Genomic DNA, 121,960 nt, shown 5'->3' with positions numbered 1-121,960 from the left:
TGTAAGATGCTGGATCCAAACTGGAGATGGCGTAATCTTTAGGTACCAGAAAAGCAAATGGAGAATAATTAGCATATAGCTGCTGTTCACAACATTTCAAGCAAAAGATAATCATGTGCATCTGATCTGATATAACTGTAATACAAGGTTATGAGATGCATTATGTGAACCTCATAACGAAAGGAACATACATTTCACAAACTAATACTAACAATAACACATGGATAAATAATTTATAGTTGATTCAGAATATACTGAATCAAACATCATTGTGAAACATCTAACCAGTTCTATTAAATGCTAATGATGCAAGAAAAAAAAGGGTGATTTTACCCGACCTCCCAAAGATAAAAAACGCTCAATGATATAGACCTAAAGCACTCCACAGTAGAACTAGCAAAACATTTCCTTATACTGCAGTTGAGATAACGTATGATTTTGGCCCTCTCTCAAAGAAAAGCAGGTGAAATACATGAAACCCGTCACAGCAGCGCACATGCATCAGCCAGGACTCAAGTGTTGCTCTTTTTGGGTTCTGGTGAAGATTATTGGCGACAATCATAGATATAGTGTTGTCTGTGCAAGCCGGGACTAAAAGCATGATGATTTGATTCTGCAAGCACAATAATGGGTTCAGTATTGGATCTTTGGTGATTGTTGTCATCGCTCTTGTCTGGTCTAATAAAACACACTCACAGCAGTGAGTCGATACCCGCTTCTCTTCACAGAACTGACATGTTTAGCTCAGTTGCCTCTGAAGTCTTTTTGTAAACAACAAGAAGGATTCATCTCTAACAGACAGATTTAAAGAAAAAAATAATAGATTAGGCATGGTCCATGTATTGTTCTTTCATTTCAGGAGGAACGAGAGAGCTGGAGAACATTCTCTGAATTCCCCTCTAAGGCTCTGAGAGGCAAAGAGCCAGACAGACTCTTTATCTCACTGTCCAGAAACAACTGGATTTGAAAACAAGGCTCACAAGCTCAAAAACGTGCATGTCGTCCAACGACCAGTTGACCTGCATCATTGATTTTACTCTTGGTTGAAAAGCATGGACGTTCATTAAACACATGCATGATTCGACAGAAATTGCATGTACTAAATGTGGGCTCACAGCCAGTGGCGGATTAAGACTCTTTGACGTCGACCCAGCTTTCATTTCCAACCAAAATCCAACGCCGGATGTTGACGTCAGTCTGACGTTGGGTTCTGACATCAACCCAACTTTCGGCACTGACACCTAGAGTGGTTTGATATGCATCATCTTCCTGACAATTGAGCCACATTCATATTTGGATATCATTTTCAGATATTTTGCATTTGTTTTATTCTAGCTTTTAATCTTCTTCAGTCACATTCACTACAGCCAGACTTATTATTCAAACAGAATAACCATTAGTAAGAGGACAATCAAGTTTCAATAAAAAAAGGAGAGCTTAAAAAAATTGGCTAAACACTTTCTATTTTACAGATGTCACTTTCTATTTCTATTTTAGTGATGTTTGAAATAAACCATCCCAAAATACTCTCTCCTCCACAGTTTCTCTTCATTTATAAAGATTTCTTGAACTTTTGTTCTGCCAAGAACTGATAAAGTCTGGCGGAAACATATAAAATCCTCCATGTTTTCATATTCCAGACAGACATCAATATTAGCGTCACCTAACCAAGAATAGAAGCACCTGTCAAACACCCTTTTGTGTTGATAACAAGTCATTATAATATATACACTTGTCTCGGATTGGCTGGAGTGATACATTACCACGGTGAGCCGTAACAGAATCCCTTACAATGTGCACTTCATAATGTTTACGCAGCGATAACTAGTGTCCTCAACGTTTACATCATTTTAGCTAAGATTGTTTATGATGACGCAACAAATGTCTGATAGCTCCCAGCCGACCCAGGCCCACTGATGTCCTTTACAGCCAAACTTTAGAAGGAACTTCAATAGGCACATTCTGGCAAATAAAAGCCTTGCATCCTGTATCCTGCATCTTGTTTTGAATTTATATTCTCTGCCATTGAATATTGCTTGTTTGATGTGGCGCCAAGCCGTTTCGCTGAGAGCTTAATGAAAAATTTGGTTCCACTAAATGTCGCTTTTATTTCTTTCTGTAATAACATGGAATTTGGGCAAGTCACTTGGCCCATGAAAGATGTGTTCCATATGTCACATGCACCCTTAGTGGTAACGTTTTTAATTATCTGTTGGTCTGACCTTTGCAGAGGAAACCAGAGCAGCTTGATCTGTGACCTTGAGGATATTATGGGCCACAACGATCACATCCTGTGACATCAAAATTATTTGATGGCACAATCTTGAGCCCAAATCTGATGTAAACCTCTGAAACCTGTCAAAACAAATACTGATCATGACCAATTGACACAGTTTAACTGCAAGTAAAAAAAGAAGGCCAGTAATTGCCCAGGAGAATTAATATATCCCTCTCACCAGTTTATGATGGAATGGCTCAAAAGATAAAGTAAACCAATCAACAGCTTTATTGAAATAGAGTTGTGGTTCTCAACTTTTGGCTTGAAGGCCCCCACTGTCCAAAACATATTCAAAGTCCCCTTAAAAACGCTGTTTCTTTTTTTTTGCGTCAATACATTACATTAATATATATATAGTTGAGAACCACTGATATAGAGGATGATGAAACATTTAAATAACTCAAATTTAAGTAAAGCAAATACAATTATTTAAGAGCATGAGAAAAGTTTATCGAATGCATGTCTCTCTCTCACACACACACACTTTACTAATGACCTATTTACACAAATTCCATCAAAAGAATAGTGGTATCATCTACTACAGATTCAAATACACTTCCACATACTGTAGCATATCCAACATATCACTTGCCTAATCGGTCACTTACCTGCAGTTTTTGACTACAGCAAAAGTAAAGCAAATTTCCTATAGTAGACAGTTACCATGCCATGAAGTACTGAGTTCAAGTCAAGCAAAAGACAAGTTCTTAATGCTGTCGCTCTAAGCCAGGATCCACTACTGACAGCATAAGAAAACATGAAAGACATTCTGATTTAAGGTTAGTTTTTCCAGAGATTACTAAACAGAAATATATATATATAAAATTAATAAAAAGTAATGTGCAAGAAACTCTTTCAGTTATCTTTTGGTCCGGAACATTTCATCTTATACAAAACAAACACGCCACAGTCCAGATGTGAAGAACAAACGTGTTTATTTTAGTGAACCTTAAAGATCAGAATAAATAAAGGGTGAGTGTTTGTCTGTGTTATTCTTCTCTCTCATGCAGAGAATCATAGTGTCATTCCACAGTACCTCCTGGAGGGTTGCTACTTCAAACTTTAAATAATAAAATTGCCCTATTCCTCCACTATCGTTTGGTGCCCAGCATGGGGTTGTAGTGCATTCTTTTGTAAACCTGTCTAAACAGACTTCCTCTCAGGACCAAGTGCTGCAGAACATGGCCGCTCCTTAGCTAACCATTGACAAAACACAAATACTTTATGTCCAAAAAGAGGCTTTGGTCAAATGATCCCTTAAATATTCACAACTGCCAACACTGAAATTTCAACAAAAAATTATAATATATATTAATAATTCCATAAATTACTAATAAGATCATCACAGTTGCTGTGCTAATTCAAAGATTTATCATTTCAGCCAAGTAAACAAAATCATGTACAAAGTTAACAAAAATAATATGAACATCTGCAAAAGCAAATACATTTGGTATACACAACAGATGACCCCCCTCACACCCCAAATAATCTGTTCAAATCCAGGGGTTTAAACACAAAAACAGTCTTATAATCAAGCCGGTTGAGATGTGTAAAAAGCAAACAATAGGCGTTGTGTGAGTGCCAGGCGAACAGCATCGTCTCTCATTTGAACTTCAGGCCCCGTGTTGGCCTCCTAAATGTAGTGCCGAGAGAGTGAGGAGTCCTATGAGCGTTCCTGAAGTCAGCGGGCTGTGCAGCCAGAGGTTGGCAGGTGAAAGGTGAGAGATAATGGTTAATTAAGGGAGGGTGACCTTTCTGTGGTCCACAGGAGCTCGATGTAGGGCCATTTGGTCTGTAGACAGCGCTTGACTGGAGTGTCGTCTGTACGTACCATGGGGTCCTCAAAACCCATGACCAAAGCAGTGCCCTCGACATAACTCACCTGGTGGAGAGAAACACAAGGGGTGAACATGCAACACATCCAGTCAACTTCCTGACCTTCTAAATAAAACCTGGGCCCTATTTCTGGAAATGCCAGTGTTTCTCTCTCTGTATGCGTCTCATTAGAGACCTGGCCTCCTGCTATGACATCATCAGACATAAGACAGTCGATGACTTCCATATGGAGGGCGTCATATTGCCAGGAAGGAATCTGCCCTTGACAAAGTGTCACGATAAACATGCGCCCGTTGCGGATATACATTGTGTTACCCAAGTGAAAAATTTGTGTTTCACAAGGTCTAATAGTGGAGTATGAGTGTGATGGGAGATCCACTGACTCCTGATGACCTTTAAATCCAGGAATTAAGCTTGGCTGTCCACAATCATCAAGACTCAGAGACATCCCTTCACACAGAGACAAACATCACTCACCAATCAACTTTTTGTTTTTCCAAGTTCATTAGCATTGCCTAATTCAACCCAGTCTTGAGTGAAAGCCATAAAGCTCTACGGCACTCCCTCTGGTGGCAGCCACAAACTTCTCTACACCAACATTACCAGTCCATTATGCAGTGAGGCTCAGACATGCTGACAGCACAAATCTCTCTGTTCAAGTCATTGGGAAGCAGATCACACACTTGCAAGACTCCACTTGTCATTTTTCTTCTAAGTGGCCAACTAACCTCTGTTCAACCCTGTGTTTCAGCAAAAAAGTTGCTTTTGTCATCAACCATGAGCGTTGCATTCATTGGTTTTCCCAGAGTTAAAGGGATAGTTCACTTTAAAATGAAAATTCTGTCATCATATACTCACACCCTCAAGTTGTTTCAAACCTGTATAAATTTATTTCTTCTGCTGAACACAAAGGAAGATATTTTGAAGAATGTCAGTCACCAAACAGTTAAATGGTCCCATTGACTTCCATAGTAGGAAAAAAAGAAATACTATGGAAGTCAATGGGACCAGTTAACTGTTTGGTTACTGACATTCTTCAAAATATCGTCTTTTGTGTTCAGCAGAAGAAAGAAATTCCTACAGGTTTGAAACAACTTGAGGGTGAGTATATGATGACAGAATTTTCATTATAAAGTGCACTATCCCTTTAAGAGAACTATCCATCAAAACAAACACATTGCTGTCTGTGACTACGGAGAGACAGATTGATTAAAGAGTGCAAAGCAGCAAATAGGCAGGTGTAGAAAAGGATGTTGAGGGATGATCTTTTAAGCTTACAGATCTGAACTTTGAAGATCTGAGAGTGCAGCTTAATATACTTCTACTATTACTTCCTAACTTTAAGCAGCCCATTTTACCGAACCCCACCATTCTTCATTTTGCAGCTGTACTCTAGCTTTTGGCAGTAGAATGCAGCACAAGGAAGGGTGACATCTTCTAACTGACTAGACTGCAAACTATAACCAGCCATTTCCAGGCCCAATAAAGCGCTACAGTACATCTTGTTTAAAGGCACACATTCATCATGGCTGCCAGTGAACTGTGATCGTGTGGAACAGTGAGGTTATCCATGTTAGTTAGAACATGCCTTTCATAAAACTTGTCAACACTCTTTGTATGTTTACTTAACATAATCCAAATATTTCCACTAGCCTGACAGATTTCACGTTTTGAGTTTTTTTGGCATATTCACCTGAAGATAATGGTCTACTGTTGGTCAGCTTGGCTTTGTGTTCAGTCATGTCTATATTTTTAAATAAATATTTCTTTATTTTCAGACTAAAACAAAAGCACGTGTGCATAATCAGTCTTACTGTATACACAAGGATTAAATAAAAGAAGTGACTGAATCAGTACCACGTCAAGAAATGATTAGTTCCAACACTTTTTACCAATGAATTTTCAAGGACCAGGTAACAATGATTTTCTGGAGATTTCACTCACATTTTTTGCTGTGCATTTCTAGTTCACAGTGTCTAGTTGAGTAGAACTAGAAAACTGATCTTACATATCTAATACACCAGGAATATTCTGGAAAGCATTTCAATCCTGTGGAAATCGGCAGTTTTCTCTATGGGCAAAGATTCAGTCCTTGCAAACATCTTCTGAATGTAGACTACAGTTCAAAAGTTTTTTTTATGCTCACCAAGATTTGCGATGGCAAAGCAGTCTTCAGTGTCACAGTATCCTTCAGAAATCATTCTAATATGCTCATTTGGTACTCAATATTTTTGTGGAAACGGTGAAAGATTTTTCAGGATTCTTTGATGAAATGTCAAAAGAACAGTATTTACAGTATTTGAAATAGAAATCTTTTGTAACACTATAAATGTCTTTACTGTCACTTTTGATCAATTTAATGCATTCTTGCTAAATAAAAGAATGAATTGTGACATGAAGCAGGAGTGCTGGAGGAAGACAGAATGGGATCAGATCCCTTTGGATGATTCTATGACTTGAGCAGAAGGGAAATCTGGGCTTTGGCTTCAAATGCAGTATGGTCCGTGTTATGGCCAGGAGCTCCTTACATTTGCAAGGTGTTTGGTTCCCGAGAAAGGGCCCCTGTGAATATACGAGTGGCACAGAGGAAACCTCAACAACAAAGGCTGCACACTTTACTGCTGCTGGCTAATGCGTTTGCCAGAGTATTGAAGAGTAACCTGTGTGTCCTCAGGGACCTGATGTGGCAATTCCTACCCATTACCCCTTAACTTTTGTCAATCTCTTTCTCACACACGTGCACTTCCGCTAAGAAACATAGATCACACACACTCCTTGATAAATTAATGTATGAGGTCGGCAGGGTTTAGTGCTTAAGGATGGCATGTGTATTTATCATTAGCACTCTTTATGGGACATAAGACTGGCATGATACATGAAAATGATTCACAATGGTAAGAAAAGCACAGAAAAGACATGAGAATAAGTACTTGAAACAACATCAGAAAGCATAATTAAAGAGTCGGTGTTTAAAAAGAAAATTGATTTAAATGCTTTTTTGTAAAAGAAAAAAAAGATTAAATAAAACAAAAAGTTATAGTACAAAAGAAGTTATAGAATAGTTACCACTTTAATCTTAACAACGTGAACAGCAACAAAAATAATCAAGTTCAATAGTCAACTTGTTCAATTTTAAAGCATATTTAAAAGTTCAGGTTTTTCAATTTAATATTGGAGACACTTGAGAACCAATGGAGAACATTATTCAAAATATTTCCTTTTGTGTTATATCAGAAAATATATGTGCTTGGTACGATGGGTGAGTAAATGATAACAACTTAATTTAAATTTATTTTATAGTTTTTAGCAATTATAGCTACAGGAATAATTAAGTAGAAATGAGACCATGAAATAAAACTGAACTGTGACTAACAAAACCACTGAAGGAACAAAAATGAAATTTAAAATCAATTAGAAAATGATTTTACACTAAAATGCATTTGACCACGTGTCTTTTAAATTATACAAATCATCTTGCCCGGTTTAACTCTGTATGAACACAAATCAAGAGAAGAGAGAGCATGGCACATTCGTCGATTAAAACAGTTTCGGCTCTTCGAGGTTTCAATACTCCGCCCAGTCTCGAAAGCTGTCGACACTCGCAGGAAACACTTGGAACGTTAGTTTGGGTTTCAGGAGGTTGAGAGGTCTTAGTGGTGTGGGCCGTATGACGGGGTGGCTCACAAACTCCACATCACAGGAATCAGGATAAGACAGACCCACCAGCGCTTTCATCAGGGTTCTTGCAGGTTTCAGTAAGTCAAATTTAAGACCTTTTTAAGACATTTTAAGACCATAAAGATTGAAATTTAAGACCTACACGACGCATTAACCAGGAAATAACAAATAAAATCAGCACCAATATGCACTTTTTGTTTACATAAACATTAAAATAATAACATAAAAAAATGATGGCTAGATTGTAAAAGAGTGTCTTGCAACATGTTATCTACTAACATGTTCAAGTTCAAATAAAGTTTTGACAAAAAAGGTTTATAAAAAGATAAACCTCACATATTTCAGTCGTTAAATCATTTTTTTATAAAAAGAATGAGTCAAAAAAAGATAAGCTAATGTGCATTGTAAAAAATGACAGTAATTTATCTTTTATTATTAATAGTAAAATTCGGTCCGATTGTCCCGTGGCGTCTGTCGTTGCTATGCAACCGTGCACTGCGGCCAGCGTTTCTGGAAATGAACGAGGGTAAAACCTTTTTCAGACCCGACTAAATGAAATGTAAGACCTCGGATGAAAATCTGACCGTTTTTAAGACGTTTTAAGGCCTTAAATTTAAAGTTCAGAATTGTATACTTTTTAAGACCCCACGGGAACCCTGTTTCATGCCAGCAGGGGTAAAATGTTATTAAAGTGTACTTGCATGAGTGGCCATTAGAAAGCAAGCGCAGTGTAGTGTGTCTTACCTTCTCATTGTGGTTAGACTGCTTCAGGCCATTATAGTGATACACAGGAAATGAGTCTGGGATCACGGAATCCTGGAAAAGAGACGACACGTGTCAGTGCGGACATGTACATCATCAGCTCTGTGGAACATCAGCAAACAGCTCTGTGTCCTTAAACACTGACATATACTGCCTAGATCTGACTCCATCTATAGGACGCAAGAAAAACATTTCAGTGACTTAAAACAACTTAACCAAAACATCCAATTCCAGCTCAAACACATCACAACACACTACATAAACTCAAACCAGAGAGCCTAAAACAACGGTCCAGTGGATGGTTTTAGATGTAATGACATGCTCAATGCTGACAGCACACTGAAATACACTGCTTTAAGTCCAAAACAATCACACCCCCCACCCGTGGAGCTGCTGAATAGACTCGATTACAAACCGGAGCCAGAACTCTGCAGACCAACTCAAACTAGCAGCAAAACCCAAGCACACAGTCCTGACAGGAGCCAAATACCTCTGTCTAGCCCCCATACCACATGCCTGCCTCGATGCCAAAACTACAACAGCGAGTCGAGTGCGTGCATGTGTTTGAGTGGGCCTGAAATAGGGTTAGAGTATTTGATTTGATGGTAAATTGAGGCCTTTTTTGTATGTATCCCTAAAGCCCTAATCTATTTAACATAGAGCAGTGGAGCTGCAAGTCCATGCCAACTATAACCGTCAGCTTCTCCCTCTCTCTCTCTCTGAGGGGCTACATGTACATAGATTTAATCTGGGGCTGATTGTAGGTTTATTTGAACGTAATGAAAAAACAGAAAGAAAAAGCAAACAATGTTGAGCAAGAATCAAGGGGAAGAAAAAAAGACAGCAGGATAGCCAGGATAGGAGAGTTAGCCCTGTTCCAAAATCTAGTGAGCTGCCTTCATGTCTACTGCCTGCATAGGCAGCGTCCTAACCAATAAACTTTATAAGGGACTGATTTTAAACTCCCTACATTGGCTGCAACTCTGAGCACCACACAAATACTCAACTCATGGTTGATTTCAATAGATTTTGATGTTAAGATGTTACTAAGATAATGGCATATTAATCTAATAAGCTCTAATAAATAAATAAAAATGGTTAGATATAGATATAATAGGGCTGTGAATCAAAAATGAAAGAACAATGCAAAAAAATAAAATAATAAAAATAAATAATACAAATATAAATATAATTTAAATTTCAAATTAAGACAAGTAAACAGTGTAATAAAATCAGAACTAATAATCAAACCACAAGCAATAGCACAAATAAACAATAGAAGTAGGGATGTGTGCAACAACTAATTTCATAAATGTTTAAACAGAAATTTTGCAACCGACTAGTTGACTAGTCTAATCCTCCCCCCACCCCCTGGAGAGTCTGTGTACGCGATCAATTTGAAATAGACTACTTAATCTATGAAGAGTCAAATCACGTACTGAATGCCGTTAAAAATAGGTCAGATAAGCGTTAGCCATTATAGACATTTATTCAAATCAACTGAATCAATAGACACTAGGCAGCACAGGACCAATACATTTCAACCCTAATAGCCTATTATAAACAGATTTCTTCAAATAAAAGTTAGTCCACATAAGTCAGCACATTAAGGTATCGTTGTTTGATACCACTTACGTGCCCGGGTTTGAACACGCTTCTTGTGTATGAAAAGTATCTGTATACATGACGGGCGTTAAAATCAGAAGAAAAGCTTGATGCGTACTGACAACTATACATTATTTGAGCTTATTCTCTTTGTTAGGATGTTAATATAGCAACTGTTCAAGTGTAAAGCAAGTTTCATTCATAAAGTTTCTCCTTTAATCTGATATAAAATTTCATACCGTATTTATTTTCCCTCATAACTGGGTTTGATTTCCATCTAAAGCCTTTATATATAGATATGGTAGCCAACCCACTCAGAGTCATAACATAAGTTTGATTACGTAAACCAAGAACATTAGCTACAATTTAACGTTCTGAGTACCTAAACAAGCATGTAACAGCAAAACATTTTATTCAAGGATTGACATTAAGGTTAAGTCTAAATTGACTATAATTAATCAATTCTGTAACATAATAATTTAAAGGTAATGACGACAAGTAGGCAGTTTAACAAAGACACAACTTTAACTTTTCTCTGATACATAGTTCAATCGACAACATCTCTCTTTCAGTGTTATCTTGTGGATATTTCAGCTAACAGTTTGCTTCACACATTCAGTTTAACGACAATAAGTTAAAGAGGTTAAACTTTATCATTCAACTGAACTATGCATGTACCTTACTCCACCCATGCACTAAATGCACGTCCTTGAAAGATCGCAGTTTTCTAGCGGATTTACTTTGACTTTCGGTATGACCCATTTTAAATGCGTGAAAATTACCACAACAGTGGTTACATATATTACAGTGGTAAAAATATTTTAATTGTTGTTTAATGCTAGGGATAATTCAGTAGTCTAGCATGTCAATTCTCTTTACGTGGCATGTGTAAGCCTCTCTTTGGAGGCTTTGAAAATGTCTAAAGACTCCATTGCTCAAGTTGACTTAGGCAGATCATTCCACCAGCAGGGAACAGTCAATGTAAAGGTCTGTGAAAGTTATTTTATGCCACTCAGGGATGGCACCACAAGGCGTTGTAAACATTGTTGTACACATATTTGAACATTCAGCATGAAAGAGAGACAGTACATGTAATACCTGATCAGGAAAGAACTCCAGCAGAAACTGCCCCAACAGAATAATACCCAATCCCTCTGGATCCAGCTTACTCTTCATCAGATTCACACTGAGAGAGAGCGAGACAGAGAGAGAGAAAAAAGGGGGATCGTGAGAGGTATAAGTTATTGTGTGCGCGTGAATGTTGCATGTTTTCTGCATGTATTGCTCATTGGCATCCTTGGCCAGCTCATTGGCATCCTTGTTGTCTGAGGCTGTAGTCAAAATTAGCTATAATCATGAATTATGTTCAGAATCTCAGATTCTAAACATATAACAGTGAGTAATGCTTGGAGTTGGAATCTGACTAAAACAACCTCAGTGATGTTAAAACAGGGTAGACTTTTCCTTTTAAAGTCATACAGCGAGCCTGATAACATTACTAATGCTTTCCCACACAAACTCCGTAATAAGAGGATGATAAATGCTTTCTCATGTGATCACAGGTCACTTTAACTTGCACATAAAAATTGAAACAATAATAATCATTTGCCAAAATGCTGATTATGTTGTATGTGGATTCAGAAGAGGCCAAAGCAGGGTTCTGACTTCATTAACACTTGACTAAACTGCTTTAGACAGAACAGGGTGCTGAGTAAAAACAAACACATGACCTAAAATTAATTCTGTCAATTTAACGTTCATGTAACAAACCCTTTGAAAGGCTGAAGTTGTCTTTAAAGCTGTCAAAGGTTGATGTGATTTAAAAAAAAGCAGGTGGTTTGAAATTCAATCAGATTTCACTGGGAAGCTGTTTAAGAGGTGAAGGTTTCAAAGAGCTCTGCTGAGTACATTTAAATGGGTCTTCTTCATCTAAAGCCCCATTTAAATTAACATTACTCTCTAATTCTCTTCTCTGCTCTACACGGGTCTGTTTGAGTGGCATGTAAACACAAGTTGTGTAAAGAGAGGGGCATGGGTGTTTTAACATGAACAAATCTGTTCACATAACATTATGACACAAATGTCACATATGTGAATTAAGCAATAAAATACAAGATGCTGTGCTATATTTGTAAACTACAGCGGTTTATTGCTTTAAAAATGCTTACTGTTACTGACCAATCAGCACCCAGGACTGTAATGATCTGCTTTATAACCAAAAACTTCGTATTCACTCACTCAAACACACATATAAACTTACTAGTCTGGATCGGAGACGAGATCCAAGGCTTTCATAACATCTTCAAGCAGCGTGTCTGGAATGAACCCATTATCTGAAGATGAGGAGAAAGAGGAAAGAGGCAGATGGTAAGAGCTTCTGAGAGTCTTGATCACCACCCACACAGTCTGCCTGTGTCTTATGCCCAACATTAAACAGGAGTTTCTAATCGAAGCCATTCTGCCGACCACGCACACATATGTGCACAAACATGCTGATAAATAGATGGATGTGTGCTGCATGTTGTTTTTCCTCCTCTCTGGTCTCCAAGTGTCAGACAGGATGTTTGCAGAGCAGCTGGTATGCTAAACTCTTTTCCGTTCACTATAAAATGATCTCTCTCCTTCAACTTTCCTGCAGTGACTAGATTAAGAACAATAAATATCTGTCCCACGACATGAAATTAGATACAGTCAGGCATTTGGCTAAAATAATGTCTATATTATTGACAAAGGTATTCACAAAACCTTACTTACAATGTGATGTATTTCTGAGAGAAATAGAATATTCAGTGGGAAATAATGTAGTAAAGTGGATTCATTTTGATGCACAAGTTTCGGAAATTATTCTCCAGAAACGGAAATGCACTGAATAATAATGTATAATAAGACAAGGGACATTTATTAGGAAAGTAAACAAGGTTATTTTTTATTTCATGTTGTTTTAGCATTTTAACAAGCATAACACTATGCTGCAGAATGTCACTACACTGCTACACTGTCAGATGGTTGAGAAATTATGCAAGTGTTTTTTCTCCTTTAGACAAATTAAATGTGTGTAAAAGATCTCATTTCTGTGTTTGGAGCTGGTATAAACACATCTAAAGTGTAGTAACTGAAACTGAGCTGAAATACACGGGCTCTTTCTCATCACACGCACACACAAATAGTATTGCTCTTATTAACGCGAGGAACAGGAATGTTGTTTACGACGCCAAAAGGCAAAAAGATGCCAAGCAAGAACATCTAATCTTGTTCTCGATGACACTTTGAGTGTGTGTAGTAAATTAGATCCTTTAAATCAAAACTTTGGAAGACGACTTGCGTTCTCATTCTGACACATTCAGTGATATATAAACACACACAAAACTCTTCTACCTGACATGAGACAGTGCTGTGGGCGATCTCAGCTCCAGGTTCTCCTTTATTCCATAAAACGCCCTCTCTAGCTATTCTCTATATTATCATCAGGAGTCTTAGGTTTAATACAAGAGCAATAAATATCAGACACAAAAAAAACTTCAGGCAACAGAATCTAAAAAAAAAAAAAAAAAAAAAACACTAACAGGATATACAGGCAAAGATATACTGCACTACATATGACTAAGGGAGCATCAGGGGTTTGTTCATAAAGCTAGACTGCTGACTTTGTCATCTGAGCACAACGACTATCTTAAATGATAAATCATCATGTGAGACCTTCCTCCCCACAAATGCTCAGCAGAACTGCTAACAAATAAATCACTGCTGGTCATTTATCATATATAGGACATATTTGCAGACATTTAGACTGGAATCATTACTAGAGAGAAAGTAATCAGTGGGTTTATGATGTTAATATTTGTTAATAAAGATAAAAAAATAAATAAGATTTTATTTTAAATTAATTTTTCATTCAGCTAGGTCACGGCTTCCATAAAAATATTAAGCAGCACAACTGTTTCAACATTGATAAAGATAGGAAATGTTTCTTAAACAGCAAATCAGCATATTACAAACATTTCGGAATGATCGTGCGACACTGAAGACTGAAGTAATGACTACTGAAAATCCAGCTTTGCCATGTCAGGAAACAAAATTACACTTTAATTAAGTATATTAACATAGAAAACATTTTAAAATATACATTTTCACAATATTTTTTATCAAATAAATGTAGCCTTGGTGAGCACAGGAGACTTCTTTCAGAAACATTTAAAAATCTTACTGACCCCAAACTTTTTAAGGGCAGTATATACTTTTAAAAAAAAGTTTATGCTTGGTGAGAACCTCAGAGGTTAAATAATTTTTGTTTGTTTGTTTAGGAGTTATAATATCACTGTATCAGGAAATGCATATTTGTAATTCAGTTAATATGCCAGGATCTCTGGCAAAGATCAATTGTGTGAAATGTCTGGTTTTGTTTGTACTTTCTATGTTAAGGTTTGGCTTGTCAACTGAAGCATGTTTAAATAGTGGCAGTGAAACCATATGTTGGTGGATGTGAGGGAGTCTGCGAATGTGCATTCTTGTCATTATGACTGATATCTGGCCTTGTGTAAAGAGATACTGTGGGAGAGTCATCAAAAGAATGGAGGGCTTAACCTTATAACCCTAAAAATTTAGCCACTGACTTGCATATCTGATCCCCATATATGCTCTCACTCCCTTACACTTGTAAAATTGTATGTCACTGCTCTTTTACTCCACTGAAATAACGCCTTAGCATCAGATCAAATTTACCCTTTTCTTTTCCATTTCCTATTCTCTCCTCCCCCAGCCTCAGTAACAGTAAAACATAAACAAGCACGGTAAGTATTGGATCTTTGCACTGTCTGATAAGCTGCAGAGATAATAAACTTGCTCTGTTTTGTGAAGCTACAGCTCATCTTCCTCTCAGAGAATGACAAGTTGACTCAGCTGCTGGGGTTGAGTTGACATTTTGAGTTTCTGTAGTCTCTTAGGCCGTGTGTTCACAAAGCGTTTTTCCCCTCGAAGCTAGCATATTTTTCCAATAGTCTTCAATGGGAGTGCCGCTGTTGGGAGGTGTGTGTGTGTGTGTGTGTGTGTGTGTGGGGGGGGGGGGGGGGGGCATGTTTATCAGTTCGCTAGATTGTCATCAACGTTGAAAACAATTATATAATTAAAAACTAAACATTCTCATTTTTTAAGGAACCACTGTATGTGTCTGGGACAAGACCCATCCATTTTTTAAGACCAATGATATTGACCCACTCACTTCACAGCTAGGCATTTCAGTGGACACACGGCCATATTCGCGCTCACAAACGCAGACAAACTAAATGCTTAGTTTTAAATAATATTACCTTCCGGATCAAAGGTCTGGAATACTCGTCTGGCCTGCTCCGATGGGGACTCGGGGGCAACCAAAGCCATCTCCTAGAGAAAAAAAAAGAAAAAAAGAAATAGAAATGAGTGTTGTGGAATGGGAGGCATTTTCGCTATGTTTAAAATACTCTTATTCCAAGTTTAATGTGTAGAGACAAAGATACGCTGTTCATAAGTTGATTTCCTGTTCATGAGTGGATGAGGGAGCGCTGAGTTCATTTGGCCTGAGTGTGACCATTCTCTTTGAGGAACCGGGAGGCATGAACCGATGATGCAATGTGCATTAAGGGCCCTCGCTGAAATATGACAGTAAAAATCTGAAAATGTTTACATGAACTGTACTTGCATTATTTTGTTTGTGTGCATTTGCGAAGTGACTGAGTGTGTGATTATGTTTTGGGAGTGTGTAAATGATCAGGAGATAAACTCATAAATGGCAAAATTGTACTTCAAGCAATCTTAGATCTTTAATGAAAACAATCTTCAATCTATCTCCCACATGCACACAACTCACAAAAAGACCATGGATTTTGCTGATTAATAGAAAACAAACCAAGATCCATGTGTGTTTGTTCTTGGGACAACAAAACGCATCTGTGAGTGTGTGTGTAAAAAAACGACTCAAGCTGGAATATGCAGAGTCAGCATGCACAGCTGAATCACGTACAGCTAAAACAGTTCACAGAGTTTTCCATCTGTACATTCCAATAACGTATACACACTCACAATGTCATTTAGCCTCATATAGGAGTCAAGATTCGGAACTACTGTAGACAGGATTTTTGGGCAGCATTTGAACATTCATTACAATGTACAAGATGAAAGAAATATGCAATATCATGCACTACAAAGTATCGATAAAATATATCCACCTACTTAAAAATGTACTATTTAATCTTTGTTTCTTTAACCACTAATTGACCAGAAAGTTTAAAATCAGTTTAATTTCAGGTAGGATGGTGACTAATAAGTTGCCTATCTAGGCGGTTAAAAATGTGGAACAGAGCTTGAGTGATGCAAACTTAATCTGACCCCTGTTTTGAACCCATTCACTCTCGTCACCGGTCTTTCACTCACACACTTTCTGATTCCCATTATTAGAAGGGGAGGCAGGGGATTATGGGGTTAACTAGTTCTCATGCTGACTGATGGTCAGAACCAGGTCAAGTTATCAAAACACTGCATGGGTATTCATCAATACTCTTTGAATGTGGAGAACAAATTCCAATGGCAATATGAAGTAGTGTCTGTAATTAATAAACCGCAAAAGACTGCCGTTTAACCCTTGTGTGGTGTTTAAAACCCTAACACACCTGTGATGTTCCCAGTCAAAAATGACCAGCCAACATAAAATATCTTATAAATCACTCATTATGCTATATTATCACCAAATATTGGATTCAATCTTTTTGTCAACTTGTTTTCTTTCAATTAGGACTGGTTTTAAATGTATTTTTCAAACGGTTTAATTGTAGGAGTCATTTATCCGAGCTTATGCACCTCAGTTTTTGAGTGAAAAAAGCATTATTTGTTAATAATTTTGGCAATATTGAGTAAAATATGAAAAAAATTGCACTGTTGATCACACTAGTCTACTTTAATGTTTAACCTGGAAATTTCTTTTGAAGTGCTTTTATTTTGTACAAAATGGCAGAGTCACACTTGTGGTGTTCCCGGTCAAAAATGGCCAGCCTATATAAAATAGCTTACAAATAACTTGTTATGCTATATCATCACACAATATTGGATTCAAGGTGACATAATCCCCCATAAAAAAGTGACTTTGTTCACAAAGTCACTAAGTTTGAGTCCAATGCGATAACATTAACTAGTATTTTCTGGAAAAAGAAAATCTTCTCCGGGTCAAAATGACCCAAACACCACATGAGGGTTAATGGTGCATATACAAGTCTGCATCTTCTGAGTGAATGAGAGGCACAGTTTTGTCTACAAATACAAATTTAATGGTTTTTAATAAACAAATTGTTGTATTTTCATTTGATTACATTATAGTTTTGATTAGACTGTTAAAGTTTAATCAATTCATTTGTTTAATAGTGTTGATGACAAATTTGTATTAAATCACAAAACGCAGAATCCAGAAAAATCCAAACAGAACTTAGAAAATAGACCTAATATGGAGTTTGGGAAAGAACCCGATTATTGCTTAACTAATACGTTTTAAAAATTAAATGAATTAGACAAGTTTTTAATTATACATTTTTTACTACTAAATCAAGAAAAAAATTAAGAAAAAAATTTGCACACTGGACCCAGAATACCTTGGCAATCAATCACCCACAACACATAGGCATAAAGGTTTGCACAGGCAAGACCCACTCACATTTTATTAAGAAAATCTAACAGTCTAGTAAAATATGAAGTGTTTTACTGCAATCAAAGAGAACAAACATTAGCAATGAACATACAAACACGGTCATGGAAGAGTGAATGTAAACACAGGCTGTGTACTTTCACAGTATGCTTTCAGTGCAAAACTCACAAATATCTCCTCTGATTTCACAGAGAAAATATACAGCTCGCAGTCACACTAAGACAGAGGGACAGAGCGTCCGAAGAGATAAAACGCTTAAGAAAAAGAACGTACAAAGGACTGAAAAAGTAGGTGACTGAGAAGTTGCAGCTGGATACGGTGTGCTTTATTACTACAATTTGAGCTAGTACTCCTCACAGACAAACTAGACACCTTTCCACAGTCAAATGTCAGATAGTCAGAATAAAATTAAACTTTCAGAGCCCTTGCCTGAGGCCATGTGGAGTTATAAACCCTCATTCCTCAAGTAATGATTTGTTAGTTTTAACTTATATCAGTAGCACGTAGCTCAGCAGTGGTGAAAGACTGAGAAACATGAATGAGTGCTTAATAAAAGTGAGAAGTTTCAATAGCTAGTGGATGCAGAGACATCTGCAATAAACTCTTAAAGGGATAGTTCACCCCAAAATAAAAATGATACTATAATTTACTCACCCTCAAACCATCCTATATGACTTTCTTCTTTCAGCCAAACACAATCTAAAAGAGTTATATCAATAAATATCCTGGCTCTTCCAATCTTTATAATGAAAGTGAATAGTAAGCGAAGTGATACATTTTTGGAAGGACGTTTAAATGTCCCCATTTATCACTTTATAAAATATAAATCACTTCCGGTAACGGCCATCCACGAGTCTAGTTCCAGTGGAAGAGTGACCTCTGACCTGACTTAGGCCATATGATGTAAGAGTAGTGTAAGCTTAGGTGAGAGAAGACGCCTCTAGCGGTTGAAACAACTATGGTTGGGCAGCCAACTTAAGTTCCTCCGTCATTTTGCTTTAAAAATTCTCGTTGTAGACTTCTAATTCGTGACCAGTGTTTTTTTGTTTTGCTCAATCATCTGCGTTCTCTCTCTCTCTCTATACATCTATATATACACATCTCATATTTTAATGTATATTCACACACACACACACACGCACGCACGCACACACGCACACAAACACACAGTATAGAATAGTAAAATGTAGTGTTTAATGGTGTCATGTAGGGTAGTAAAGAAAGAACATTGGGAATTGGGAATGCCTACCAAAGTCTTTGTCTTTGAGTCCAAGTCAAGTCGCAACTTAAGTGTGACTCAAGTCCAAATCGCAGACTGGAGTTTCCATCTTAAGTATTATGTATTTTTATATCATTGAAAGTAATGATAACTTGATGCCGATTCAGTAACTGCATAAAGACATAAGTCAGTAATTGTGGAGAATGTCAATGAAGCAAAATGTTTTGTTGGTTAGAAATCTCAACATGCTTGCAAATACCGTACTTATTGTGTGTGTGTGTGTGTGTGTGTGTGTGTGTGTGTGTGTGTGTGTGTGTGTGTGTGTGTGTGTGTGTGTGTGTGTGTATGTATGTGCAGTGTGTGCACTGACATCAAGTATATCTGTCATGACCCATTTTTTGCACATAAACCCTTCACCTCACCTTTCTCGCACACAAACACGCTCTGAGGCTCCATGCTAATAGCAAATGCGTGCATGTCTTGTCATAAAGTCTGACCCCTGGTGACAAAAACAACATGCTGTTCCACTGATGTTTACACTGTGGCTTCACAACAACGCAACCAGGCCTGTAATCAACCCTGCTGAGTCAGTGTTCCTCCATCTCTTGCATACACACACACTAATAGAGGGGAATTACAGAGCAGCAAGTTGAGCAAAAACTTCAGCTCGAGGAAGGATGGTTCTGCACGATGAGTGATCTGACCCAGACAGATATATGGAGCCACACAGAAGTGGGATGCTCGACACGGACCTGCTATTCTGGATGGTTTTGGGTTTCACGGACACAAATAAAATAAAGCCTCATGTATTGACTAAAAAAGTAACAAAAAAAGACTGAAATGCAGAATGCTAAAACAAAGTTAACATGGTCTAAAATTACACATAGTAAAGGAGCACTGTCAAGTCACATAGGTGTTTTCAGGCCAAATGTCTTGAGCGTTTCTGTCAGGGCATCAGTAAATATTCCTAATCGCGCTCTGTGCACTTAGATACGGTTATATTATATACGCCTGTTTATAAAAAAAGGCTCAGCGAGCATAATTATTCAACATATCTGTAAGGCAGAGTCTCGTATAAAGAATCCTGAGTCTGGCTTTCATTATTTTCCTGAGACCCAAATACATGCGCACACACACTCTGGAGACGGCAACAGTCAGAGGCCATAGATGGAGATCAGAAATTCTCTCACACAAGAGAGAGAAAAGCCAATAGATGTAGATGACTGAGCTTCAGAAATATCCATGAGACTGTATGTGTGTGCGTTCATGAGAGATTCATGTAATCACTTTAACAGCGTGTAATGTGCCGTGTTTACTTTTGCAAATGTGAAGAATAAAGTACTTCGCTTATACAAGCTGAAGACAAATAAAGTAAAAAAAAGACCTTACCCTCCTCAACTATAATAAAGTAATTTGATTAAATAAAAGTATCAAATCTCTGATAAAGTCATATGTGGATGAGTGATAAAAGAAAATGTCGTCAAAAGTGTGCTCAACTCTGTTTTTAGAAAGTTTGGAATAAAAACTGTCTGTTTAACCTTAAAAGGTGATGTGAGATTGTTCATTAGACTGAACATGAGTTTTTTTTTACACTCCTGTCATTCACACAAACCCCAGGCCAGTCTGATACATTCCAGCTCCAGCAAGATAAAAATCCCAAGGTTAAATTCAGATCAGATTCAAGCTGATTCCATCTGGCCCTCAAATCCATTTCTCAATTTAACTGTAGTAGGAATTAAAGGGACACATGTTGACACAATAAAGCAACTACCGATGGGATTTTTAAAAAGTGTTGCTCACCTCACACAGTGTCCTAATGGGACAAGACAATTGGTAGTTGTTGGTATAATGATTCTACTAAAATCAAAGAATCAAAAACATATAGCATATAACACTGCATACATTAAATATAGATGGATCTTTATAAAGTTACAAATGTTATTCAGTCAAGAGCAATGAGTTTCTTTGCATGATTATAATTAACATTAAAACACAGCAGCAGGTTTATTAGGCTGCTGTCCCTTTAAGACCGAATGCACGGATCCCCATTCGAATATACTGTCTACGTTCACTTGAGATATAACCAACTGTTTACTAGGATACTCGCCAAGAAGGGCGTTTTTACATGATTTTGTGTGAATTCGTCCATTCATGCGCAAGACGTGAAAGAGAATTAAATTCAGTATTTGTGCGCTGTCTGAGAAAGCAAACACTGAGATGTGATTTTCACAAACATCTCATGAAACTTCTTGACCGGCAAACGTCCTTTAATAATGTAGGGAACCACTCGTTATACATAAATCACAAAACCGTTCATGTTTAACTTACATATACGATTTAGTTTTAATCCAAATGACACGTGTGCTAAGTGAACGATCAGCAATGAAGACCATGCAACAGAAGTTAAAATAAGTAAAAATAAGTAAAAACAACCAAGTTCTTAACACCATCCCCCCCTCCCCCCTCCTTTTTAGCAAGGATGCATTACATTTATCAAAAGCGACAGTAAAGACTTTTACATTGTTACAAAAAATATTAGAATAATTTCTAAAGAATCATGTGACAGCAACCAACAGTTGACTAGCAACCAACAGTAGAGCAACTTAGTGACCTGATGCAATTTAAATCGGTGTGAATGCCCCTTTAGACAACACAATCCTAACTCTGAACTGACCATGTTTTGTAAAAGACCCCAAGTTGTCACTGAAACTTTCAAACCAAATAAGATTAGCCTTGAAGGAAAGATTGGCATCTCAGAGAGTCTGGGTCAGATGCAAAGGTTCATGCGTTTTAAGGTGAAAATCCATTCATGGAGGTCTTCTCAGCAGTCAAACTACGAACAACAAGCACTGTGTTTAACCAACATCAAAGCAGCGCCAACAATTACACTGTTACATTAGCCACATTACCACTTACTGCTACCAGACCATTGTAACTCAAACTACAGGTAGATATGCTCCTCTGAAGTTCTCCACTACATAGAAATGTCACCAGCATCAGACAGCAGCGGTTTAGACACCCGATATGTCAGAGCTGGCTGGGTCAGAGACTAGACTATCACATCCACTCTTTTACTCCCTCTGGCGTCTCCCTCTTTAAGCCAAGGTCTGTACGTTTCTACATTTAACACTATCTGCCCATCTCCTTGTCGTTCTCTCATTGTTTACATGTCTTTTGTTGGTGAAGTATTCCCTATACAGGCATCAGTGTTAGTGAGAGGCCACTAAAGAGGTCATTGTTGTGGGTTAAGAGGGATGTGAGGCCCTGCATGTATTACGAGCCCCTTGGGTACGAAATAGTGTGTGTGTAACTGTGTATGTTTTGCTATACAGCCATGTAGAGCATTGATAGAGATTAAAACCAAGGCAAGACCGATGATGGCATATGCATGATTGTAAAGACCTGTTCACAGCAAAGACGATAACCATAATGATAACTATAAAGTTTAAATAATCATTTAATCCTATGAGAACAGCACAGTCAATACCACAATTACAACAGAAATGACATTGTTGGAATAACTTCCAGAATGACAAATGATAAAAAAAAAATTGACAGCCAATAAGAATCCACACGACTTTAAAATGCTGCGCACCCTCAAAATACACAGAAAAATACCATCCGCTGGTGTAGATGCTCATTTAGTTATTGTAATATGTATTCTTGTCCTGAACAAGCCTTAAGAGGTTGTGTTTACTAATTCCCACAGAATTGCGTGTGCGTAAGTGCGGTACTACAAAGCTGAAGTATGTGTAATAGATCAGATCCCACTAAAGGAATGATTAATGATATGTCAGGCAGCACAATGCCTAAGAGAGACAACTGTCTGATGAAACTGGAAACACACGTAGTGTCTGATGAGACCGGATTCTATTAAGCTATATTATTTTCCTTCCTTCCTATTCTGTTCTTTTACATATGTTAGTGTATATCCCACAGTGCCATCCTTTCATGGAAGACATGTAAGAATGTGATGATTGAAGCCTTTCAGGCAGGTAGAAATCAGAGCCTGTGTTGGTTTCGGCTCACATTCACTGTTGTGCTGATGCTGTGAGAACACGGTGGTCCTGCGTGGCGGTACAAAAGATCGAGAGCTTGTTGCGGTAGCAGAGCAGGGCTTTACAGAAGCATGACCGCCACAGTGAGGTGAGCTCCTGTGGGACTCACAAAAATAAGGCGAGTGTTTGTGTTTGGGGGCATGGAGTCAGTAAATTAGCAGAGGATGACAGAGCACTGGGGTGCACCAGACGACTTTACCAGCATTGCAGATTTTTCATGACTGTGTCCTTATGGTTGCAAATAATTTTTTTTGTGCTGAATTTTGTTAAGTGTATTTTTTTTGTAAAGTTACAATTTTGCAACCCTAAATGTAACAATTTTGCAATGTTTTTCTAATTTATGCAATGCACATTGAGACAAAAAAAACTATAACTAATGGTTTACTAAAGGCATGTAAATGGTGAAAAAAAAAATTATGAATATGCATAATGTTTTAATAATCATAAATTATATTTATATCAAAAGTGCTGGTCAACGATTAATCGCATCCAACATAAAAGTTTGTGTTTACATAATATGCGTGTACGGTGTACAATTTTTTTTGTATATATATATATATATATATATATATATATATATATATATATATATATATATATACACACATACACACACATACATACATAATTTATAATACATTTAAATATCAATGTTTTATATTTAAATAACATATTTCTTAAATATATACATGCATGTGTGTGTATTTATATATACAAAACCATAATACACACACATCTATTATGTAAACACAAACTTTTATGTTGGATGTGATTAATCGTTGCCCAGCACTAATTAAAAATAAATAACTTTTGAATAAAAATTTAAAGAATTACAAATATTGTAAATCAACATTTTTCTGACTTTGCCCACCAGCTCTATTTTTTACCGAGCACACCTGAGTCTGCATTATGAGATTGCCTTCTCTGTGAAGAATAAATGAAATCTTCGTGTCAATCTTCGTAAGCATACACACGATGCTTCAAAATACTTTCTCCATAAGCAGCTCATATTTTGGAAAAGAGCCATGAACTTCCCCAGTTTTGTAGTGCCATTATTTACAAAGTCTTTTGCTCCAAGCAGGGGCCCAAATTGAAAACTGGACGAAAACAGCTTTGTGAGCTAAGGGCCAGTTGTGGTGGTTTGTGGGTATAAGAAGGGATCAGGCCCCTGAAGGGTGGACAGGAAGGAGAGGAGGACCAAGGGATCAGTAAAGAGATGAGGATGTTAACCTCATCAGAGCTGAGACAGAATGTGGTCTGATGAGTAGAATAAGGAAGGAAGGGACAAGAAGGTTAACATCCCATATTTAAGATACAAAGGGCCTCCAGAGAGACCAGAGCAGGATGGAAGGAAATAAGGGATGTGAATCTCATCACTTCAAATCAAAGAAGAGAGCTTGAAAGCAGCTTTAAGGGGAGAGTTAAAAGTGAAAGCGTTCAAAGAGGGACACCAACATCTTGGTGTCCAAAAAAGGCCACAGCATCAATACACCCATTAATCACTTTGTGAGCAAGAGAAGCATCAGATTTGGTATAAATAGGGGTACTATGGTTCAGCAGTCACAGATCGTGTTTCTCTGCATTACACGGTCATAGATACCAGTGTGCTGCGTTAAAAGCTGCTATTCCATTACTCTCTGTCTTCAGGGTGTGTGTGGCTGTCGGTCTACTGGGAATAGAGATCATTCCTTTAGTGTCGACTGCTGTGTCTGTGTGCGTCCGTGGCCCTCTCAGGACCTCTGTAAAAGGTCATTTGTGTAGTGTCTGCTGCTTTGTGTGCACGTAAATCAGATAAGAGTGGAACACAAACCCTATTAGAAGCTAAAAGCAGAGACATAGTGACAAACAAAGACGGTAACGGGAGTATGGATCCGATGGGAGACAGGCTTAAAACTTGTCATTAGAGACACCTAACTCATGTGCACACTGCACAGAGAGAGGGATTAAGCCACCTTCAATGACACATTAGGTCTAACAAATCTTAAAAAAATAAAATAAAAAAAACACTGACAAACTGCCACCAAATATTAGACCAGCACAACCAAAAAAACATCTCAAATTATTCACATGTAATGACCAGTCATCACTAGTTTCAGATAAAATACATGGATACATGATATATTGGTACTATATAATTTACGGCCTTTATTAAACCAAATTAGATATTTAATTGTATCCACTTTATTTTAATTATTTTAATTTATAGAGAGTTTAAATTCCCTCTTAAACTATTACAGTTTTATAATATTGGCCAATTTATAGTTATTTAGAATACTGATCATACTTATTTCAATTCATAGATAATCTGCCATTGGAGGAAATATTTTTATATAAACATAATATAAAGGAAATATAAAACCATATTTATATAAAAATTAGCAATTCAGACAGATGCTGAACAAATTATACAAATGTAATTCAAAATAAATTAAATATGATAATATTGGACAGCACAGATATGGTTATCCATTTAACAACCAAAAAAAGGGTGTTGCAGGACAATAAAGAAGTCAAAATAAACTGAAGTGTATCCGAGATCAAGCTAGCTAACTAGGCAATGCAAGCTAAACACAATTAGTCCAAAGGCTTCCTGTTAACAGCTGCTCTTTGGGTTGTCGTTTGAGAGCTTTTCCCCTCTCTGAGGGCCTGGCAGAGTGGATGACTCTTCTGGTGACTCCAGCGGGAAAACTAAACCAGATGGACACACAGAGAGCCTGAGCTCTAGGGGGAAAGAGATCGGCTTTCCTAGCGGAAATCGTGGCATTACTCACCTGAGGCTATGCTCCTGCTAACCATCCCCAGAGATAAGGTGGAATGAGAAAAGTGGGTGCCCTGTGAGAGCATAAGGGTTAAACTGATTGTGTATGTGTGCGTATCTGAACAGGGCTGCTGTTTGTACAAGAGAGCAGAGAGGAACAGGCCCTTAAATCAGTAAGATCTTCTAAAGCTCATGGGAAAGGAGCAGCTATGAGTGTGAGAATGTGTGAAATCTGCTGGAGGTTGAATGAAGAGAGGACTGGAACAATCCATGTAGCTCTTCACCAAGCTGCTTTATTCACACAATTATTTAATAAAGGGCCATCACAATAAGCTAGAGAGATTAAAAAAATAATAATAATATCCAATCAGTGATGAAGAAACTGATTTTTGAACTTTGATAGCAGAGTAGCTTTGAATCAGTTTCAAAGACACAATAAAATTCTATTAAAATCAGTTTTCTTTTCTGTTGAAGTATTTCCTAAATAAACAAATAGACATGAAATATTGATTTGAGCTGGAATGACTGTATTATGTGTGAAGAAAGAGACCACAGAGAGATATCAAACTGATGTTTACCAGGGACAAAGGGTCAATTATACAGTTTAGCATGTATCAAACAAAACTGATTAAGTATTCCAAAGAGCTCTTCAATATAATGATAAGCAGCAGTATTGCATTGAATCTTTTTTTTTTGCTAGCAAATGGAAGACAAAATACAGCACAGAGAATTCTGGCAACATTAATGGGCAACCTACATGAACCACATTTTTGAACCAACCAATCTGCTATTTGCTAAATCAGATAGAAGATGCTATGCAATAGAACAATATAGTTTATATGATGTATGCAACTACTAAACTAAAGAATATGCTACTAATTTTTTTTTTGTTATGTTAGTAACCCTGGTGTTTTAGTTACTTACCAAAATAGCATTTGACTCCAATGGGGCTAACAGATAGTCCAGTTTAGATTTGGTCTAAGAAACTCAAAGCAAGCAAGGAGTCTAGAGGAGCAGGAGCCAAGGATGGGAAAACTATCAGTGTGTAACTCAAGAGAGATGAGATGGAGACTTAACATAAATTTTACTTTTAAAGCTTTAAATGTAGAAAATCTCTACACAGCTACAGTATATAGTTACTATACTACCGGCCTACACAGGAAAAATGAAGGGTGAATCATGGGCAGAAGTATGAGATGGGCCTTTGTTAGTTCTGAGGATTTTGATCCTGCAGCTCTAATCAGAATGAGAGACATCAATCCTGAAAGACTCAAGTCAAATACATTACGCCATTGCATTGCTGGTCCAGGCCCATTATGCTTTTTCAGTAAATCAACTGGCCCTGTTCTGAGACGTGCATCTTTTCTCTACAGTAAATCGACAGGGTGACATTGGTACTGTGACATTGGTAATCTTGTAACTGTACAACTTTGATCAAAGTATTTTTTATGCAGAGCACTTCAAGGAATAAAAAAATAATAATAAAAAAAAAATCTATGAACTGATTGTGCTGGATCTATATATAAAAACGAAAGTTTAAAGTTAAAACATGTAATTTAAAAATAATGATAAGAGTACTCCATCACTGCCAGAAAAATCCCTGAACAGGAAGGAAACAAATCATGGACAAAAAGAGTCTCCAGTGCGCACCCTCTCTCGGCACACACACAAACGCCGGATGAGGATAATGTACTGACAGTAAATGGCCTTAAGTGTAAGACCATGATTAATGCTCGCTGCCAATCTCATTTGCCTCCAGGTGGAAACCCTTATAAAAAACAAGCATTTCCTCAGTTGAGTAAAGGGATAAAACATAGTAAACACTGTAATGCAGGGGGCTTTAAAAAGTCTTGCTCTCCTGTAATAGAGTAAAGCTGTAAGCCATATGAAAAGTACCAATTTACAATTTTTGAGGAGATTAGGCATGAAGAATTAAAAAGGTGATAATGCATTACGATAAAAAACACCAAGTAGCACTATTTCTATTGCTTAAACTTGCAGTCTGAGGGAAAATAAAAGATGATGCTGTGACAACTATATTGGATCTGACAGCAATGTCGCAACACAACACACAAGTGTGTTGTGTTGCACGGTTTTTATCATGCATCACTATTGCTTTGTCTGGTACATATCGTTTGATTTGTTTATAGTGTAGCGGCGCAGTCAAACTGTGAATAGTTGTGATACTTGCAATTTGCTGTTTTTCCTTTGCTTCGCCATTGATGGGGTTAATGCGGGGGATTTTCGGATAAGTAAGAAAGCAAGTAGAGAACGCTGCTTTTTATTGTTTTGATTCAAGCTGCTGGGTGGTATACCAGTTCATACCGAATACAAATGTTTATTTTTGTTATGATATGAATTTTTTATATACTACTGCAATACGCATGTCGCTTAAACAATGATGGGAATACGGCGTGGCGCGACACTGTTTGAGAGGGTCCCTTTTCACTGTTGCACTGTGGTGAGGGCACAGCTGTTAAGTGTTACTAAGCGTAACGGTGAAGTTGGATAGGTTAAACTATAATTGATAGCTGTCAAATTATATTAGTGTTTCCCATACATTGGTTAACAATATCAACACTGCATGCCACAAATATATTCCAAAAGGTTTTGACATCGTTGAATAAACATGAGAACTGCACGTTTCAAAGTCAAAACGTGGCGCGGGTATTGTTATACAAAAGTATCTTTGAAGCGAACTGACTCTTTATAAAAGTTTATGTTATTTTCATTTCATCTTTCCTGATAAAGCAGTGTTTATAAACGCTGCTTTGTTTACAACAGTTACCGGGGAAACCGCTATTTCTGCCTCCCTTAAAGCGCCTCCTGCTAGAACCTCTTTGTAAACAGCATCATTTTGTGGGGTATCTGCAAACCTGTATTAAAGGGGTCATATATTTGATATCATACTGTACATTATTGTTGCTCCTCTATGCACTGCCTTTCTGAAAAGCGTACATTTTTACAAAGCTCATCGTTATGAAAAGCGTGGCGTGCTCTGATTGGCCAGTGATCCAGTGCATTGTGATTGGCCCAAATACCTTAAGCGTGTGACGGAAATGTCACGCCCCTTACCATATTTGGAACATCAGCTCCCATGACAGGTGATAATTTCAATTCGAGCCCGAAGCTGATTGATCTACTTTGCTAGCGCGACTGGACCAGATCGGTATAGGTTTTAACAAAAATCACGGTTCACTTTGGTTAACTTCAAATTCAAGGACCTTTCAAGGACTTTCCAGGTCCAATACCCTCAAATTCAAGGACTTAAAGTGGGGACACATTTGTTGTGTCCAACAGCAAATGTTGAGGTACCATCGTAGTAGTTTCGTGCGCACATGAATGTCATGGCAACGTGCAACACAACGTACCTCCCACGGGAAACACTTATTGTAATGCGTAAATGCACGTAATTAACGTAAATCAAGCAAGCTAGTATGCATAGGCCACAAAGTGTTGGCGAAATAACACATTAGCGGACCAGAGGGAATAATATGGAATTTTTTCCAGAAAACTTCTTGAACAAAATAAATTCAAGCACATTTGATTTGTTTTTTTTTTCAGATTCACAAACTTTCAAGGACTCGTGGGAACCCTGAATAATACAGCGAAAATAAAAGTTATGCCTTCTTTCTTTGCGTATCCATTTAGGTGGCCTATCCATTTGCGTATCCATTAGAAAACCTAACTGCTTTCTCTGGGTCAGCATCAAAGCAAACGCAGATTTGAATGTACAGGTGAGATTTTTGTAAAAGGTTTAATGGACAGTCGTATCATTGTCATTTTGGAATGAGATCATCTAGGTGTTTGAATCAAGAATCAAGATAGCAATCTTTTAATGACTGTGTAGCTCTACGTCAAAGGCAGCGGAGCCTAAGGGCACATCCATGAAATTGCCACAGACCAGTGGTAATTTCAATGCATTTACCAGCTGGAGAAAAAAAAAAAAAAAAGTGCGGAAAGTTCATTTTGGCAAGCTGTTTCCAAAACCCGAAACGAACACTAAACAAACTTCGTTTTGCCTGATTTTGTTCGAAACAATGTCACACCATTTAGTTGAGGTATATCAGGGCCTTTACTTTACTTTACTAACGGCTAAAAAATACACAGAAAGAGGGACCCAGGCCATATCTAGGGGCAAACAATATTAGAGACTACCCATAACAGCCTAGCAACCACATAGCAGCAACACTCTGGAGGGCTGTGGGATCAGCAATTATACAGTTGCCACATCCATTATAAGGACAAGGTTTAACACGGAGTACTAAAATTACATGAACTGACATTCCCACTCAGACCCGACATACCTCACATTAGAAACCCCTTTCCTGACCATGTCACGTGGGCTGAGGCCAGGAGACAGACACACCCTTCTCTGCCTCTCATCATCCATCCCATACTCTCCTTATTTTCTCTTCCAGAAGACGTCTAGAGCACTAAATCTATTAGCAAGCACATTCTTGTGTTTTTGAGTCTTCACTCAATAACGAAATAAAAGAAAGCAAACTGCCAGACATTTTCAGATAAGATAAAGAAAAAGTAGAAGAGTGCTGGAAGGAAGAAAGGAGATTTTCTTAACTCACCTTAGTGAAAAATACTGAGAGATGAGTCTCGCTGCCAAGGATCCAAATAGGGAATTTTGGAGATTTGAGGAAAGAGCCAACCTTTAAAAGAAGAAAAAAGAAAAAGCGGTTAAGCGCCAGTCTCCATACCGATGCCATGACGGCCTGGCCAGCCACATTCCAGAACCATCACAAACAGGTTGATTCACTGCGATAAGATGATTGGTAACACTTAACATATTTATTAACAAATAAATAATTTGGCTTATTTTGGATTGGATAAAAATGTTTTGAAACCATTTTACACTATGCTATAATGTTCATTATAATTGTATCAATGTTGAGTGTAGTGTATTATATGAACACTGAAACATTAATGATCTACATCAGGGGTAGGGAACATCCGGCCTCTTGTATCTGGCCCCCCGAGACCATTTGAACAGGCTTGCACGGCCATAATATGAAAACAGTTTATATATTTTAAAAGATTAGAAACTGTTCTAGAACAACAACAAAACATATTAGTAACATAAAATAATATATATACTTAAAAAAAAAATAAACTCATATAATATTGTTACCTTTCAAAATTATTGAATGTTTTTTTTCTCTCTGATGTTTCATCACAAGCATGCACAGAATCAATTAATTTCATTCCACAATGTAAAGGTCAATGCAGTTTGCAAGTTATGCTTTATCAATGTTATGACGTATGCAATGAATTGCAAGGCTGCATTTATTTGAAAATAATACAGTAAATACGGCAACCTATTTTAATAAAATTTAAAATGTAATTTATTTCAGTGATGGCAAAGCTGAATTTTCAGCCTTTACTCCTGTGTCACATGATCCTTCAGAAATTATTCTAATATGCTGATTTAGGTCTCAAGAAACACTTCTTATAATTAACAATGTTGAAAAAAGTTATATAATATTTCTGTAAAAACCAAAGTGTAGTTTTTCAGGATTAGAAAAGAACAGAAGTTCAAAAGAAACCTTTTTGTAACATTATGGATTACTCTTTACTGCCATTTTTGATCAATTTAATGCATCTACCCTTGCTGAAAAAGTATTCATTCTTTAAAAAAAAAACATTATTGAACTAAGGGTTAGGGTACATGAAAGGCTCTTAATTTGAAAACACGATATACATACAAAAAACACATCCACCAACGAAAACCAAATCAGCAGTTAAAAAGAAAAACCTTCAGTTCAGAGTGTAACTCCCTACTCTGCATATAGCTCCATCTCCAGCTGTACATTCAAACACTGAAAGCCCTCACACTCATCTCCCATCACTCAACAGGTGAGTATCAGCAGCAGATTTGGTTGGGGGAGGCGATCCAGGGTTGTGCGGATTCAAAAGATCATGAATATTGTAAAGGGGGCTCAGATGGTTCTAAATATGAGGCGATACATTCCTGCGTTCTTCTAATCCAAACACAACTCACTGCACATATCCTGAAGCTCTGCTTAGCACAGTGCCATTCAAAATAAAGCAGCTTCTTAATTACTTTATCCACAGGTTATAACAATAGGGCCATTCCTACAGGATGTGTGTGTGCCAGGTGTTGTTGGCTGAAATTTCAGATGTTTAGAGGGCACCACATTAGCATTTAAAAAGATGTTAAGGCAACTTCATTTGTATACTCAAATGAGTATACATCAGTATACTTCATTTTCCACGTTTCACTCAGTCTCAAGCACAGTCGTGTCTACACAGTTTTGAAAGTATACTCAACCGTGGATGGACGATTGTTTACAATTGTTTTTTTTAATACTCTACCTACCAGACGGCAACACTGAGTCGTGTCAGTCATTCAAGAAGACATTCGCTCGGAAAGATAGAGGAAAAGTAGCATATCCACCATAGCATGCAAAGTTTCGAACCAAAACAAAAGATGGAGAATGATATGCTGATTTGTGTACGATTCTTTGAACGGCGTGTTGTATTGCAACGATCTGTACGCACTCTTCTTCAACTATTGCACAAGTCGGACGTCCGAAGTATACTTTGGCTTTAGGGAGACGGGAACCATTTAACTTCTGAAAAAAGAACTAGTACAACTGAATATTAGGCTATCTAAATAATGTAAGGTCTCAGTCCAAGGGGGCTGGAGGATGATGTAAAATTATTGAATTAAGTTATTTACAAAAATGATTTATAATTGTAAAAAAAAAAAAAAAAAAAAGATTTCCTTTTCCTGCTCAATAACTATTGTTTATATTGAAGAACACACAGAATTAAATACTTGAATGTTCTAGTTAATTAATTTAATATCTCAATATTCCATGTTTCTGTTAATAAAAAAACTGACAAGTTTGAGAACCGCTGTCAGCTAGATGGCGTTAGTTGTATAGCAATGCAGGCTAGGTATGGCAATGATACTGTCTTAAAATACTTAAAAAAAAAAAAAAAAAAAACTTCTAAATATAAAATAATATATATATATATTATATCTTGTTAATAACAACCTAAAAACTAGAAAAGACAACAGGTTTTCACTTTTCCAATGCAGAACTCCAGTTATTGTTTTGTGTGCGAGAACAAACCCACAGAAATAGTTTCTTCCCCAACATAAAAATTCTTCATGCACCAAAACGGTGTAAAATATAGAGCGAAGAATGTCACAGTCAGTATTTCAGTAGGCTATTATGTTGCAATTACGCTTCACAAAATACCTGTGAGATATAAAGCTGGAAAATAGCAAACCCACAAACAAACTGTGAGTTTTGGCATGTGGACAAACACCATCTATAGCACATGAATTATACTGTAAGCGCCTGTAAGGGTGTGCATGAGTAGATACCCACCTTGCAATAGCGCAGTGACTCCATTAGTGTGAGGAAGCCAACAGAGGCCTGCTGATGGATGCCATGAAGCTCTAGAGAACACATAAAAATAAAAGATTAATCAAATTCCTCTGTCAACTGTACAAAAATAAACAGTCTAACATAAAACACTAAAACCTAACGACCTTAGCAATTCTGTAACTGTTATTCTATCAGCAGGCATATGTTAAATGTGCTAAACCTTGAGCAAAACATTTGATAATGCTGCCACCAAGTGGGCTGCAACAGCAGAACAACTGATTGCCTACTGTGAATGGAGTTATTTAAAACAAACAGCATGTCAACAGATTATTATTCAGCAAAAATATGAAGCATACTCATTCCAGAACATTCTCTATCACCGTCCCACACGTTAGACACGGCATGACCTGTGACCAGCAGGTTGATTAGACTTTGGCTAAAAGTATAGAAAGAAAGACCATGAAACAGTCAGCATTCACTAGAATAAATATACAATAACTATACTTAAATACATTAAGATTAAGACTTTTAGAGTTAAAATGTGCTTATATATAGGGCTACAGACCAGCATTATCCTATGGCAACAATTAGGCAAGTATATGACTTTAATTGCAAGGTTACAATGCAATAAAAACAGCAGCCTAACAGCCTAAGCAATGACAATATAAAAAACTTGATCTCTCAGCATGCATTTTACCTGCCGTGGCCATACACAGGGTCAATCAGAGGTTCAGAGGTGTCTTCTATCTCATTCTTTATGTTCTCAATCCCCTTCAAAAAAGTTAGAAGTTACAGCATAAGTACAAATACACAGACACATAATGGTTGAACATAGCTAGCTAGCGAATAACATACAGTTAGCTGGGCAAAATTTCTCATGTACTCTACAAAAGTTTGGAGTCAGCAAGATTTATTTTATTCAGAAAGGATGCATTAAATTGATCTAACGAGACAGTAAAGACATTAGTAATGTTACAAAACGTTCTATTCATCAAAATGTTTCACAAAAATATAAAACAGCACAACGGTTTTCAACATTGATATGATAAATGTTTCTTGAGCAACAAATAAGCATATTAGAATGATTTCTGAAGAATCATGTGACTGAAGACTGGAGTAATGATGCTGAAAATCAGCTGTCACAAATAATAATTTACATTTTGAAATATATTAAGATAAAAACAGCTATTTTAAATTGTAAAAATATTTCACAATATTTCGATTAAACAAATGCAGCCTTGATGAGCATATGAGACTTCTTTCAAAAATATTTAAAAAATACAGGCCCCAATGTTAGTGTAGATGAGAAAGATTTACCATGCAAACTCATTCTCCTGTGTTTCAATGGAACAAACAAATTCAGACCTTTTAGGGCTGGGGAAATGTAAAGTTATACCTTTGTAAGTATGACAGAGTACAGGAAAAGCAGAACTCCAAATTTGTTCTTCCAGGAGTCATACAGTGACAACACAGCCTCTCTCAGCTCCGCAACAGTCCTGAGAGTCCTCTTCCTGAGGAAGGAGTAACCACAATGTGACTATCAATTAGGGGAAGATCCTTACTGTAGGTACAATGTCATGAGTTACTGACCAATTTAGACTGAAGCTTTATTTTAAGCTGAGCCCGATTTCTTTTAATCAGTAATCTGCCAGTGATTTGTATATGTGTAGTACAAGGAAAAGAAAGACATGAGAAAAGAAAAACAAAAGTGACGCTGCATGAAAAGAGTTTGTGCACTTACTGGATGACGCTGTGAAACCTCTCAAAGCAAAGCTCCTCAGCAGCCAAAGCAGCTAAACACACACCATGCAAAAACACAAATGCATTTAACAAGACAACAATCCAAAGAAATTATTTGTAAGATCACTGTACACTGTTAATGAGAATAGACAACTCATCAAGTTTAGACCAGCATGCTGTGTATAATAAACCAAACATTAGGGATCAGTGTTAGGTATTATTCAAACACTGGCATATAGTCTTGTTCAGTATCTGTACAACATCCAGAAACACGGTTACAAATTCTCTTACTTGGTGTGTCAGTAGTTTGGCTGGACTCGGGCCTGTCACTGATGTCACTGCTGTCTGTGGTTTTATCACGAGGCCAGGTGGCCAGGTGAAATGCCTGTGTCTTATTGAGGGAGGCTGACTCCAGAATCTCACTGAGGGTGGAGCACAGGACCGTCCGCTGCTCTTCCTCTGTAGGGGTACATCAAGCCATGCATCTGATTTCTAAGCTGCAATAAAGATAATGCACTGACTAACACCAGACACGAGCAGCGCAACACAATGTTACAAAAGCACATAGAACCTATTATCATCAGTGATGCTGTCTACACAGGATCCAGCACAACGCAACATAAATTCCAGAAGGTAAACTGATGCCCGCTCTATTTCCATCATACTTGGCTGTGTCCCAAATGGCACCCTAAACACTTGCGGTCTTCCGACCAGTCTGCACTTTTGTGACATAACACCGCTTTGACAGTCGTGAAGAAGTCTGCTGCGGAGCTTGCTTTAGTGCAGGCTCTGCTAAAGTACGCAATTCTGACTGCAAGATGCGTAATAGCGCCCCCCTACCGCATAACATATCAAACTGGCAAGGCTTAAAAAATTGTGTAAATGATTCAGTGACGATGCAGCACTGGCCCGATCGGGCAAGTGACAGTTCCGTCAACTGTCCCACTCCCAAGTGTTGTTTACGCTGGCCCCTGGCCATTGGGCCCTCCTTATTTTCGAGCCCTGCTTGTCAATATAAACTGTGTCAGCCAAATATATTGGACAAACATGAAAATGAAAGTGTAATTCACTAGGATAAGACTGTTCTTTTCTTCATTTATGACGAAGCAAGCAGCATTCCAAGCAGGATACCAAATGTACACAACATACTAATGCGAGCAACAGCTGAGAATGTGAAATATGAACAACACAAAAGGAGTGAGGAGACGACGACAGGAGGAGAGAAAAAAAAATTACTTTAGCTATAAAACAAAAAGGACAAAGTTACGGTTCTTCCTTTAAAAGTGATCTATAAAATAGGACAAAATAAAACTAATATTCCAGATAATTGGTAATACAAGGTTTTTAGAACACTAATTTTAGAGAGTGTTGCAGGTATGACGTCAGAACCTGGAAGACTAATTTAAGATTTTCTATGGGTTTTTTCAAATTATCTGTAATATAAAGCATGTGGCAAACATAACGTGACTATGCTTTGATGTTTTGTTTTACAATATAAAGTACACACACCCAAAGCGAAAACTAAAATTTTGAAGCGTTTATGTTCATTTTTTGATAAGTTACAAGATAAAACACATAGTGTGTGTGTGGTGTACGTTGTAGAATAAAACGTCAAAGTTTCATCATGTTATGTTTACCCCCGGCTTTATTTTATTCACAAATTGAAAAAACCCCATAATAAAACCCCATAGGTTACTACAATACAGATATGTTTCTGTAATAAGATTCAGGATGATGTCTTGCACTTTAATGCAATCATATTTTATAAATGCACTTATAACAATTTATTTATTGGCACACAGTCTAAATATCAAATTATAGTTGTTTTTTGTGTAGTCTGCATAATAACTTATATCAAGCAGAAGCCAATAAAAATAAGTAACTATTGACAACAAAACTCACATATTTATTGTTCATCTTTATTAGGCCACTTATTACCTGGTCTTTTTCAATAACAGAAAAGAATACACTACAATGACTTTTGTTCAGAACCTGAAACAGGATTTAGAGTAGGTTGAGATTATCACTCCATCTTAAAAACGGTTTGAGATGCTCTTAGGTGCCTGGTTTGAGTGTTATTGGGTACCCAAAAGTGGAAACAAGGTGGAATTCTCTTTTTAAAAAATGCACAGCAAACCTGAAATATCTTTCCAGTTTGAGCCTTCAGTGTTAAACAGAACGTTCTTCATCAGGAAAGCCTGAGGAATAGCAAACAAAACACACAAATTAGGGCTCCACTTAACCAAACAAAAGGAACAATCTGACAACAAAATAGCATGTCAACACCATAGTGTTATAAACAGAGTTAGAGAATAGGGTAGGACATCATACGCAAATCAAGCAGCATTTGTGATAAAAATGGACTGTCAGTGCAAGACTGAAGTCTGGAATATACAGCAATGATTTACCCTAAAAACTGAACAAATTTGAAAACACTAAGCATTATACACTTGTCGACTTTGTAATGGTCAGAGAAAAACTGGACATCATACACTAAACAACTGAGGATCACACACTAGTACCAGACTTGGTAGTTGTTTCGACCACAACAAAATCACACAGAAACATGAATCTCATTAGAAGGAGACGTATGAAAAATAATTTGTAATTGTAAAACAAAAACACTATGCATTTCAAAAACTGGCTCAAAATATCAAACATGTTTTGGGCAAATCGGAACAAAAATATGTAGTGTATTCCAGCTTTACCCCACTGTGAAATAAATAAAAGACAGCTGACACATGAAAGGAAAAACCTAAATTAAGTGTCTTAAAGGGATAGTTCACCCAAAAATATGTTTACTCACCCTCACATGTTGTTCCAAACCTGTGTGAGCAGAGTTTCTTTCTTCTGTTGAACACAAAAAAATATTTTTAAGAATGTTGGAAAGTTGACAGTAGCCATTGACTTCTATAGTATTTATTTTTTCCTACTATGGAAGTCAATGGGTGCTGTCAACTGTCTGGTTACCAACATTCTTCAAAATATCTTCTTTTGTGTTCAAAAGAAGAAATAAACTCATAAAGGTTGGAAACAACTTGAGGGTGAGTAAGTAATGGCATAATTTAAATTTTTGGGTGAACTATCCCTTTAATAAGGTCAAATGTGCTGGCAGAAATCATGATGGAAACCCATTCTTCTGTAAGCTGTAAGATGTCAGTTTAAAATCTCCAATAGGCATTTTCGTCTAATAAAGTATTTTTGGAAGGATGTTCCATCATCTGAAAAATTGACATGTTAAACCACAGTACATGGTTCAGCATGGTTACAGCTGTTGACCAAGATGTTTTTGTAATTTGTCACCAACCTGTTTACTGCATCACTACAATGCAGCTTTTATGTTTGGACTATACAAAAGCCATGGGTGTTGACGTTTCATTATTGAACATCATCATCACGAATAAAAATAAGGTTGGAGAGAAAGGTGAATACCTGTACAGGAGCAATGACAGCACACGGTCCGCCTTCAAACTGCTCCAGTGCAGAGCGCTCGGCCTCAGTGAACACAAAGCCTGTAGAAAGAAATGCAGTGAACACAAAACTTAGTCAATGTCACAAGTCTCAGTTAAGCAATTCATCACAATTCAACTGGGCAAGCAGTCAAGGTGAAGTAATATGGACTTGGCATAGGTCTTATTTGCTGACGACTACAGAATTTTTACAAGACACGTAATGGATGTATATCCTTGAAAATGAGATTCAACCTCCATAATTTGAGTCAGCATTCAGGCTGGATTACACAACATGACTTTTGCTCGGAATTCTTTTTGTTTTTTTTGCCTTCAGACTATGATTCCATCCGGAAAAACTAGAAAGGCCTGGATAAGTGTGATCCTCAGTAATTTACTGTATGATAGTTTTAGCTACTCTAAGTTATAAGTTAACCTTTTACAAAGTCTGGATGTGTATGATGCCTTTTGTTTTAAAATCTGTTCCGATCGCATTAACGTTACCTTGAGACCACCTGCGGAAGAGGGATGCAGGCACTCCTCCGCCACTGGGTCTGCCCCACACCAGATCCACCACTTCTTTACTCGTATCTGACATTTCGTCTCTTGATCTTCGTTGATAATAACTCAAAACCAAGCATCAAGACCAATGGAGATCCTTGTGACAGCCACTGTAGTGCACGCGACGTGGCTAGCGCACTCGTCCTGGCCTGCTTTTGTATTCCGCCGAATCTGAAAGATTTTGCTTTGGTGGCCACAGATGCGCTACTTGTGCGTAAACTGTCCCGCGAGCGACGAATGATCGAACGCTCGCGCCAAAAATCGTGAAAGAACGTTATATTTTGAATACGCAGCCTCTAGCGACAACACACCACAACCGCTCTGTTAACCTCATAAAGGTTTCATTTATATATGAAATTAATGTTATCTTACGTCTTATCCATTTGCTTCCTTAATTCAAGGTTTCTGTTCTGTCTGTTTAACTAAACAGGCCTGGTATGTCCTCCTCACTGAAGTAACGTTAACGTTTACTCACTCACCAAATGTGTGTGCCTTGCTACATAACCTAGACGTACAAAAAATAGTTCGTTCCTCCGACAGCAAGCCTGTTTTAAGAGTAGCCAACGACTGTCAACTCCACTCGAGAACAGAACACCGCGAGAAAATACTGAGGATTCCAATGTAAACTGCTCGCTGTGGTAACTGCAGACTGAGTGCTCTATGATCCATTCAGTTTATTTACTACGTTCCTCCACCTCAAGTTCGACTTTGTGAGAGATTGGTTCAAATCGAGAAGGTTCTGGTGACGTTGAGCGAGAAAAATATTTGATTGGCTGTTCCGTCCATCAATCACACGGCAATGATGTGACGTCTTGTGTTGCCCGCCTACAACACGGAGGCTGAGCTTGAATATACAGTAATCTTGGCTAAGCAAAGTGTTACATAAGAAAGAGATTAGGTAGCCATAAATTCTTAAAATACCAACAGTGAAGTAGGCGCACCCACAGAGGCTATAGTGATTTCTTGACGACAGTGTTACCTTCTAAGCCTATAAAGTGTGCAGTGAATAATCATAGACAGTATGTGAATAATAGATTGTCCCAAAAATGTTTCCTCCTCGAGATAATATAACACCTATACATTGTAAATATTCATGAACACTGCATATTTACATATAGCCCTCTGGCAAAATGTTGATTTGGGGTAACTACTATGGGATTAATTGATGTGTATAAATCAACAATAAAATAGTTAATAAGTAAAAAAAAAAAATGTCATCCATTCAAAAACTGTTAGCGTGTAAACTTATACCATATACAAATTATCAATACTTAGTTTAAAATGATTTAACAACATTTCTCTCTGCTGATATTTACACGCAATATTAAATCTGGGTAACATACCTTGCTTAACCCCTTATCAAGCGCCCCTATTTTTGAGAATTTTCTGAAAACGGCATACCCAAATACAAATGTCTGTAGCTCTTAAACCCTATGGTCCACATTCATAATTCTTGTCTTTTTTTAAACTAGACAATTGAAACTTTGTTACCCAAGAGTCAATTTTAACTCAAAGTTGAATAGGAAAAGAGTAAAACAAGGTAAATTGACATGAAAGTGACTTACGATTTCTTTGAATGAACTTAACTTAGGGAAAAATTGATCAGACTTTTATGTCAAAGGCATGAAAACACCATAAAGATAAAATTGAATGTCTGGACATGTTTTGAGTCAAATTTGAGATTGATACTCCCAAAAATGTAGTTTCTGTAAGCTTTTATTGATGAAAAGTATAGGCGTCCTTTCCAAAAACCTATTTGGAGACTCCAATAGACACCTGATAACCAAATGACATAAGAGTAAACAGTACATACTACATGCATGTATATCAATTCAAGACTGTTTTGCCCATCAAACCACACAATAAAAAACTATTTCAGCAAAACATTTTAACATTTTAACAAAATACCCTTTATTTTGATCAATTCTAATAGCAAAAACAGTGAAATAAAACGTCTATCATTAAATGTATAGCCTAGACATTCCAGAAGTGACCGTTTTCCAACTAATGTATAATATATATATATATATAAAATAGTTTTAGAACATTTGTAATTAGAACCGTGTTTTTTACTCAAATAAATTACAGTAAACGGATTATTATAATGGATATCCTATTACTTTCTGCTGCTCTTCGTCGCTTCTCCTCTCCACCTTCTTCAAAACACCACCAAAGTATTCTGTAGTCGACGATCAATGGTAGAGATGTTCAGATATAAGCTTTGGATTAAATCCGTGTGTTTATATACTGTCTATGGTTTATTCGAACTCCGTGGGCAAAACAATGCTATGTGTGTGTATGTGTCGGCGCACTATGTGTGTGCGCTCTTGCGTGTGGAATGGCGAAAGCGCACGTGTGAATGAAAAGTTTGCGCTTTGTTCTTGTATTACACGTTTCATGCAAGCAGATTCGTCAATCACTGCATCGATGTTGGTTGGTCAATACTCCCATCAATCAAAACTTTGCTGACTAGACATTGGCTGGCTTTATCCAGGCTTTTATCCAGTTGAAAACCGAGGAGCGCGATTGACAGTTCACGCATCCGGTAAAATGCTCCCTTTTTGTTTTAGTCAATAACAAAGCCTGTGATTGAAGGATAGACACGAGGGAGGGCTCAATTTACCCGGAAGATTCCAAACTACGGGGGAGATATGGCTTTTGAACGTTGGAATCGATATTTCATTGAAAATGAACATGATGGATTACTCTAACTCAAAACGCTCATGTAAACAAAGGAGGATATTTCGTTTTTTTCCCTATTTTGTTGTTGTTTTGGATTAAACAGTGGGATGCATTTTGAAGAGTAGACCCTTACATTGAAATGTATGCTGGTGTTTCTTGGATTCGTCCGAACTGATCTGAACCAGACGCGATCAAAGATAAGTATTGCCGTTCATTGTGTTCATGTTTACAAGGTCAGTCAGTCAGCATTTAATTTAACCCTTTCCTCTCTGGTGTATTGATTGCAAAAACAAGCTCAGAACATGATTCTTGAGTGTTTTAGCTTTCAAATGATGCATAGTTTATGATAGTTGATTGAATATTTGTTATAAAACAAAGCCGATAAAAAGTAATAAAAGTTTAGCCACGCCCCTTCGGCCCGCCCGCGGGCCGGTGCTTGATAAGGAGTTAAACATACCTCGCCTATTATTTTCTAAACTTGTTCTTTCTTTTTTTTAGTTATGTGGCCCATTTTGTTCTGAAATGTGCATTGAGAAGAAAATCAGTTTCGTGGGAAACAAACTGCGCTTCAGCGACAGACGCTTCAGCAATCATTGGAGACTTTTATTTTGTTAAAGATGTAACGTAACAGGAAGTCAATCAATCTCTTTCACGTTGTAGCCCATGCGTATTTTCACGCAGGCAAGTGAACGCTCCTCCAAGTGGAGAAGTCTTTTCCTCTAAATACAAAGTCACATAAATACACAGTTTTTAATCTAACAACAATGGGCGGACAAGCAAAAACTAAAAAGAAAAGCAAAGCTAAAAGAAAAGACACCAATCCAAATGGAGGTATGTCAGTTTTAGCCATCATCAGTAATGTTAAACTATTTGGCATTGATGTTAAACGAAAATTATGACTTTAATACATATTATTTAAAATACCACATCAATTAAACCCATTTCTTGCTATATAGACTGGACATGAAAGTCACCTCTGCGTGTTTGGACAGTAACGGTTTAATGTAAACATGACACTCACTGCAATGTGTTTCATGTGCCATGTGGCGTTTATTGTGATTTTTTTGGGGGGGGGGGGGGGGGGGGGGGGGGGAGAAGAAAAATAAGTGTTGACAAACTTGCCATAACTGTATTTAATCTAGAATTATTTACATTAAACTAATTTGTAGTCATATCATGTCCTCAAAAGGTTTGATTTGGTTGTTACAAACTGATTTATTTTTATTTTTATGCTCAGGTGCTTTGATGTCACCACAGGAAAGAATGAAAGCAAAGATGCAGGAAAGGGCCAAAAAGAAAACAGCTGAAAAATACACCGTCGATCAATTACTGGAAAAGGTAACATGTTGCCATGTAATGGATTTTAATGGAAATTAAATATTAGATCTTGTTTTCAGATTTCACTAGTGTACTTTCTCCGTCCCTCTCAGACTGAAGAGTGTATAGACAACTTTGACTTTGACATGGCCAGTCTGTACTGTCAGCGAGCGCTGGATATTGAACCAACTAACCTGACCATCCTGGACATGCTGGGGAACATCTGCTCCGAGCTGGGAGATGTAGAGAAAGCTAAACAGATATCCTTTACACATACTGTGCTACCACAATTCAATGGTCTTTGATTAGGAAATGACTTGAATACTGTTGTATATGTAACCTGGCCACATGAAGCTTTAAGTCTTGTTTTTCCATTTGTTAAAGAGGGTTTGAGCGTATTTGTGTGTTATGGTCCTTGACAGCGGTGTACGTGTATCTAAAGGCGGTGGAGCTCAGTCCAGATGAGGGCCACAGTAAGTACATGTACCTGGGGCAGATACATGCTGGCATGGAGGCTGTACAGTACTTCAGTAAAGGAACTGAGGTCATGCTCAACACCATGGACAAACACACCAATGAGGCAAGACAATGCTGATACACAGTTCATGCATTTTAAATGAATTTTTGATTCACTTGATTGTTCCATTTACACATTTATATACACCATCTTTCAAAAGTTTGAGATTACCGGTAGTAATTTGGAAGAAGTTAATAATTTTATTCTGCAAGGAGGCATTAAGTTGATAAAAAGTGACAGTAAAGACATTGTTACAAAAAATATATATATGTAAAAAAAAAAAAATTCTGTTCATCAAAGAATCCTTAATTTTTTTAAATCACATTTTTAAGAGACTTCTTTCAAAAACATTACCAACTCCTACCAACCCCAAACTTTTGAACAGTAGTGTACATGCTATTAGCTAATGCTTTCTTTCCAAAGGAAATTGCAGGTAAATCCAAGTAAAGTGTAAATGCGACTAGGGATCATTTTCGCATAGGGAAGTTGTCTCCAGGGCTATAGGCTACTGTATGTTTGTAAATGACTATTCTGAGTATTTCAACTCAGTGTATCCAATTATACAAGTTCTTGTTTTCGATAGCAGTTTTGTACGTTCATTTAAAACAAATAGTTCAAAGACCTCTTAAATTGGAATACTTTATGGAATGCGTCTATACAGAAATTGGCGCTGAAAAATTAACCTACCCTGAAAAACATTTACTGAAAAAGCAAACAGTGTGTCAACTAGCCCCGGTCTACCCTATATTGTGAAATGTGTGATGACCCACAGTAAAGCAGGTGCCTAATACTACACGTGAAATACTAAAGCTAAACCTAAAGTGCTGGAAGTTGCACACACAGTTCTAGTTTAGTAAATATAATGGATAAGTACTAAGATGAGTCATAGCAAGAATAAACCACATATATTTTTAAGAAAACACAGTATGCGTACAGCACGTTAACAGAAGATGTGATTGTATGTGTTTTAACGTTCCACAGAACCCTGAAATGGAGAATGACTAGCTGAGACCAGAATTTTACTCTCTAAGATACAAAGGAATTGTCATGTTGTGTTGAGCTCCCAGAGCTTTAGTTAATGTATAATGGATGCATTTTCCCAGTGCACAGCACTTTCTTTGCATTGATTAAGTCAGTTGCTGAATCAGAGTAGTGCTTTCTGGGAGGCACAGAATTAGCACTGATATAGTAGCAGGAAGCATTTAGTCATGCTGAGCCAGTCTCATCGTAGGTTTGTGTGACGTTTGTGTCTGTCTATGCAGGGCAGGTAAATGGAATATACAGAAGAACAGATGTGTGTTGTTCCTGTAGGTGGAAAGCTATTGAAAACCACTTGGTCACAGACATTGTTTTACATCAAAGCAAACCGCAATCAATTGAAATGACCACACATGCTGTTCTTGTTGTGCATACATTACTGTGTATTGGATTTAAATGCTGTGAACAATGCTCTGAGCTTTGTGGCCCCATGGGTGAGACATGCATCCTCAGTGGTCTAAATAATTTAAAGCAGCTATTGGATTTATTTAGTGTTACATGTGCAGTTCAATCTTTCAGCACTAGAGGGCAGTCAAACATAAGCAGAAAAACTGTGATTTCACGTTTATTTTCATTCAATTCACGTTTATTTGTATAGCACGTTTCACAATACACACCATTTCAAAGCAGCTTTACAGAAAGTGCATGAGTCCATATTACAATTTAGAGTGATCTGTTATCACTCTGTTATCAGAGGTAACTGTCTAAGTTATGTAGTTCAGAAATGTACAAAATCACAGTTTAGCTAAAAATGTATTCATTTAAAGAATGTAATAATTTAATGCAGAAACAATGAGCTCATTGAAGTAATGGCTACTTGTTTGTTAACAAATGATTATGAAATTTAGAAAATGTAGCATTGGTGCATGTTGACAGTGAAGACCTGTAGAGCACTGGTTCTTAATCTGTTTGACTTTCATTGTTTAACACAATTTTCAAAAGTTCCCCATACTAAGATATGACATTTTCTTCCAGTATTTCTTCTGTAATTATGCCAAAGCTCCTTATTTTTAAAGAAACTGAGTGTGTTAATTATGATTCCAAGAAGTTGCAGCATGTTATGGAAGCTATAATATATTAATTTAAATTATTTTAAATTAATTTAAGTCATCCTGTGGCCCCTATTGGGCCTGGGTGTCTTGGTTGAGAATCACTGCTGTCGGGTGATATTCTGTATTTTTATTTCTTCTTATCAGACAATTTTCATATAATAACTGACTGTGAATATCTCTTGATTGTGTGTTAAAGGGATAGGTAATAAAAAAGAAAGAAAGAAATACACACACACATTTTAATAAAAACTAAAATGATTAATCATTTAAAAATTATTAATCATTTAATATATTAATAAAATGAAATTATTATTATAATTTGCCATGAAAATATTATAACACTGTTATTCTCTAGTTCCAGGTCTTCTGAAGCCATGTGATGGCTTTGTGTGATGAACATGTGCCATAGTTATTTTGAGATCCTCAGCAGAGACTTAAATTTGGTCTGTTCGTCACACAAAGTTTTTATATAGGAATCTAGCACATGATTCTTATGTTTTTTTTCTTTTTTTTCTTTTAGGAACTGTTTGAACAAAGCTTGTTATTGTATTCCATGTATATAAAATAAAAAACAATAACAGTGTACAGGTTTGGAATAAAGTGATGAATTCATGAGTGAAATATTATTTTAACTCATGGTCATGTGTGGATCTGTGTCCTGATAGGCTAGTGCATTTGGAGCGGCCGCATTCCCCTCTGAGGTTGCTGTCACAAGGAAGGAGGTCTCTGTGGCTTTCTGTTCCATCGCTGAGATCTTCTTCACAGATCTCTGGTAAATTTATTTTCCTTTTTACACAGATGTATCCTGGCATTTATTCAACTTCTGCCAATCTTTGTTTGCTCTGGCCTTTCTAAGTCTTTTCATTTCTCAACCTTTTTGGCTTTCCCTACCTGATGACATGATACGACACACACACACACACACACACACACACACACACACACACACACACACACACACACACACACACACACACACACACACACACACACACCTGGGACACCGCAACAGACAGGAGCCCATCTGCTCTGAGGCCTGCAGAAAAGATCTAATCACAGACTGGTTTATAGAGGGATAGAGAGAGGAAGAGGGTTGGGAATTCAGGATGGTTGAATGGTAGGAGAGAGATAAAATGTAGATCTGGATTGGGGATGCGCTTAGTGTTGATTGCCGAGGATCTTGGCATAGCGTGACTTCATTCAAACCTTGAGATTGAAATTCAAAGCATCAGGGAAAGGTCAGGTTTATTGACTATAGAAAGAACCACACCATTTCACACATCGATGTACATTATGAAGGTAGAGCAGCAGCCTCTAGCGAAGTACAGTTTGTCTGTGCCTTTTCTTATTGATGTACTGTATGGTTGAATGTGTGTATCTGGGTGTGTTGTTTTGGTAGATGTTTGCTGCAGGCGATAACTGGAAAATCAAGAGCAAAAAAAGTGTGTGCTAACAAATAATATTTTCTTCAGTAGTGTGGAATGGATGCCCTTGGGTGCTGTGGAAACTCTGGTTTAGTTCAATTATTGGTCAAACTTGTAATTTTGTGCAGACATTGTACACGAATTGAGCTACAAGACACAATGTTTGTTGGTTTAAAAAATAACTGGAGTTCTTATATCATTTCTGCGTGAATGTGTTCACACAGGTTTTTATGCAATTTTTCCCCCATATCCCCCTTACTTCTCTTTTTCTGTACTGCTCTTTTATCTTATCCTATGTCCTCTTATTCTTATCTTGTACTACTTCCTCTCAATGTACTCTACATTCTCTCACCTTGTATTATTAAATGTTATCCTATTCTATCCTTATCCTTTTGTCACTTCTTCTTGTCCTATCCTGCTACCTCTCATTGTTTTGGTTTGGAAAAAATTACATTTAAAGTGTTAAATCAAAGTTATTGATTAATCATAATTTCTTTGAAAACATTTGCACACAGGTTTTTACACACACAAAAATACTTTAATAACACTGAATGATTTGTATGTGCTTTAAATAACTTTTCTTGTTGGACAGCATGGAGGAGGGCGCTGCTGACCGCTGTAAAGAGGCCATCGATAAAGCTCTACAGTACGACGAACACAACCCTGAGGCTCTGCAGCTGATGGCCAGCTATCTGTTTAGCATTGAGAAAACTGAGGTACAACAGGACATCTGCGGAGTGAATTACCCAGAGTTCCCCTCACCGTCTCACTGGATCACTGCACTTTTAGAAAGAAAAGCGTTCTGAGCTGCGGGTCATTATGCAGTCATAATTACTGTAGGTGGAGAGCAGCTGAAAGAGCTGAGTCATGTGTTTCTGAGGAGGAGACAGATTCAAATTGTGTGCAAGAGAATGAGCGAGTAAGAGAGACAGGTTTTTGGGAATGTATGCTTGTTTTTGAATGAGAAATCGACAAAGATGGCAGAAGAGAGTTAGGTCACAGGTAATGAATTATAAACCATTAATAGAACAAGCTTGTAGAAAAGGACCGACTGTGGGATTTACTACTAGTGCAAACACTTTCGCTTCGATGCAGTTCCTCATTGAACCATTAGGGGGCAAACAGACATAAGACCAGCACATCTACTAATCCTGATCTACCCTCTGAGTTGAGCTTCAGTGTGCAGCTTAAAATGCTTGCAACATTTGAGAGTATTTTCACTTCAGAGGACAGTTCCATTTCCCTTCAGAGAGCTGACAGTAGAACTTGACTTAACAATCATAAACTTGAGTCTCTTTGTGTGCTCTAACCTCAACCTTTTTCATGCTTGTACTTTTTCATCTCATCCTATGTCGCACCCTCTCATCCTGTATTGCTCCCTCTAGTTCTTTACCACATTCTATAATCCTGTACAACTTGCTCTTATTCGTGCTATTTCCTACCCCCTCTCAATGTCTGCGACATCCTCTTGTCTTATCTTACTTTCTCTCTCATCTTATTGCTCCTTATTGTCCATTCTATTTCATACTTCTCAGTTCTCATCATATATGGTGCCACTTCCTCTCATCCCCCCATTCTCATTTTCCTCTCAACGTATTCTACTTCCTCTTATCCTTTACTACTTCCTCTCATCCTTTACTACTTCATTTTTATCTCATACCACCACCAGTTATCCTACTTTCTGTCACTTCTTTTCATCATATACCACTTCCCCTCATCGTATAGTGTCATGGTGTACTATCCTAATTCTTGTCATCCTATTCTGCTTCCTACCCCCTTATATCCTATCCTATTTACTATGTTCTCTCTTCTTGTCCTATATTGTTCCAGCTTGTCCCTCTCTTATCCCGTTCCACTTCATGCTATTTCCTTCGTCCTCCCATGCTTTACTACTTTCTCATCATATACCATTTATTATTTCCCTTATATTTCCTACTTATTTGGATCATATACAGTGCCACTTCCTCTCATCCTTCATCACTTCTTCTCATGCTGTAAGACTTCCCCTCATCTTATCTTACTTTCTCTCACTCTGACCTACTTCCTTTTATCCTATCCTGCTTCCTCTTAATGTATTATACTTCCTCTCATCCTTTACTTCTTACTACTCCCTCATCCTATCCTGCTTCCTTTCATCTTGTACTACTACCTGTTAACCAACCTTCTCTCACTTCCTCTCATGCTTTACTACTTCCACTCATTCTATACTACTTCATCTTTTCTTATCTCACTTCCTCTCATTCTATACCACTTTTTTATTGCCCATTCTTAGTACTTTCTTTGCATCATATGCATTACTACTACTTCTCATCCTGTATCATTTCCTCTCATGCTGTAAAATGTCCTCTCATTTCTTTCTCACTTTCTCTCAACCTGACCTACAATTTCATTTTATCCTACCCTACTTCCTCTGTGTTTTCTGCTTCCTCTTATGCTTTTATCCCATCCTATTTCCTTTCATCTCATACCACAACCTGTTGTTGTACTTTGTCACTTCCTCTCATTCTATACCACTTCTTCTCATCTTATAGAGCTTCCCGTTGTCCTGTTCTACTTCCTAGTTGGCATTATATTTCCTGGTTCTGAGTCCTTTCATCCCATCCCACTACCTCTCATGTCATCTTTCTTCCTCTCATGCTTTATTGCCTAAGCTATTTCCTACTTATTTGCGTCATATACACTTCCTGTCATCCTGTCTTACTTTCTCTCTCCCTTACCAACTCCCTTTCATCCTATCCTGCAACCTCTCAACATATTCTACTATCTGTAATCTCATACCACTACCTGTTATCCTACATTCTATCACTTCCTCTGACCCTATACCACTTCCTCATATCTTTTAGAGCTCCCTCTTGGCCTATCCTACTTCTTGTCTTTCTATTCTATCTCTTAGTTCCTTGTATCCTATCCCATTTCTCTCATCACATCCCATCACCTCCCAGTCCATCTTACTTACTCTCATCCTATACCTCTTCCTGAGGCATGTACCATGTACCTGTATTTTTAGTTTTACAATCAGAATACTTGGAGAGGCTCTTTCAAATTTATTTGATCACACTTTATGCAGGAGGGGCGTGACTACCTGAAGAAGAGCGTGTCGTCATGGTTACCTAGCCTACAGAAAAAGGAAGAGTCATTGGCGAGCGCAGCGCACGACATGGAGGAGGAAGAAAATCCGACTAAGGTGTGTATACAGGTGTTTGTGTTCCAAAGGCAACAGAGAGATAAAGATAGGATGCATCATGACCTCTCCTTTGACCTCTCTCTGATTGCAAGGCATGAAATAGCACTCCACTTAAAGAAGGTTTTAGTCTGGGATAGATAAGGGAAGAAAGGAAACAAACTAGCTTATTTATGTTTTTATTTTTCTCTCTAAGCCAGGTCAAGGCTGTGTCAGTCTGCTGCATGGCTAGCCCTGCGGCCACACGTGCACACACGCACAGCTCCTCCATCAAGTGACCACGCTTTTCCACTGACACTGTTTTTTGCTTAAGGCTACACATTTCATGCTTTTTCAAAAACATATTTTCGTTTCTGTGTCTAAATGAATTTTCGCAGTTCGTCTGTTAAGTAGGGCTTTACGCTGCTGAAGAAAAACAAGCCTCACCTGAAATGACTCGTTGAGGGAATTTATAAAAGTTTGTTTACTTTCCTACTGGTTAAAATTTCAGGGAACTTGCTTTGTACTAGACAAAAATTTGAGATGCGTAGATGCAGCTTTGCAACGTTTGGAAGATCCTGGCAGGTAGGAGAGTATGTGCATCTTTGAAGCATGTTGTAATCAGGTTCGGCGCTCTTATCAACTCTTTTTACATAGCTGATTTACAAAACATTAATACAGTATAGAGACAAAAGAGATTGTGTTAATATGTACAATACAATAATGAGCCTGATAACATCACAGACAAGCTACAATGAACACAAGAGATGAAGCGGCCTTGATGGTATAATGATTTGTTGAAATAGAAAATTGTGTTTATGAAAAGGATTATTGAAATGTCTATTGAGACCTGGAGAAAATCAGTCACATGCAAAACTTAATGGACCATTAAGCCCAAAGTATACTTTGGCCACCCACCACCCACGTGCGTAACTTTTGTCATAAGGAGGGTTCGCGGACTTCCACACACCCCATCCACATGCAAGCCCAATTTTTGTACAATGTTATTTTAGGATCACATCAGCATATTAGAATGATCATGTGATACTGGAGTAATGACTGGTGAAAATGCAACTTTTCCAATACCGGAATTACAGTTGAAAATATATTCAAATATAAAAGATTTATTTTTAAATTATACTAGTAATATATCACAATATTTAAATATTGTTAATAAAAAAAATGCAGCCTTGGTGATCATTATAGACTTTATTTAATACACATTTTAATCTTATCCATTTTTGGTAGTGTACTTATTTTCTTATTCATCTTTTGTATATTAATCGTTATTTAATCTTTTAAATACATTTTCATATAATTTTCTCATCAATTCACATCATCAAGTCTTTCATTACCCTTAATTTACCTCTCAGTTAATATTTATTTACTTTTGTGTTTTAGAGCAACATCCCGCCATATGAATCCAGAATAACAACAGCCAAACTGCTGATCGAGGCCGAGGAGTATGAGGTAGGACAATGGTCTAGCTCAACACTTTTTCAAATGAAAGACCATTTCAAATGTTTCAGTCAGTTTACTTCCAGCATAGAATTCACATTTCAGAATGTTCAACTTGAACGCTTCTCTGCCAGGCCGAACTGAAGTGTCCACTGAATGTTGAAGTGAAGCGTATAGTACCTGTCAGTAATTCTTTGAGGTCTTAGCGGTGGTGGTGATGTCGGATACACGGATTCAACTGATGAGCTTATTTTAAGCTATTGGGTTAGAAACTTGTTTCATTATAGGGCATTGGATCCATTCTATAGCCAGTCATTTTTTTATTATCTTGTGTTAGCACACTTTAATCCAAAACAATCCGTTCTTGCTGTGCAAACAAGTTTAAAGGCCTATAGAATACAGCTTGTACAAGTACACTAATATTAGCTATATGTCTAACAAACAGGCTTAAAGCTGTCAGTGTTGTGAGTAATGAGAAGGTTTAATGTGTGCTCTATTGCAGCTGTAGAGTAAACCATCACCCAGTGTGTTGTAATAGTAAATAATTGTCCCGTTGACAATTATACAGTGTCTAATGTGTATTTGTGTGGTTGATGAGTTGGAAAAAATCAACTATACCTCGTAAGATTCCACTCACCTGCTCTGCAAAGCGAAAGAGGTGTAAGTGCAAAAATAAGTCAATTCAAATAAAAAACAATACAAATACTAAATACAAAAACTTGATTTAACTACCGGTAGTTATTTTCTTACTTATTGGGAAAATTATTCTGCAAAATGAGTTAACTGACAGCTCTTATTCAAATAGAGTGCTGATATTGACAGAGACAGAAACATTACTATAGACAACAATATACTGTATATATATATATATAAGGTACAGCTAAATGTGACAATTATCATATGGGTTTATGTCAAGAATGTGTAGCAGTATAAATATGGGTAATACTGGCCTTCATTTAGTAAAACTATATTATTGATATCTAAAAATAAACAGTCTTTAAGTTGTTTCTGTTCTCTGGTATAGCATTTGGCTGTTTATCGCTTATCAGTCATAACATGTAAATATTTATCATCTCATTGTTTTATTCCAAAATTACCTACAGGAGCTACCTACAGTACATAGACAGATTTTTTGTCTGTCCTCAGATGAAATCAAGCATTGAAAGCCATTCAAAAGTTGAGGTGAACTGTATAGTCCTCCAGTGTTGGTTAGTAGTTATGTCTATCGTGTTTGTGTAAAGGAGTCCCACAGCTGTTTTGGATTTCTGCCCGAGACCGTGTCCACAGTTATTAATGCTAAGACTATAGATTTGTTTCCCTTTAAACTCTTTTCTCATTTTCTATCAGCGCTAAGGCAACCACTGAATAATGCAGGAATGGTATTTTATTTGCACTTTACCGTGACCTTTCCAGTTGAGTGTGAGTGTGCAGTAAGATTTTTTTTTGTGCAGTGTGTGAACGTCCTGACACCTGTCCAGCACTCGGAGAGAGGTATCGGAAAAAGTGAGAGAACAGAGAATTTAAATAATAGCGAAGAGGAAAGAGAAAGAAGGACAGGGTCGAGAGACAGAATGAAATAAGGCAGGACCAGGATGAGATGCTGTAAAAGTGAAAGTCAGTTTGAGAGAGAGAGAGAGAATGATAAATTGACAGCTGTGTGGAGCTCACTTTTCTTTAGTTCTTTTTTCACACTTGCTTATATTTGTTCGGTTCATCCTGAGGAGACAGTGAAGGACTGAGTGCTGCAGCCTGACTTTAAAAGCGTCTGCTCTCTCTTAGCCGAACACAAATAGAATCTCCTCTCAGCACGGGGGACGTATTAATATTAAAACCAGTCACCTGGCTGTCTGTCAAAATGATGCCAAAGGTTGCAGGGTCGTCTCTGCGACAGCGGGTGTTTAGACAGAAGCCGGGCCCCCCCAGCAGCAAGGCCCTTTGATTGGACAGCTGGGAAAGGTGAGCACTTCTAAACGGGGAGAGAGAGAAACAGAAGGATGGACTATTTTAGATATCTAGAGGCAGTCCAAGCTCTAAAGATGCTAGTGTAATAACTCCGTTTGAAACATTCAGCTAAACGAAGACCAAATTGCTAAACAAATGTGTTGTTGTTGCTGTAGTAAACGTCCCTAGTCATGTTTTACATGATGCCTTAGTACACGTAATAATAATAAATAATCAACTAAATAAATGAAAAGTGTATAATGTATAAAATATGAACTAAAACATAATAATTAACTAATAATGTAAGCTATTTTTCACTCTTTTTTAACCTAGTAGATGAGCTGGGACTTGCTGCTACGATATTATCATATCTATTGATATCTGGCTCATGATACACTTGATTCACAAAAATATCCTGCTAAATATTTGGTAAAAAAAAAAAAAAGAAATAATTGTGGTTGCAATGTTTCAACTGTGGTAACAATGTTTTAAGTATTACATGATTGCATATTGGTGCCTGTATACTCTATAAGTGTTTCTCGCCCTAAATTATATGGTAATTCATAGTTTTCACTTTTAAAAAATCCACAATTTTGTCAGTATTTTACACAAAAAAAGATTTTACAGTATATGGGTAACTTAAAGTTTACCAAATAATTTTTTTAGATTAGCATTTTTACAGCTTTTTTATTCCCTGTAAAAATGGCACGCTTTTTTTGACATTGTAGTGTACAATAATATTGTGATTGTTTAGCATATATATATATATATATATATATATATATATATTTTTTTTTTTTTTTTTTACATATTTTCTAAAAACATGAACAATTTAACAAAATATCTAACAGTATTTTAAGCTAAAATCTTGCAATACTTTGAAATAGTGAGTTTTATTTCATGTTATCCTTTGAAGGAAGGCAGGCTCTATTATCTGTTTCCCTTCCTTTATAGATTAATGTGTATGTGCCCTCTTGCCGTAATGTGCTGCATGAGGACATTCAATATTAGTTTTGTTGGTATGTATGTAACTGTCAGACTGTGGCAATTCAAAATGAGTTTTGAGGACTCTGGAGAGTGTGTGTAGTGGCAGCGCATGCTGCATGAGCTAACTCAATATTAGCAAGGCCTTTTCCTGCTCCACTCCAGCTGGGTCAAAGCCTGACACACTGTGTGACAGCACAAGATTGATGTCTTTCTTTGCCAGTGGTATGAACAGAGGGAGGAGAGGAAGAGAGTCACGGCGGGCAGTAGAATGAGGGGGAGGGAAGGATGGAGAGAGCCGAAGAGACATAGTTGTATAAAATGCCTCGGTTGGGAGGAGAAGGAAGTCTTGCCATTTGAACAAAGTGACAAAGGTACTGTTTAATGTCAGTAGCGGTGGACTTAATTATCTCTAAAAGAGGGAGATATTTAAAAGAAACTCATACCCTAGGGACCCACACACCCAGGGGTTATACACACACCCAGACCCCTGTGCTAATTAGCCTTTTGGAGCTAATGACCACACCAGTACACTTCTTCAAATAAAACTAGACTTTTTTCTTTTTTTTAACTTTTTTGTCTGTGAACACAGTGGCCAGCAACTCAGCCAAGTGTACAGTAACCTTTAAAAAGTATCTGGACCCTTAAGTCACTCTTAATGTTATGAATGTTATTGCATTAGGCCTACATAACAAAATATAAAACCTGATTTCTTTTGAGTTGATTCTTAGTTTAACCTAAATTGATTAAAACTAATTCACTTAAATGGCTATGAAAGGTTCTCACATAATTTGTTTGGAGATTTCAATTGTTTTTTATTCTGTAATGGAAATGGAATTAATTCAGATTGATACAAATTGTGGCTTTTGTGACCAAATCTTTTTAGGGCATATTTGTGTCAGTGTGTTTAAAAGGATAGTTCATATAAAAATGTAAATTTAGTCATCATTTACTCAACCTAATGTTGTTCCAGTACATTAACACATTTTTCAAATGTAAATCAGTTGATCCAGTTAACAAAACTCTTCTAAATGATTTGCACCGCTCACTGAAGGGTAATACCGGTAATAATATTAGTAAATAACTATTTAGATTTTGATCTGTTCCTCACACAAAAGCTGTCAAATGACTTCTGAAGGCTTAGAATAAAGGTCATATGGACTATTAGTTATTTAAAAAAAAAACTTTTATTCAACAAGGATGCATTAAATTGATCAAAAGTGACAAATATATTTATAATTTTCAACTGTGATGATAATAATAAATGGTTCTTAAGCAGCAAATCAGCATATTAGAATGATTTCTTAAGGATCATGTGACTGAAGACTGGAGTAATGTGGCTGAAAATACAGCTTTGACATGACAAGAAATTAATTTAAAGGATAATTCCGGTATTTAACACCTTGAGTCTATATTGTAGTTTGTTTTGGATGAACAAGAGTGGTGGACAACATTTTTTTGACAATGGTTCCTCTCTTGAGTTTTTGACTATAAAATAATTGGCCATCGACCCATTTAACATTGGAGTCAATGGGCATGTCCGAAAATGTCATTAAAACAACCTTTAACATTAGTTTTCAAAACTGTGCAACTCACCGAGTGATTAGTGATGTTAGTTGATGTTCCAGAAACAAAAAGTGTTGCAAAATACAGATTCTGTCGTGTTTTATTCGTCATTTTGTAAAATCCCATTGAATTCTGTTGAAGGACTGAGTGCTCGTTAATATAAATGCGCTAACGGAAACGGAAAGGGGGCTGTTTACATTTGGTCGATGTAGTCTTTTTGCTCGCTTCCGTTTCTCATAAGGCTAGCGAGCAGAGCTCTTTACCGCAGTTTTTGACCGCACAAATTCTAACCATATTGAAAGACGTGACCACTGACCAGTGCAATATGAAGTTGAACTCGACTGTGACCGTGAGTGTCCCGCGAGACATAAACATCGGTTATCGCCATCAAGTGGTCGGGAGTGTGCTAACGCTTCAGATTCAAATATTGAGCGGAAGTTACACGGTTGTGAAGTGTCTGAAAAAATAGTTCCACTATAGCTAAATAAACGGATTGGAATCATATATTGCGACGATATATTGTTTATAATCATCAACGAACACCACTAATCACTCGGCGAGTTTAACAGTTTTGTAAACGAACATTATTGGCTGTTTTAATGACATTTTCGGACATGGCCATTGACTCCAATGTTAAATGGGTCCATGGCCAATTCTAATATAGTCAAAAACTCAAGAGAGGAACCATTGTCAAAAAAATGTTGTCCACCACTCTTGTTCATCCAAAACAAACTACAATATAGACTCAAGGTGTTAAATACCGGAATTATCCTTTAAATAGAAATAGAAATAGTTATTTTAATGGGTTTACTATATAATTTATCAAATAAATGCAGCCTTGTTGTACATACAAACTTTCTCTTAAAAGTATAAAAAAATATATTACTGACCCCCAACTTTTGAAATGTAGTGTATTTGTTTATTATTATTATTTATTTTATTTATTATTATTAGAAATACTAATTTTGTGTCCTTATTGAATCTTGAAAGCTCCAATCGTCATTTATTGTAATTCCCTGGAAAAGAGTCCAGTACATTTATCCCAAATTTCTCCTTTTATTGTCCACGAAAGAAAGTCATTCATACTGGTTTGGAACGACATGAGGGTGAGTAAATGAATTTTCATTGCTGGATCAATCCCTTTGAACTGACACAATGACATGTAACTGTGTATAAGTCTAAGCTGTAGTTTGTCAGTTAGTTGGCTCTTTGGAAGTGATTTAAAGTACTTAATACAGGACTCAATGGATCGTCTCGTGGGGTCTGAGCCTACAACCTTTTGGTTTGGTTTGCTACTTTATGATTTCTACTTGTCAGAATTTCTTGCTTTCAGGGTTTTGTTGATGTCAGGACACCTTTAAACAGGATTAACATTGTGGCAGATATAGATGTGGCTTCTATAGTGATTTTCCTCTTGAGTAAAGGAGCACATGATGGAATCTTATAGACTAAGCTAAGGCTTTTTAACACATTCCACATCTTTCCATCTCTTTCTCATTCCGCTCTTTTGTTCCGTGTGTGTCGGAGCACAGAGAGAGTCATCAGTAATCCACAACAGCTCTGATAAGAATGATAATTTGGGAAGGAACTCTTTTCTCTCAGGTCAGTCTCAGGAGGTTGAAAACGAGGACTGATGAGTGTTAGAAGCAAGGAAGCCGTGTGTGTGTTAAGGCAAAGGTAATCTTTGGTGTTCTGTTATTTCTTAGATTGTTAAAATGTCTTGTCAAATCTTCATGCATTGAGAATATGTTGTAGTTTTGTAGGTTTAAGTTAGCTTGTTTAATTCCTATCCCTCCAGTGTGTGTGTTTGTAGCTCCTTGTATTCCTCTGATGTGATCGCTGTCGTGATCTAATAAGGTTGCATAATAAGTGTTTCTATGTTTGATTACAGAAGATTCTTTTGATTTAGATCTCTGAGTAAATATCAAAACATTCTCTGCTTGTTTGGCCATGCCCGATACAGCAACTTTGGCTCAACCATGGTGTGGTTTTAGGATGGGAATGTTGTATTGGCTGACCAATGGCAGATCATGGGAGTGTTTGAGAAACCTGTTTGAAAATGTCAACATTTTTGCAATTTTTTTTAGTACTGCTAGAGGTGCATAAATTATACAAATTTAAATCAGATTTTTACATTTACATTACCTTAATGACCATCAACATCTAACCCTCACTTAAAGTTAATCTTTAAAAGCAATTATAATTTAATAACACTGTTCTCAAAATGAATATATTTTTTTTTTACTGTACGTGGGTCGCGGAGTTTGCAGCCAAAGAAACAACAACAACAATTTAATTTAAAATCAGTTTTCCTGATGTGAGACTTTCATTTTGAAAGATGTGCGTAAAAGCACTCTTCTGCAAAGACTTTGCTGTTCTGTCAGACAGAAAGTGTTTTTCCATTCCATTGCGCTACTTTTTCGATTGTTTTTCTAAACACACACTAGATGGACGTGTTTGAGCGTTGCGATCACGTCTCTCGTCTTTTGCAGCATCTGGCTTGACACACTGCATTCTAAAAACTTCAAGAAAACGTGACTCTAGACTTTTAGTTTTTTTATGTGGCATTATCCTAATGTTATTTTCGCAATTTCTAAGGGCCTGTGTTCACACACATTTTTGCAGTTAAAATTAAGAGCATGCAACGTCGTAGGAACGTTGTCAATTAGCAAGTCATTATTTTTTTTAAACTACCAATAAATTACATAATTGGTACATTGTGTGTTAGCTGGGAAGGATTTACATCATGATGTTTTTTTTTCTAATTATCAGGATAAGTGTCCATATGTTTTATTAACAGTTCATGTTAGTATTGTTTATTTGGAGCTATGCGGTTATCCGGACCACACGTGTGTCTTTTAGTCCCGTATAGTCCGTATCATCCCTGATTGGTCTTAACCCCAGTGACGGGTAGGTTTAGGGGTGGGGTTAGGGGTAGGCCATCGTGTGGTCCGGATAACCGTATAGTACCGTTTATTTACCATGGTATTTACCTTAACCCAAAATACCAATTTTGATGACTGATGGCTTATTCCAACTAGTTTGGGACTTCAGCCTAAACTTAGTACTGTTTATTCATCAGTGTTAGTGATATTGTTACAGTTTATTTGCATGTTAAGGTCTGTGTGCGTGTGTACAGGTTTATAATACACTGTGGGGACCAAGGATAGTAAAACCTGAGATCTCCTTCATTGTGGGGACCAGCCAGTGGTCTCCACGAAGGAAATGTATTTATAATGTTTTTTTTTTAAATGCAGAACGTTTTCTGTGGTGGGTAAGTTTAGGGGTAAGGTTAAGTTTAGGGCATAGAAAATACAGTTTGATCAGTAATAAAAATAAAAATATTACACCTATGGAGAATCCCCACAAAGAGATAAAGTGTGTGTGTGAAAAATAATTTTGCTTGGTTCAAATTTCTAAAAATGTGAGTCGAGGCTTAATGACTATGGGAAAATGTGGGTCCCATGGCCAAATGATGTTGTGATGCCTAAATTCACTTAAAGCATTTAAAACAATAGATCTTAATTGTAGTGTTGTTGTTGTTTTTTAATACAAAATAATGTAGAATTTATTATTAGCTGTTTGAAGAAAATAATAAAATATTTAGATAATAATGATAAAACCAGAAAATATTTTTGGAGGCTAAAATAAATTATTTAAACTATTTATTTCTAAAATAAATTTGGATATGGAAAAAAAACTACAATTTCATTGTTTTCAACCTTTTTGATTTCAGCCTTATACTCTTTTCCTGAGGAACAAATTCTTTGTAAATATTTATTGTGAATACTAAATGAAACCAAGTATAAAACTTTTTCACCCCTGCCTACAGTGTGAACTATAAAGAGAGATATTTCTGAAGTGTATTTGCTGTGACCCTGGAGTCGTGCGCCAGTGTGTTTCAATCCCTTCGTGCAAGACTCATAAGCTCACTCCCAGTCTAATGCCACTCTGAGCTTTCCTCTAATTGAGATAATGCTTTTCTGCAGCTCTAAGCCGGAGTGATTGGCTGACACTTTTAATGGCGGTAAGAGGAACTTTTAGCTAATGAAAAGAATGAAATGTTCATCAGGCCCTGACTCTGAGTTATTGAGCACAAATCAAACTGTTATTTGATATGACTTTAAAGCTTTGGAGAGAGCGGAGAGGCTTGTGTGATGCTTGATGTGAAAACACACACACACACACACACACACACACACACACACACCGTTTTCAAGCACATTGACCTAAGATGCCAGAGGCCGTTTGTTCATCATATCTCGTATCTTTAATCAGAACTTTCTTCATAGAGCCCTTAACTTTGAATTTCAGTTTAAGGAGCTCATTAAATGCTTGAAGAGAGCAAGGCCTGTGCAGTCTTTGAGTTATGCCAGTGATTTATAATCTATACTTAATCAAATCATTAGTCGGTGTTCAGTATTCAATAATATATAATCTGAGCCGGTTCTTGTTGGATTATAGACATGCACATTAGATATAACACAACAACATTCATAGTCCTTAATATGTATGATTTACATTTCTTGCATTTCGATTTAATGCTGAATTATACTTAATTTGATCTCGCAGACTAAATAATGAAAGAATCCTATTTTTTATAGACGCAAACCTCTCTTTTTATTGTCTTTCTCACTCATTCTCTATATGATTCTAAACTCAAATAATAAATGGTGAACTGAGCAGCAAAAATGTTAATTTCATAGCATTTATTGGGTATGTCGGAGCTGCTCTTTTTTTGAACAGGGAAAGTGAACAGGGACAGATGCTGCTGAGCTCCAAAAAGGATAAAAAGCACTATTAAAGCAACATGATGTGTTTGCTATTTTCAATAAACGTCTGAACAAACATTCTGAAGTAATCCAACATTATTATGGGGAACAGAGTGCAATTTAGTGTATGAGCATGATGATTTTGGAGAGCAGAATGAACTTTAATTAACGTGCATACGCGTTTGGAATGACATTAGGGTGAGTAAATTAGTTTAATTTTTGGATTATACTTTTTTTTTAAAGGTGTTACAGTTTGTGTAAGTTTTTTTCATGCTCTTTCAGTATTGTATGACTACACTCAAAAATCTCAAAAACGTTAACATCCCATATCGTGTATATATGGAAGGTAATTTAATTAATTTGATATAAATATGAAAGCTTCAACTTCAACTGTCTTGATGATTTGAATAGGTAAACCACAGCCATATACACAGACAAACACACTCTCAGCGATTGTGGTAAACAGCCAATAAATAATGCAATGATCAGGCTTAATTAGAAGCTGCTGATGAGTCATAAATTCTCATTTGAATATTCGGTCCCAGTGAAGTCTCGTTACTAAAACGACCCGGGCCTAATCATTAATTATTCGTGGTCTGCCTCTGCCCTGTCTCTAGTGATTGCTTGGGAAGAAAGCTTGTTTGCTTTTTAACACCGCACCAGAGCCCAGGCAGGGAGAAAGCGATCAAAAGAGATGAAACGGACATAATGTGTGTGTGTGTGTGTGTGTGTGTGTGTGTGTGTCAGATTGCAAATGCACAGGCCTGCTGCATTGTGGGACATTTTAGTGTTATTAGCCTGCACATTTGCAGGCCTGTGCATTGTGGGACATTTTAGGCTAATAACACTGTTCGTGATTAATGTGTTCTTCTGTGTTCATGCATGGATGTGCAAATGTGTAAATGTGCTCCTGAGCACTGTGTGTAACACCCTCATAAGTCATTTTCAGTGATCAGAAGAATGTGTCCTGTCATAGGGTCATATGAATGAGGTTAACGGTGTGTGTGGTAACCTTTTCACACACTCTCAGCAGACTTGAGATGGGCCATTAGCTCTTTTCCCGGACAGTTTCTCACACACAAAACGTTCTGGCTGGGCTGGGAACGCAAGCCTGCTTTAAATCTTTTCCCGGAGCCGCTTTGTGCGCTGTCAGTCCAGCCTTATTACAGCATTTGCACTGCATTGGTTCAGGTATGTGTAGACAGGCCAGGGCCTCTATTTCCACTTGACCAAAGTGAGAATGAGACCCACAGTAGACTGCGGTGTCAGGCGTACAGGTCCAAGATTGGTCAGCATGGTTCAGTTGGATGGCTTAACTACACTGGAAATCTGGCTGAAAAAAAGGCACCTTTTCCCATTAACAGCTCTTTTAAAACTAGCTATGTATTCTGGCAGAATACATTTTTGCTAGCAGCATATAAATGGCAAATATTTTATTATAATATTGTAGAAGGTTAACCAGTATCTTTTTATTTTTTATGTTTGTAACTATGTGAAACAGACTTTTTCCTTTTCCATTTGCTGTCTTGCTTCTCGGCTCATGAATCACCAGAAAGGGTGCTAGTGAAGGGCTTGGGACTCACACATTCTTGTGTAGAGATTCTTCAGCCGTTCACTTTTGCCAGAACATCATTTTCATTTCATTCACAAAAATTCTAATTTATCAGAATACGTGGCTATTATTGCTGTTGATGGAAAAAAATGGTTTATTTCCCATATAACGAAAAGAACACCCTGAAAAGTATTTTATGCAATTTTGGCAAATGTATATTGTTTTATGTATATTTAGTTTTTTTTTTCTTAAACAAGACAAGGATATTACTTTTTTTTAGCTACAGTATGTATTGTGCCCAAATGGCAATTACAGTCCGCATCATATTTTCCTAATGTCTAAAACACGGTGGTATCTCATGGATGAGAATACGCAAATGGAGATGATACATGCAGATGAGGTTATGCGTAATGCAACTACTGTATGCATTATAAGCTTCATATATGGTTATTTTGGAGATGAGACAAGGATTTCAAAAACGCACACTTTTATGATAAAATCTACACACAGTTTTATACATCTGCCCCCTGGCCAAAACAGTGTACAAGATGAAAAAGGAGTGCTTAGTTTAAAAATAATTCTACATTTAAAACATTTAGAAATTTCCTTCAAACTCTGGCTAAACCCAACTTAACATAAAAACGGTTTGGTTAGTCACTATACATGACACTCAGACGTTCCTCAGCTGGCGAAAGGCCAAAATAAGTTGTAATGTGGACCAGACTTTATGCTGATAGTCAAAAGTCTAGTTATGCGAGACTTGGTCTCAGGTGTTGTTCTGTTATTGCTGAATGGGCTTTTCCATTGTTTTACTGGGATGTCTGTCTGGAAGTGCTTTGAGCTGAGTGTGTTTGTGTGTGTGTGTGTGTGTGTGTGTGTGTGTATACAAAATTTGTCTGAGAGGAGGGCAAAAGACAGGCTCTGTCTGTCTTGGTTTGTGTACTAATAAACAGCGCTGGCTCTAATGAATCATTAATGTTCTGTTTACCCAGCTTAATGAACCACTGTTGATGAGGGTCTGTGTTGTGTGTGTGTGTGCGCATGTGTGTCTGTTAGAGTGAATGTGTGTGGTTGCTCATTGTATGCCGATAAAGGCTCTGGAACAAGGGGGGGATAGTGAAAGAATGCAATTGTTATTATTTTTTGTCTCATATTATAATGTGAATGAGTGTTAAAAAAGAAGCAAGCGATAAGTATTATTTTTCAGAGTTTGTGTTTGGATGTGTTTGGTCTAATCAGTTAGGATAATGACCTGTCTGTCTGTGCTATTGGGTCTGTGTGTGTTTGTGTGAAACTCCCCATCGATTGTTGTTTGCTTTGTGTGTATTCCTTTGGCTCTAGTTTGCTCTAATCTTTCTGTCAATGGTGCCCTTGTCATCCAATAACTGACTGGTTGTCATGGAAATCCATTTGTTCTCACATAGACCTGTCAGTCATTCAAAGAGTTTTAATGAGTTGTTTTGCCTTTGATGGGAATGCTGAGAAGATCACCTCCAGAAATACAGCGCAGTGTTGGGTTTCCTCCAACTTACAGCATCGAAGGAACTTTGTTTCCCTATTGACTCTTCATTCGGCTTGCAGAACTTAACAACAATCACTTTTAGCTGAACTTGAGATCATTTAGCACCACATTATTCCTGTTTGTTTACATATCGAAAGTTGTGTGGCATGTAGGCTAATATTGGCCATTACCGCTTTTGCTTTGCAGGATGATTAGTATGCAAAGCATTTTTGATAAGCTATTAAGATGCAATTTTCGGATGTTGTATATATCCCAACAACACTAATGCTGCTTTCATGTCCTCCTGGGAAGTTCCTGCTTATGAGCTTGAAAGATGAAATATAAAGTGATTTTGGTTGGAATAACATAGGCATGTTTGGGCCATTTCATGTTTTTCCCTTAAGACAGCAGGAAGCATTTAGTACTAATTTAACAAAATGGAGATGAAGAATGTGTGTAATTGATGTATCGTATCTGTATTTTGTCATACTCGTGCAGGAAATGTAGTTTTGCGCATAAGCCTGACATTTCATAAACATGCTTAATGAGTCATTTATTCCTAAAGCTTATAACTATTTTTCATCATGGTGCACAAAATGCAAAATTAATACATTTTGCTGTCAAAATTCACATTAAAAGGCAAACTTTTTGCTTGTTAAAATGGGTTCACACACAAAAACAGCAGTATTTCTGAAAAATGCTTAAAATCATATACAATCATATGGAAAAAAGCTTTGGTTCTCAACTAGTGGCCTCAGCAATCTTTCAAGGTGACTTAAAATGATTTAAAAAATAAGCCAAAACAACTTACCGTAGTCTAAATATTTCTTATTGTAATTCATCCCCTCAACAACTATTTTTCTTTCTTTGATGAGCCAGCATTCCCACAGTCTTGAAAAACAAAAGCCTAATTTTTAAAGTGTGATTTCTAGACCTGGAAAGGTCATGTGAATTAATAATATTTTATAATTCCACAGATGTTATGATGAATAGCATTTTTCTATTTATGCTAAGCTCTAAAAAATGATTGTGTGGTGTAATTGTAAGTAAAAAATATTTTAACGTAGGCTATCGGAATTATCGGAAGTGCGAGTTTCCCAGTCAGAAATTTGACATAAATGCCCTCTCAAGTCATATTTACTACTGGGAAGCTGTGTTTCTGTGTTGGGCTGGGCATGCCATAAAATTTAAACATGGCAGAGGGGAGGACGATTCTGCTGTGACTGGCATTCTTTATTAGTTTTTTCCACAACAGCTAGATCGCCTTGTCTTGTCGCTCAAGTAGTGCATATTTACATATAGGATTAACTATGTGAAGCATATTGTAGGTTTTATACACATTAAAAATTGCACACAAAAAAAATACAGAAATTTCAGTCGTCAGCAAGCTGACTATCTGCAGTGAATGTTTATATGCTCAACGAATGGGACACTACATTTTGGCCTTTAAGTTTCCCCCCCGGTGTCCTAATACTTATTTCGACAAGAAAGCACTTAAATGCGACAAGCTTGTAATCACAACTTCATAAGTGGGAAGTAGGACATTTCCAATAGCATGTGAAGGAAGCATAAATCACGAAAAACTGGAAAAGTTATGAGTTCTTCAAATATGGTTGTGGATAGTGGGGGGCCCTGGAGTCAAAATAATAAGCCTAATAAAAGTTGTCTTATTTTTGCTGCGGGCAATTTTAAGGTCACTTGACCAACCGAATACTAATACCTTTATCTCTTTATTGGATGCCTTGTTATCCTTGGAATCGTGAATCATGTCTGACTGTGGATAGTGTGTTTCTAATTGCACCAGAAAACTTTTATTTTTTTTTGCATGATGCTGCATCCACACCATTAGAACATATCCGGGACTGACCAGCACAATATAAACAAACATTTACTGCACCTTTAATTTTTTTTATTGAACATTGGGGCAAAAAGAAAACCCATAGTGTTCTAATGGTAACTGACATTGTTGTACCGTTTCATGTGAAATTATGTGTAAAATATAATCGTTCAGACATGATTTAAAGACTTCATACTTGAATGTACTTTACTTTGCTGTCATTCTGTCTTTGGGCAGGAGTTGGCACTTTGTTGTTTGTTAACACTTCTGAAGTCTGTGTGCCACGTTGAATCTGTCAAATGAAATTTGCCGTTAATTTGTGTAATCCGGTGTAAAAGGTGTCTTCCCAATGGGCTAATGCTCTTATCTCTGTGATGCAGAGTTTGTTTGTCTGTATATGAGAGAGAGAGGATGAATATTCTCACATCTCTTTGACAGCCTCTCATTGATATCTCATGGATGAGATTAAAATCTTTTAGGACTGGCAGTGCTTCTAAATTGGCACGAGTGCTTCATCTTCAGCTTTTCTTTTCCACGTGTAAGCTGCCGGCATGTCACGCAAGCAAACTGACACTTCCCTTTGTTTGAAATCCTGTCAGCAAGCGTCTGCTCTCTCCTGACTGTCAGTCAGAGCTCAGCTCTACTCTGAAATCAAACTCTCGCAGTCGTCTGAGAGAGTGCAAAGGGAATGTGTTGTTGTTTGTCTGTGAGTGTTTGTAACCGGTAGAACTGGCTGGGCGAAGGCATGCTGAAGCACTCTGTTCACATATGCATGACACGTTGAGCCCTAGTGCCCACATGGATGACATGGTTTGAATTTAGGCAGCAATGTTCCAATCATATTCTTTCTTGGAGTCTCAAGAGAAGCCAGGTTATCCTGGTATATGTATCTGCTAATATAAAACCAGGTACATTTAGCTATATAGCGGGTGAATTGTGTATATGATTTATATCACGATTTATATCACTTTCTCCACTGACGTTCTAAGTTGTTCAAAGCGTTTCTAAGGATGCTGATTGTTAGAAGGCAGCTGTCTGACTCTGAGATGCGAACGGGATCATGGTCTGTGTAACATTAGCAACACATTATTTGCTGCAACTGGCATTTAAAGGAAATGGGAGATGAGACTCTGATTGGTTTATTACACGTAAAGCCCAAAACACACCCATTACTTATTAAGAGAATAGAGACAACCCTTTTAGACCATGCGCCGACCATTTTCCCGTCGTTAAACTAGCAAAAGTGGATTCGGACACGCCATAACAGCACTTTAGACCATGCGCTTAGATCGTTAAAAGGGCCCATCAACTTGTAGCGAACATGTATGACTGAGTGGAGGCGGGGCTCATTTGCATATTCATGGTTCCGCATATACTGAATGAAGCAAGGGTGTAGTAGAGTTACATGCTAGCTATGTAAAGGGATGAATAGGGTTTTTTTTCAAGGGAAAAATATTTAAATATGTCATTTTGATGATCAAAGATGAGTTTTAAGGGATACAATTATTGACTACAGGGGGACATTAATTACTCAACTACACATTCAGATTATTGTTTTGAAACGATGCTGTTTAAAGGCCAACAGTATTCATTGAAGATGTTGTGTAAATGTGTGCTTGTAGGAAACAGGAAGTACATTGGTAGTTGAGATCTCTTGAGTTGATCAAATGCAGCATGAGCTGAACTCAAACCACAAACTGCAATTGGCTCACCTTGTTATTAAAGCTGCAAGGCTGAAGAGAGACTTTTATTTTTATCGCAGCGTGGGGCTAAAAGCTAACTTTCAAAATGTTCTCTCCTACATTTAGGAAGTGCTGCAATGGTTTCGAACTATAAGCCCCTTTTGACATTATGTGTCATGGCAGACTAATGAACTGTATGAGAGAGGAGCAGCTGACCTGCCACATCAGCATATTTCTATTTAGGTCAAATATATACCAAATAATAGCATGTACAGTGCTTCTGCGATCCCTTTACACAAAAGTAATGTGGTGATACCATGGTAAAGTTACTGTATCAGATGGAAAAATAGTTTTTTAAAATTTTGCATCCAATTTTCAAAGTAGCACATTTGTAAATGTACTTGTCTATTATATTTGGTCAGTGTTCTGCCCTTTAAATAATTCTGCAGTGTAATTATTTTTTTCCACTCGTGCATGAGACACTGAATGGTGGCCTACTTGTAACTTTACTTGTTGTTTATTAGGTACTGTCAATTTGGCATGTTCATTTTTTTGTTTGTTTGTTAATTATTTCTCTCTCTCTCTCTCTCTCTCTCTCCTCTCTCTCTCTCTCTCACTCTCTCTCTCACTCTCTCTATCTCTCTCTCTCTATCTCTCTCTCTCTCACACACACACACACACACACACACACACACACACACACACAAACACACACACACACACACACACACACACACACACACACACACAAACACACACACACACACACTTTTGCACATGCATTTTTGTGGGGTTTAGTGTATTTTAGGCGCTGTGTTGACAGAGCATCAATAAAAATCCTAATAAGGTCTGTGTGTGTTAGTATGAGTGTATGTTTAGATGCAGGTTGAGGGAAATCTATTTGTCTTGCCGGCAGAGGTCAGGGAGAGCATGTAGAAGCGTCAGAGCTCAGCAGGAGTAGTAGAATAAAGAAACGTAGCCTGAATTAGAGGAGAGAACAGAGACCGGTACTGTTTCACACACACAAACACACACAGACAGACATGCTGATATACACGTGTGTAACCTGTTACAGCATCAGCACAGAACTGCAGTGAAACACACAGCACATCTGGAAGAACAACAGGACAGCATTCTCTTTCTCTCTCAATCAATACTTCTATCAGCAGAGGCCATGAAAGATCAGACATGCTCAATCCTTAAAAGCAGATAAAGAGAGGGGTTGCTTTGTGGTATCTGTCCTGTGTGTTTGTCACTCTCGGTCTGTTGCTGTCTTTTAATCATTACCTCCATCAGTGGAGGGCAATAGAGATCAAGTTAACAGGCTGGATTGCTTTATATTAGGGTTTTGGTGCGTGCACCTCTCTCTCTCTGGCTCTCTTTCACATACGTGCACACAGCACACTTGTGCATCCTCCATTTTCATGAGTTATTAACAAGATCAATGACTTTTGTCTCTTTTCTTCTTTATAAGTAAGGATGCATCTGTCTGTCTGTCTATCTATCTATCTATCTATCTATCTATCTATCTATCTATCTATCTATCTATCTATCTATCTATCTATCTATCTATCTATCTATCTATCTATCTATCTATCTATCTATCTATCTATCTATCTGTCTGTATGTTTGTCTATCTATCTATCTATCTATCTATCTATCTATCTATCTATCTATCTATCTATCTATCTATCTATCTATCTATCTATCTATCTATCTATCTATCTATCTATCTATCTATCTGTCTGTCTGTCTGTCTGTCTGTCTGTCTGTCTGTCTGTCTGTCTGTCTATCTATCTGTCTATCTGTCTGTCTGTCTGTCTGTCTGTCATCTGTCTGTCTGTCATTTTGCTCTTTTTTTTCATACTTTACATTATACTATTGTGATTTATATTGTAATTCACTTTTGTGATGTTCAAATTAGAGGTCGACCGATTCATCGGTTTTGCCGATTAATCGGCACCGATAGTTGACTGGTGGAACTATCGTTATCGGCAAAAATATTTACCGATAGTTTTTCCTGGTTGCGTCCATTGCTGGAGCGGCTGAGAAGCGCACGCTGTCATTCATTACACAGTGTAAGAGCTGAGAAGGGTCTGCTGGCATCATGCAGCACAAGAGCGGCCTCTAGAGGTGTAATAAAAACTATCGCTGGTGCCTCGTGTTGTTTATTTCGACACGTGATTCTGCGTGCTGTAATACATGCTGCACTGAGAGCGCTGACATCAGATGCGCGTTTAAAGCACCGACAGCTCAAATGTATGTATACAGTACATTTTGTCATATCATTATAAAGTGATTCATTTGTTGACTAAATGCTGCATTAGTAGAGAAAGAACAGCACAACAGTATGTTTGTTTGCCTTCGAGGCTGAGAGGACGCTATCATTAGTAGTACCTCAAGCGGTTAAATCACTGACAAACATAAACGTAAGTCCGACCCGAATGTTTAATGTCACAATTGTTACCTCTATTTGCATTAGTTCATATCCAGCTGGTCACTTTTATGCATTAAATATGCAGAGAAGATGCATATTTAAAGCTAGAGACGTAAGCAAACTGATATGTTCATACAGCCGACAGAAACATAAACGAATCAGAAAAGCATTCGATTTCGGTTATTTTTTTCATCTTCACTTTAATACAAATTTTGTTACTTTTTTATTAATTAAGTTGGCTTGAAAAGAACAGTTAGGCTAAATAGTTACATTTTCAATGTAACTGGTTTTATTTGTTATTTAGAGTAGCCTATTACTTTTTGTTTCAGTTTGAATTAATGTCTTTTATTGACTTAAATATTTATTCACATTTATATATTTATTTCATTTAGCATGTTTTCATGGTTCAATACAGTTTTTTTTTTTTTTTTTTTTATAATAAAGTTCAGCACTGTTTTACTTGGAGTGTTATGTTTGTTTTTATCCAGTATCAATTTTAAAAACTATCGGTTCATTAATCGGTTATCGGCAAGTATGGCCCAACCTAGCTATCGTTATCGGTAAAATCCACTATCGGTCGACCTCTAGTTCAAATTCACGTATAGCATTTAAAACTATTGCGTTTTTTGGTGTTTCGAATGTTGTCAACATTATTTCACTACACTTACTGTACATTTGCATGTCTTTCTTTCTTTACTTAGTCATGAGTGAATAGAATTTATCTGCAATTTGTTTTGCTTTTTTGTCATTTGTTGTGAAAGGGCCTTTAAATAGTGCAAAGCAACATGCATACATTTAATGTATAGTGTGATTGACAAGTACAAATAAAGTATAAAATAAAGTGAAGTAAAAGGTAAATGGAAATAATACAAAAAAGAGCCGTAGTAGAATGTGTCTCTCTCTCATACTGTGCTTATAGCGCTGCAGTTCTTGCTAGCTGGTTGTAGTTTTTCATTATTCATTAAAATTACCAGTGTATGGTGTGCATATTTAATTTTCATTTGCTGGGAAAACTTTTCCTGGTTATCTGTGTATTTTGTGCATTCTGTCAGAAAGTGCTCAACATCAGTCGTCTGGCTGTGCGCAGTCATTCGTTGTGTTTTGTTATGGTTTCCACTCTGAAACTCCTCTTGAACTCTGCCCAATCAGCAGTGAAGGATTGGGCACAGACTCACGACGGCAATCACAGCAGCCGATATCCACTCCTCCCAGCATGTGCTCTCTCCTGCAGTATGGCACACTCTCTCTCTCTCTATAAGGATTTCATCAGCCCTTCCCCTAGTACGCCTCCCATCAGCAGTCTCTAATTAATTATTCCCTCTAATGAAAATACTCAGTTTTGCTTTTCAGTCTCATTTCCTTTCTTTGTCCCACAATTCCCACAAGGATGGGAAACCTGAAAATATTGAGTAATTTTAGAATTGTTAAATCCAGGCCTGGAAAAGTCATAGAAATGAATGCACTCTTAAAAGTTCTAGAGATTAGTGGTTCTCTACCTGAATTTGCTGGATAAGGATTATGAATAAGGGTCTTTAAAAAAATGTTTTGGTCTAACTAGAAAATGTTATGGTTTTATTTTTTTATATCTATATTTTTTGTGTATATTTTATTGTTAATTAATTTAAAAGACTTTTCCAGGTCTAGAAATCACATTTTAAAAATGCATCCTCATAAATCTAGGTTTTTTAAGACTGGGGATCCTGGTACTTTGAGAAAAAAAGAAGGTTAATTGAAATAAGGAATATTTATTTCAATCATTTTAAGTTGTCTTGAGGCCTCTTATTCTGCCTTATTTTATGACCTTTGTTTTTTTTCTGTTATTGTCAACATTTATACACTTATAGTTAATTACATTTATTGATTTTAAAGATTTGTTTCTGGAAATCCACTGTTTTTTTCGTGTTTCACACTATCTGCAGTTTGCTGTCACACTTTCATGCACTCCAGAATGAATCATAAATGCCGGATAAAACCCTGTGGAGCTGTAAACTCCTCATTCTGGGCATGTTGTTTTCCAGAGCATTTCATTACTTTTTTCTCACTCCTCCTCTCCATCCTTCTCACCCTCTCTCTCATCCCAGTCTAATTATGTTTGACCTGACATTTGGCTTCCTCTTCTTAATTTCTCTAATTTGGCTGCTGTTCTTGTCTTCACACCCATCCGCCTCTCCCTCTGCCTGTCCTTACTTGCCTTATTATAATGTCCCTCAAGGCTTCGACCTTGAACCTTTCAGCTAAAAGCTATTTTATTTCTCCATTATTAGTAGTTTGTTTTTAATTACAAAAACACACACTGAACCCATCACAGACAAACATTAACAAACATTTGAATATTCTTCATCTTCAAGAGGGTTGAAGAGCCATGAACTGCCATTCTTTCAAATCTCTCTATCGATGCGTCTTTATTCTGCTGGTGTGTTTTTTTTGCTCATGAAAACGTGACTTGATTTTCAGGAAAGCTCCTTTGTCTACCTTTGATACTACAAATAGGCTGCTTATCATACATTCAGTTGTCTGTGTGGAACCGTCCTGTGACGGTTTGTTAGGAAAGTAAATAGAGAGGACATTGAATCGTGTTACTTTGATCGTCACAAGAGGCATCGCCGCTTTCAAATTCTGAGTGAGAGCGTGTTCAACAACAAGCTTTGTGTTGTCTGTTCTTTTGTGTTGGCCGTGAATGGCAGGCTTTTTGCGCAAATTTCATCTCTCTGCTTTTCAATATTCCAGCACCTGCTATCCAGTGATCCAGTGTTCACTTCTCAAGGCTTTTTGGCTTTTCATGTGTTTACATTTCGTCAAAATGTAGTCTTTTGTAACTCTAAAACATTTGTGAATCTCATGTAATTCTGGATAAGAGTTAGATCTTCATTTTATACTTTTATACTGGTTTTAATGCCGAATTCTCTAAAATATTTATAACTGGATTTTTTTTATTTTTTTTTCAGGTTAAGCAGCAAATAAACTATACTTGCAGTTTTTTTTGTCTGTACAGTGGTAATTCAAAACTGTTTGGTTACTTACATTCTTCAAAATATATTATTTTTTGTTCTGAATAAAGAAGGTCATACATTTCTGAGATGATATGAGGGTAAATAATGGCAGAATTTTATTTTTTGAGTCAACCAAAATTTAGTAGTACAAAATTTCAAAAGTGCTGTTTGCACTTGAAGATCCATCATAGTACTGTACATATACTGCAATAAATTGACCCTACAGTACTTGACAAATCACAGCTTAAGATGAATAATTTGCTGTTTTGAGTGAGAGATATGATGTGTTAGAGATACACTGTGTGTTATGAGTGTGCGAAAGACATGGCCAATCTTTTTCATCCACAGATGCAGCTTTTATTTGTGTAGCCCTATATTTCTCTTTTTTAAATAGTCTATAGAGCTACCGTCTAAACAATTCAAAAATTTGTTTAAAGCTTTTTGGATTCAACCCACTTTCCTAATTTGTTAGGAATATTGTATAGGCTAATTATTTCATGTGACAGTGACACCACATTTATTGGCGGTAAAGCCATTTTTCTCGACAAAAAGTATTTCCAAACCAGTTTTTCGTGACATTTGAAGTATCAACATAGAATTTATACTCTAAAGTTAAACAGAAAAACATTGTGTCGACATTTGCAAAACAATCTCGCTATTTGGCATTTCCATCAGCTATATATCGGTAAACATTTTGATGCGCTAAACCTTTTATCGCAAAAAAATTCTTGGATGGAAACCTGGCTAGTGATGTACAATCTTAATTCTGTATAGATTATGTCTGGATAGTGAACATACACTAAAAGTTTCAATAAAAGTTTGTGGTTGGTAAGATTATAATGTTCTTGAAAGAAGTCTCTTATGCTCACCAAGACTGCATTTATTTTATTTTAAAAAATAAAAAAGTTTTGTGGGATATTTTAACAAATAACTGTTTTCAATTTGAATATATTTTAAAAGCTGAATTTTCAGCAGCCATTAGGCTACTCCAGTTTTCAGTGTCACACGATGGTGCTCAAGAAACATTTCTTATTGTTTAAAACAGTTGTGATGCTTAATTTTTTAGTGGAAACCCTGCCGGCATTTTCAGGATTATTTGAGGAATAGAAAGTAAAAAAAAAAAAAAAAAGCATTTATTTGAAAAAGTGAAAAATAAAAACATTTGTGAAATTTTGTTAATTATAAATTGGTTATTTTCAATGCTAAAAAAATGATCTACTTTGCTGACAGACACTCGTTATGAGTTGAGTGAGTGTGGTGTTTGCCTCTGTCTGTGGTGTTGGAGATAATGGACTGGGTAGTTTAATCATGTAGGACTGCCATTGTTACTGCATGTTCATAAACCTTATTGTAATTGGCATGCATTCTAATCAGAGATTGGTTAAAATGGAGCTGTCACTCAAAATCTATTGTCTTTAAGCTTACATTGGACCCATTGTTTTCTTTTCTGCCTATTTTCATGCTCTATACCCACATGGTTTGTTCAGTGAGATTCATTGTTAATTTATACTTAATGCACAACAGCATTTTGTAGATGCCAGACTTTGCTGTTGTGTTTACATGTACATGATGCATTTGATAGTGTATTTGCGAGTGTTTTTTTAAGTATACAGGAAAGTGCGAGAGAGAAGGAAAGGAAGATAGGAAACAAGTGCTCCTAATTAACCTACTTGGTTGAATTTGGTTTGTTGCATGGCTCCACACTTCTTTCTAATTAAATTTCCCTCTATCTATCTAACCCTGCCGGCTGGATTTAAGAGTGTTTGGCCATCTCGTGCTATAAGTGGGTTAATTTGATGTTAGCATCATGTTTCATCCTCCTTTGGCCTTATTAGCTTCTTGACTCTTCTCAACCTTTATTATCCTCTCTCTTCCACTCTCTTTCTCACTCAGGAATAGACAACGAACAACACACACTTTGAGGCAACTTCTCTGTGAGTTTCGTTTACCTTTGAACTTTTTATGTCTACAAGATGACGCATCACAATTTCAGTCCACATGCCAATAAAAGAGTGGAGCCAGACACTGAGGCGATTGACAAAAAGATGTTATTAATAGTTTTGCTCTTAAAGTCTGTTACTCACCCTCATGTTGTTCAGAACCTATACGACTTTCTTACTTTTGTTGAACACAAAATAATTCTTTTTCTTTGCATATTTTCGTAGAATCAGTAAACAGATCAATGTAGTAGTAATCCAGTATATTTACACTCAAAACTCGAGTGTGCTGAGGTGCTGATGACTTGCAGGAGGAAGTGCTGTATTTTGGTGCAGGAATTTTCATTAGTGTGAGTGACTTTTGCTGTGTTTGGACAACCTTGTTTGCGTCCCAGAGCTCTAATTCATATCAGTGCTTCTGAGATGCTGAATTCATACAGCTGAATTCTCTCTCTTCCTGTCTCGCTGGCTTTCAGATGCCTGCGCACACACATACACAGTCGGCTTTGGAGGATTTGTGCTTAGCCCTGCTGCAGACTCACATTTGTGGTGAAGTGGAGGAAATGAAATGAAAGACGGATCTTGCTCTTAGACAAAAGAGTGGAGGGATCTAAGAGCAATTATAAGAACACACTGAAACACACACACACAAACTTAGAGAGATCCAGCTCAAGTCTCTCTCTGACATCCTCGCATTCATATTTCATAAACATCTCCAAATGCACTCAAACCAGAAATATCACATACTTATTGTGCCTCTCATCTCTTTCCCTCTTTCAATTTCAATTGTGTTCAATTGCGTAAAATGAAAAATTGTTCAATTAAGTAATATTAACAGATGATATACAAAATTAGTAGTGCAGAATACAATAAAGTGGAGAGTAAGAATGCAGCAATTGCTACATTAATGAATGAATACGTATGTTTTATGTAAATAAAAATTAAGTAATATAATTTGAATTAGAGCTGTGGAATATAATCGTTTTTACGATGTATCGCAATGCTGATGTGAACGATTCTTCATCGATGTATAAATACAAAAAAATAAAATTATTTATTTTAATATATAGGCCTATAATACATATTAATGTGCTGTTTTATTATAAAGAAAGAAAGCTACTCTTATTATATATTAATAGAATAGTTGCGCACCCGAAGCGCTGATAATGTGTTAAACATTTTTTAAGTTATTATATAAAGGTTGATCATTTCTTTTAAGTGCACAATCAGTGCTTGACATGCACAAGGGGAGACAACCAGGAGTGTAGTCCCGGGCCCTATGACGAGGGGGCCCTGCGGTGTCGGTCCTCTCTGATGTAGTTTACTCATTGGCCTAGATGTGACAGCCTTGACTGCACCCCCATGGCCAACTAAGCAGTCAAGGCTATGGTATACTATATATTGTGAAAAAGTAGCTTTAGCTAAATAAACAAATATGCCAGAAATAATTTGAGCCCAGTTTTAATTTCCTCTTTTGATATTCCAAACTTCATATACAATTTATCAAGTTTGTGCATATCCAGGCTTTCTCACATCAAACTCTTTGAAGAAGCAAGCTCTGCCACTGCTTTCATTGCTCTCTCTTTCTCACACATACACACATTTGCTCCCCGCTGCAGTCTAAATTCAGGCATCTGTTACTCCATGTGGTGAGCATCAGTGATAAACGAGGCTTGGTTGGTCCAACCCCCAGGGGCCAATCCCTGCAGAGAGCTCACCTGTCGCCAGGTAACCATCACCGTGGCGAACCTGTCACCACGACAACCTATTGCTTAGGCAAAAATCTGTCACCATGGTAAAACTGTCACTGACGGGGACTCATCTGTGACTAATCCACTATATCCTTCACCTTTCTGCTTCTCTTGCCATGTTTGAGTCTGAAATCATCTGTATGCATGTGTATCTGAAAGCATCGATCTCACCGAGTCTTCCTGCAGTGGTTACATATTTGAGCAGATGTTTGTCCTATTATTGATTCATTTACTCTGTATTCTGACTTTTAAATGTTTTGTGTCTCTGCAGTCTGTTTAAATCCAGGTTTGCAAGTGACTTCTTAATTGGGTTGGGTAAAATAACTAATAAATATCTTACATTTTCAGTCATATTTTGATATTTTATATCACCAAAGAAACGAGAAATCAAATTTGCCTTGATCTTTTGACATATAAGAGGTCTTTAAACATCCTACAAATGTCATAGCTTAGAATGTCCTCTTCATTATAAACAAAGGATTTATTAAATCAAGCACCAAAAACGGCTTGCTTTGGTATTACGGGATATGGCGTCACATGGGCAAAAACATTTATATATGAATGCCTCCAGAGCAAGACATCAAAGAATAGTTTTACATCATCGCACCATAGAGGCGGCCCACTGGCATTCAGTCACTTGAAGGGATTGCTCACCCAAGAATGAAAATTATGTCATTAACTACTCACCCGCATCTCGTTCCAAACCTGTAAGACCCTCGTTCATCTTCTAAACACAACTCCGAGGGCTTTCTGACCGGCTCATGCACTGTGTTTACAACGACTGACACGGAAGAGAAGAAATAGTTGAATAAAGTTATTTTAGTTTTGTTTTATGCACAAAAAGTATTCTCGTCGCTTCATAACATTAAGGTTGAACCACTGTAGTCACATGGAGTATTTTAACAATGTCTTTACTACCTTTCTGGGCCTTGAAAGGGGCTATTACATTGCTGTCTAAGGGGGGTCAGAAAGCTCTCAGATTTGTGTTCAGAAGATGAACGAAGGTCTTACGAGTTTGGAACGACATGAGGGTGAGTAATTAACCCTTTAACGGCTGACATTTGCCTACACTTGTTTGGATGTAAGCATCGCATCAAAAGCAAACAGAACCTACTATAATCAATGATGCTGTCTACACTGGATATAATATACAGATACGTGTTTGTCTGTCAACAACATGACAAATGGAAGAGTGAAAGAACGTTCGCTTTGCTGCGTCCAGTTTTAACAGCTCGTTTGCGTCTCTGTACAGACTTCAGCGTTAGAAACAAGTGGATGGTTTATTTCAATGGTGTTCCGGATGGCGTCGGAGGATTATATGTTTGTTCTGAGAATTTGACCGCAGATTGTTTTTGTAAATGAGGCACAGTGTAACGGAGAGTTTGCAAAGAAACTCTTTTTGAAAGATGAAGCAGCCAACTGTATTGGATCTGACAGCAGCTGCAACGCAAACCGCAAGTAAATTATTTGATAATGCTTTGTCTGTATATTATGGTTTTATATGGATCATCTTTTCAAAACACTTACTCGCATGCAATAGCTAGTGGCCTTTGATACTGTTTCAAATGCGGTGGCGTTAGCCATTCAGTGGCCATTTACTGACAAGCCTTAAAGGAGCCGCCCCTTAAAAACTGATTATTTCAGACATAGGGTCAGAATGAAGATTGAAAATAAACGCTTTCCTGCATATATATTTCTTTTTTGTGCAAAAAGATTTATTAACATTATAAGTGAACCTCAAGGGACATATAAAAATAAAAATAAAAAATCAATGTTATGACCCCTTTTATATTTAAAACATATTTTTTAATCAGAGACAGAGGAAACATTTCAACCAATCAGCTGTTGTTGTCAATTATGGTGAAAATATATCCATGCATGATTTTGAAATGTAAAATAAATGAATAAAAAAACAGTTCGAAAATGTATTTGGAATAAATTAAAATTAATTTTAATACAATTATTTAAAATAATCAAATAATACATTTTCATATATTAAAAATGTTTAAGACCTTTTTGAGTAATGACTCAAGTGAATCATTTCGAATCAATTTTAAAGTTTTGAACTGATCCAAAACATTGAAATGAACTCACCAACTCCAAAGCCATCTTTTACTGAAGTTTAAATCGGATAATGTATTAAAACATCTGTCTTAACACTCTCTAGTATTAGCGCTCTTGAGCTGTTAGACAAAGAAGGAGTGTTAAACTAGTCTAATGACAGTCTTAATAAAACCAAAAAAGCACATTAAAATCATTGCGATATTCACATCGTTTCTCAGTTTAATATTGCAAGCAAAATCATGGTGAATATATTGTGAATGCATCACCCAACCCTGCTTCTTGATATCAGCCTGATGTCACATTGTGTGCATCATCTCATCTGGCACTTCCTAAATCTCCCACACTAATATACGTGTGGCTTTATTTCTCTTCTTTCTGTGTACTAACCTAATCCATCCTCATTTTCAACGGTCTCTCACCCCGAAAGAGAAATGGGAAGGGTATCTCAGGACGGAAGCAAGCAAAAAATGAAATAGACCTCAAGCCTAGAGGATCAATTTTTAATTTGGCCGATGCGTGCGTGCGTGTGAGTGTTTGTGTGTTCGGCCGCTCTGCTTTTGTCATAGGAGATTTAGTGGAGGCTCAATTGACTGACTCCTGCTCAGGGTCTCACCCCTCCATAAAGCAGGATGCCTCGCATCCATTTCAGATTACTTTTTAGAGCATTCCATTGAAAACAAAGATAGCGGATGTTCAACAGCATTACCAGAAAGCACATCACACGCCGCCTATCATACGCAGAGGAACACGAGCAAATGAGAGAGCGAGATGAAAGCAAACGAGAGGAAAAGGGTCACGGCTCTTGCTTGCTGTTTGAGCCGAGCTGATGATAACATGATGGTTATTCTAATGTGTTCTGTGCTCTCATAATTGCCTCTTTTCTCTCAGTGCAGATTGAAAGCACTTCACCTCTAGAGCGGAGAGCAATAAACGTCATTTGAGTGGCCTCTCAGAAATCCTTGGAGAAGTACGCACACTCATGTGAATGTGCACGCACACCTTCATTCGCACAACAAATAGCTGTGCTGAAGGTGCGAAGCAACTTTTATTTCAACTGTGTGTACGTGTGCCTGCGAGTCTTCTCTCGCACACCTGGTGTGCCGCCATGCTGAGTGACACATGTTCTCCTGCCCAGCAGGCGATAGACAAAGAAGGAAGGCACGGGGAGAGGCGGAAAAGAGAGTGATGGTAATGTTATATTAATAAACATTATGATTGGCCATTTTAGGGATGCAAATCGGAGCCCCTCATGTCTATCTCTTTACCTGGAGTCGTCTCCCTGGTAAGCCCAGCAGCAGGTGAATTCAGTGGGAGGCGAAGCGGTGACCTTTTATTATTATAATTTACTTGAAAACAGTTTTGCACACATGCTTCTGTTAGTCAGGCTGTTTGACATATCAGCTTCCTTTCCCGTGTGAATCCAAAACACACTATACAGCAGTGCTTTCAGGGGCGGTTTCTTCATTAGGGCGATTGGGCGACGCACCACCAAAAGTGTGAAAGGGACTTTTTCAATCACATTCGCATTCAACCACAGTTACGCTAGCAGTCACTGTTGTTCTGGTTATTTAACAATTAGCCAACATTCAGTCCTGTATTAATAATTCAGTTTGTTTTGTTTTTTTGCACCAGCCGCCACTGTTTAAAAGGATAGTTCGCCCAAAAAAGAAAATTCTGCCATCAGTTACTCACCCTCATGTCGTTTTAAACCTGTATGACTTCCTTTCCTCTGTGGAACATAATATTATGAAAAATGTCCAAAAATGACAGTCGGAGGTTAGGAGTGACATGAGTGAAGTCATGTTTTTTTACCAACTTCGCCTTCTCAGTAAAGTTAAGCCCTTTTTATCCAGGAGCAATTTTGAAACCACAATCCATGCCTTTGTAACATCTCGGCTTGACTACTGTAACTTGCTGTATTATGGCATTTCTCCGGCTTCCATCTCTCGTCTGCAGCTGGTCCAAAACGCAGCTCTGGCTTTGTCTACAAAGCCCTCAATGACCTAGCACCTCGATACTTAAAGGTGCCGTATGTAACTTTTTCACTATAGTTAAAGGGGTCATATAATGCCATTTTTGTACAAGTTACTATGAATCTTTAGGGTCTAAATGAAAAGTTTGTAATATACACTTTAATAAAAAATTCTCATTAATATTGTAAGAAAACACTAATTTTACCTGGTCAAAAACAGCTCTGTTTTCAGCACGCCATTTAAGTTCATGTGTCTTTAAATGATAATGAGCTTTGCTCATATTTACCTATTTCGGCCATAGACCGTCATATTGGCCGCACTGAATTTCACGGTATTCTTTTGTTACATTTCCCGCGATTGACCTTTGTCTCTCTCACTGTCAACAGAAAGGTCAGTAGCGGTCCTGTGTGTTTGCATATATGCTAATTTCTACATACAACAAGTATATTAGATTTGTTGATCAGAAATAGGCTAATAATAGCTGACTACGTTATCTACAGTATTTACATAGATATTCTCTATTATATGCGAGTTATTAGACTATTTTCTCTGTTATTATATTACAATAAAATTGTATAATTAACTAAGATACTTTTAGTTGTTATGATCTTGTTCTGAGTTATGTTGAATGGATATAGAAATATAGCCTATCTGTTGTGAATATGCGATAATTACGGTAGGCTGCTAATGATATTATTATTTATAAATGTATAATTAAACTTGTTTAAATTTACAGTTTGGTGTTGTTTTGTTTTTAAAAGATATCCTAATACAATAAATGCATTAATCTCTCAATTGGGTATTTATCATTAAAGATATAGAGTTTGGAATCCAGCGGTCAAAATAAGTGTTCTATAGTAGTTATGGAATTCTGGCACTTCTAGTGTTAAGCATAAAAAATACCATAATATGTTTGTAATAATATAAATATTATTACATAATATAATTTTTTTTTATTGTGCTATTTAAAAAAAAAAAAATCAAATAAATGCAGCCTTGATGAGCATAAGAGACTTATTTTATAAACATTAAAAAAATCGTATTCACCCCAAACTTTTGAACGGTGATATATTTACAATTTATATTACAATTTGTAACTTTTTTTTTCCAATTCGCACTGTAATCCATCCATCCATCCTTCTTTTTTCTTTTCTTTTTTAGTGTGACATGACGGGAAAAAACATGATTTTTAAAAAGAAAAAAAATTATTCTGAGACTTCTCCATTCAAGTAGATATAAGCTTTATATATTACCTTAATAGAAAATAGCTGCCTGGGGGGTTACCAAGTCGCCTTAGTTACTGTAAAGGGACTTTGATTACAGCTCTGACATATGTTAATATGTTTCTGTCCCCTAAAAAACAGACATTACTAACTAGCATAATAAATTCTTTCCTTAATCATTACGATCACTGAGGGTTAGAGAGCACATGAGCTGGTGTGTTTGCAGGCTTTTTGTTGGTTTTAGCTAGACTATAAATCACAATATGACAATCATGAGAGGACCCGCCTGCCTTCTCAAAGTATCGTTATGAGGGCTGAAGCTCTATAAAGCATGACTTTTTTAATACATTTAAATTCCCTAGATTATCTGTAAACTGTTGACTCTCCTCTCACAACTTCTAACCTTACTGAACAACAGATGTGTGAGAGCGAATGTTTGAATGTTTACTCTCGATGACCTGAACCTCCATAGTGTCCCTGGCCTCCAAGACCCTGTCTTAAAAACATAGATGAATAAACCAACTTGTGGTCCCATGAAAAATGCATGACAGGGTAAAGCTGATCTGAGGGGGCTTGCGTCATAAGGTTAAAGATTCATTCATCTTTCCACAATTCAGATCCATAATGGATGGGCCCACAATGCAGAGCGTTTTGTAGAGGGAATAAGGACAACTTTCGAAGCGCGTGTGTGCGTGTGTGCGTGTGTGTGTGTGTGTGTGTGTGTGTGTGTGTGTGTGTGTGTGTGTGTGTGTGTGTGTGTGTGTGTGTGTGTGTGTGTGTGTGTGTGTGTGTGTGTGTGTGTGTGTGTGTGTGTGTGTGTGTGTGTGTGTGTGTGTGTGTGTTAGAAGAAAAGAGATGTCTAAGTTGCTCTGTGTGGGTGGTGTGAGTGAATGTATAGATCACCCGTCACGTTTTGTCGTCTAAACATATGGACAAAGGGATTTATGATATCAATACTGTCCAATTACAGCACAGTTAATCATTGCTTATCAGCGCTTCATCAATTAACATCATTTTTTTGACAGGAAATTGATGGGTATGATGCCTGAATGCTAACAGCTTGTGTCTTTGAAGTTAGGAAAGGTGTTTAACATTTAAACTGAAACTCATTAAAAATCGGAAAGACTTCAAATCTCTTGTGTGTGAATTTGTGCGGTTTTGAATCTCTTAACAGCCTGGGCGCTAGATCGAAAGAGATATTCCATGTTTTCCATTTCACTGGGTTCAACTGTGCAGAACCATGGAAATATTTATCAGCTCCTGTCATAGAAAATGTGCTGGTGAGATATAAGATGTAATGTTTTTGTTTCTGGCTTTTTTTTTTTTTTTTTTTTTTTTTCTATGGCTGAGCACCCTGTTCACATTTCCGATTTAGTGCACATACACACAATATGCATGTCCGGTTACAGTGAAAAATGATTCGATCCACTCTGCTGCTTTGTTTTTATTCCATGCCGTGTGCATTGGTGTATTTTTGTCTTTCTCCCTTTTTGCTGAAGGATAAAAAAAGATGTTCTTATAAGGATGTCAGAATGTGGTGTAAACTGAAGCACAGCCCTGTTCAGCCAGGCCATGGGCGAGTGTTTGCATGCTCTCGATAATCATGTTTCTGCCAAGATAAGATTATATTAGATGTTAATCGCATTATGTTATCAACTTTACAACATGCCACTGGCAGGGTGTCTTAAATTTAGAAAGCAAAAGGAAGTGTTGTTTGTGTTAAGTATGGACTTCCGCAGGCTGCAGCTTGTCGAAATTGTCACACTTGGGTCTTCTGTTATCATATTTCATTAGAGATGTTTAATCTATTTATCACTTTAAAAGGTCATAAATGTGCCTGTCGTGTGTGTTGCTGATGCATACTACTATATTTTTGAGAGAGTGTGTGTTGTGACATGTCCCCAAAGCAAGGGAAGGTTTCAGCTGCCACAAAACACAACCACAAGAGAGACGGGGGCAGCGTTAACAGACACTGTCTTTTATTTAACAAAAAAAAAATAGGATGGCCAAAAGGGATCTTCCCGGTCTAGGGTACTCGTGACAGCTCCTTCCTACCGTCCGCTTGAACTGAAGGGGGACAACAAACGAAAGGCAAAGTTGGTAAAGCAGAGGTTACAAGGTTTAACTGTATATTTTCTTTCTCTTCTGCCAGTCTCACTCTAGGCCTCCCTGTGCTTCTTCACCTCGTCCTGGGGTTGTCTGCACCACCACTTTTTTTTTTTGGTGGAGTGAAGCACAGGTCCCAGATTTATAGTGACCTCCATTGCGCCATTATTGGCTACAGCTGTGAGTGGTTCCATGTTTGAAGGGTGAAAAGGTGGAAGTACTCATAATTGATGGGTTTTCCCAGCTGGGACCTTCTTCTTTGCTCCTGAGCTCCTTTCTCCAACATTGGCCTACCACAGTGTGTTTGGGCGTGGAAGTGTTAAGATCTCACAGTAAGGTAATGAATAGCGCTCACTAATAATGTTTATTTGCATGTGCTGTTTGCTTTGTTTTTAGCGGCCATTCCAGACAAATTATGCCGCTTTTCCACTGCATGGTACGGCTCGGTACAGATACTAAAATGTGACGTGTAAACACGGCAAATCACTGATTGGTCAGAGAGATTTGTCACTAACAGTGTCATTAGATTTGCGACAAACTGCTTCGTCTTGCAGTGAAAAACATCCACATGCCGTGAATCAAGAACACCATTCCATCGATATGCTCCATTGCTCCTGCATTGTGTTGTATTTGTGTCACATTTATGATGATGTCACAGCGTTTGAGGTGGTGCAACTATAACGATCAGTCTATAATCCCATTCACTTAGAAGCGGTACTAAACTGCAGTTGAAAAGCAATCCGAGCTGTTCCAAAAAGTGCCAATAGTCTGACTCATGAACCAGTTTTTTGTGTGTGTCTGTGAACCAAACACATACAGTGTGACCCATATAGTGGATTCACAAACAAATATACTGGTTCTGTTGAGTAAATCAGAAACACTTCATAGTCATAACTTTCATAGAGTCCAACTCAAAATAAACCAAAAGCTGTGAAATGTGTGGAGATATTTATTGCTGATCATCAAATTTTTGCTGACAAATTCGAATAATTTCAATAGTGACAAATTTCCCCATGCAAATTTTGGAATGAGTTCTAGTTGGTTACGCAAATTCACTGTGTTGACCAACAGAAAGCTGCTTGGTTTGAAAGTGACTTGCATGTGAGCTGTGCTTCATTCTTTGCAACACTATTGACAATTACTTTTTTTTGCCTGCAAATTTTTGTTTAAGTGAAATCTGAAATTATCTCATCATTTGGCAATAGACTTAGAATAAGAATTATGCTGGAATACCATGCTCGGTAAATTTGCCCCATGATCTTTCAGACTATATAGGTCATAATTTATCTTGATGACCAAAATATCAAAGCTCAACTAAACACATTGCTTGCACACTCTGGCCTTTTCTCCTGTTTTACACAACATCAATTAACCTTAAATAATTGCCCTAGTTAAAAACAAAGTGCTAGGCTGACCTGTGCCTTCGGGACAGATGCATGACTTCGCTATTTTGGTTTGCTCCTGGGGGAACCAAAGCTACGAATGGGCAGATACTTGTCCATCCATCACTTTAAGAGCAAATAATGGCATCAGTGGTATTTACATATCTAAATGTCAGCCTCCAGATAGATCCAGTAATTAGCAGGCATTCTGGAGCAAGACAATACCTTCCTCCACACTGTGGAATGACTGTAAACTATCTAAAATTCAAGTCAAGAATATTGCCTAGCATGTAAACCGTTTGCCAGAGCTTATAAATTGTCACTTTAAACGTATCCTAAAAAATCTGTGTGATAGTTTTATATGTTAAATACATTAAATAAATAATTCTACTAAAAATGAAAATTTTCATCATTACATCATCGTAATGTCATTCCAAACGTGTACAACTTACTTTCTTCATAAAAGATCTTTTGTAAAAAAAAATTTGATTTTTTGAATCTTTAAAGGAGAACTCCGGCGCAAAATGAACCTTTGGTCTAATTACACATTGTTACCTAGTCAACCGTTATCTGAGATTTGTTTTCATGATTATCGAATGTAAATAGTTTTATCTCTAAAAACAGTTTAGCCTATAACGCTAGTATAACGCTAGTATATGGGGCATGGAGTAATGACAAATAAAAATCGCTTGTTAATACCACTAACAAGGCTCAAAATAGCCCCACACTAACACGGTAGCATAATGAGGGTCCCTACATGCAAACCGAAGCATTGCGAACTGTGTAAGTGTCCAGACAGTTTAATAAGAAGATATTGTATACATACAGTCAACTTCACGTATATAAGCAGAATCCATCTTTGAAAAACAGACTCTATCAATCGATCTACGAACCACCGATCCAAATGCGCTGGACCATATGAGATTCTACACAGTTCAGCGCATTTGGATCGGCGGTTCGTAGTTCGACTGATAGAGTCTGTTTTTCAAAGATGGATTCTGCTTATATACGTGAAGTTGACTGTATGTATACAATATCTTCTTATTAAACTGTCTGGACACTTACACAGTTCTCAATGCTTCGGTTTGCATGTAGGGACCCTCATTATGCTGCCGTGTTAGTGTGGGGCTATTTTGAGCCTTGTTAGTGGTATTAACAAACGATTTTTATTTGTCATTACTCCATGCCCCGTATACTAGCGTTATACTAGCGTTATAGGCTAAACTGTTTTTAGAGATAAAACTATTTACATTCAATAATCATGAAAACAAATCTCAGATAACGGTTGACTAGGTAACAATGTGTAATTAGACCAAAGGTTCATTTTGCACCGGAGTTCTCCTTTAAGATCTGTTTTCACTGGTGTAACTAGACTATATTAACTTTTTTTTTATTAGAAATCGGTGTCCACAAACTGTTTTGCCATATAGTGTATGTTCTTCCATCTAACCATTTATTTTACAACATTTTGTGCTCATTTGATTCACTCGCTCATAATACCTAATTAATTTACAATAAATAAATAAACCATCTGTTGCTTTTTGTTCCGTGATTCATGTCAGAGTTTCAGTTAATCAAACAGAATGAGGACAAACCTTAATCAACTTAACTCATAATTATCTGTCTTCATGTGTTTCCATCATTTCATTTTACTTTTGGTTTGTTTGTTCTAGCGAGGAAGACAAAAGCTGAATAAATTTGTTCTGAATTCCTAATCTGTCAATTTGATGTCTCTAGAGAGGACATTATTTTCTAGTACAGTTTCTTCTCTGCCTTTATTTATTTATTTTTTTGTAAATCTGGCTAGATGTAATCAAGCTATTTGAGATAGGTTAGGGGTGAACCAACAGGAGAGAGAGGGGGACTAAGGGTATGTTTACGTACGACAAGGATATGCTTAAAACGGAGAAGTTTTTCCTTTGTGTTTTCCGCGCACAGACGACACCACTGTCAAAACAATGTTTCCTCATAGGGCCTTTCCATAGATCTCCCTGTCAGGGGATTGGTGAGGATTCTGATTTATCTTATTGATATCAATCAAAATATGACAATATATCATGAGTTACAGCCCTCAAGCTTGCACTCAGAAATGTGTCAGTTTGTTTACTTGAAAAATGAGTTGTCATGTCATGACTTGGTGGTACTTGGAAGTTCTGATGTGAACACTTGCATGGTTGTAGAATACAGATGTATATTTGAGAGCCTCAGCCGGTCATGTATATAAATGTCCGTCTAAAGGAAATGACAGATCTTCTTTGCCTGCCACTGTGGAGACAGATTTTACTGCTTCAGTTGCTATTGCTTTCTTATACCCTCTTTCTAGAAGACAGTCTTATCCTCCTTTGTATCTGTGCTCCTTTTCACATTTAAGTCTTTTTTCCCTTTTTTTTTTTTAAAATATAACTTTGAATTAGGGTTAAGACTTGATTGGCTGTCTGACATCGGAAATTATCTGTCTGTGTAAGTTGAAGGCAAGGCATTATTCTAATCATTAAAATGGCTAACATTTTAAAAAGGCTGGCTTCATGGTTGAGTGGTTGGGATGTTCAGTCTCCAATCTGGAGATTGCTGGTCTTGACCCATTCTGATTTCTTTCTGCCTTATTATCTCTTCTCAAAGTCTGATTCTGACTTCACAAATGGCCAAAAGTGGCTATTACATTCTTTACATCCGATGCGGCCTAATTTCAGACACAACAAATCTTTCTTTTTTATTTTATTTATTTTTTGGAAGTGAGATCATTGCAATTGTCTTTTTGCGATCTGAAGAGAACTTATGCAGTTATGATACGAGACATGTTTGTCATGGTTAGTGACCAACTTTGAAGCTTTTTAGATATGAATTTTTCTTTTTCCTTTTGACCAGTTATCACTTGACCAGTGTGCTTGCGCGCATGTGTGTATACGTGATAAAAATATTATTTAAAAAACAATATATATATATATATATATATATATATATATATATATATATATATATATATATATATATATATATGTATACATATATTATAAAAAATATTTGTATATTTCTTTCTTTCATAATTGTATACATTTTTTAATTTATTTTACAGAGTTTATTCTTCACAAAGAAGTTACAAGAAATAACTGTCTGAAAATGATATAGCTGATACAACTAACTCCATGACAGCTCTCAACTCATTTTGGCAAACAATGATAGTTATTTGTTTATCATTTTCTTCCAGCACTATCACAAATCATTTTTACAATTAGTCCCTAATGTTTCCATGGTGACATTTAAATCAGCAGAGTTCTCAATAACAATCTAATTAATTTTGCAATGAGGTTAAGTGTGCAATTAACTGGTCTAATATGGCAAGTGGCACTGTATCTACTGTATGGAGTTTTCAATCATGTGTGCTGCTATAGCCAGAGAGTTCATATGCTGTCGGGGGGTTTGCTGGATGGCTTATAGATAAGTATTAAATCAAAGTTACAGTGTTTCCCTCTTCAGCTTATCAGTCCTCCTAAAGCATGCCTGCTTTTACTGTCTTTTAAGCTTTTTAGCCTGGAAACATGTTCATACACTTATTATGAGCATTAAAACTACCAGAGAATGTGTGCTACATAACACATTATTGGTGTTTTTGCCACAATTTATTACATGTGGTAGGGCTGTGAAAAGAGGGAATGCAAATAAACAAGTGACAACATTGAGATGCATGGACTTAATATATATATATATATATATATACACATTGTAAAATTATTTAAAAAACCTGTACATAAAAAGTGTCTATATACAGTGCATCCGGAAAGTATTTAAAGCGCTTCACTTTTTCCACATTTTGTTATGTTACAACCTTATTTTAAAATTAATTAAATGCATTATTTTCCTTAAAATTATACAAACAATACCCCATAATGACAGACGTTTTGTTATAAAAAAAAAAAAAATAATCACATGTACAGTACATAAGTATTCACAGCCTTTGCTCAATACTTTGTTAAAGCACCTTTCGCACCAATTACATCCTCAAGTCTTTTTGCGTATGATGCTACAACATTGGTACACCTATTTGTGGGCAGTTTCCCCCATTACTCTTTGCAGATCCTCTTGAGCTCCATCAGGTTGGATGGGGAGCGTTGGTGCAGCCATTTTCAGATCTCTCCAGAGATGTTCAATCGGGTTCAAGTCTGGGCTCTGGCTGGGCCACTCAAGGACATTCACAGAGTTGTCCCGTAGCCACTCCTTTGCTATCTTGGCTGTGTGCTTAGGCTCGTTGTCCTGTTGGAAAATGAACCGACCATACAGCCCTTATTGGAGGAGTGCTGCAGAGATGGTTGTTCGCCTGGAAGGTTCTCCTCTCTCCACAGAGAAACGCTTTCAGAGTGCCCATCAGGTTCTTGGTCATCTCCTTGACTAAGGCCCTTCTCCCGCGATCGCTCAGTTTGGCCGGGCGGCCAGCTCTAGGAAGAGTCCTGGTGGTTCCAAACTTCTTCCATTTATGGATGATGAAGACAATTCTGCAGAAATGTCTCTGTACCCCTCATCAGATCTGTGCCTCGATACAATTAACACAGTCTCACCCCAAAACGTCACATACTGACGGGTCTTGACCATACGGCAACATACGACGAAAAGGGTACCCTTTAACGTCCATGTGTGACGATTCGGGTATGGTTGGGTTTAGGTATGCGTTAGGGTACCGCTAGGAGGCGCTGCTGGTGCGCTTATGTCTGCGTCTCATATTGACGTTATAGGGGTACCCTTTTCGTCGTATGTTGACATATGGTCAAGACCCGTCAGTATATGACGTTTTGGGGTGAGACCGGGCTGATACAATCCTGTCTCGGGGGTCTACAGACAATTCCTTGGACTTCATGGATTGATTTGTGCTCTGATATGCACTGCTTTACATACATTGCTTTCACTCACTCACTTTACTTTCCTGTGCAATCTCCAGCCTTAGATCAAATTAAGTTTTTTGAATGAAGTAATACTTCCAGAGTTGATCATACAAAAATAACTGGGCTGATCATGTTAAACAAGTCACATCATCGATCATCGGGGTTTAAGGTTATAGCGTGCAATGACTATATGGGAGATTAATAAACATGCTGAAACAATAAAAACATTCAACATTTTAAACATTAAAAAATAAAAAGTTTATCCCCATTATTCCTCTGGCAAAGCAGTGCACTGCACGCTCTTCATTAAGATCTCATGACTGATCACAGCTGTGATTTGCACAGGCGATCACCTCGTTCAGATAATGTTGCACAATTAAAATGAAAAATTACACACACAGTATCATGTAAGTCTAAATAAACTGTTTTAAATATTGACGTTTATTGTAAGGTTCAAATAAGTTTAATTTGTCTAAACTGCATCTAGACATTATTTTCTGACAGCCACGTAGGGAGACTGGGCGGGGATTAATATGACATCCACCTGTGAATGCAGACACGCCGGCTGGATTGCGTTTACATTACACTGAGATCCTATCACAATGCGTCCTCGACTACCTCTGGACCTGGACAAGCTGATCGGATAACATTCCTATCAGAAACGCGTTTACACTTGTCTTTTCAATGTGTGTGTGGACAACATCCAGATACAGGTCGCATGTTAATGTTAAGTGTAAACGCAGCCTTTATTGGGTATTGTTTGTAGAATTTGAAAAAAACATTTTTTTAATCCATTTTGGAATAAGGCTGTAACATAACAAAATGTGGAAAAAGTGAAGCGCTGTGAATACTTTCCGGATGCACTGTATAAGCTGCTGTTCAAAAGTTTGTGCTTGAGGTTGTTTTTTTTGTTGTTTTTTACAATCTAATGCTCTAGAACAGCCTTTCTCAAACTTTTTTCAGTCAGGGCACCTTTCAAAAGTGCATAAAATCTCAAGGCACCCCAGTGTAAAATATAATTTAAAACACTGCATAACCCAAATATAAATGCAAAAGTCCTGTTTATTTAGACAGGACAGTAATGAACAGAGCATAATACGAACTGTAAATAACAATAATAAAAATAACAACAACTTTATAGCAACTTTATAGCACCTTTAAAAACACAGGTTTGCAAAGTAAGTCACAAAATAATTAATCAGAGACACAAATGCCATAAAACCGTAAGAGGTGGACCGCCCAATACAAGAACCCAACAACATATCCAGACCAGGAGAACAGGAGAAAATGAAGTGCAGGATGCAGTTAAAATAAAATAAAAAGGGGCAGACATGACAAAAATAAATAAAATCAGATACAATACGATAAGAAAAAGATGCATGTTAAAAAATGCACCAGAGATAAGCAGGAATGTTTTTCCATATAGTACTTGTTTTCATCCGTGCCATATGCGCATGCACACACACCCACATACACATACACCACTGTCTATGACACCCACACACACAAACAATAATCCGCAACGAGAGAGGGAGAAAGATCTACATGCGCGCATGCACAAGCCGGGGGTATTATCCCTATTATCAGGGATATTAATAGTATTAATTATTAATTAATTATTATTATTATAGGTATATCTGACTATACCTACATCCAAAAAAAGCAAATAGGGGAATGATATTACATCCGCTTCATGAGGCGGTCTCTTGCTCTCTCTCCCTCTCTGCCGTGCACGCGCTACGCGGTTTGGAGCACAGTCTATGTCTCGCGGGCGCGCTCGCTCTAGATTCCGGGAGATTTTAACTAATTCGCGGGCATCAGTGAGCCGCTATCAATATTGCGGGAGACTCCCGGGAGACTTGGGATGTCTGCATTTAGTGGGAGCGGTGGCGCTGTCCTATAATGTTAGTTGTCACCCTGACATAACAGTGCGTAGAATTTGCCTATAATGTAAATGACTTGTTATTTTATTCGAGCTTTCTATCTATTTGCTAAAAAATAAAGTGAAATAGGCATTCATTAGTAGGCTAAATAGCAGCATGTTGAAATGATGTGCCAAAATGCGTTTTCTATTAGGCTACAATGAAAATATTGTACAGTAGCATCAGATAAGGTCAGGTTTGCCGAAGTGCGTTTAATTTATGCTATTTGTTTATTTTTGTCCCTGTGCGCCGATCGGAGACGGAGTTCACTACTGATATTGTTAGGTAAGAGCTTTCTAGTCTCCTTCCATCGCCCAATCAGCGGATGGCGGGCGGTGCGGTTTTGAAAATTTTTCAAAAACGCTTTTGCGGATGGATGGCGGACAGATGAGTTTTGTGATGCAAAACTTTGCGGATGAAATAATAGCCCATTCGCGTATCTCTAGGGGGCTAGAGCGACCCCGGTGGGGACGTCATGACAGTTACTGATGTGAGACGGATTTTTTTGGTTAATTTTATATATTTATCTAAAATGAATTTACAATTTTATTAATCCGTTTATATGTTTAAAAAGATGAAGAATGTATTTATGTAAATTAAAATATATTTATATATGAAATGTCAAATTTTTTTTTTTAGCCTACGTAATTTTTTGGCGGCACCCCTGACACAGTCAGGGGGCACCCCAGTGTGCCGCGGCACCCACTTTGAGAAAGGCTGCTCTAGAAGGTTGCATTTATTTGATAAAAATACAGTAAAACAGTAATATTGTAAAATGTTATTACATTTTAAAATAACTGTTTTCTATTCTTTATATTATATTTTAAAATGTAATTTATTCCTGTGATGGCAAAGCTGAATTTTCAGCATCATTACTCCAGTCTTCAGTGTCACATGATCCTTCAGAAATCATTCTAATATGCGGATTTGGTGCTCAAGAAACATTTCATAGTATTATAATCAATGTTGAAAACAGCTGTGATGCTTAATATTTTTGTGGAAACTATGTTGCAGTTTTTTCCAGAATTCTTTGATGGAAAACCACCCAAAGGAACAGTGTTTATTTACAACTTTTGTAATATTATTTATAAGGTTCTATCTGACATTTTTGTCAAAATTGAGTTATTCACATATTCTTATTCTGTGACAACTTATTTACATTATGTGATGTTGTTTTTTAAGTTGTGTACATTTTGGAACTTTTTATTTAGAAAATAAAAAGGTTCTTTCTACACAGTCGAATGGAATGCAAAAACTTTAAAGCTCAATATCTCAAAACCAGTCAGAATGCAGATAGAACCTTACAATTCCAAGGGGACGAGTTTCATTACCCTCTCATCTGTCCCTAATTAACTCGGGCTACAATAAAGTTCATGGTGTGGTCTGGAATACTTTTGATGACCAGCTTCATAGCAGGTGTTGTAGGATGAATAGAGAATGGCCTTTATTTCATGTTGAAAGTCATTTTTTGTAGGGCAGCAGATGGGACTTGAGCACAGCACTGACAAAAAAAATTAGCTATCAATCCCTTGTGATTATTGCATCTTATAGTTGTTTACATTCTCGATTGGAATAGAGTTCAGCACTCCCTTCAATTCATGCAAAGTGAAGTCACACTCCACCAATGAAGTCTTAATCACCAGGGAAACAGGGCCAGCTCATTCAGTTTGGAAAATTCTGTAATTAGAGGCAGAAAATCTCAGGAAGAACCCATAATCTTTCCTAAAGATGAGATTATCAAGGAGTCATCGCCACCTGACATCTGAGCAGATGTGCGCTCAGCGTTGCCAACAGGGAAGAATATGCCATTGCTCAGTGTTGACTGATGATAGTGTTGAGTGGAGGTTAATTGTCTGTCAGCGTGTTTATAGAGGATCAAAGTAGCAACATTAGTGCCATTCAGCACACTTCTTAAAATGATTATTACGTGTAACATAATGTTGTCTCCACTCGTATCGGCTGCATTTTTAGAGTTTAGATCATATACTACAGATCCGTCCAGAGCTAACTTTTGAATTTTAGTCTGTTTTGAACAGATAGATAGATAGATAGATAGATAGATAGATAGATAGATAGATAGATAGATAGATAGATAGATAGATAGATATATAGATAGATAGATAGATAGATAGATAGATAGATAGATAGATAGATAGATAGATAGATAGATAGAAGACTCCGTTAAAAACGTGACTTAAATCACTGTATCAATTCACAATGCCGATTCATTGAAACAAACAGTTCAAAAGAATTGATTTGCGAGAATCCATCGGACTTCTCTGCACTACATATGCATTATTAAAGGCAACTCTCAGGCTGTCCTCTTCCACAGAACTCTAGGAATACTGTTCGCTCACTCTTACAAATCAGAAATTTAGTCATCCTCAGATTCTGGGAGGATGTAGGACTCTGCCATAGAATATTGCATTCTGTTTGTTGCTCACTCTTTCTCTCTCATCTGTAAAATGTTACATTTGTTTCGACTTTCCCTGTTTACTATAAATAAATCTCCACACCAGTCTCCCAAATCATGATGTGATCATTGCTGCGGTCTTAGTTGTCATACATACTGATGTCAGGAACTCTAGAGACAAGCTTGCACCAACCAGCTGTTAAATTCCTCATCTCATCTAAGGTTAATTACCTCATCTCTCAGCTGCTTCAGAATGCATTCATTCAGTATGTGTGAATGTATTTTTAAAGTTACACTATGAGAGACTAAAAAAAAATGCTGTTCATTTAGCAAAATAATAACATTTATGTTTTTATCATGCACATGCGTGGGGGAATTCTTTTAAAGTACATTCTCTTTTTTAATGCTTTTATTTTACAAAAGATCCTAACTTTACATTTGTCTGCAAAATTTGTATTTTGTGAAAATATTTTTATTTATGTGTATTTTTAGGTTTTCATTTATTTCTTTTTTTGTGTTTCATATTTTCTGTCTATTTGAATAATTATTTCATATTTTTATTTTTCTTAATTATCTTAATATAATTTTAACATTGTAAAACTTTTTCACTCAAATCGTCCTATTAATTATTAAATATCATTTGTAATGAGACATTGATTAAATGCAAATTACAATCAGGCCACTAAATGGTAAAAAAATAAATCACAATCCAGGGTAGTCTCTCTTCAAAACATATCTTGGAGAGCTACAAAATGACCTCGAAGCAAAACATTTTTATTCTGTAAAATCATACAAATTAATTTATCATTGAACAAAGACATTCAAAGTTGATTGGATAAGAAAATTAACAGATTATTACAAGGCCTCCTACTTTCTTTTGTCATATGACATTTTCCATATGGGGAAAATGTCTCAACCAAAAGGCATGGACTGTGGGGTACCTCAAGGGAGCGTCTTGGGTCCACTTTTCTTTTTACTATATATAAATGATCTAAAGTCTGCTTGTTCATGCAGTCTTTTTTATATGCAGATGATTCTGCGATGGTTGTTTCTCATAAGGATAAAAATATGATTGAAAACGAACTTAGCTCAGCACTTCTAAATGTTAGTATGTGGATGGCTGATAACAGATTATCACTTCACCTAGGGAAAACTGAATCCATATTGTTTGGAACAAAGATAAAGTTAAAGAAAGCCTCCAGTTTTAAGGTCCTAGCTGGAGATATTGTAATTACTGCCAAGGAATCAATCAGTTATCTTGGATGTATGTTAGATTGCAATTTATCTGGAGTAGGTCAGGCCCATAAGGTAATTACTAAAGTAAATCAGAGAGTCCGTTTTTTGGCCAGAATATCAAAGTTTTTAGATGAAAAAACAAAGCTAATTCTGGCAGGAGCTTTAATTCAGCCATATTTTGATTATGCGTGTGGATCATGGTACAATGGTGTCACAGGGAACCTGAAACATAGGCTTCAGACGTCTCAAAATAAATTAATAAGGCTTATTTTAGACCTTCCCATAAGAACTCATCTGGAATCTTCCCACTTTGAAAGAGTGGGATGGTTGAAAGTTGAGGATCGCGTGTCTCAGATGCAGCTGGGTATGGTACATAAAATTGTTAATGGAGATGTTCCCAAATATTTTAGAAATTATTTTAAAAGAGTAAGTGAAGGTCACAGTTACTCCACTAGGGGTAGCTCAACAGATTTTGTACACCCCAGATTTAATACGAATCTGGGCAAACAGTCTTTTCTATATGCTGGAACTATCCTTTGGAATCGGTTACCTGGTACACTAAAGACAGTACGAAGCATAGGCAGTTTTAAACAGGGTTTGAAAGTATGGCTTAGATGCCAATCATAGTTTTTATTATATCATAGTCTATTTTTATTGTATATTTTTCTGTATAATATGTATGAATTTGTTTAATGTATGAAAAATGATTGATGTGTGAATTGCTGCAACTTGTCCTTTCCCCTTGCCCTTATAGGGACCACAATGGAAATAAGTCTTTGGGCTTTATTGTGTTATCCCTGACTATTTATGTATTTTAATATATGACACAGAGTACTGTTTTCATATTTTTATATTTAAGTGGTCAAATAAAATCAATCAATCAATCAATGTACACTCTCCGGTTCATCTTCATCCGTATTTGTCTTTCTCAACATCCCATAATATGCCCACCTGACGTACGTACATATTTTTTAATTGGAAACATTTTATCTGACTCTTTCCAGGCTTTCTGACCTTGACTACAGAAAGAGCCATTATTCACAAGTTGTTTCTCGCAGCATTTGCAGATTGAAACTTGAAACATGAGAAAGAGACAAAAAAAGAGATAAAAGGGGCAATAGGCTATATCCAAGTCTTCTATCAAGTGTGTGATGGAAGGAGTGGGCCTGTGCTCAGTTATCTGAGACCTTACAACGTCTCCATACTTATCAATACAAATCAAACTCTTACATGTTTGCCATAAACAGTTAACATTCTCCAGAAGCAATTACTAGGTCCTCCTCCTCTAATCCCTCTGTCAAAAGCACCATATTGAGTAACAATAAAGTTAGGAGTGTCTGTTTTCAATAAATACAATGAAAAAAATGGTATTGATTAAATACACATAGGAAAATCATATTTCACTTACACACTAAAGTCCCAAAATGATAAATATATATCATCGAGTTCACACTGAAGGAATGTAGTTGTGGTTCATCAGGCTGTCAAATATCATTTAGCACTCGGGAATGGAGCAACACACACAGGCATTTAACTCATCGTCGGGGGGCACAGTGATGACATCACTCTGTTATCTTCAGTCACCAACATCATGCTGAGATGATATCACTAAGAGGTTTTCGATCAGCACGGCTTCTCAGCGGGCGGTCTCCATGCCAACAGTGTTACTGGTCTGAGCAACATCTTAACGAGCAGATCTTAATTACGTTCAGACAGGCCCTACAGAGCCCGAGACACCTGCTGACCCCTTAGAAGGGGAGAAAGAGTGTGTGCGTGAGCGAGGGAATGAAGGAGAGTGTTCTCAGCACTAATGAGGGTTTAATAATGTCTCACTTAGATAACCTGCTACCTGACAACCTGTCCATGGCTTTTGACGTGCGTGTGTGCGGATGTGGTTAACAAGTGACTTCTATATGAGTGTATGGGCGGTTACATCAGCACTTGCCTGGTTGTTCTTTTACAAGCAGATCCATGTCGATCACCCCCTCTGTCTGTTATGCTGCATTCCAGTGAAACTCGGATGTGGGATATTCCTACTTATATCAAACTTTCAAGCATAAAGGCTCATTAAAGAAGTTTCCTAGCAACCGAACTGTGAAGGATGAACAATGTTAGCATTTCTTCTGCAGGTGCATGCAATTATCAGCAGGAAAGCTTACCGTGTTTTACACTACTGAAGCCTTGGGGTTTTTTCTCTCTATTGTAACAGCAAAAGGGGGAAAAAAGAAAAATCCCTGCATACTTAAGATGCCCTGGAATATGGAATCCCTATTCACCACATGAGAGAAAAAAAAATTAGTAAATCATAATTATAATATGATTTTATTTTATTTTAATTATGACTGTTTTGTCATCATTGCCATTGGCGTAATTGACTTTTTATCTGACAATTTGCGGCTTTTTGCCATAATTTTGCTTTTATATGTCATAATTATTTTTGATGTCTTAATTATTTATGACATATTATGTCACAATTTTGACTTAATTCTGACTTGTGTTTTTCTTATGTAGCAGAAATGGGCTTCCATGCTGGTAAAAGGCAAAAAAAAAAATATATAAAAAAGATTTTTCACATTTTTCCCTTATACCTCTTGTGTAGGGAACATGCGCCGCATATGCATTGAAATGAATATGATATTAATACATGAGTCAGTCTTAAAAATGTACACTGTGTATTTTCTGTAATTCCACCACGTGCCGACATACCCCCACAGCTCTACAAAATCAAGGTTGTAGATCTACAAAAGCTTCCAAGTGACGTTCTGTTGCACTTGTCAAAGCAAGGAAGTTGAATGGAACACAGCATTAGCAGGATCGATCTGACACTTGAAAATGGAGGCAGAGACCTGAGCCGCCCCATCATGGGTGAGACATTCCCGTATTATTGATAAGTCAGCAGACAGGCAGAGAACAGGGGGTCAGTCCAACATACTAATCCTCCTATTGATTTGTTTTGGACCTTGTACAGTGTTACTTCAGTGAGATGGACTGCGTCAAGTGAATAAACTTGTTGAGGGGTTTGGGTTGCTGACGGTTTCAGCATTAATAGATAGAGCATATTCGGTCGGTTTATTGTGAATGTAGAGCTGTTGTACCATGTCAGTTGTGTGGCATCTGCAGGAACTGTGTTTACATCTCTATCCTCAACCTCCACTCTCTTATCTCCATTATGTCTTTCACGAAGTATCATCCTCTAAAGGCAAAGTCAGATTGAATATAGCATATAGAAATAGGATTCCGGTTTCATAAGGATTATGTGTGATTACACCTATGTGTGTAGAGCAATTCTTTGGCTTCTTTTCTTGCCCCGTCTGATTTAACGTCTGTACCCTGACCTTCACAGCTTGCAATCACTTCTTGAAAATCAATAGCGCTGTTGCTGCTGCACCGACACACACCAAGAACAATCGTGTATGTGCGAGACGCAGAGAAAATGCCCAATCTCACCTTCAACTTTCTTAAACGTGTAGTAAAAAGCAATTTCACCTCTGTTAGAAGACAAGAAAAAGCATTGCTCCTCCTCCTGTGCGCTCTCAACACAAGACGATCTGTCAGAGCGCTCCTTCGTATGAAGCATGTCATCATATCCAGCTCGTTTAAAATGATCTCCGAGATGACTAGCACTAGCACTGTTTCTCGTGACAGGCCAGCTCTGCAGCTCTGAGACAGACTGATGGGCCGGCATTGTTCTAAAGGTCATTTAGCAGAGCAGCGGTCTTCTCTGGCTAATGATGTCATAATGAAGGACTGTGTGGGCCTGCGGTTAACAGAGTCAGACAATAGGCTTTTTCATTGCCAGGGTTAGCTCGGTGTGCCACTAAAGAGACGACCGTATTAAACTTAAGTGAGCAATTTGAATACCGTCTCCTTTTGTGTCAGATCTATATTTTATGATGTTCTCTGCTTCTCTTAGTTCTCAGATTGAATACATATTTGAACACAAATCCGCTGTATTTTCTTGCGATTTGACCTTTTAGTCACTTGTGCATGTCCTTTATAACAGTATCACTCATGTTGTCTTGCCTTAGAATTTGTAATGCTCATATTTTGCTGCCTAATTAAGGCTTTATTCCCATGAGAAAATAATTTCTTCACTACAGCTGCTGTTTACCTCAGTTAGATCAATAGCGCAGCTTACTGTAAAAGCCTCAAAAATCACAATCAATACCACCAACTTTAAACACTTAACAGCCTGTTACATCATTAAACTCTTGATTACACGCTGTTTAATCCTAATTCTTTGCGTAAATAAAAGCTTTCTCTGATCGGTTTTTCTTTCTGAGTACCGACCCTGAAGTGTTGCATGCCACTGGAATTTAGAACAGTTTAGATTACATTTAGAATAGATTTTTATTTTATTATTCCTTTATTTGCAAGTAGTCTATTGGACTTGCTATGGTTTTGTGCATGTTTTAACACAATGGGAGTAAATTATTATTATAATTAATACTTCAACTCAAAATAATTCATATTTATTAATAAACTAAAAAATTTTGGAGGCGATTTGTTGTGATTTTTTTCCCCCAGCTTGGTAGAAATTTGGAAGAAAATGTCAAATGTCTGCTTTGTCTGTTGGCGAAAGATGCTTAGTAATCGTAACTCTTAAACTTAGTAAGGAATTTGGTCAGACTCAAAACAAGATTAGGTCAGCACTGGATATCATTGAGGACTTGCTGACCTAAGGGCACTGAACAAGACTCAAATCTCATTTTTTGGCAAGCTGGAAAGGTCACTGAATGAATTTGAAGGACTTTTTTTTTCTGGTGAATGGGTTTAAATAATTTGATTTAAAATATAATTGCCTCCAAATGCATCTTCACAGACATTGTCTTACCCATAATTAAATCTTTTACACAGTTGGGATACTTTCATTTTATTAGACCATTTTCCGTTGAGTGATGGATTATTAAATACATCTCCAACTGCAAAACTTCTTGGTGCATCCTTGGATGCTTCGAACGGGATTCTTGAAAGGGAATGTTTGCCAAAATGTAATTTAACAGATTTGTGGTTTATAACTAAGCTCTTGGTGATATTTGAATAACATCACAAGTAACTCTATAAACCTGAGGTTATTCATGTATGTCTTTTATTTAAAAAAGAAGTGTGTGTGCAAGCCAATTCGTTTAATTAAAGTAAATGTTATCTTATAGATGACTTGATCATCCATATACAATATGTACAGAAAGTATGTGTGCATAATGAATGAATAAATAAATATGGGAAAATACTAGCACATAGGCTAGACACAAATGTGTAATTTAGGGCACAATGAGAGACGGACAAATAAGAAAAGAACAAAATGATAGGAGATACATGTACGAGGAGGCATAAGAAGGGGGTTAAAGAGAAATAATCACTTTTCAATGAATAGGCCTCCTCCCAAGTATGAACATATTAATATGAATTGCTGCATTCTTCTGATTCCAGGCTCACTCAGACAGCACCTTTATTTGACCTGACAATTACAGCCCCACAAAATACAATAGCGTTATTCAACATTTCCCTTCCACAGATTTTCATTTTCAGGCCAACAAAAGGGGTTAGAGAAAAAGGTATTTATTAGAATTAAAGAGAATTCTTTGTGAAAGTGTGAAAAAGACTTAACCTCATATCGTTCCTACCCCATATGACTGACTGACTTCTGTAGGTAACCAACGGAGATGTTTGACAGAAGGTTGGCATTGCTGTTTTTCATAAAATGCAAGTGAATGGTGACCACAGGCTATCAAACTCCAAAAGTGAAATAAAAGCACTACACATGTATCAGAAAATGAGTTCATAAAACTCGTGTGCTGTATTTCAAGTCTTTTGAAGCTAAACAGCAGCTGTGTGTATGGATCAGGGTAAAACACTTTTTCCCGCAGCCATAGCTCTCAAATGTAAATCATATAATTTGAAGATCGATTCTTAAAATACCAAGATCTGATTCACAAACCAGTGACTCTAATGAAGCAGTTCTTTTTAGTGTATTAAAAAATGTAGTGCAACCAACGTAGTAGGATTCTTTTGAGACCCGTTATTTGAGTGAATCAGTCAAAAAGACAAAAAAACTAAACAAAATAAAAAGTTGTCATTTAAATTAATCTATTATTACTGAATCAACATTAAGCTGTGTATACTTCCAGTATAATACATAATGGACATACATTGCATATAGCTAAATGAATTGGAATCAGATCAAAATCAAATGAAGATGTGAAATCATGAAATATTAATTGATAACCACCCCAAAATTATTAAAATGATTAAAAATCTTTATTATTTTATTAACCACTTTTATTTAGCTTTTGGTTACGTTTGAAGCTCAACAGCACTTGGTCGCCATTCCCTTTCACTGCATGCAAACAATCCTCCGGGGTTTCTCAGAAGAATTACAAATATTCTCATTTTGAGTTCCTTTTAAAGCTTTGAACATTATGCAGATGTAATCAAAAGGCATTATTTTTCTATTGTTGCATCAAACCTCTCTTGAGCATCTTTATCAGATAGACTGCGGTAAAGTAGACACTGCCAGGGGCTGTACACCTCCACTGGGGCTCGGGCACGTTACCAAATCCTGGTCCTCCAGCTGCTGTCTGCTGACGTCCGTAATCGCGTATGTATCTAAAGAAACGTTCAAGCAGATTTATGCATTCAATTTGAACTTCTTAAATGGAGAATCCCACGTACCCTAGAGCAGTTTTCCTCTGGGCCGAGCATTTGACTTTATCCGTACCTTTTATCTGTTGCTGAGAACTCCGAATCGGCATCGGGGAGTGATATGCGGCTAAGGAGAGCGAGAGAACGCGAGCATCAATCCCTAAAGTAATTATCTCAGCTCCTCCTCATTCCAAAAGGCTAAATATAAGTGAAGTTTTTAGCTCCCAGTGGCAGCCATGTTGCCTTTGATAAACGGTGCGACTATAAAATGCGGGTGCGAAAGCCAGTATGTGTGTTTTAGTGTATTCTGCGTTCACACAGCCTGGCTTGGAGTATAAATTCTCCTGCGCACAGTCCGTCTTTCTGCCATGAACAGTCGCTTGCACGCACACACAAAAGCAGATACAGATAGGCGGGTGAGTGTGGTTGTGCTAGATTGGAATTGTCAGAGGTGTCACATTAAATGTGCTATTATTAAGTCCAGGCTGAATTTTATGGCCTTGCAGGATCGTAAATTGGTTGGTCAGTCCTTTAAATTACGTATCCATCGAGCGATGTGCTCTATCCGTCTTCACTTTTCTCCTGCTTTACTTTCTCTTCCTCGTTCTCTCTCTTTCTCCCCCACCCTTTTACCACGTACAAATAAGAGCTTGATCTTGACTCTTTGGCCCTGGTTGAAATGGATGGCGTGAGTGCGACGGGACGAGAGGAGTGCGGGATGCTGAGAGTAGCTGACATCCGAGTTCACAGAGGCTTTAGAGGTCACTATGGCCCCTGGCCAAAGCCATGACCCTCCTAAGGGAATAACAAGAGAGCCTGTCTCAGTGTATCGATCATGGGAAACTTACAAGGAGCTCTAGTACCATTTAAAAGTTGAGAAGTCTAAAAATCTGGACATTTCTCAATTGCCTTTGAATGTTTTTGTTGAGGAAAAATCTGCACTTGTGTATCAGAAAATCAATGTACTATACGGAATTAAGTGATAGCTTGGGTAACGTTTTACGTCTTTTTTGGACATTACCGTTCGTAGTGTGTAGTATAGCTGTTTGAAACACCGCAGACCTTTTACATACACAAAGATCGAAGTCCACGACAAAGGGAGTTATTCTCTCCTAAAAGAAAGAACTGATTCTGAACTGCCTTAAATGAGTCATCAGTAATTCCAGTTTTACTTTCTGCATGAACATAAGTTTTGTAACAAATTTGCATAATGCCAGCCTATGGTCTTCATTGGCTGCCCACGAACAATGTCTACTTTGACCCTCCCTCGAACACTCTAGTTGTAGCTGAGGCCTTGTTTTGTGTTGTTGAAATGTTGAGAAGATGCTGTTTTCTGCACTGCGAAAGCAATTTTCACTTTGCCTGCACTTTCAAAGGACGAGGATTTGGATTTGGGCTTAAATTGATATGCTAAAACTGGCACCATCTTTACTGTTCATACAAGTGCTGAAGAAGCCTCCCGAGCTGAAATTCAGATTATGGTAATGGACATTTTGTTTCCCACATGCGTTGTAACTGTTAGACCAGTCACAACAGACTGGGCCATCTGACCAATCAGAGTGGAGTAGGCTCTCGGAAAGGAGGGGGTTATAGAAACTGAATCCTTGATCGAACGGTTTCAGACACTGTGAGAACAAACGTGATGCTGCAATGTATATAATAAGAACATTTTGTATATATACATTTAGCAATATAGCATTATAGGGCACTTTAAGCGCTGTGCATTTTGATTACAGCTCTCATCTGTATTTGATTCTTTGAAGCTCAAGGACTTTGAGATGAAGTGTCTTTATAGCCCAATATTTGACTTAAACTGACCTTGTCCCTCATCTCTTGATCAGATGTATTGATGACACTTAATTAAAACACACTCTGGGTGAATGGGTTAAGCTGATAGTCAGAGGCTGACAAGGGATGGATCAATAACACCGATCAGAGAAATTAAGATCTCAGGCTCTCAAAGGAGAAATAAAGACTGTTTAACAAATTAACATAAGAACTGAGGTGATAAAGCAGTAAAAAAATCATTAAATTATAAGCCCTTTTCTCTCCTTTGAGAACTGGCAGAGCGCAGTCAACACTCAAAGTTCAGCAAAAAGAGGGCTACTCATCATAAGACAAACAAACAGACTTTCCTGGTTCAGTTACGGCACTTGATTATTGCACTTGACTAATAAACAATAATAATAAAAATGTATTTGTATAGCACTTTTCATACATGGAATGCAACTCAAAGCTCTTCACAAGCAAATAATACAATTTCACACAATGTCAATAATAATGTGTTTAATAAAAGGTTCACAATGTAAAATAAAGAAATTGGAAATATAGTTTGACCTCAATATAAAATAATAAAATAAAAAGTATAAAAAAAACAAATATAAGAGAATCATGAGATTTATGGGTAAATCCCTTTCGGAAATGCCCTTTCGCTTTTTAATAATGGGAAATTGTAGATGCATGAAGGGGATTTGCTTTTTTATGTGTCTTATGCGATTTCTTTTTATACAAAATATTTTTATATAAATATCATATAAATAATTTTCTCCCCTTAAACTAATTTAGTCTTTAGACTTTTAAGCAGTTGTGGAATTATTTGGAATTAAAAATTCATTTACGTTTTAGAAGTTACATGTCATATTTTAGTAAATGAAGAGCTGCTTTCTTTTTCCAGATGGCCACAGAGGTGTTGGAGGATCTTCTAGAGGAGGATGACGAGGTTGTGGAGGTGTGTGTTCTTTTTTTTATCTTTTAAAAATGGTTTTAGTGTTGTTTTACTCATTTCACAAGTTAACCAATTATAAAGAGTTTGATTAATCTAATTAAAACACATCAAACTGAAATGTTAAATAAATGACTTATAACATATAAGATGTTTATTTCCAGTTGTTGTGGTGTGGTTGTGTATTATCAGGTCCCTCCTACAGGCTCCACCTGGTCGGATATTTGACACCATTATTTGATGCATTGCTCACTGTCTCCGACAGCTGGATTCATAATTTATGGCATTATATCCTGCTGAAATAGTAGTTTGTTTGTGTGAAAGTGCTTTGGTCTTCACTTTACTTTATTAGCTAGAGAAATTACGAACACAATGCTAGGGTGGCTAAAACTGAGATTCGTATACATTGCTATTTGATGGACCAACAAATACACAAACACACACACACACACACACACACACACGCACATAACACATTTTTATACCTCAACCCAATGCCACACAATACATTAAAAAGCATTATTAAACTCGAAGGCATTCGGATCTTTTCTTCAGACTTGATTAAAAATAGCTTATACAGTACAAACATCCTGATGTTGATGCATAATTAATGAGCCAAACTGAAGCCAATAATAAATTATTAAACAAATGAATATGAAACTTACTGTAGTGTGACTTTCAGAGATTTGATTTATTTTATTTTTAAGAATTTTTTTTATCACCTAGTCCTACTGGCTATATAAAAAAGGATAAGTCCTTTGATATGTCAGAATCGGAACTGGACCATTAAATTCCTTTGATTGCCATCCCTATAGTCTACTCTCTGAAGAGTCGGGACTGAGGTTTACCGGTCCACTCCCACACACAAACACACACACACGTATACACACACACCCACACACTCTTTCTCTCTAATAGATATCTGACAGATTGAGAGCGCTTACAGAGTGTTCTGAACATTCGGCTCAGGAGAGTCATAGAGTGTGAAAGAGGAGGAGACAGAGAGAGTGGGAGTGAGAGATGTTTGAACTCTCTGTGGTGTGTTATTGAGACATCAGAGAAGGGTATAGAGTGTAACAGTAGGTGATAAAGTGAAGAGCACTTCAACACAGCACAACAAAAACATGCACACACACTCTTCCCCACAGCCCATTTGTGTCTGACTTCCCTTTGTTCAATGTTCTCATTTTTCAGGATACAAACAAAGCTGCCCGATTGTTTGTTTCTTCCCTCTCTTTTTGCCGCAAAATAAGGTTATTTTAATCCTGCCTGAAATCAAATATTTATAGCACTGACAGAGTGCACAGGAAGTGCTTTAGGTTTGTTTTGTTAATTACAAGTGGCTGACTGACTGTCTCATGTTTTTTGCAGCGTACTTTTAGATGTATTTACTGTAGGCAAGAGTGGGGTAATGTGTGCCAGATTTTACACAATTAATGCAATAGGCCAGTACTTCCAAACCCTGATCCTGGAGTGACTCCAACACTGCTCATTTGGAATCATTGGGGAATATAGGAATTATTTACATTTCAAATAAAAATATGAATACAAATGAGAGAGAAAAACAACATACTAATGTATAATCCCATTCCATTTATAATCCATGTGTAACACTTAGAATCCCAATCCCAGTTTGCTGCATTTTTTAAACCAGGCACAAAATGGTTTTAATAATCAGAATATTTTCATGTTGTGCAAAAATTAGACAGCATTTTGTAATAGTAATAATATTTCTGCTAGTATTCCCTGCATTTGAAGGCAAAGCTTATACTATTATTTGAACCACAAGCACAGTTTACCCTAAAACATCTGACATGCTGCAAATTATAAATTGTCAATAATTATTTGCAATTTATATATATATATCTTCTCTTCCTGTCTCAGGTGTGGTATCTGTTGGGATGGCTGTTTTATTTGCAGCTGGATAAACAAGACCTGACAAACAACAGTGTGAACTTCAGAAAATCAGCCTGGACGTACCTTAGCAAGGCCAAAAAGGTAGAGCTCGCACATATACACACACTGCTCTTTTGGAAATGATGAGGCCATCTGATTTCATCATAGCATAGTTTTCATACAGTACACACACACACACACACACACACATTTTCTACCTGGCTGATTCCTCCTCTCCTCCCTTGGTCCCTTCTCATTTTTTCCATCTGTCATAGCTCTCTCAGCATGCCGTCAGCTCTTTTCAGCTCTTTTTCTACTGTGAAATTTCTCGAACTCTGCTGGTGTCCGAGCGCAATAGAAATAGAAAATGAAAGCCAGAGTTTGAAATAAAATGAGAAAGGGAATAGCTTGCAGGGTGAAGTATGACAATATGTATAGCTCTTTTTTTCTACCAACCCCTGTTCTTTTCTTCTTTTTCTTCCTCCTCCCCATTTCTCCTCCTCAGGCTTTTCACTGTTACTTGACTTTGGTTGTCTCTGAGGAAACCGTTGGTCACTGCATGTAGTCTTTTTTGTTCCTCTTCCATTGTTTTTCTGTCTCTGCATCTCTTTCGTTTCTAATAGATTCGTCGTCATCTGTCCTTCATTTCCTCTGCTTCACCTTGTAGCCTCTCATTTTCTTCGGGAGAGGAAAAGACATGCCTTACTACGTCCTTGATGATCTAGTGAGATGAATTGGGAAGGCCGGGCACACACCTGCTGTCTCGCATATAGATGTAGATCCATATGTCTATCCTTGAGTCTATGAAGTACAGACTTTCATTACTTAGTTATTGCAGAATGCACTATTGATGGGTAGTTATGGCTAGCCAATAGGAAAGCAGGAGAAATGTGTTTCTTTACACTTATCAATCCTAATGGTTTTTCAAAGTCTCAGACATGTAACCTTTCAAATGAAAACAGCCAGATGAGATGTAATACAAACTCTGACCGTCTCAGCACCTAACACTTCATGTAAAAACAGTAGCCACAGTAATCAAGTATATGTTTCATTTGTAGATATACAAACGGAGAAGGAAATCTAAAAAAAAATAGAATGTATTTCTATATTTATGTATTTATTTGTTTTTATGTTTTATATAAACATCTGAAAGTAAAAATATATTAATCCAATTAATAATGAGCCCATGCTATTTTATTTCAGAGTCGTCTCTCCGGCCACTTAATCCTGAATGACTTTATAAGGTCTTTGGAGTTTGTCTGCTGTTTAAATCTGTTTGTGCTGCTCTATAGATTTTTTAAAAGGAAATTTGAGAGGAAAAATTGGCTCATGAGCACAAAATATGTAAATAAGACCTGAAAGTCACACTCTTGGCTTTGGTTCAGACTTGTGAATATTTAATTACATTCGCTAACGTCTCAATTATTCATCTGCTCTTTAATCAGTGCCCCATATCGCCAAGCTTTTGTTAGCTGTGTCATTAATATGGCCGTAATAAAGCAAACAGTAATTATTTATTAATTAGCCTTTTAGAAGGTCATCTCTCTGCGCTATGAAATATACTGCCATTTATGACTGAGCTAGACTAATGTTGATAGTATAATGCTTAGTATTGACAGCAATAACCTTTCAACTTTTTAGTAATAGAATTGCCCGAACTGTTGATTAAATCTGGTGATCATATACATTTTCCATCCTTTGGGAACAAAATATTTCAGTAGCATCATAGAGAGTCTTATTTTTTGCACCATTGCTTGCTAAATCTATAAAAACAGAAATACGTTTTCATCTTGGGTAGAACACAAAAGAAGATAAAAAAAATAAAAATAAAATGTATCTGGGTATTTGGTCCATGCAGTGGGTGTCAGGGGGTCCAATGTTAGTTTGAAGTTTGAACATGAACTTTTATTGAAAGGACAAAAGTAGTTGAAACATCTTAAAAATATATTTAAGGAACGTCAAGAAAACAGTTGTTCTTGGATAAGTAAACAAATGCATGGATTATACAATCCACCTGATGTTGTCTTAACCCCTATTCAGACAGAGTTACCATTCGTATCACCCAACATCAGTGATTTCATGTACCAATTCGGACAGGACTAACATCTCTGTGTGCATTACAGAGGTGGAAGTGTGTGTTTTCTGGACGTGGGCATTACAGAAGGTCATGTGCTGTGGGTGCGTGTGACGTCACATACAGTATAACATATACGTTTTTTTAATGAATTACTGCTTATTTTTTAAGTTTATAGAAGTGGCTGTTTGAAATAAACCCATATAAGTGAGTATAGACATCTAAACAAGTATTACCTCCATGACACTAATATTAAAACCTTTAAATATATTTTAAAAAATGCGATTTCCGTGATTTGGCTCTATTCATTAATTTCGTAACTGTATTTTTTCGTCGGATGCCATCCATGTTGAAATGAATGCATGTGGAAGATTGGTGCGTAAAATGTAGCTCAGGTAGATCAAGAAACACATGAGGAGAAGCGGTAGGATAATATAACACAGACATTCGCATTTGTACGGGATTAGAATTCTCAGAGGACTGTTGAGTTTGCAGGAAAACCGTAGGTAATTTTTTACTGAGGCAGTGTGAGAAAAACACAGACATGGCAGATTCTGACGGGATTAAAATCGCAAAGTATACTTGTGAGAAATGAATTTCTCTAATGTCCCCCTGGAAAACTAGTCCCGTCCAAATAGGGCTTTATTCTGAAAGATATAGTTACGCTGTTAGCTGTTGCCCAAGTGCTGTGGATTTCAACTCTATAAAGTATTTCCATATATGTTTAAATCTTCAGTTTTATGCTTCTGCTTGAGTGATCATTAGCCAGTTGTGAAAGTGATGGCTCTTGAGCTAATCTCTTGATTACAGTCTCGATTTTTCTCCTGAATCGATTGATTTCCCCTGCTCCTCTGATTTTAATTAGCTTGTGGCTACTCTGCCTGTTGCGGATTAGTTTTCTGTGTATGCGCTCATATTGCTGTTTTCTACCTTCACTCCATCCTTCCTCACTTCCACTATCCGCTCGTTCTTCTGTCACACTCTATGACTTCAGGCAGGGTTCAGATTCCACTTTAGCCGCTATTCACCATTGATTTTCTGCCTTCTGCTCAATGTCCAGCTCTTTACACGTCCATCCCTTAGCTCCCCTCCCCATCCATACCTCACTACCTCTCTCTTTCTTTCTTTCTTTCTTTCTTTCTTTCTTTCTTTCTTTCTTTCTTTCTTTCTTTCTTTCTTTCTTTCTTTCTTTCTCTTGTGCCATTCCTCACTACCTCTCTTTAATCCCTCTATTCCTTGCTAACTCTCTTTTCTTTCTCTCTTTCTTCCTCTTTTCTGTCTCTATGTACTATACCTGCATCTGCCTCGCTGATTCAATCGCAAGTGGTCAGCCGAGATCTATTGCTGCTTATTCCTGGTGTTAAAGGATTAGCTCACCCAAATATTCTGCCTCCCTCATATTGTTCTCATATTACCAGCCTTTTTTATTTTTAAGAGAATTGTATGTTACTAATTAATATTTATGCTATGAAATTAATACTAATTCTTTTTTCAAATTTTCTAAAATTATTTTTCTATTAAAGCTGTATTTCATGTTAAAATAGAGACAATGCCTTTAAAATCCAACTTTTGAAGGCAGATTAGTGTCATCTGGTGGGAGTAAAAATAATAATAATAAATGAATGCCATAGTGTAACCATTAGATTACTAATTAGCTCTATATAAAGAGGCTTGTACATAAAAACTTCAGACATTTAGACATTCTCAAAACTACTTTTTGTCAAGATTTGGATTTGTTTGAAATGTTGATTTGAAGTGTCCGTTTTTCCCAATAATTTTACTACAGTTAAACCTGAACACAGGTTCTAATATCTACAAGATTGTTTGTTACATGTAACATCAAAATGTATATTTGAGTACCTCCGAATGTCATTTAGTCAAATCACATTTTTATTCTTCAGTATTTTTCTCCCTCTTTCCATATGTCACTACTTCTTATTTCTCTCCATCAGCTCTTTTTTCCTCTCTTCATCCCTCAGTACATCTCTTTTTACTCTTCATTACCTCCTTCCCTTGTCCTGTATTGATCTGGGCAGTATTGATTGAGATTTGAGTGCATGACCACATTTTCAGCCATTAATAATCTTACATATAATGATTTATCATGCTTACTGTATGCTATGATGCATAAATGGTCCAGCCTCTTGCTTTGTGAATAGACAGTCACACTTTATCGATCCTCGAGGGGAAATTAGGTATTTCATCAGCTTTTGTTCTGTGTGGAAGTAATAGATCGCAATGTCACAATGTTACTTCAGCGTTAGTAAAGCATCTCGTTCAGCCACGGGTGCAAGAGGACCCGTTTTGAGCATCTCATTGCTCTGTCTGTAACTTACCATTGCAGCTTTTGAAATCGCCTCTAGCAAGACCCACGAAAAACACATTCACACAGTGACACCTTTTATGTGGCCTTGATAAACTAATATACACAGCTGAAATATTTTTGTGTTAATGTGCATAAGAGCGAGTATTCACACGCTTTTCACATTCCAATCAAACAAATGTCTCAGGTCTGCTATTTTCTTCCAGTAAATCTCAATGATTATAACATTCCTGGAAGAGACACGAGTGTGTTTTTTAGACTGGAATGAGCCTTGTCCGGTGTCTTTATGCAGATTTTGTGTGTATTTGTATGTTTTTCCACACACGTATTTTTCTCAACTCTGTTTATATGTGCAGCAGCTGTGTTGATAATGCTTTGTGTCATTTCATTGAGTACAGTAGAGATGAAGACATCTGATCCCACAGCTGTCTTTCACATGCACCAGAGCGTTTGAGAGCAGGCGATGGGAATCGTGTATTTGATTGCATGTTTTAGATCCAAGCCGGCTATTAGGTGCTCTCACATTGTTTACAGGTTTTACAATGCAGGGGTCAAACGTCAGTATAAAATATTCTAATAAGTGCCACATCATTTTTTATTATGCAACACAGCACATATAAAGCAGACGTTTCGGCCATATGTATATATAAAATAACTTTATGACAACCAGCTGCAAATCACTGTTAGTGTGAATGGGTTAAATACAGTAAGTGTAGTGTATTAGTGTGTTAATGTGTCTTCCTTAAAAAGCCTGGACCTCTTCCATCCACTAGGTTCAAGATCACTTTCAAGAACTCTCCAATCCAATTTGGTCTTGTCTACTATCTTTCATAATCAAGGTTTAGAAAGCAGGTGGAATTGTAAACCACCAGCAAGCAAATGTGATTAACTGAAGTGTCAGCAAACAACAACTAAGGAAAGGTCCGCTAATCGTACTTATTTTGATCCTGTATGGATTGCTCTGTTTGTAGCATTGCTTTGTTGGTGTTTGTTCTTACCTGTTTTCTTAGCCTAAACTTTTTGCCATCATTAAAAGCCCATGTGTTCTGACACTACCTGATCACATTGTCTCACTCTCTTTCCCCTATCATTTCCTCTTTCAAGTGTAGCTATAAAGAAAACGTACCCAAAAAATAATCAATTATTTAGTATATAAAATGCTCTGTAGGATTTTTTTGTGCTGCATTATTGTGTAGACGTTTATGAAAGTAAAAAAAAAAAAAAAATTCTTATAGGTTGCGCAATATTTAAATTCTCAGTTACTTTTATAGTAGATTGATGCTTTATACATGTACTCTAGAAACCCCTTCTGGTCTGTTCGCTTGTATTTTTGTGCTCCCAGTCGAGTGAAAGCCGCAGAGCGTCTTTTGTTCAGTGTCCTATGTGTGTTTGTTCTTTTAGCTAGGTCTGTAGTTTGATGTATTAAGAGCCGTTCTCATCTCTTGAGACACAGAAAGGTGTTATCACTGTGCTTTTAGAGAAATCCTTTATTGTGGACACGAGCACACACGGGATTGGAGGCACTTATTTATCTATAGATTCACACTGAAAACGCTATCCTGCCTTTTATCACTCTTTTCGCACTCATATCTTCCTGTTTTGATGCACTGAAGTGTTTGAAAGTTGACCTTTTTCTTTGATGTTAGGTGTGGGTGTGTGATTAAGAAAGTGAAGAACCAGGGCAGTGGGAGTTATGGATATGTGAGTTGTATATTAAATACTGAAATCTGTTTTTCCTCCGCTGTTCAATGTAAATACATTGACAATGAAATAATATTATTTATATAACTTGCTTTAAGTACCATTTGTTACAACAAAACTCCTTTGTAAATGTGTCTTGGGTCTTTAACTTCATGTTGTCATTTGAGCACCTGTCAGTATGATTTAGATTTCAGTCCAGGATACTTTTGCTACACCAGTAGGTGTCTTTTTGTGTTTTATGAATGAATCATTTACTCATGACTCAGTTTATTCAGTTTGTTCACCAACATGATGTCACGTTTGAATCAAGAAATTAAATGGTCAGTCGAGGCCGAACTCGAATGCTTTTTGAAATGTCTGATTCGTTCTAGTGAATCAGTTTGTTCAGATGATTTTTTCAGAAAGATTAAAAATTCATACCCCTGCGCAGAAGTACAACTTTTTTGGTCTTATATTCTTCAATTCAAACTGCAAAATCACAACTCGGGTAAACTTTCTTTTGCCATAGGTTAGTGTCGCAGGAAACACTGGTGTATGCCTCAGAGGGAGGAAAATTGTGTGTGTGTGTGTGTGTGTGTGTGTGTGTGTGTGTGTGTGTGTGTGTGTGTGTGTGTGTGTGTGTGTGTGTGTGTGTGTGTGTGTGTGTGTGTGTGTGTGTGTGTGTGTGTGTGTGTGTGTGTGTGTGTGTGTGTGTGTGTGTGTGTGTGTGTGTGTGTGTGTGTGTGTGTGTGTGTGTGTGTGTGTGTGTGTGTGTGTGTGTGTGTGTGTGTGTGTGTGTGTGTGTGTGTGTGTGTGTGTGTGTGTGTGTGTGTGTGTGTGTGTGTGTGTGTGTGTGTGTGTGTGTGTGTGTGTGTGTGTGTGTGTGTGTGTGTGTGTGTGTGTGTGTGTGTGTGTGTGTGTGTGTGTGTGTGTGTGTGTGTGTGTGTGTGAACTGTGCAGATATAAATGACTATCTGTCAGCTGGACAGTAAGGTCAGTTGTGGATCAGGAGTCAGTTCAGCCCAGCAGTTCATCAGAGGAGAGAGGTACAGAACGAGAGGGAGAGATACGGCCTGAGGAGAGTGATTTAGGGACAGTGGGAGGAGTGCTTGATGGTAATCTGAATGATGAAAGAAGGCAGAGAAAGAGGGAAGGACAGACACAATCACATTCATTACTTTCAACACACAAATGCACACTACACCGGACACACACACAGTATATGTGTCAGGTTTTGTCAGAATTCTGAGGACCAGCTATGGCTAATATAAATGTATGTATATCTGAATTTATTTATCTAAATGAAGAATTATAGATCTAAATAAAACAACATAGTTATATTGATAATAAAATATTTAGGGACTAGAAAAATCATTAGCTCAGTTTAATATCCCTCCCATGACAGAAACAAACGTGTGTGTGTGTGTGCGCGTGCGTGCGTGCGTGTGTGTGCGCGTGCGTGTTGTTTGGCATCAATAGTTTATTTGTGCTGGTTCCCAATTGAGTAAGATGGCCATAGCAGGAGATCGCAGACTCACTTCTGAACACACACACACCATCAACACCTCCAGACAATTTTCTTCAGCAAAGAACCCCCCCCCAAACAGCTCCTCTGCAAAGCTGCCATTTCAAAACATAGAAATACAGCAGTGGAGAAGGTACACGTAGAAGTCTTGGATTAAGTGGAAGACACACTTTTCAGCAGTAGATATCTCTAGCAGGAACATTTCTGCTGTGTACACTTTTGAGAGCTTGTAAAGATGAGGAGATTTTTGGTGTGTGTGTGTGTGTGTGTGTGTGTGTGTGTGTGTGTGTGTGTTCTTGTTTTTGTGATTTATGAGGACACAAATCTGTATAATGACGTGTGTATTACACTGGTATTACAACTTAAACGTGATTTACGAGTCCTCTTAATTCAAATAGCTTAAAAACATAAAAAACTATGTTTTATTAAAAATGTAAAAATGCAGAATGTCTCCTGTGATGGGTAGGTTTAGGGATAGGGGCAGTGTAAGGGGATAGAATATACAGTTTGTACAGTATAAAAAACAATATGTCAATGGAATGTCCTCACAAGGATAGGAAAACAAACGTGTGTGTGTGTGTGTGTGTGTGTGTGTGAGTGAGACTCTTATCAGGACTGGAGATCAGGTCTCAGTAATTACAGGGTGGAACTCCAGATGGTGTCTGTCGCTGAGGTAACACATTCGAGGAGCGCCGTCCTCCTCTAGATTGATTAAATAACCACCACTCAGATCTGTGAATCCAAAATGCAGGAGCTGTGGCACAAGTGTTTCTCAATTCATTTATTTATTCGCAGAGGCGTTGGGCGCAGTGGTACAGGGTCATTCTCTGTTTGCACTGCAGTGCTTTTTTTTTTTATCTCTGTGGAAGATCATCTCAGTGAAATTGCTCCCAGGAGGATTATGTGTTAAGTTTCTAGATATATTTACACAAAATATTGCAAAACATTTATATGTATATTTTAAGGTGATTTAATTATTTTCCTATGTTTGCAGATGCTGTATGTCATCGAACTTAATGAAATTCTGTCATAAAAATAGCAAATAAAATATCTAAAAAATATTATCTTTATTGAGGTCTGTTTATTATCTGTTTATATCTATCTATATCTAATATAAATCTTTACTATAACTTTTTATAAATTTTACACATCTTGTTGAATAAAAGTATTAATTTCTTTCAAAAAAAAACTTTTAAACGGTAGTGTATATTGTCACAAAATATTTCTATTTAAAAAAATCTCAAAGTATCACAGGTTATAAAAAAATGAAGCAGCACAACTGTATCCAACATTGATAAGATAATGATTTCTGAAGGATCATGTGACACTGAGACTGGAGCAATGGCTGATGAAAATAGAGCTTTGCATCATAAGTTATATTTGAAAACATATTAAAATAGAAAAACATTATTTTCAATTGTAATAACATTTCAAAATAGTACTGTTTTTTATTTTATTTTATATTTGATCAAATAAATGCAGGCTGATGAGCATAAGATACTTCTTTCAAGAACTTTAAAAATAGTATGTTTCCAAACTTTTGACTGGTACTGTATTTTGTATTGGATTGTGTGTGTGTATATATATATATATAAATGCCTATTTAAATCCATTGCAATTATAATACTTTAAAAACAAAATTCATGAATAATTTATTCTGATTTCTGTCTCCTTTTTCTGCCTTTTTTCTTAAGCAATTTTGGAATAGAATGAAGAATAGAAGTTTTTTTTAAGTGACTAATGAGAGCTAATGGATATCAAAATATACTTAAAAATCACCAATATTTTTTTTATGATTAGTAAAGTGTGTTTTTTTTTAATTCTCAGAATCAGGCATGGTACATTTACCTAGAAATGTTTGCCCTGGTACAAATTAGTCTATTAATCTGAGTGCTGAATCTGGAGTTTAACAGTCGCAATGACCGTCCAAGGTAGCCATCCACTCCAGTTATGCATTAACCAGTATATAACAAATCATTCATAAGACATTTAAATGTTCCAGTCCTGTGAGCCAATGTGAGTTTAATGTGTAAGTGTTGCTTTATCGTCACAATTAACCTTGATATCCGGCAGCGAAAAGGCCGGAAAGTACATGCACACATCAACATTGTGTTAAAATGCCCTCATGGGTCTAACTAAACCTGTGTGGCCAGTGGTTGTAATGTTTGTGCGCGCGTGTGTGAAGGTCAGATCCGTAGAGCAGGTAGGAGATTCAGACTCTCCTGAGGGCTTATGATCGGTCCGTAAATGAGATCCCACGAGGCCCGGAGAGCCCCGTCGCCACTCGCTGTTGCTTAGCGACCGTTCCCACGGCTCTGAGGGTGATATGAGGGAGCAACCGGCTGCCCACTGACAGTATGTGTGTGTGAGATGACCTGGTTAGTCTGTGAGTGTGAAGGACTCTGTGGTTTCGCTCCTGGGGGAGTTAAATAAGGTTCTATGCTGCTAAAACTCATTAAATAAAAAGAAGGAAAGAGAGGAAAGAACAGCGGAGGAGAGGTTGATAAGTTGTAGGGTCACTTTCTCCAGCCTTTTAAATGACTGCTCTTTCATGTATTAATAAGAAATGTGCTTTCTTAATTAAAGTCAGGTTGTTAGAGTAGACAGAACTTCTGCGTCTGCATGATTACAGTTCACCGAGGAGAGGTCTGCACTCCAAACGCACTGCTAATACCTCATAAGGAAATGACCTTTACAAAAAATAGTGTGCATTAGTCATTCTCACGTGATGCTTTCTGAAAGTTGAGGAGGTTTGGAAGCTCTCTGCATGGCTCTTTGACCGGGTGCAAGTCTGTCGGCATGGCGTCGATGCCCGTTTTAGCTTTGCCATCGTTAACCACATTCATATCACATCATGACTGCTTGTTATTCAAGTGCAGTTACTCAATTTAATAAGAAGTTGTTGAAGTTGTAAGAAGTTGTTGATGAATTGTTACTATTAATATGGTTGTACAGATAACTTCAAATGTTACTTTTTAAAATCTTATAATGCTTTTTGTTTTAATGTTAAAGTATTTGTATTAATATAATATTGTGTATGTATATATATATATATATAGCATTATTTATGTCAGTATTATTATAATAGTTTTTACCAGTTTATTAAAGTTTAATTTACCAGATTCTGATTGGCTGTCATTGTTTTTATTGCTCATCAGCTGAAAATCGTTCTGACAGTGATGTCAACGTTATCTTTCTCTGTGCCAGTATTGTTATAGTTGTGGACTATTCTTTTATATTAGAACGATTTTTAGAACTACATCTTTATCGTCATCGTTATGGTTATCGTCCTTGGTGTAAATAGGCATTTACAATCTTTCTGCTTTATAACATCACTTTGTGAATGTTCAAATATGTCAGGCAATTCTTTTAACTTTGAGTTGAAGTCAAACATTAACATGCAATGTGAATACATTCTGCTACACTATTAATGGTGTAATTTCAGATATAAAAGAACAAGTTGTTATTTTATACATTATCACTTCATTTGCAGTGAATGCAGTTATTATAGAAAAAAATATGCAACACATTATGTTGAGCCTGCTTCCTTTTTACATTAGATTGCGTCTGAATGTATCTGTGCCAATAATCTGCAGTTGATTAAAAGGACAATTAATTGATCATCGATTCATCATGATGAGTATCCCTTCCCTTGTTGAACTGAAGCTGTAAAATGTTGTGTACTTTTTCTCCTGCAAGCTTTTTATATAAACCAAAAGGAGAAAGTGTGGGGCGATATATTGTTTAGCCGTCACTTTGAGAATTGTTTTTTTTTTATCATGTTCTTTCGGGGGATATTTTACAGTGATAAGAGTTGAGACAGTGAGGGGATTGAATTCTCCTCCTCTCCTGGCAAGCACTCAGTCACTTGCTGAACAATTTCCCACTGATGCAGAGCTTGCTTCGTTTGAGCTTGGAAAGGAGTCACTAATTTGTGGAATTTGCCAGCCGACTTCGCTGGCACTGGGCCTTCATGGAGAAAGATGGAGGGAGAAAGAGAGAGAGAGTCATTGAACGATGGAGAAAAGAGGAATATATAGGAGAGGCACAGAGGAGAGTTTTGATTTAGTTCACACTGCAAGAACATGCCAAGCCTGGAGTCAAAGCTGAGATTTCTCTTTTCTCTCTGAACAAACACCGTTTCATCTGATAATAATCATGAGATCTGTTTTTTTCTCTCTCGAATCTGTAGCTCTATGTGAAGCTGCGCTGTGAGGACGCACCCATGTTTGAGCATACGGAGCAACTGTTAGCAGAGCTGGGTGGAGGTGATGAAGATGATGATGAAGCTGGACCTTCTCTAGAGGACATTGAGGATGATTTTATTCAAAGCAGTGATGAAGAAGAAGAAGAAGATGCCATGGATCACTGACTGGGCTCTTGTTTATTCTAATAGTCTTCTATGGCCTCGTCCAGTCAGAATATTAAAACTGATGGCGGCATCTTCACACAGTTTCCTTTACCCTCTCTCTCCCTCTTCTTTTCTTTCCACCTTTTCTTCCTTTCTTTTCGAGTTTGATCTGAAGTTTGTTCTGACTGAAGCGGGGTGTATTTTCTGTTTTTTTCTTTTCTTTTTTTTTTGCATGCTGAGACTGCGAACGATCTGGACATCTGTCACATTGATCTGGACATTGATCAAGTTGGTGTTTCTTAGTTCATTTATTTCTACTGTTTTAGAAGACTTACAAAGTGTAGAAATAAAGGCATTTCTAATTCCATACAACATTTATTTCATTTTATTTGATCTTGTAGTTATATGGAATGAGAAATGTCTTAATGGACTGAAGTATTTTAAAAACAAACAGCTAAATGCCCATATACATGCTTATGTTTCCTTGAAATGAAGATGATAGTTGGAAATCATTGTCGTCTCATTCTGATTTCATTATTTTTTGAAGTCTTGTGAGAATGTAATCAGCCAGTCCAGAATCTGCACAATGAACCCTCTAGCTAGAAGACATTTCATCTCTCAACTCACTTGAGTGTTTGTTAATGTCCTTCACCTAATGATCAACCTAAGGATCATTCTGGTAATGGATGTGGGAAAACAGTTTTTGTTTATCTTGATGCAGACCCCAGAAATGTGGTGCAATAATGCCACAATAACAATACATTATTATAATGAGCCTTGATGTTTGTTTGTTTTTGTCTTTTCCGATGCTCTCGGTCTGTCGTCCAGCCTGTACAGAGAACCGCTCTTATGAACTACCGCACTTTTTCCACATAAACTATTTCAGAGATGCTACAACAAGCCTCCTGAGTTCAAACGAGACATCTGGTTTCATGTTGTGAATTCTAAGCAAATCTCATAATCCGACCACACGAGGCCTGCCAGTTCATAGCCTTAATGGAAATTCTCAAGTTTTAATTAAGCTTGTAGACTTTTAGCTTCTCAAAGATGGCGAGCTTGGATGAAATATGTGAACCTGGATCACAAAACCAGTCACAAGTCGCACTAGTATATTTGTGGCAATAGCCAACAATACATTATATGTGTCAAAATGATCGTTTTTTTCTTTTATGCCAAAAATCAGGATATTAAATCAGGATATTAAGGAAAGATCATGTTCCATGAAAATATTTTGTAAATTTCCTACCGTAAATATATAAAACATTTATTTTTGTGAGTGAATGCAGCACAATTGCGAACATAAATGGACAAGTTTAGAGGCGATTTTCTCAATATTTAGATTTTTTTGCACCCTCAGAATCCAGATTTTCAAATAGTTGTATCTTTTTTTTATAGATTGGTTTCATGTAACTGACATATGCCCATAAATTGTATAATCCCTCTTATACCTACAGCACCTTTCAAAACTTTTCGTTATGATTGTGCGTGTGTGCGTGCGTGCGTGCGTGCGTGCGTGCGTGCGTGCGTGCGTGCGTGTGTGTGTGTGTGTGCGTTTGTTTGTTTGTTTGTTTGTTTGTTTGTTTGTTTGTTTGTTTGTTTGTGTTTAAAAGAGTGTCTCATTTGTCTATCAAGGATGCATTTATTTGATTAAAAATACAGTAAAGATAATGTGAATTTGAAACTGAATTTCAGCAGTTATTACTCCAGTCTTCAGTGTCACATGATCCTTCAGAAATCATGCTGATTTGCTGCTCAAGAAACATTTCTTATAATTATCAATGATGAAAGCAGTTGTGCTGCTTAATAATTTTGTGGAAACAGTGATACATTATTTTAGGATTTTTTTATGAATAAAATATTCAAACAAACATATTTGAAATTGCAATTTTTTTTACAAATATAAAAGTCTTTACTGTTACCTTTGATCAATTTAATGCATTCTTGTTAAATAAAAGTATTTTTGTAAAAAAAAACTAAGTAGCCATCTTTAAGAAACTGCTGAAGACGTATCTTTTTCGGCAGCACTTAAGCACTTGATTCAGCATTGAAGTATTTTTGAAAAGTGTAATTTGTAATTGTGATATGTCTATAGACATGATAGAATGTTTATACTGTACTTTGTACAGTTACTTTATGGTCTTTTAAGCCCACTGCCATTGGGTTTTTGAATACCTCAATTAGTTATTAACACATGTCCTTTGAAGGACATTTTACACAGACAGAGCATGTGGGTGTATTAATAATTCATGAAGGGAAGGGAAATGACAGAAAGAATGAATGAATGGAAAACATTTATGCTAAAGCCTGTCGAGGTTGAGATATGTGTACTGATAAATCAGTGGCATGTTTAATAATTCCTGAAAGACAAATAATTGTGTGGGGGCTGCAAAAGGAATGAAACCTCCTTTTTATATCATTCTTACTCAGTGAAGGCCGTGATGGGAAGCTTCACCAGACAACAACAGCTAAATGGAAAGATCGATAATAAATTGGTCACCTGAATAGTAGAGCAAACTCACAGCTGAAGTTATTGTGTCTGCCCAGTATCAGGTCAGTCTCCATGATACATTTAGAGCGAATAGTCTTCTGAGGGTCAAGATCAAGCCTTGTGCTATCATGATTTCAAGTATAAAGGCTCCATTTATCCTTTGGATTTGGCAATACACAGCTTAAATTGCCATTAGAATCATCACTTTTGGACCATGACACTATGTGCATTGAAAGTGGTGCATGCAGCTGTCGTGTATGTCTGTATATTCGGTTGTCATCGCTGAACAAATTAATTCTCACTTTCCAGAATCTTTCCTGTCAATTGTAGGTTTTTTGAGAGGCATGCTATGCCTTGTGGGTAATATGTTCCCCTGAGTTCTCTTGTTTTGTTGACTCGTCCCCTCATTCATCGACGGGTCGATTTTACACTTGGGCTTTTAGAATAATGGAAAGGCACTTAAGATGGGAAAGCGCTTTCCACCGGGGATA

At 37.1% G+C, this 121,960-nt stretch overlaps 2 protein-coding genes across 4 annotated transcripts; one reads left to right on the top strand and one right to left on the bottom strand.

Annotated features, from left to right (window-relative positions):
* Nucleotides 1-3,195: 3,195 nt before the first annotated feature.
* mindy3 (MINDY lysine 48 deubiquitinase 3) lies at nt 3,196-39,705 on the bottom strand. Its single transcript, XM_079626304.1, has 15 exons — nt 38,924-39,705; nt 38,403-38,482; nt 37,108-37,168; nt 35,262-35,429; nt 34,972-35,023; nt 34,627-34,741; nt 33,928-34,001; nt 33,587-33,666; nt 33,231-33,301; nt 30,438-30,518; nt 15,463-15,535; nt 12,420-12,492; nt 11,258-11,345; nt 8,537-8,608; nt 3,196-4,160 (listed from the first exon to the last, which is right to left on the bottom strand). Exons 1-15 carry the CDS (start codon nt 39,015-39,017, stop codon nt 4,011-4,013), a joined length of 1,332 nt encoding a protein of 443 aa, XP_079482430.1. The 5' UTR covers nt 39,018-39,705; the 3' UTR covers nt 3,196-4,010.
* Nucleotides 39,706-41,829: 2,124 nt separating this feature from the next.
* On the top strand, nt 41,830-119,755 carry LOC307006301 (uncharacterized protein). 3 transcript variants are annotated; one of them, XM_079627140.1, is made up of 12 exons: nt 41,830-41,895; nt 42,161-42,493; nt 42,900-43,000; nt 43,093-43,239; nt 43,410-43,559; nt 46,252-46,358; nt 47,603-47,726; nt 50,078-50,194; nt 51,572-51,640; nt 105,085-105,138; nt 107,017-107,130; nt 118,823-119,755. In XM_079627140.1, exons 2-12 carry the CDS (start codon nt 42,427-42,429, stop codon nt 119,000-119,002), a joined length of 1,230 nt encoding a protein of 409 aa, XP_079483266.1. In that variant the 5' UTR covers nt 41,830-41,895; nt 42,161-42,426; the 3' UTR covers nt 119,003-119,755. The 3 variants fall into 3 exon arrangements, with proteins under 3 accessions (XP_079483266.1, XP_079483267.1, XP_079483268.1); XM_079627141.1 differs by lacking the exons at nt 41,830-41,895; nt 118,823-119,755 and adding an exon at nt 107,652-108,202 and having other exon boundaries at nt 42,297-42,493; XM_079627142.1 differs by lacking the exons at nt 41,830-41,895; nt 118,823-119,755 and adding an exon at nt 107,534-108,202 and having other exon boundaries at nt 42,297-42,493.
* Nucleotides 119,756-121,960: the final 2,205 nt, after the last annotated feature.

The sequence above is a fragment of the Phoxinus phoxinus genome, assembly GCF_949152265.1.
Source record: "Phoxinus phoxinus genome assembly, chromosome: 10".
NCBI classification, from domain to species: domain Eukaryota; kingdom Metazoa; phylum Chordata; class Actinopteri; order Cypriniformes; family Leuciscidae; genus Phoxinus; species Phoxinus phoxinus.
Note: the sequence above shows the minus strand (reverse complement) of the source record. Positions and strands in the feature narration are given on the sequence as shown.

Bases quoted from the DNA above. Each gene is read 5' to 3' on its own strand.
- mindy3 (XM_079626304.1), bottom strand. From the start codon at position 39,017: ATGTCAGATACGAGTAAAGAAGTGGTGGATCTGGTGTGGGGCAGACCC. The intron at 35,430-37,107 runs GTTTGCTGTGCA...GTACCCCTACAG, and splicing joins AAACTGGAAAGATATTTCAG to AGGAAGAGCAGCGGACGGTC. The intron at 34,742-34,971 runs GTAAGTGCACAA...CTCCTTCCTCAG, and splicing joins AGGTTTCACAGCGTCATCCA to GAAGAGGACTCTCAGGACTG.
- LOC307006301 (XM_079627140.1), top strand. From the start codon at position 42,427: ATGGGCGGACAAGCAAAAACTAAAAAGAAAAGCAAAGCTAAAAGAAAA. The intron at 42,494-42,899 runs GTATGTCAGTTT...TTTTATGCTCAG, and splicing joins AGACACCAATCCAAATGGAG to GTGCTTTGATGTCACCACAG. The intron at 47,727-50,077 runs GTACAACAGGAC...CACTTTATGCAG, and splicing joins TTAGCATTGAGAAAACTGAG to GAGGGGCGTGACTACCTGAA.